Genomic DNA, 144,179 nt, shown 5'->3' with positions numbered 1-144,179 from the left:
GTGTGTTGATGCATGATGATGGCGTGCAGACTCAAACAATTATCCGGTCGATTCTTAAGGCGACGACACCTCTTCTGAGTTCATTACGAAGTGGCGGCCAGGCCCCCAAACTCGGAACATTAGGTAGTCCTGATATTAACTAGAAGTCGTCCATCTTCTTTGTACGGCATAATGTTTTAACGTGTACACAGGCACCGTATTCCGTTAAATTTAGTTCATTTCCCTGTTTCCAGCTGGTCAGTGTGACTCCTCCCTTTGACGCTGGACGGATTAACCGAAATTGCGGGACATCCGCAAATATTTTATAAGTGTCAGTTTAATAGGTGTTAATATACGAGTACTTCCAAAGACGCAATTCACTACCAGAGACTTATTATCCTCTTGGTGTCTACCACCTTTCCTCTTCCCTGTTGAAATAGCTTCCCCGTCAAATCCCGTGGAAAACTGTCTGGTCTCATGTATTCCTCCTATATTATCGATGGAGGTTGTTTCGTCTTGGTATAGGGTCATTCATCGTTTGATAGCGAATGGCGACCGTCTGTTTCTCATAGGCCATTTCCCGACTGATCAGTGTGAAGAATGGATTCGTCGACAGTTGGCTTTTCTTTCCCGAGAGCCTGAACTCACTTTCTCGGATGAATTTCTTGTTCTGGGTCACTCCGTTGCTGAGTGAGGAATCGATCCCTATCCCCGTGTCTTCCACTAGTATCTGGAGACCTCACACTGAAAGTGGCCGCGGTTCACACATTATCGAGTGCTTTTTGCAAATGTGCTATCTCTTGTATTAAATTGAGATGGTATTGGTTAAATTCCCTTATGGTCTTCGATTCCTCCCTGTTTCTGGTGCCCAGTCACGTGAAGCCTTTTTTCTTCACTTTTCTTCGTTATACACATAACAAAATAAAAAATAAAAGAAATATCTGCATAAAATGAAAAAAAGATAATGGGTTGTGAATTAGTTTCCTGGTTATTCACAATCTTTATGATAAGGAAAAAAAGGTCTCGCTTCTGGGATAGGAAGGAGCGACGGTCCCAGATCGAGTCGCCCGTCGGTTTAACTACGAGCTTCGGTGTGTTCGCTAGCCTGGATGTGATTTTTAGGCGGTATCCCACATCGTACTAGTTGATTGCCGAGCTGATACCCAAGTTCCGCCTCAGTTATAAGATACGCAAATATTTCGAATACTTTTGCTCACTTTCACAAGAATAACACTACATGCAGACAGTTATGGTAGACATATTCAATCCCAGATGTAAACCGGGTGGCGACACGAAGGGCATCCGGACATCCCTTGAAATTAACGATGCCCTCATGATGCTGCTGTTTTTCACGCATCTCCTTCTTTAAGGCGCTCTATCTCCACAGCTATGATCGTTAGGCGGTTTTTACTCCCACTGCGGTTGTTGCTTGACAGTAAGGGGTCAATGTACCAAGTTTGGTTGAAATCGGTCTTGTGGTTTAGGAAGAGATGTGAAACACACACATATACATACAAACATACGTACATCCATTTTTGTAATTCGCATGGATTTGTTGATGCAGTAGCTAAAGGTTGGTGATTGTAAATGTCAGCGTGCAGGTAGTATCTCCGTTAAGAAACATGCCAATCCTGCACAAGAAAAAGTAGTAGAAGAACGATGTGAATAGATATCTGAGAAGATCGTATCACAACAGATGGGGATTCTATATGATCAGTATCCGATACAAATTAAACTGACCAGCATATTAAAGGTTGCGTTGTCATGTCACAAATGTGTGCCGATTACTTTCACTAAGCAGCAATCAGTGCTGTTAAATCTTCACTAAACTAAAACTAAAGAGTAAATTATTCTTCATTATTTAAATTAACAAGCTGGATATTTACTTGAAATAAATTATTATATCTATCACGAATGCCAGAAAGTATTACAAAATAACAGCAAATAATTTAAAAGTCCAGAGCTGCACCTATTTACATACTAACAACAGTTGAAGTTCAGACGAGCGCCGAGATTCAAAGAAAAAGAGACTGCAAATATTCACTGATTCCCAAGCAGGCGTACAAAGAATAAACCAACGCTCCGACAGATTGTGCTAACACCCACACTCGCTGCGAAATGTTAAAGCATAAACTCACACTAAAAGTCAGTCCTGTGCCTTCTAGATGTGTGCTACGTCCCGTGTCTCCACACGGGATGTTAGTGTTAAATAATGCCTCCGACTCAGTTTGATAAGCGTTACTTGCACCAGCACAGGCCTGGTCACTCCAAGCGTCTCCCACGAAATGACCCTCTGTACGTGGGTTCGTGCCGCGTACACTTTTACTGAGTCGTTGAACTCTAACTAATCCGACAATTTAAAAAAAATAGACCACCATTCGACTCAACAATATATAGACAGTATATTGAAAGAATCGCCTTTACTTGCTGAAGATTCTCCGTGATACGAGGGACGTTCAATAATTAATTCAACACTTTTTTTTCTGAAGGCAATTTGATTTTAATCATGCTTCCATTACACCATACCATTCCCCACTTGTTTAGCTCCAAAACGCTATTTTTCAAAATAATCTTCGTTCAATGCGACGGCCTTACGCCACATTGCTGGGAGAGCCTGTATTCCCGTATGGTACCTCACTACTGGTCGACGTCGGAGAAAAGTCTTGCTTCCTCAGTAGCTTTCCTGTCATCCACGTAGTGCTTCTTGCGGAATGCATCCTTCATTGGGGCAAACAGATGGTAGTCGGAAGGTGCGAGATCCGGGCTATAGGGTGGGTGATAAGAACGGTCAAAGATTTGTGAGCTCCTCTCGAAAGCACGGACTTCTGTAAGGCCTTGTGTTGTCGTGAAGAAGTTCGTTTGCATTTTTTGTGACGCCGAACACTCTGAAGTCGTTTCTTCAGTTTCCTAAGAGTAGCACAATACCCTTCAGAGTTGATCGTTGCACCATGAGGCGGGACATCAAACAGAATACCCACTTCAGAGTCCCAAAAGACCATTTCCCGGGATTTCCTTAAGTTAACTCGACAGTAGGAGTGTCTTAGGGGTAAAGAAGAAATGTATTAAAATTTCTAGTGGTAAAGAATAAATGCACTAAAATTTCGTTCAGATAGGGACATGTCTACACGCATCTCAGCGTTTCGAATATCAAATCCCCTGAAATGTGTGTGGTACCATGACAAAATTTTGTAGGTACATTTAGCACCTTATGTGCATACTGTTTGCGAAGTATGTTGTAAATAGTGATCGTAGCAAAGAAGTAATAAATTTAAACGTCATGAATGATGCGAGAGTTTTTCACGCATCTCAGTGTTTTATTACGTCATAACTCCTGATATATGTGTCATACAATGATATAATTTTGTACGTACATTCAGCAGCATATGTGGATACTGCCTGCAAAAGTATTGCTAATAGTATTAGTAGCAAAGAAGTAATAAATTTAAATGTCATGTATAATTCGGCATTTTTTACGCATTTCTCCTGAACTATGTGTAGTACAACAATATAATTTTGTAGGTGCGTTTAACGTCATATGTGGATACTGTCTGCAAAGTATGTTGCGAATGGAGAAAGTAGCACAGAAGTAATAAATTAAACGTCATGCTTTATGCGGCTGTTTTTCACGCATCTCCTTGTTTAAGGCGCTCTATCCCCACAGGTATGATCGGTAGCCGGTTTTTAGTGCCACTGCGATTGTGCTTGACAGTAAGGGATGTATGTACCAAAGTTTGGTTGTAATTGGTCTTGTGGTTTAGGAAGAGATGTGCAACACACACATATACATACACACATACGTACATCCATTTTTGTAATTCGTATATATTTGTTGATGCAGTAGCTAAAGGTTGGTGATTGTAAATGTCTGCGTGCAGGTAGTATCTTAGGAAAAGAAGAAAAAGTAGGTGACAAATGGAAGAAACTTTTATTCAATCTGTAGCCGCGGATACACGTTGGTACCTCGGGGATAGTAGCTCAAACCTAAGCTCTGACATGAGGAGAAACGCCAATTTGACACTCTTAGTGCCAACAGGTGTGTGTGAGAGAACTGAAAAAGACAGAAGAGGACGATTTTAGATCTACTGATTATTACTGATGAAGCTAACAGAGTTTGCAGTCTCCACATACCACATTCCAGTTTGTAATAACAAAGACACCCCTTACCCGCTACACTTGATGACAAATAGGTACGTTCCGACAGACAACGCGGGTGCAGGAGTATAGCGAATGGCGACGCTAGTACATGCAGTGTTTCTGCAAGTCAAGTGCAGAGGATGTCAGTTGCGGAATAGTGTTGAATGCTGCCTGTTGTTGGCTGTTACATATTCGAACCACCTATTTGATCTCTTTGAAGTTTTATGACACACATTCTATAGCTATCTCTAAGATAAGCCAGCATGTTTGATATAGATTCCAGTACGTTCCACGAACTGCATCGCAGGCCTTGGTGGTGGTATTTTCCACGTGCTTCGTGTTTGAAAGGGAAGTAAGTCATTTATTTTACGCCTCACTCTGGTAGCACTTCTCTCCAGCACAGGCAGATAGGAGGTCCCTTCCTTACATCTCGCTGTTGCAAACGTTCGTTGCACCACGACACAGACACATATTTGAATACAGCGAACAGACACGTCAGTGATCGGATCGACAGTTCATAATTTCGTCAGAAAAAAAGGTACCACGTGTTATGGCTCTTGCTTTCCGTTTTGTAAGTTTTGAATCTTGAGTTTCTTTTACATAATTCGCACCAATTTATTTGGTGTTTCCATTTCTGTGAGAGATCTATGCGGCATCTCGCATGCTCTCACTATTCGTCAAATTTATTTGCTACGGCAATACATTCTAACCACATGACTCATATTCTATAACCAATGTATAGTCTGGCAATTGCCAAGGACTGCAGAAAGAGAGCACACATGGCAATCACAAAATGGAAAGTTTATCATTTCATGGAAACCAATCAGGAGCGAAGGAGATTTGAACACGGAAAGCCCGCTTTACAATCCAACACCGTGATCACACAACCACGACGCCATTGTTCTTGCAGCGTCTCGATGTTGCACATCTTCAGATTGGACCATTCACTTTTCTTATTTTTCTACTTTTCCCTCAGTTCAGTACATCTTCTTCGCGTTTTAGTGCTTGTTCAGTGTGCAATTTTTGACGGATAATCCACTGGGCCACTTTACCACTTAACCTGTGGGGGATGCGATGGGGAGTTTCCCTTGTAAGTTGGCTGCTGCTGGTGAACAAATGACTGCTACATGTGCTAGCACTGACCCTCATTACCTTATTCATTTTACATACGAGCAGTATGGATATGAGATTGAGTGATTCCTATGCACATACTTAATTATTGCATTCATTGTGAATAGATGAATACAGACTGGGGGAAAACAGCCTCATTGTAGCGTCCATCGCTACAAACATGAAGCTAATGAAAACTAGTGCCATCCGTTGCTCTCACGAATCTGTTTCCTTACGTATTATGATGAGGTATGCTGACACTTAATTAACCGTTGTGTTTGATTATATGAAAGGGTTTTAGGTATATTTGCTCTTAGAGTTTTATTTAGAATGAGATAGCGTTAGTAATATTTTTATGGCCGTTATAATTTTCTGTATGTGTATCACCACAACAACAGGACTCACCCATCACCATTTCTGAGAGTTATTGATGCTTGAACACAAACAGAAGCATTTTTCGGTGTGCTGCTGTGTGCCACCAAGACTGTTGCCACTGATTTTGAGGACATACTAGGAAGGTAGACTGTGATAAGGTTTAAACACAGGGTGTTAGGACTGCTTGTCACACAACATTCCGTCAGCAAGGTTGCTTCAAACAAACGGCGAGAGATGTTGACCTAAAAGTTCAGTAAGGACACGGAACCTCATGAATATCCTTTTGGGTGGTAGTTCTTGACGAAAGGTCACAAGGATGTAAATGAACTTACCGAGACAATCTTAACACTAATACTCCTTGACAAATAATTATTTGGTAATGCAAATCGTTATGAGTTTGGTCTTTGTATTAATCGGGTAGGTACGCCAGTACTTTGAACCTGCTGTGAGGACAGGGAAATCAGTCACAAGCTTTACTCAAAACCTTCCTGAAATAATGTTGATTCTTCGTTTTACTACCACGCTGTCAGTCAGTGTCCGTTGAGTACATGGCACTCCAGGACGCCAGTATACAGGTTACGTCACCTAACATTACCGCTGGATATATTTCATAAACCACATCAAATACTGACAGACCGAACGCGAGGAGAGGGGCTAGTGTAATTGGTTAATACAAACCATAAAAAAATTGCACGGAAGTATGTTTTTTAACACAAACCTACGTTTTTTTAAATGGAACCCCATTAGTTTTGTTAGCACATCTGAACATATAAACAAATACGTAATCAGTGCCATTTGTTGCATTGTAAAATGTTAATTACATCCGGAGATATTGTAACCTAAAGTTGACGCTTGAGTACCACTCCTCCGCTGTTCGATCGTGTGTATCGGAGAGCACCGAATTACGTAGGGATCCAAAGGGAACGGTGATGGACCTTAGGTACAGAAGAGACTGGAACAGCACATTACGTCCACATGCTAACACATTTTTATTGGTCTTTTTCACTGACGCACATGTACATTACCACGAGGGGTGAGGTACACGTACACACGTGGTTTCCGTTTTCAATTACGGAGTGGAATAGAGTGTGTCCTGACACGTCAGGCCAATAGATGTTCAATGTGATGGCCATCATTTGCTGCACACAATTGCAATCTCTGGCGTAATGAATGTCGTACACGCCGCAGTACATCTGGTGTAATGTCGCCGCAGGCTGCCACAATACGTTGTTTCATATCCTCTGGGGTTGTAGGCACATCACGGTACACATTCTCCTTTAACGTACCCCACAGAAAGAAGTCCAGAGGTGTAAGATCAGGAGAGCGGGCTGGCCAATTTATGCGTCCTTCACGTCCTATAAAACGCCCGTCGAACATCCTGTCAAAGGTCAGCCTAGTGTTAATTGCGAAATGTGCAGGTGCACCATCATGCTGATACCACATACGTTGACGCGTTTCCAGTGGGACATTTTCGAGTAACGTTGGCAGATCATTCTGTAGAAACGCGATGTATGTTGCAGCTGTTTGGGCCCCTGCAATGAAGTGAGGACCAATGAGGTGGTCGCCAATGATTCCGCACCATACATTTACAGTCCACGGTCGCTGTCGCTCTACCTGTCTGAGCCAGCGAGAATTGTCCACGGACCAGTAATGCATGTTCCGTAGATTCACTGCGCCGTGGTTTGTGAAACCCGCTTCATCGGTAAACAGGTAGAACTGCAACGCATTCTCCGTTAATTCCCATTGACAGAATTGCACTCGATGATTAAAGTCATCACCATGTAATTGCTGATGTAGCGACACATGAAATGGGTGAAAGCGGTGACGATGAGTATGTGCATGACATATGTGCATGACACTACTTTGACTCAGTCCACCGGCTCTCGTAATGTCCCGTGTACTCATGTGTGGGTTCATGGCAACAGCAGCTAACACACCAACTGCACCCGCTTCCCCTGTGACGGGCCTGTTACGGACCCATTTGCGTGCTACGACCATACCTGTTGCATACAGTTGGCGGTAGATGTTTTGCAATGTGCGGCACGTTATATGCTCTCTGTCCGGGTACCGTTCTGCATACACCCTGCAGGCTTCAGCTGCATTTCGTCGACACTCGCCATAGATGAGTATCATCTCCGCATTTTCAGAGTTCGAATGCACCATGGTCACAGTTCCTACAACACTACACTATCACAGACGTCTGGTAACACGGTGTACTACAGTTGGTCTGCGTGCGGAGACGAATGCAGAATAATAGCAGCAAGCGCTACATGCGCACACTGCGACAGCTAGACCAAACCACAACAGTGCACTACAGCCACACTCGTAAACACGGTCGTCATAGTAAACATGTCCCTGCAGATGCTGCTCGCCGACCGTGGTCCGTGTTTGTTACATCACGTAACTGAACGTCGGAGGTTTCAAGCGTCACCTTTAGGTTACAATATCTCCGGATGTAATTAACATTTTACAATGCAACAAATGGCGCTGATTAAGTATTTGTTTATGTGTTCAGATGTGCTAACAAAACTAACGTGGTTCCATTTAAAAAAACTTAGGTTTGTGTTAAAAAACATACTTCCGAGCATTTTTGTATGGTTTGTATTAAACAATTACATTAGCCCCTCTCCTTACGTTCGGTCTGTGCAATCGGTTCGTCAGTATTTGATGTGGTTTACGAAATATATCCAGCGGTGACGTTAGGTGACTCACCCTGTATAATCAAACACCGTCTGAATCACCTCTTTTATTACCGAACAGGGGTTAAATCTGCGCTGCAGATCACCTTCAGGTCTAATGGGAACAGGAAAAAGTAGTATTAACAATAAAAATTACGAAAGGATGACATTACATACGTTACCCTTAGAGGCTGCACAGTTCCAACAGAATATTTGAGAACTCATATATACATGTCGCCGTAACGTGCAGTTTGTCACCTACCGTAAAATACAAAGGTTTTGGGTGGGGTAAGAAATTTTGACTAGTCACGTGACGTTTGCATATGCCATAGGCTAGTATAAAAAACAGCGTCAAAGAGATCCCTCCATCACAAAATAAACTGAAATAAATAATGAAATCAAGGACTAAAAGATGTGAGAAAGAAATACATTTCCGTATGTACGATGAATCGTACAAAAAATATGAAAACGTACACAAAAGAAACGATCTCACACTACATTATGTTTCACAGATTTTAGTACTCATTTGAATACGTTAAAAGACACTGCAAAATAAACAAACATATCTAATCAGCATAGTTTGCATCATCCATCCGTTAAAATACAACTTTAAGAATTTGCCTTCATTTTCATGAATAAAATTGCAAATATACTGAGGACCATACCGGTAAACTACATCTGCATCTATAATATTTTTGTCCATTTCACAATTAATTGCCTGGCAGATGGTTAATTGAACCAACTTCAAGCTACTTCTCTACCGTTCCACAAAAAACGAACACTTAAATGTTTCCGTGCAAGCTCTGATTTTCCTTGTTTTATTATGATGATCATTTTTCCCTCTGTAGGATGGCGCCAACAAAATATTTTCACCGTCTGAGAAGGAAGTTGGTGACTGAAATATCATTAGAAGATCATGCCGCAACGAAAGACGCCTTAGTTTTAATGATTTCCACCCCAATTCGTGAATCAAATGCTTATCACTCTTCCCGTATTTCGTTATAATACAAAACGAACTGCCCTTCTTTGAAATTTTTCGATGTCCTCCGTTAGTCATCTTTGAAGCTGATCCACAGTAATACTCCAGAAGAGGGCGGATAAGCGTAGTGTAATCACTTTCTATAGTAGATCTGTAGCATTTTCTGAGTGGTCTTCTAATATATCGCAGTCTTTGGTTTGCTTTCATCACAACAAAATTTAAGTGATCGTTACAATTTCTGGTTTCGCAATTGTAAACCATAAGTATTTAGTTGAATATACAGCCTTCATGTTTGTGTGAGTTGTGATTTGTGTGACGTAATCGACTTTAGCGGATTCCTTTTAGTGCCGATGTGGCTCACTTCGCGCCTTTCATTAGCCAGAGTCAGTTATAACTTTTAGCACCATACAGATATCCTGTCTAACTCAGTTTGCAATATTGGTTTTGCTCGTCGGATGGCTTTAAAAGACGGTAAATGACAGCCTCATCTGCAAACGATCTAAGTATGCTGCTCACATTATCTCCTAAATCATTTGTGCAGATCCGGAAATGCTGAGGACCTATAACACGTCCTTAGAGAATTCTAGATATTACTTCTGGTTTACTCGATGACTTTCCGTCAATTACTGCGAACTGTGACCTATCTGACAGGAAATCACGAATTCAGTCTCTAAAAATGGGTGAAGAGAGGGTACAGTTACAAAAGTAAGAAAAAATTTTTACTACGACAATAAATTATGTAGGCGTATGATGGTAGAAGTGTGAGAAATATAACACAGTGGCCGTTAGATTGTGCCACCTACCATAGCAGATTAAGTGACGATCAATACAGTGGTATGTTCAAGCATATCACGGCCTGCAGTCTACGGCGACTACCTTCCTCCTCTGCCAGAGAAATTGACAATCAAATTCAACGTGCCGAAAGAAATTTCAGACATTTAGCTGCAGTGGGGCGTTGAGCGAACTCATCGGCGACAGATGTGCAGACCGGGAATCGAACGCTGGTATCCCGCTTTACGTGAACAGCCATCATAAGCGCTTCGGCTATCCAAGCACGTAACCCGTCCGACCCAAATATCCATATGCCGGAAGGAAGCGATCCCGTCCATTACTGCCCTTGCTCGCAGTCTACTGTATTCCCAAAAGACGTGCAGACACCATTCATACATAAAGCAGATTCAGTTTTGTGGAACATGCGTACCTACTGGAGAACGTCGTCGTAAATATTAAAGTAAGCGTTATGGAAAATTCTTATCTTCGTTAATAGTTTTGTCGAGTTCTTTCTTTTGCCAGAATAAATTTGAAATTCCTCAAGCACGTCAAGGTACTTCCCTATGTTTGCTCTGTTTAAAATCTCCATGTTATTTTCAATACTACTCCTTTCCTGTTTGTACGTTGGTAAATGCGTACCTACAGCACTTTTACTTTGTGTAAGCGTACGGTAATTAAAGCGAGCTTTGAATGTTCAGCCTGTCTGTCAAATGTAGTTCTACTGACAACCACCACATTCTATCTCATAAACAATGGAGTGTAAAAATATTTATTGTTTCCTTGTGAAATATTACGAGGAATTCTATGTATTTGAAGGGGAGTCGGAACGCCCTATCCCGACAATGTTAAATTTAGTGATTTGACTTCCCTGTATTTGAGGAGCTACAGCAGCCATTGACATAAAACTTTTACAAAACATTAAACTGTATGTTCTGAGTCTATTGAACTACAATAACTGCATTTTTGCCACTGCTTCCGGAAATACAATTTTTTAACTATGCGGTTAAAATTTTGTGTACTTTTTTGTACGTTATCCTAAATAATTTTAATTATACATAACATTATGTTCTTCTTTTAATTCAGTAGATTCAGGATATTTATGTTATTACTCCCTGAAAATTTGAATACTCTACTCGAAGTGGTTTATGAGATTTAGGGAAAAATGCAACAGAAAATGTAAATTTTCAGGGATGGCTTCTAAGGTTTCAAAAGACTGTGCTTAATATTTTATTTTTAGTCACTCAGAAGCACCCTAAACTATACTGTATACCATCCTCTTGATCTTTTTCCAAGTTTTTTCTTCTTTCTGGACTTCTTAGTGGCCAACTGTGCTGCATACTCTGCTTTATCAATGCGAACCGTATCCATCCGTTCAAGTCCTCTGATGCAGTAATTCCCATATGCTGTAGCACTTCCATTGACCCCCCCCCCCAACCCCACTTTAGTGTCTTCTGTCTTCATTACAACGAAAAACATTTTTTCGTAAGCGAATCTATGTAAGATTATTGAACGGCTCATTGGGATTTTGAGTCCGACCATACAGACACTTCTACAGTGATTCAGGATGGAATGTTTATGGCTGTATGAACTGTTTGAGTGCTGGGCATTTCGATAATTGCACCATGAATCAGGTGCAGGAGGGTAATGGTGGTGTACTAGTTTTTCATCAGTTGACAGTGTTTGGAAGAAGGTACCCCTTCTGCCTGCTTCATTTTCAACACATATCAATCGTCAGTATTATTTCTAATGGCCATCCCATAATACTGCTGCAGTTCATCAACATTTTATCTGTCAGTCTGCCTGTTATGGTTTTACCATCAGAAAGTTTCTTGTCTCTCAAATTTTGGTTCAAATTCCTCAACGTGGTGCTCATCCTCTATCCTCTTCTGGACATGACCAACACATTCCAGTTTTGGGATAATCTCCTGACCATGAAACTGAGCGGCTATTACACTGTTATAAGCTATTGAGTCTCCATCACCTAAGAACTTAGTGTAACACACTCCCCTTTCGTTCACAGATCGACTTAAAATTTCAATAGCTGCAGAGGCCTCCATACTAACTGGTCCTTCATAATTTATGTCACAGTTATATCCTTCTTAATTCCCTGTTTTACACTTATAACAATGCTTGGTTAAAATCTGGAAGTCTATTACCTTTCCAGTATCCACTTTCGTTTTGAGGAAACTGTGTACCGGAACGTTTCATTTTAATCTTCGAAGCACTAATGGGTATTCTCTAGATAATGTCGAGTTTGCCTGTATTTCTTAGTCTGTAACTTCACACGCCACATGTTGAACACAATGTTTCCCTCTATTAGAAAATCTATGACCATGAAACCCACGTTTCTTAAAAACACTTTGTTTTGGCGTCATAATTTACTTTCTGAGAGATTTACCAATATATTCGTCACTTTTCCTAGGAAAAACGTTAGCTCTTCGACATACAACGCGTGTTTATACTATGAAACGATTCGGTACTGTTTCTGACAGTGCTTTTAATACAAACACGTAATTTAATCTTTATAACACAGTAATCCACAGCCTTCTATATAAAAAACTACCGATTTTATTACATCTTGAAGTAATACACGTAAAAATTTTAACATTTTCAACGTGTAGATTATATTTAAAAATGAAATAAAATACTTCCCATGTGAGTTTATAAGCATTTTATTCGGAAAATTGGAAATTTTATAATGAGATAAAAATCCGAAAATGTGAAAAAACGTTTCTGTTCAAACTCCCCTTAAGCTATAAAGGCAACTTCTGCATTAGATTTACGTAGGGACCTTACGATTTTATTCGACGTTGTGCCACGGTATGCCATGGTGACAAAACTACTCTTCTTCCTAAGTGTAGATTCGTGTTGTCCACGTATTAGTTTTTGTATATGTACATTGACATAGAACTGTCGTACATATTTGCATCTGCTGAAACATGTCCATCTCCTCAGCTACCTCGTCCTGTGCCAAAGGCAGTCGTATCTTTCTACATAACATTGATTGAAAATAGGCGTCCTAGTACCGCTTAGGATGGCATGATGTTGCATGGAAGTTGGATGTGAGTCTTCTGAAGATGCCGAATTTGTCCCTCCCATTAGCGTATGAAATGTTTAAGTCAAGATAACTGAGGATATCATTCCATTTTCCTAAGGGTGGTTTGATTATGGGGAAGAGACCAAACTGCGAGGTCATCGGTCTCATAGGATTCGGGACGGAAGTCAGCCGTGACCTTTCAGAGGAACCATCTCGGCATTTGCCTGAAGCGATTTAGGGAAATCATGGGAAACCTAAATCAGGATGGCCGATCGCGGGATTGAACCATAGTCATCCTGAATGCGAGTCCAGTGCACTAACTACTGCGAAACCTCGCTCGGTTTTTCCTAAAGTAAACTGTATTTTTGGATGCATGGTACACATTTCCTCAGCCACCAGCTTCATGTCTTCCGCATTCCCATAAAAGAAAATTATGGTGTCATCGACATAACTGTTATATACTGAAGATAGAAAGAAAGTTGTACACCTGCCTAATATCGTGTAGGGCCCCACGAGCACGCAGAAGTGCCACAAAACGACGTGGTGTGGACTCGACTAATGTCTGAAGTAGTGTTAGAGAAAAGTGACACCATGAATCCTGCAGGGCTGTCGTTAAATCCGTAAGAGTATGACGGCGTGGAGAAATCATCTGAACAACATGTTGCAAGGTACCCCAGATATGCTCAACAATGTTCATGTTTGGGTAAATGGTGGCAAGTGGAAGGGTTTAAGCTGAGAAGAGTGTCTTTGGAGCCACTCTGTAGCGATTCTGGAACTGTAGGGAGTCGCATTCTCCTGCTGGAATTTCCCTAGACCATCGGAATGCACAATGGACATGAATGGATGCAGGTGATGAGACAGGATGCTTACGTACGTGTCACCTGTCAGAGTCGTATCTAGATGTGTCAGGAGTGCCATATCACTCCAACTGAACGCGCCCCCACACCATTACAGAGTCTCCACCAGCTAGAACAGTCCCCTGCTGACATGCAGGGTCAATGGATTCATGACGTTGTCTCCATACCTGTACACGTCCATCCGCTCTATACAATTTGAAACGAGACTTACCCGAACAGGCAACATGCTGCCATTCATCAATAGTCCAGTGCCGGCGTTGACGGGCCCAGGCAAGGCGTAAAGCTTTATGTCCTGCAGTAATGAAGAGTACACGAGTCGGCCTTCGGCTCCGAAAGCCCATATCGATCATGCTTCGTTGAAAGGTTCGCACGCTGACACTTGTTGATGGCCCATGATTTAAATCTGCAGCAATTCACGGAAGGGTTGCACTTCTGTCACGTGTAACTATTATTTTCAGTCGTCGTTTGTCCCGATCTTGCAGTATCTTATTTCGGCTGCAGCGATATCGGAGATTTGATGTTTTACGGGGTTCCTGATATTCAAGGTGCACTCATAAAATGGCGGTACGGGAAAATTCCCACTTCATCGCTACATCGGAGTTGCTGTGTCTATCGCTCGTTCGCCGACTACGACATCACGTTCAAACACACAGACATTTTACTGATAACGATGTGCTGGTGAATGTGCCAACACCTTGTAGATAGAGGAGGCCGAAAATGCACGCCATCTAACGCAGACGGGCGTGAATTCTGGAACAGGATAAGTAGTGAATTCTAATAAGAAAAGTATGCAGCTCCTCTAATACTTAACTTTTATTTATCCTTGTTGTGAATATAGCATTCTTGATGAGACATTTCATACGATAACTATCAAACTATGTAAGGCTAATGGCGCCTTGCTAAGTCGTAGCCATTAACTTAGCTGAAGGCTATTCTGTCTCTCGGCAAATGAGAGCAAAGGCTTAGTCCGTATAGTTGCTAGCAACGTTGTCGTACAACTGGGCGAGTTCTCGTACGTCTCTCGAGACCTGCCGTGTGGTGGCGCTCGGTCTGCGATCACACAGTGGCGACACGCGGGTCCGACATGTACTAATGGACCGCGGCCGATTTAAGCTACCACCTAGCAAGTGTGGTGTCTGGCTGTGATACCACAGATAACCTGTCATTCTAGCAGCAGTAACAGATCTAAGAACTGTACCAGACACTTGTATTACAAACGCGTTGTCGAACGCAGTGCCGTATTGTGTCTGTTTACATGTCTCTGTATTTGAATACGCATGTCTATACCAGTTCCTTTGGCGCTTCAGTGTAGTAAGGAACTCGACTTTAAAGTATTGGTCCTTTGCGGAGAAACTTAAATTCCTAGTCGTTGAGGAAGATATCTACAATAGTGCCAGCCCGACTGCTAACCTTAGCCGGACCTGCTGGTATATCTTGTCATTAAACATGAAAACATTAACGGAGAGTGTCTACCCCAGAAACACAGCTAGTTGTGCAATTTCACCTAAATGGGCTTTTGTGTATTTCAAAAAGTTCTTTTCATTTATTATCAGAGTGGTTACTCCGTCGGTACATTAATATACACTATGTGACGAAAAGTATCCGGACACCTGACTGAGAATGACTTACAAGATCGTGACGCCCTCCATCGATAGTGCTGGAATTCAGTATGGTGCTCGCCCACCCCTAGCCTTGATGATAGCTGCCACTCTCGCAGGCATACGTTGAATCAGGTGCTGGTAGATTTCGTGGGGAATGGCAGCCCATTCTTCACGGAGTGCTACACTGAGGAGAGGTATCGATGTCGGTCGGTGAGGCCTGGCACGAAGTTGGGGTTCCAAAACATCCTCATGGTGTTATGTGCAGGCCAATCCATTACAGGGATACTACTGTCGTGTAACGACTCCGCCACAGGCTGGCATTACGAACAGGTGCTCGATCGTGTTGAAAGATGCAATCGCCATCCCCCTATTTCTCTTCAACAGTGTGAAGTAAGAAGGTGCTTAAAACATCAGTATAGGTCGATGCTGTGATAGGGCCACGCAGAAACAACGTGGGGTGCTAGCCCCTCCACGAAAAACTCGACCACACCATAACACCACCGCCTCCGAATGTTACTGTTGGCACTACACACGCTGGCAGATGACATTTACCGGGCATTCGACTTACCCACACCCTGCCATCGAATTGCCACATTGTGTACCGTGATTCTTCACTCCACACATTGATTTTCCACTCTTCAATCGTCCAATGATTGAGCTTCTTACACCAAGCGAGGCGTCGTTTGCCATTTACTGACAAGATGTGAGGCTTATGAGCAACTTCTGGACCATGAAATCCAAGTTTTCTCACCTCCCGCCTAACTGTCATAGTACTTGCAGTGGATCCTGATGCAGTTAGGAATTCCTGTGTGATGGTCTGGATAAATGGCTGCCTATTACACATTATGATCCTCTTCAACTGTCGGAGGTCTCCGTCAACAGACGATGTCGGCTTGTACGCTTTTGTGCTGTACGTGTACCTTCAGGTTTCCACTTCACTATTGCATAGGAAACAGTGGACCTAGGGATGTTTAGGAGTGTGGAAATCTCGCTAACAGACATATGACACAAGTGACACCCAATCACCTGACCACGTTCGGAGTCCATGAGTTCCGCGGAACGCCCCATTCTGCTCTCTCACTATGTCTAATGACTAATGAGGTCGCTGATATGGAGTACCGGGCAGTAGGTGGGGGAAAAATGAACCTAATTTGAAAAACGTATGTTTTGGGGGTGTCCGGATACTTTTGATCACATAGTGTACGGATTTTAACATCAGAAATAACTAGTATCGTTACATGGCGTACAGGATGATTGCCATTACTTGAGATGGTCCCCATGAGAAAAGAGTGATCGTATGTTCATTTTGTTTAAACTTTTGTAACGACGTACGGAAGAGAAATTACTAATAAACCACTGAATGAAACAACTGTGTTGTTAGTGTTGTGGTCTTCAGTCCAAGGAATGATTTGATGCAGCGCTCCATGCTACTCTATCCTCTGCAAGCCTTTTCATCTCCGAATAGCTACTGCAACCTACATCCTTCTGAATCTGCTTACTGTATTCATCTCTTGGTCTCCCTCTATATTTTATAGCCCCCCCCCCCCACCCACGCTTCCCTCCAGTACTAAGCTGATGATCCCTTGATGCCTGAGAGTGATTCCTACCAACCGTCCCTTCTTCTAATCAGGTTATATCACAAATTTCTCTTCTCCCCCATTCTATTCAGTAGCTGCTCATTAGTTACGTGATCTAGCCAACAAATCTTCTACATTCTCCTGTAGAACCACATTTCAAAATCTACTATCCTCACCTTGTCTTAACTGCTTATCATCCATGTTTCAGTTTCATACATGGCTACATTCTATGCACATACTTTTAGTAAGGACTTCCTGTCATTAAAATCTATACGCGATGTTAACAAACTTCTATTCTTCAGAAACGCGTTACATTCTATAGGCAGTCTACATTTTATATCCTCTCTACTTCGACCATTATAAGTAATTTTATGCCCAAATAGAAAAACTCATCTACTACTTAAAAAGTGTCTCATTTCCTAATCGCATTTCTTCAGGCCCACCTGAATTAATCCGACAACACGACATTATCCTAGTTTTGCTTTTGTGGATGTTCTTATGTCCTCCTTTCAAGACACTGTCCACTCTGTTCAATTGCTCTTGCAAGTCCTTTGCTGTCCTTGACAGAATTACAATGTAAACCTCAATTTCTTTATTTCTTCGACCTGGACTTTAATGGCTACGCCAAATTTTTCTATTCTTTCCTTTACTGCTTGCGGGATACAGAGATTGAGTAACATCAGAGACAGGCTACAACTCTGTCTCACTCTCTTCTCAACCACTGCTTCTTTTTTGCGCCCCTCGACTCTCATAACTACCATCTGGATTCTGTACAAATCGTAAATAGCTTTTCGCTCCGTGTATTCTACCGCTGTCACCTTTAGAATTTAAAATAGAGTATTCCAGTCAATGTCTGCAGCTCGTGGTCGTGCGGTAGCGTTCTAGCTTCCCGCGCCTGGGTTCCCGGGTTCGATTCCCGGCGTGGTCTGGGATTTTCTCTGCCTCGTGATGACTGGGTGTTGTGTGATGTCCTTAGGTTAGTTAGGTTTAAGTAGTTCTAAGTTCTAGGGGACTGATGACCATAGATGTTAAGTCCCATATGCTCAGAGCCATTTGAACCATTTTGAGCCATTCCAGTCAACAATGTCAAAAGTTTTCTCTAAGTCTACAAATGCTATAAACATAGGTTTCCCTTTCCCTAACCTAGCTTCTATCAGGAGTCATAGGGACAGTATTGCCTCTCGTGTTCCTACGTTTCTCCGTAATCCAAACTGATCTTCCCCGAGGTCGGCTACTACCTGATTTTCCGTTCTTCTCGAAAGAATTCGTGTTAGTATTTTGCAACCGTGACTCATTAATATGATGTTTAGGTAATTTTCACATCTGTCAGCACCTGCTTTCTTTGGAATTAGAATGATCATATTCTTCTTGAAGTCTGAGGGTATTTCTCCTGTCTCATAAGTCTTGCTCATCAGATGGAAGAGTTTTGTCATGGCTGGCGTTCCCAAGCTCTAACGGAACGTTATCTACTCCAGCGGCCTTTTTTCGGCTTAAGTGTTTCAGTGCTGTGTGAAATTCTCCACGCAGTATCATATCTTCCTTTTCATCTTCAGCTACGTCCTCTTCCATATCATAGTATTGCCCTCGAATACACCTCACTTGTATAGACCCTCTATATACTCCTTCCACCATTCTACTTTCCCTTCTTTGCTTAGGACTGGTTTTCCATATGAGCTCTTGATATTCATACAAGCGGTTCTCTTTTCCCCATAGGTCTCCTTAATTTTCCTGTAGGTAGCATATATCTTACCCGTAGTGATATATGCTTCTAGCTCCTTACATTTGTCCTCTACACATTCCTGCTTAGCCATTTTGCACTTCCTGTCGATCTCATTTTTTAGACATTTGTATTCCCTTCCGCCTGTTTTATTTACTGCATTTTCATATTTTCTCCTTTCATTGATTAAATTCAATATCTCTTATGTTACCCATGACTTTCTTCTAGCACTCGACTTTTTACTTATTTGATCCTCTGCTGCCTTCAGTTTTAGATCTCTCAAAGCTACCCATTCCTTTCCCTTTTTTTGAAACTCTCTACGGCTTATGGTTCTTTCAGTGTATCCAGGTCCCATCTTCTTAAATTCCTACCTTCTTTCAGTTTCTTCACCTCTAATCTGCCGTTCATAACCAATAAATTGTGGTCAGAGTCCACATCTGCCACTGAAAATATTTTACAATTAACAATCTGGTTCCTAAAACTCTGTCGTATCGTTATGTAATCAATCTGAAACCTTCCGGTGTCTTCAGCTCCCTTCCATGTATACAGCCATCTTTTATGGTTCTTGGATCAAGTGTTAGCTTTGATAAAATTATGTTCCGTGCAAAATTCTACGAAACGGCTTCCTCTTTCATTCCTTTCCACCAGCCCATATTCGTATACTAAATTTCCTTCTCTTCCTTTTCCTACTATCGAGTTGCAGTCGTTCATGAATATTAAATTTTCATATCCATTAACTATCTGAATAATTTCCTTTATCTCATCAGACATTTCCTCAATCTCCTTCTCATCTGCAGAGCTACTTGGAATATAAACTTGTACTACTGTGGTGTGTGGGACTTAATGACTATCTTGGTCACGCCGGCCGGAGTGGCCGTGCGGTTCTGGGCGCTACAGTCTGGAACCGAGCGGCCGCTACGGTCGCAGGTTCGAATCCTGCATAGGGCATGGATGTGTGTGATGTCCTTAGGTTAGTTAGGTTTAATTAGTTCTACGTTCTAGGCGACTGATGACCTCAGACGTTAAGTCGCATAGTGCTCAGAGCCATTTGAGCCATCTTGGTTACAATAATGCGTTCATATGCTGTTCATAGTAGCTTATGGGCGTTCCTTTATTAAATTCATTATTAAACCTACTCCTGCATTATCCCTATTTGATTTTGTATTTATAACCCTGTATTCACCTGACCAGAAATCCTGTTTCTGCTGCCACAGAACTTCACTAATTCACACCATATCTAACTTTAACCTAGCCATTCCCCTTTTTAAACTTTTTAATCTACCTGCCCGATTAAGAGATCTGACATTCCACGCTCCAATCCGTAGAATGCCAGTTTTCTTTCTCCTGATAACGATGTCCTCTTGAGTAGTCCCCACCCGGAGATCCGAATGGGGGACTATTTTACCTCCGGAATATTATACTCAAGAGGACGCCATCATCATTTAACCATACAGCAGAGCTGCATCTCGGGCAGAAATATGAATGTAGTCTCCCCGTGCTTTCAGTTATTCGCAGCAAGGACGTTTGGTTGGTGTTACAAGGCCAGATCAGTCAATCATCCAGACTGTTGCCCCTGAAATTATTGAAAAGGCTGCTGCCCCTCTTCAGGAATCATGTTTTCCTGGCCTCTCAATAAATACCCCTTTGTTGTGGTTGCTCCTATGGCACGGGTATCTGAATCTCTGAGGCACGCAAACCAGCTCTCCAACAGCAAGGTTCATGGCTCATGGGGACGGGAGGGTGGGGGGGGGGGGGAGGGGGATGACATGAGGGGTAACATGGTACGCAATTAACAACATGGTGGGTAACAGTTGTTAATTGCATACCATGTTTACGTTCCAGGATAAAAACGTTGCTCATTGTGCTCACCATCTGCTTCCTCGAGACCCATGAACCACGCTAGAGATTGCTCTATTGCTGCTCGAAATGGAATGTTCAGCTGTTGTGACTCAGCTGGTGCACTGCTCGAAGATCGCGAATGGTGTCCAGGATTCTCAGCAATGCCAACAATAACTTCTTCAACAATACGTGGCGGAATTGGCCGTCGGCCTCTCTCAACAGTACTTCACAAATCGACTGTTAATTGGAACTTTCGAAACACGTTTTCCAACCCTGCTGCGAAAGAAAGACCTCTCAGGCGGTGATTGGTTTAGTTTTATACTCGAGAAGAGCAGCAGCATTATTGCTGTTGTTTTGGCAAGACAGCTTTACTAGTAAAGCCCTGCTCACCTTCTCCAGACCCATCTTGACTATCTGCAACTGTTATAAACACTAGCACTTGTGTTGCAGACCTACGTCACCCTATCAGTAACGGCGCCAAACGGCAAGCCATGGCACTAACATTATTATCAACGCAAATCGTGTGGAGTACGGTCTCAACATCATTCCTGTAAAGTTGGTAGTCATTCGGTAAAGAGCTCTCCGTCTACACTGGCTCAAGTAGCGAACGTATAATTACAACCACCTTTTACGCAAAAGTCTTTAATGTGGTCGACATGATCGTGGGTGTTTTAATGTAAAATACTTCTGGGAAGCTATACATGGCTGTCAGTCTTTTGTTTAGCTGTTTATTGAAGAGACGAAGGTAGAAGTGAAGAAGTTGAAAAAGTTTAAATTTATAGTTATGAAAGTACACACGAAGATAAACTTTTATGACGTGTATTAAAGATGGGACGAATACTCTGATCCTCGTTATGTAACTTAATCTATGCTTGTAATTTCGGGACAGATGGATTCACAGCTACTAAATATTTCTTTTCTAGGCCTAAGAAGAGAAAAACAGAGTCGTTTATTTTCTTTCTTATTACAGTTTGTAGTTCTCCTCTCGTGTCATTAGCTACTTTCTTGACGCCGTTTACCGCAAAGAAGTTTTCAGTTCTTTTTCTGTATTGTCCCCGTGATGGACTAGGACAGCTGTATTATGTGATTACTCTTTTAAAACAATGTTTTTTTTATCTTTAGTATTTAAATTTCCAAAAATTGCTTTATTTCTTTGGTCTACATTTGTGTAAGCGTTTTCAGTTACTAGGAAGTTCTTAACTTTTATAGCAACAGAGACTTGTTTAAATCTGTTACCCTTAGCATTGTCACGTGCAACTTTTAACTCAGCGATTATTTCATTCATTTACTTACGTAGCTCACTCTCTTATTCAATAAAAACTACTTTTCCTTTGTAAATTAACAGAGGACAGGTTTGCTAGTCATTCATAAAAATCGTCTCCGTTTTTGGTAAAAGAACGTTTAAAGTGGCTAAAGAGAGAGGTAACACCAAGTTTTCTCAGTTTTTTCTTATGTCTCTATATAATGATAATCTGTTCTTTATGAATGTTCTACAAAATTCCCAACATTATTATATTGTAAGGGAGGTAACGTGTTGCTCTCACATCAATGGCATTGCGTAATTCCTTATTAAGCAAATATTTACATTTATGAGATTTCCTTATCTGTAATTTTGCTCACAATTGTTCACTTTTATGTTTAATGTCACATGCACTAATAGCCTATGATGTATTCACACATCACTTGACAGTACAGTATTTTTTATCACATCCACAAACTTTCTATGTAACGGTAGTTGACAAACTGCAGTTTGCGGCGTCAGATACGATACGTGCTCATAATGTCCTCTGACGGTAATGCTATTAATGTCACACTATTGTAAATTCTATTGTTGTAGCGGATTTGTCCTGTTTCAGCTAGACTTGAGGAGGGTTTGCATTGCAGATTGAAACCGATAGTCAGTGATTAAAAAAGTGTTCCACCGCGGTGCTTCTTTATTTTTTATAACAAAATAGAGACTGCTTCCTCCGACATGGCGTCAGTTATGTAGAACTTTTACGTTTACACATGACGTGAGTTCCCGTCGGATTTGTTGCACAGCTGCTTTCATTTTAAAAGTATTACTTAGAATACCAGATAATTCGCTGACGATGGTGTTATGTAGAGGAAGGTTTCCTTTCACTAAACTATCGTAAGCTGATACAGAAAGACGTAGACTAAATTTCAACTAGGAGTAATGATTCACAGCTCTCTTTTATTGAGCAGATATACAAAAGCCCGAAATGATGCAGTTACCATATTTCCAGTAAACATCCGGAAGATGTTATCCCGTTTGATTTATTTAGGACAGGGCTTAACAACTTGCCGGTTTTGAGCGCGAGTACTCGCGCCTGCTCAGGCACGTGCTCGCGAGCAGGTGCAAGGTCGCGGAGTAGGGAGGGAGGGGAATTACGCGCGCATGTTTGAATGTGATCTCGCGTTCTTAGCAGATTTAACTAGCCATCCGAATGCTTTGAACATTTTACTACAAGGTAAAGATCTGCTAATTACTCATTTCATAGATCGAATACGAGCTTTTAAAATGAAATTGACACTTTGGGTGAGTCAGCTGGAAACAGGAAACCTAGCTCGTTTTCCTAAATTATCATCCATGCAAGATGTTCACAAAGACTGTGAACGTTATTCACATAGTTTAGTTCATCAGCGCTTTCAAGATCTGACAGCACTAGACAGTGATTTTGATCTGTTCTCTCCATATTCAGCGAATATTTAAGAGATTCATCCTGAGCTGCAGCAAGAAATTATTGACCTGCAGTGTGACAGAGAATACAGAGACAAATTTCAGAACAAGAAAAACATTTTGGAATTCTACAGACACTTCCCTCACGATAGATTTCCTCGTTTGCGCAAACTGGCGGCTACAATAATATCAATGTTCGGTTCCACGTATGTTTGTGAACAACTGTTCTCTGCAATGAAATATAACAAGACGCGCCTGAGAAACGCATTGTCTGATCGAAATTTAAACTGCACGCTGCGCCTAAAATGCACAAGAACAATTACTCCGAACATAGACGCAATTGTAAAGGGCAAAAAGTACAAGATAACCGAGAATCCCACACTTCAGTGACACCTTTTATTGTGTAACAAACACAAATTAATGCGAATGTAGAGGCATACACTAAGCTAATAAAATTATGTGGCATGTGTACATTCTCCTTTATTTGTTTCATTTGTCGCAGTAATAATTCGTGAGTGATATCCCTGAATGTGGCCGCGGATTTACATTGACTGGCGGCAGCTTTTGTGTGCCCCACGTGACTTTCCCCACTTTCCGCTCTGGTCCGGTAGTGGGGGTAGCGTGCTCGCACTGCTCCGTGCTCGCGCCTTGCTGCTCACAGCTTGCTCCGCGAGCACGTATGTTGTGAAGTCCTGATTTAGTACAATAATGAGAAGCTGCTTAAAACAGGGCGAACACATAAAATCTGTAAAAAGGAAGGAGAATGAAAAATTTACTTTTTCTGCTAGGGTTCTTTGAAAATGTAACGTATTTGTACAGGAAATCACATGCAACACGTAAGCGTGACCAATTCCGGACTATTGTTCCAGCATTTGATGTCCTTATGCACTGCTTGACAAATGAAGTGGAGCACCCAGCAGACATTTCTGACGTCAAGCCAGCGACATACACGTACGCACTATCGATGCGTGTGTACCTAAATGAACAGAGTTGCAATTCTGTGGCAGTAGGAACGGCTATTAGAGTGTATTAATATCGTTCGTGTATAGATATTTTATCAGGGCTGGTAGGATATATGAGAAGCGTGATCTCTGTGAAGGACACTGAGATGCCGCTTACTCGTGTGAGACAGTGTTATCAGCAATTGTTATAGTTTGAAAGTGGCCTCACTGTGGGTTACCATTTGGCCGGCTGGTGGAATCATGCAGTGTCCAAATTCGTGGTGCACACGGATGTGACAGTATCTCGATGTTGGAGAGCATGGGAATTTACAGATAGGCGTAAGTTTACCTGTCATCAGCATATCGGTTGTCTACATCTGACCCCCACAGAGGATGGTCGCAGTATTGTGCACCAAACAAATCTTAGCCCCTTCACGTCTGTGTATACTGCCGTTAACACCACAGCACAAACTGCTGATTTTGGAGTGGCACCATGATTGGGACGCATAGGGTACTGATGAATAGCGTCGCATTGTTTTCAGCAATGGATCGCGATTCGGCTCTTCCCCGGACGACAATCTTCGGTGAATGTGGAATCAACTTAGAGGGAGGTCCCATTCTCCCAGTGCTTAGAAAAGTCACGGTAGTGGTGCTCCTGACGCATTGGTGTGGAGAGCCATCGCGTATGACTTCGCGTAATGGCTGGTAGTGACTGAGGGAACTTAAACACACAACGATACGTGATGGACATCATGTGTCCTTATGTATTACCTCTCATGCGACAGCTTGCTGTTTCCATTTTTCAACACGACAATGCTCGTCCACAGGAGGCAGGTGTCACTATGAACTGTTCTCGTGATACTGAGGCACTTCAGTGTTCAGCAAGATTCCCAGATCTCTAGGACATGTACTAGACCAGCTCGGACGGGAACTCCGTCGCAGTGCCAGTATCCAGTATATCAGGGGCAATTTACAAAAGTTGTGAGCCGCCTTGCCTCAGGAGAGGATACAACGCTTTTATGACACCCTTCCCAACAGAACCAGAGCATTGGAGTTTCACTCTCTCAAACAGACTCAAGTGGGCAGTTTTATAAGACAAACGACATTGTTCTAGCGAAAGTCAGTAGGATAAATTTAGGTAACAGGTATCCGAGAAAGACTATATTACAATTTTACTGCCACAATCATTTATCATTTAGAATATTGAAATGAATAAGTAAGAAGAGACTGTGACGTGTGCATATTTATATAGCCAGCAAGTTTTCCTTCGCCCCGTACGCTGTTGGAACGGGAGAGAAATACTGGTACGAGAGATACTCCATCACGCACTTTACAAAGGCTTGCAAAGTATACGTTTTTTCTGAGAAAAATTCCAGTGGACACAAATCATTCAACAGTTGGATGGAGGAGGAATTATCTCCACAATGTGTACCAGAAATCTATTCTGCATTCAGCTGTTTTCTCTTGGTCAAGTTTATTGACATGCTCGTAAGGTTAATAAAGTTACGTGCAATTCGCCGCACAGAAAACCATTGTAAATTACAAATAATTAACACACTTCAATGATTCGGCAGTATTTTCTAATGGAATATGTGCGTTGGGTCATTTAAGACAACCCTAATTTGTGTGCACGCTGACTAGAGCCCAAATCCCAGTCTCTTGAAGGTTGTTCACCACCTATTACTCAATCCGCTCACGCATTACATACTTTCCGAACGTGTAAACTTATTTCTTTCCAATGCGTCATCACCTACGGAGCTCTCATGCTATGCTGCTAGTAAGAATGGATTCTCTGTGAGAGTAAATGCAGAGCAGAAATCGATTTCAATCATTTCAGCAACACAGCGTGAATTTCTTAAATGTCGTTACAAGAATACTGTCCCTGACGATAGAATGTCACACAGTTAATTTTTAAAAAAAAGATCAGTGAAATTGTGACGGATTAGCTACGACAAAATCGGAGTTTACTAATAAGTGACAAAACAAAGTAAAATTTGATTCAGTACTAAGAGAAATAACCCCCGAATGAATATCGTGCCTATGTCACATTGCAGTCGAAATTTCGAAACTTCTTTTGCCCATAAAAGTAAAGCACGGAGGCGTGGTGATTGACTTGTTTTCGAGAGAGAAGTTTATAAAACTGCCTGATCTTTCTGATTTATGTTCTCAATTACGCTCTAAGTCACATAAAAACTACTCACCAAGAAGGAGTTATCCGAATGGGGTGGAAATCGGTAGATATGATGTACATGTATAGAGAACCAAATAATTACAATGTCAGAAAAATTGAATGATTTATTGAAGAGAAAAACGTTACAAATTGAGCAAGTCAGTAACGTGTTGGTCCACCTCTGTCCCTTACGCAAGCAGGTATTCGGCTTTGCACTGATTGAGAGAGTTGTTGCATGTCCACCTAAGGAATATCGTGGAAAATTCTGTCGACTTGGCGCGTTGGATCATCAAAATCCCGAGCTAGTTGGAGGGCCCTGCCCATTGTGCCCCAAACATTCTCAGTTGGAGAGCCTGCAACCTCCGTGGGAAAAGTATAGCCTGGAAATCACGAAGACAAGCAATAGAAACTCTTGCCTTGTACAGGTGGGCTTTACTTTGCTGAAATGTAAGCCCTCGTGCAGCATATCATCGACGTACCACTGTGCTGTAAGGATATCGCGGATGACAACCACTGGAGCCCTGCTATGAGGTGAAATGGCACGCCAGACCATCATTCCTGGGTGTTTGGCCGTGCGGCGGGTGACGGCCAGCTTGGTATCCAACCGCTGTCCGGGGCGTTTCCAAACGCGTCTTTGGCCTTGAACGTCATTGACTGGAGTAGAACTGTCTTCAGTGATGAGCCCACCTTAGAAGTAAGCCATGATCACCACCTATGACATGTCAGGAGATGCTCAGGACACTTTATCCCTCAGGAGGACATCCAAATATGAGCGTCTGGCGTCATTGGCCGGGAGGCCCCTCGCGGGGCAGGTCCGGCCGCCTTGGTGCAGGTCTCATTACATTCGACGCCACATAGGGCGACCTGCGCACCAGGTGGGGATGAAATGATGAAGAAAACACAACACCCAGTCCCTGAGCGGAGAAAATCTCTGACCCAGCCCGTAGGGCGGCAATCCGTCACGCTGACCACTCAGCTATCTTTTTTATTGTTTTTTGTGTTCTATATTGTTCGTTGAATTTGTTCGTGGCGGACGTCCGATGACACTAGTTCAGGTTGTTCGTTGATCCGTCCACTCAATTTTTTATTACAGAGGGTAGCTAAATCCTCTAACCGAACACGCTGAGCTACCGTGCCGGCATTATCGGGGCGGACAGGACATCCAACAAAATCTATCAATCAGTGCCAAGCCAGTTAACTGCTTGATAAGGGCCAGAGGTGGACCAACGCGTCATTGATTTGCTCAATTTGTGAAATTCTTTCTCTTGAATAAATCATCTAATTTTTCTGAAATTATAATTATTTATTTGTCTACAGGGTGTTACAAAATGGTACGGCGACACTTTCAGGAAACATTCCTCACACACAAAGAAAGAAAAGATGTTATGTGGACATGTGTCCGGAAACGCTTAATTTCCATGTTAGAGCTCATTTTAGTTTCATCAGTATGTTCTTCCACCTACGCTCAATGGAGCACGTTATCATGATTTCATACGGGATACTCTACCTGTGCTTCTAGGACATGTGCCTTTACAAGTACGACACAACATGTGGTTCATGCACGATGGAGCTGCTGCACATTTCAGTCGAAGTGTTCGTACACTTCTCAACAACAGATGACCGATGGATTGGTAGAGGTGTACCAATTCCATGCCCTCCACGCTCTCCTGACCTCAACCCTCTTGACCTTCATTTATGGGGGCATTTGAAAGCTCTTGTCTACGCAACCCCGGTACCAAATGTAGAGACTCTTCGCGCTCGTATTGTGGACGGCTGTGATACAATACGCTATTCTTCAGGGCTTCATCATCGCATCAGGGATTCCATGCGACGGAGGGTGGATGCATGTATCCTCGCTAACGGAGGACATTTTGAACATTTCCTGTAACAAAGTGTTTGAAGTCACGCTGGTACGTTCTGTTGCTGTGTGTTTCCATTCCATGATTAATGCGATTTGAAGAGAAGTAATAAAATGAGCTCTAACATGGAAAGTAAGCGTTTCCGGACACATGTCCACATAACATATTTTCTTTCTTTGTGTGTGAGGAATGTTTCCTGAAAGTTTGGCCGTATCTTTTTGTAACACCCTGTATACATGTAAATCACATCCAATGATTTCCGTCCCATTCGGATAATTCCTTCATGATGCGTAGGCTCTTTCTTCTGCTTTTTGTATTGTATTTCTGTAGATTTTTTCGGTGGATTAACCTTGAAGAGAGTCAAGGCTGATACTGAACACGTCCATCGGCGGTGGAGTGCGCACAGTTGTGAAACCTCCTGCCAGGTTACAACAGCGTACCAGACTAGTAATCACCCCAGTATCTTATCTTCTGCAGGCAGAGCTTTTATCGATGAACTATCAAAGTACGACGTAGAACCAGCCCGCAAAACATCATTTCCATCAATACCCATATCAGTCAAGTGTTGTTACACATGTTTTATTTACGGCAAGTTCCAGAGATCTTATCGAGGGCGTAATTTTCATAAAGTACTTGGTACACGAAACAAGTACCGAGACAATGTCAAGAACGTGGTATAAATTTAATGTAGCACGATCGCACAATCAAGACTACTCACTGCACTACAAACAGCCGATGCATGTCCGCCGATACTCTAACAGCTGTGCATGCAGAAATGAGTTCTTGTGAGTGCTTGCACTCTCTGCTGTGAGTTCACGCCAAGAGCCTACCGTCTGATGTTAAGGCCGAGCAGCTTGCTAACGTCGTACTGGTAATGTCTGTGGTTGAAATGCATACGCTAGCTTTAGCGACTCAGTAGATTCGTCCTCACTCTCAACTGCATGCAATGCTGCTCATAGTCTTCCATTCATTCCCCTAAGAGGCACATACGGACAGAACGGGAATATGTTTGGGACAGGAGTATGCCAATGAAAGGCATCTTGGCTCATTGAGAGGTGTATGCTACATTTACGAGATTCTCAACATCTGTGTTGCCTCCTAGTGCTACCAGTAGTGCCGATGTTAGCGAAAATCAGTGTGAAATGGTTAGTGGGGTTTCTCCACAGTTAAAACGTCCGGGTTGAGAGGCTGCAATCGGTATATAAGACAAACCCTGATATTTTGTCCCCAACTTAGGAAGACATCTCCCAAATTGAAATGGCCAGTGCAACAATGGCTCGAGATGCCCCCGGTTTTATAGAGCCGCATAGAGGGCACTGACATTCGTCACGTGATGTCGATTGTGTGAATGAAGTCCTGCTCGAGGTATCGTTCTCAATTGAAAGTAATAAAATGTCATTCTGTTAACGTAAATTCGACATCCATATAGACGCAAACTTAAATTTATAATCCATATTAACAAATTACTGTTTTTCACAAATTCGTTTCCTTCTATGGCCAGTGAGCATTTAATACCCTCTCTAGTTCAGCCATCATCGCTTACTCTGTTGCCCAAATCGCAGACCTCATCTAGTACCTTTACTATCACATTTCCTTAAGAAATTCTGTCGGTATCACCTGATTTAATTCGACTATATTCCATTATTCTTGTTTTATTTTTTTTTTATATTCACCTTTAAGCATCTTCTCAAATCCATTCCACTCAACTATTTCAAAATCCATTACGTCTCTGACTGCATTACAACCTCAGTGACAAACCTAATCCTTCTCTTTTAATTTATTCTCTTTAAACTTCTTTAAAAATATGTTCTTCCTTCACTACTTCCTCAATGTACAGATTGAATAATCTCGGCTTCAACCGTGTCTCATTGCCTTCTCAACTACTTCTTCGGTTTCGCGTTCTTAGATCTTCAATCATGACGTATTAAACGATGGTTCGGTGATATTCACATCCGTCAGAACTTGCCTTCTTTGAAATAGAAATTATTCATTCTTTTTCAAGACAGAGTATTCCATCTGTATAGGCCTCCGTACCGCAGCGGTAGCTCTACCCCTACCAAGTAAGGGGGCCCGGGTTCGATTCCCGGCAGGGGACTGGGTGTTGTGTGTCCATCATCATCATTGACACGCAAGTCGCTGAAGTGGCGTCAACCAAAAGACTTGCAATACGGCGGCCGAACACCGAAGGGGATATCCGGGCCAATAAATGCCATACGACCATTTCATTTCATTTTCATCTGTATAGGTCATATTATTATCCCATTGCAAATCAGTACTACAGCCACGGAACCTGCCCACAAGTTCTCCATAATATTACTGATAAATTACTAAATTTAGGTTTGACAAATCTTTTCTGAAAGTTCTTGTATGGACTGTAGCCTTGAACGGAAGTGAGACGTTTCTGGCAAGCAGTTCAGACAAGAAGATAGTAGAAGCTTTCGAAAGGTAGCGCTGCATAAGAATCCTGAAAATTAGATAGGTACATCGAATAACTAATGAGGAGGAACCGAATCGAACTGGAGATAAAATAAATTTGTGACACAACTGAACTAGGAGGTCGGTGGAAGGGACACGGCCTGAGGTATCAAGGAACTATGAATTTGAAGGAAGGAAGGAACGAATATTAGGGCTTAACGTCTCGTGGTCACCGAAGTCATTAGAGAACGGTTCAAAGATGGCAAAGGAAATTGGCCATGTCTTTTCAAATCATCCATCCCGGCATTTGTCACGAGCGTTTCAGGGAAAATTACTCAAAATCTAAAGTAGAACGTTGGGAAGCGGCTTTGAACTGTCGTCCTACCAAATGCGAGCCCGATGTGCCAGCCACTGCGCCTCCCCACTAGCTAATATCGTAAACTTGATAATGGAAGAAAGTGTAGTGGGTAAAAAATGTAGAGGGAGACCAAGGCTGAATAAAGTCATGAGTTTCAGATGGATGTAGTTTGTAATAGTTAAGCAGAGATTAAGAAGCTTACACAGGAAACATCAGCGTGGAGAGCTGCAACAAACCAATCTCTAGACTGAAGACCAGAACAACGTCGAGACCCGTGGCAAACGTAGAGAGGCACCACTGCTTGCAGCAATAACCTTCTGGTGACCAGCGATGTTTCAGTTGTGGAAACGAAGGCCCTTTATCATGGTTGTCTTAATAAGTGGGTGATCCCATGGTTGTCGGCTGGAGACTGCTGTTTTTGTGCGTCCATCCTTGTGGCTTGGGTTGCTTGTGGGAAGAGACATCGACTCGTCGGATCAGCGAAGGACGGAAAAGGAAGTCGGCCGTGTCCTTTCAGAGGAACCATCCCGGAATTTGCCTGGAGCGAATTAGGGAAATCACGGAAAACCTAAATCGGGATGACCGGACGCAGGATTGAACCGTCGTCCTCCCGAATGCGAGTCCAGTGTGCTAACCACTGCGCCACCTCGCTCGGTCATCCTTGTGGCTGGAAGTCTGGGGGACTACGGCCATTCACTATTGTAAGAAAACGAAACACTTATAGCCGTCCTTAAGATGTCACTTATTGTGCAGCTGCCAGCTACAGCGCTTCAGGCTTTAGTTGATGGTATAGGGGTTATCACGATCCATAAATACGATACATCAGTGGCCAACATAACCGGTTCATGCAGACTACCATTAACTTTGATGTCGTCTCTCCTACCATTAACTGCTGTGGTTGATGGAATGGTCTCTGCTCGTGTGGCTTTGAAGGAGACGGTGATATTGGCCTTCTTCGGCTGAGAATATGAAAATGCATCATTTATCGGATTCGACGCAGGTCACGGGCGTCACCGGCTGAGATCCCTTGGTACTTGCTACAGTTGAGCGAAGATGATATGATGTCGCTGCTAGCGAAGAATCTTATCACACACTTGTCTCATCTGTGCCGTGCTCAAAAACAGCTTTTGTAGGAGACCCTTGTTCTGCCTTAAGTAGGCAGGTTCAGTTCCATAGATAACTGTTGCAACTAACAGTGGAATTATCAGTTTGAATTAGAAATTTCATTAAAGTATTCGTACCAACAGTATCGTCACGCGCTACATCACTGAAAATTTGCCGCAAAGAATAATGAGTCACCTATGTCGATCGTTGTAACTTTTTATTTTGCAGACGTAAATGTAGGTCAAGTAAATGATTAATTTCTTTCCGCATAGTGTTGTCAGGTGGTTCCATAGCAAATTTAAGGTACCCATCTATCTCTTTTTGTGCAAACAGCCAATGGACCAGCGAACGAGCTTCATACCACGATCAAATAGCGAAGGGAAATATCTAACTGAAGAGAGTTGTGCCCACTGAAAAATACCAAACTGCAATACTAAATGAAATGTTGCGCTGTACCGAGTACTTCTGGTAAGGAACGAGGAAAGAAAAACAGGTCCAATTCGGCCCGCACTTGGCCCGCACTGCCGGACTGTGTGAGGTTTGGCACGCCATGACTAGCTCTGCCCTGCATTGTCCTCTCAGCCACACCACTAGAACAGAAACACAATAGGGTCATTTCGTATGGCAAACGGTATTGTGAGAATTGACATGATGTGGTATGTGGCCGATTCTAGACGCAACCAAGCGAGCGACGGTGTTAATTGTAAAGAACATTGGTAACACTGTAAACATAGCCTCTGATCACACAATGAAGGTTTAACTTTAGCTATTGGTGAATGTTTCGGGTCTTATGGTCGTGGTCCATGTAACTATTCCGTTCATGACGTTTTGTCCAGAGCTGCACTGGACATCATCAGAGGTGGTCCTGTTTCCTCTATACCTTGCCGACTGACAGGTACGACACTGGAGACGGACATAAATACTGTGGAAAACTTATTCTCTGTTGTGATGGAGTCCATCAAAATTGACAATTATTATCGTGTGTAATCTGCTTGCATATGTCAACAGTTCTCGCTCTCATTTTGCCATGTAACTGCAATTTATTAGTTTTATAATGGAAAAAAAAGCTCTTTCACACACGTATGTTGATCGAAATATTGTAGCACTTTTTCAGCGTGGAAACTATCTGAGGTGAACAACGTAGATTTCTTTGACAATTTTAACGTAAAGGGATTTGCCCTTAGGACGGGAATTACACTGCAGATCAACAACGGCACTTTCAACTGAAAGACAAACGTTCTCGAACGCAGATTGAAAACAGATGTAAAATTTTGTGTATACAGACTGAAGCTGACCGGGGTAGCCGCACGGTCTAGGGGGTCTTGCCACGGTCCGGGCGGCTGCACCCCGTTGGAGCTTCGAGTGCTCCCTCGGGAATGGGTGTGTGTGTTGTCCTTAGCGTAAGTTAGTTTAAATTAGGTTAAGTAGTGTGTTGGATTAGGGACCGATGACCTCAGCAGTTTGGTCCCTTAAGAATTCACACACATTTGAACAGACTGAAGCAGCGAGTGAAAATTTGTACCAAAGCCGCGAATCGTACCCAGGTCTCCTGCTTACTACGCAGGTGTGTTAGCCACTAAGCCACCTGGGCACAGCCGTCCGTGGTGGTCAAGCGGTTCTAGGCGCTTCAGTCCGGAACCGAGCGACTGCTGCGGTCGCAGGTTCGAATCCTGCCTCGGGCATGGATGTGTGTGATGTCCTTAGGTTAGTTCTAAGTTCTAGGGGAGTGATGACCTCTAATGTTAAATTCCATAGTGCTTAGAGCCATTTGAACCATCTGAACCACCTCGGCACAGTGGTTCACAAAACCGCACGGATTAGCCTGGTTCGCCTCCATTCTCGATCTAAATTCTCACTGCCACTCCAGTCTACTTTAAATTCCCCTTTTCACACGAACAGAATTAGAGAGGCCCTCCCTGTTCTGGAACAGCACTTCAGCTTCGAACATAAATGGGATATCCAGCCTCAAAGCCTAAAGCCGTACGTGTCAGGATATACTTTGCAGGGGTGTGAGGCGCTGTGCCAAGGTAGCTTAGTGGATAACAGAACTGCCCAGTAACCATGAGACCCTGGTTCAATTCCCAACTTCGGTACAGATTTTCACTCGCCGCTTCAGTCCATACATGTTAAATCATATCTATATGAGACCAGTAAAGTATCCAAAATTGCATAAATTCACTTTTATAAGTACCTGCAAGTGGATTCGATGCTGGATCTCATTTACGTTCGATACTTAGGTGCTATTCCAGAGCAAGGCAAGCCTCGGCAATTCTGTTCCCGTGTAAGGGAGAATTTGGATTGGGAAGGAAGATGTGCCACGGTAATCCGTGCGGTTTTGTCAGTCGCTGTGCAAAGGTAGTTAGCGGCTAACGCAGCTGCCTAATAAGCAGGAGGCGAATACTCGATTCCCGGCTTCGCTACAAATTTTCATTCGCTGCTTCAGTCTACCTACATAAAATCGCATCTGTATGAGACCAGTAAAGTCTCTGAAATTGCGTAATTTCAGACGTAAGTTTGACAGTGTCCACAAAACAATTAGAATGCTGTAATAGTTTCAAGGCCCTAATAAATTCTCCAAACGTCGCGATTTTTTCAAAGCTAGTGAGCTTACGGAACTGCAGTATCTTTGTCAGAATTTGTACCACCTACATTTTGATTTTCTTTATAAATGCATCACAGTCGGATCAAAAATAAGTAGTTTCAAACCTTGCAATGTCTCACCATGAGCAGCGTGCTGATAAGTTTGAGATGCGAGGCCTGCACTTCGTTCAAGATGTTCTAATATTCTTTTTTGCTCTCCTTTTTCTTTCATAAAATCAACCATAGCCACTTGAGGTAACTAATGTTCTTCACTGTAGTATAGAAAGTCTCCATTCTCTTCGTTCGAGCCGGTCGGAGTGGCCGTGCGGTTCTAGGCGCTGCAGTCTGGAGCCGAGCGACCGCTACGGTCGCAGGTTCGAATCCTGCCTCGGGCATGGATGTGTGTGATGTCCTTAGGTTAGTTAGGTTTAATTAGTTCTAAGTTCTAGGTGACTGAAGACCTCAGAAGTTAAGTCGCATAGTGCTCAGAGCCATTTGAACCATTTTCTTCGTTCGATTCCATCGAAAACTGTTGCAACTGACAGTGAGATAACACGTGCGACTTTACATCAACATCTACATCTACATGGATACTCTGCAAATCACATTTAAGTGTCTGGCGGAGCGTTCGTCGAACCACCTTCACAATTCTCTATTATTCCAATCTCGTATAGAGCGCGCGGAAAGAATGAACACTATATCTTTCTATACGAGCTCTGATTTCCCTTATTTTATCGTGGTGATCGTTCCGCCCTATGTAGGTCGGTGTCAACAAAATATTTTCGCATCCATAGGCGAAAGGGGGTGATTGGAATTTCGTGACAAGATTCCGTCGCAACGAAAAACGCCTTTCTTTTAATGATTTCCAGCACAAATCCTGTATCATTTCTGTAACACTCTCTCCCACATTTCACGATAGTACAAAACGTGCTGCCTTCCTTCGAACTTTTTCGATGTACTCCGTCAGTCCTATCTGGTAAGGATCCCACACCACGCAACAGTATTCTAAAAGAGTACGGACAAGCGTAGTGTAGGCAGTCTCCTTAGTAGGTCTGTTACATTTTCTAAGTGTCCTGCCAATAAAACGCAGCCTTTGGTTAGCCTTCCCCACAATATTTTCTGTGTGTTCTTTCCAATTTAAGTTGTTCGTAATTGTAATACCTAGGTATTTAGTTGAATTTACGGCTTTTAGATTAGACTGATTTTTCATGTAACCGAAGTTTAACGAGTTCCTTTTAGTATTCATGTGGATGACCTCACACTTTTCGTTATTTAGGGTCAACTGCCACTTTTCGCACCACTCAGATATTTTTTCTAAATCGTTTTGCAGTTTGTATTGTTCTTCTGATGACTTTATTAGTCGATAAACGACACCGCCAGCTGCAAACAACGGAAGACGGCTGCTCAGATTGTCTCCCAAATGGTTGGTACAGATAAGGAACAGCAAAGGGCCCATAACACTACATTGGGAACGCCTGAAATCACTTCTGTTTTACTCGATGACTTTCCGTCAATTACTACGAACTGTGACCTCTCTGACAGGAAATCGGAGATCCAATCACATAACTGAGACGATATTCCGTGAGCACGCAATTTCACTACGAGCCGCTGTTGTGGTACAGTGTCAAAAGCCTTACGGAAATCCAGGAATATGGAATCGATCTGAAATCCCTTGTCAATAGCACTCAGAACTTCATGTTAATAAAGAGCTACTTGTGTTCCACAGGAATGATGTTTTCTAAACCCATATTGACTGTGTGTCAATAGACCGTTTTCTTCGAGGCAATTCATAATGTTCGAACACAGTATATATTCTAAAATCCTGCTGCATATCGACGTTAACGATACGGGCCTGTAATTTAGTGGATTACTCCTACTACCTTTCTTGAATATTGGTGTGACCTGTGCAACTTTCCAGTCTTTCGGTACGGATCTTTCGCCGAGCGAACGGTTGTATATGATTGTTAAGTATGGAACTAATGCATCAGCATACTCCGAAAGGAACCTAATTGGTATACAGTGTGGACATGAAGACTTGCTTTTATTAAGTGATTTGGGTTGCTTCACTACTCCGAGGATATTTACTTCTACGTTCCTCATGTTGGCAGCTGTTCTCGATTCGAATTCTGGAATATTTACTTCGTCTTCTTTCGTGAAGGCATTTCGGAAGGCTGTGTTTAGTAAATCTGCTTTGGCAGCACTGTCTTCGATAGTATCTCCATTGTTATCGCGCAGAGAAGGCACTGGTTGTTTCTTGCCGCTAACATACTTCACATAAGACCAGAATTTGTTTGGATTTTCTGCCAGGTTTCGAGACAAAGTTTCATTGTGGAAACTGTTATAGGCCTCTCGCATTGAACTCCACGCTAAGTTTCGAGCTTCTGTAAAGGATCGCCAATATTGGGGATTTGGCGTCATTTTAAATTTGGCATGTTTGTTTCATTGTTTCTGCAATAGTTTTCTACCCCGTTTTGTGTACCAAGGAGGATCAGCTCCATCGTTCGTTAGTTTATTTGGTATCAATCTCTCAATTGCTTCCGATACTATTTCCTTGAATTTAAGCCATATCTGGTCTACACTTATATTATTAATTTGGATGAGTGGAGATTGTCTCTCATGAAGGTGTCAAGTGAATTTTTATCTGATTTTTTGAATGGGTATATTTTTCGCTTACTTTTCGAGGATTTGGGGATTACAATATTCAATCTCGCTACAACAACCCTGTGTTCACTGATCCCTATATCGGTTTTCATGCTCGTTATTAACTCAGGATTGCGAAGAGGTGAAGTGTGTTTTCACAACCGTTTACTATTCGCGTGTGCTCATGAACTAACTGCTCGAAATAAGTTTCAGAGAATGCCTTTGGCGCAATCTCGGATGATATTTTATGCTTACCTCCGGAATTCAACATGTATTTTCGCCAACATATCGAGAGTAAATTAAAGTCACCACCAACTATTATTGTGTGAGTCGGGTACGTGTTTGAAATCTAACTATCGTTTTCTTTGAACCTTTCAGCAACTGTATCATCTGAACTGGGAGGTCGGTAAAAGGAGCCAATTATTATTTTATTCCGGTTGCCAACAATGACCTCTGCCCATACTACCTCACAGGAAGTATCTACTTCAATTTCGCGCCAAGTTAAACTACTTCTGACAGCAACAAACACGTCACCGCCAACCGTGTTTAGCCTATCTTTTCGGAACACCGTTAGGTTCTTCGCAAAAATTTCGGCTGATCTTATATCCGGCTTTAGCCAGCTTTCAGTGCCTATAACGATTTGAGCATCAGTGCTTTCTATTAGCGCTTGGAGCTCTGGCACTTTCCCAACACAGCTACGACAGTTTACAACTGTTATACCAATGGCTCCTGTATCTATGTTCTTCCTGTGTTCAGCCTGCACCCTTTGTGACTGAGCCCATCTTGTGTTTCCCCGAAACCCTCTAACCCAAAAAACCGCCCAGTCCACGCCACACAGCCCCTGCTACCCGTGTAGCCGCCCCATTCATATATAGGTTTTCAGTGCCGGAACTATATGTTTCCAACCAGATATCGTTACGAGGTATTACTGATGCCTGTAATTCGTCCGCAAATATGTAACCTCCTGTAACTGTTAAAGTAACTTCAGGGGTAGCTTAAGTCTGGGGTATGGTTTTAATGACTTTTAGATAGAAAGCACAAACAAGATATGGTTGGAGGTCGTATTGCTTTACATGTTTGATACGTTTGTAACCAACGAACAGAATGTAGTAGTTAAATTGAAGTGTAAATGTTCTTCCGCTAATTGACTTTTTCAGGCTTATTTTAATAAGAGAGCTGAAGAGAAATATGAAAATCTACAGTAAAACAGATTAAAGCACAGCTGATTAATTTTTAAAACATCTTTTCTGTACAGACTGCGTAAGTCAAACAGACTAGCGGACCGCCATATAAAAACGCGAAAAGTTGCGGTAAATATTGTGTGTCGAAGTAGGGAATACGATGGCTAAGTCTATACAATGGAATTCGAGTTTAAACTTCGTAAGAAATTTTCGTGTACGTTAAAGCTTGAAACAGCTTGCTCGCAACCGTTTGTATATGCGGGAGAATCTCAGGAACGTGATCCACTTTTAACTAATAGATACACTGATTCACAAGGAATGCTTTTGTATATAATTCATAAACATTTCGCACATATTGTCTAAATCATGAGGTTAGTTTGTGAAAAATATATCACTGTCACCTAGCAAACAGCCGCCATAACTGGAGAACACTCCAAGTGGGAACCTATTTGCATCTTTGATGATGGTCTAGCGATGGAACCTGTGGCTGGAAACGAAAGCTTGTGGGATCGAATCCTCCTAGATCCCTTTATTAAATCTGTCTTTTAACCTAGTATTCATCTGTCAATGCTATGGAGATACGCATTTCGAAATATGACTGCCAGTTTCTGCTTCCTTCAGATTAGCAATCGCAATTCGCGCTCTTAATTCACTGCAAAAATGGTTCAAATGGCTCTGAGCACTATGGGACTTAACATCTGAGGTCATCAGTTCCCTAGAACTTAGAAGTACTTGAACCTAACTAACCTAAGGACATCACACACATCCATGCAGGATTCGAACCTGCGACCGTAGCAGTCGTGCGGTTCCGGACTGAACCGCCCAGAACCGCTCGGCCACCGCGGCCGGCAATTCACGGCAAATTCCACGAACAACAGGAATTGAGTTACTCAATTTTGAAGTATCATAACAAAAATGAACAATAACTAAAGGATAACCACGTCATTTTCAGGAAGTGATGTGCAAACTGAAATAACGAAATGTGTTTAACCAATAGTTTACCTAGGACAATGTCATAACGAAAAACATCTGAATCCAAAATCTGTAGGTAAACCATTTCTCTAAAATCTACTTCAGCAAATGATGCTACCTTTGATTCGTTTACATAATGAAAGTTTTTTCAGCAGTGAAGCAAATGGCTCAACTTTGAACCAGCTCTCTGCTTTACTTCAGTCAGACCTAGATGCGGGCAGAATTCTTTGCGCGGCAGGGCGAATATGTTTGTCACAAAGAGTCTGTGACAAGGAACTGCGGCCATGAGTCTAAACAATGAATTAGTGATTACGAAGGTTTATAGTAGGAGTGCCATCAAGGCTCATCTAAAACTTTCATTTGTGGCCTTCGGACATTGTCCACTCGGCCAGCCTCCGATATATTATAACTTACAAATTCAAATGAGTACCCACTCTTTATCTCTCTCTCTCTCTCTCTCTCGCAAACACACACACACACACACACACACACACACACACACACACACACACACGCAAACACACGATTTGCATAGATTATTTACATTTGTTCTAAACATATTAATTAAATCATTGTGGGACCCCATCATTGCCATAAGAGATCATCCCACAGACCAACTACGTATGGAACACATTATATTCATGCCGTCTAAGAAGTGCCTTGCTTACAGAATTTGCTATATGAAACTGATGATATTGAGTTACCTAACAATGTCCCCAGAATATTATGCGTAGCTCTACACAGTGGCCCGTGAACAAATTTACTACTATGCCAGACAAGTCCAACAGAGAAAGATAGAAGTGGCAGAAATGAGAATGTTAAGGTGGATGAGTGGGTAACACGAAAGGATAGACCAAGGAATGAGTACATTAGGGGAAAAGTGAAATTGGGGCCCATAGGGAACAAGGTCCAAGAAAGTAGTCTAAAATAGTATGGACATGTGCAGAGAAGAGGAGAGTACTACGCGGGGAGAAGAGTTGAAGACCTAGGAATCGAAGGATCAAGGAGAAGAGGGAGACCGAAACTGAGATGGAAAGCCAAGGTAGGAGGGGACCTACGGGAGAAAGGAAGGCTCAGAGAAGAAGCACTGGATAGGCATTTGTGGAAGAGAAAGATCCAGCAAAACAACGCCGACCGCACATAACGTGGGAAAAGGCTGAAATGATGAGGATGATCAAAATATACAAGGTATTAGAGATAAAGTTAGTGAACTGCTTATAGATGTTGACTCTGAAATTATTGGTATATCTGAACACTTCTTAAATAAGGAGATAATTCAGAGGCTTCCTTTACCAGGATACAGGTTGGCTGGCAGCTTTTCTAGGAGCTCTTTGCGGTGTGGGGGAGTAGCCATGTATGTGAAAAACGGTATCCCATTTGAGTCAATTGATGTTTCAAAGTACTGCACTGAAAAGGTGTTTGAATGTTGTGCAGGTGTGGTTAAATTTAGTGGAGCTAAACTTCTTACTGTTGTTATTTATAGATCCCCAGACTCCGATTTCACAACATTTTTGCTAAAGCTAGAGGAGGTACTTTGTTCACTTTATAGGAAATACAAAAAGTTAGATATATGTGGTGACTTCAATATTAATTGTATAAGTGATTGTGCAAGGAAAAGGATGCTGGTAGACCTCCTTAATTCATATAATCTTATGCAAACTGTATTCTTTCCAACGAGAGTGCAAGGGAACAGTAGAACAACCATAGACAATATTTTTGTTCATTCGTCATTATTAGAAGGGCATTCTGTTAGCAAAAAGGTGAATGGCCTTTCAGATCATGATGCACAAATTTTAAGTCTAAAAGATTTTTGTGCTGCAACACATGTTAAATATAGTTACCAATTTTTTAGGAAAGCTGATCCAGTTGCTGTACAGACTTTTGTAAACCTTATCAAGGAACAAGAGTGGCAAGATGTTTATAGTGCTGATACAGTAGACGATAAATATAATGCTTTCCTCAAGACTTTTCTCGTGCTCTTTGAAAGTTGCTTTCCGTTAGAACGTTCAAAACAGGGTACTAGCACAAACAGGCAGCCTGGGTGGCTGACTAAAGGGATAAGAATATCTTGTAGAACAAAGTGGCAATTATGTCAAAACGTTAGAAACAATCACAATCTAAATGCAGCAGCCCATTACAAACAGTATTGTAAGGTGCTTAAAAAAGTTATTAGGAAGGCAAAAAGTATGTGGTATGCAGATAGAATAGCTAAGTCTCAGGATAAAATTAAAACCATATGGTCAGTCGTAAAGAAAGTGGCTGGTCTGCAGAGACAGGTCGAGAATATAGAATCAGTGCGTAGTGGGGATGTCCGTGTTACTGATAAGTCGCATATATGTACAGTACTTAATAATCACTTTCTGAATATAGCAGGTGAACTAAATAGAAACCTAGTCCCAACAGGGAATCATACAGCGCTCTTAGAAAAAAGTGTTCCGAGACTGTTACCTGAAATGCTCCTCCATGATACTGACAAGAGGGAGATTGAGTTAATAATTAAATCACTAAAGACCAAGAACTCTCATGGATATGACGGGGTATCTAGCAGAATACTGAAGTATTGTTCCACGTATGTTAGCTCAGTACTTAGCCATATCTGTAACTTTTCCTTTAGGAGTGGTCGGTTTCCTGACCGATTAAAGTACTCGGTAGTGAAGCCACTTTATAAAAAGGGAGACAGGGATAATGTTGACAATTATAGACCTATTTCTATGCCATCGGTGTTTGCTAAAGTTATCGAGAGGGTTGTATATACAAGGTTACTGCAGCATTTAAATTCACATAATTTGCTGTCAAATGTACAGTTTGGTTTTAGAAATGGCTTAACAACTGAAAATGCTATAGTCTCTTTTCTCTGTGAGGTTTTGGACGGATTAAATAAAAGGTTGCGAACGTTAGGTGTTTTCTTTGATTTGACGAAGGCTTTTGACTGTGTTGGCCACAAAATATTACTGTAGAAGTTGGAACATTATGGAGTAAGGGGAGTAGCTTACAATTGGTTCGCCTCCTACTTTAAGAACAGAAAGCAGAAGGTAATCCTCCGCAATATTGAGAGTGGTAATGATGTTCAGTCCCAATGGGGCACTGTTAAATTGGGCATTCCCCAAGGGTCGGTGCTGGGGCCACTGCTGTTTCTTATTTATATAAATGATATGCTTTCTAGTATTACAGATGATTCAAAAATATTTCTGTTTGCTGATGACACCACCTTGGTAGTGAAGGATCTTGTGTGTAATATTGAAACATTATCAAATAATGTAGTTCATGATATAAGTTCGTGGCTTGTGGAAAGTAATTTGATGCTAAATCACAGTAAGACTCAGTTTTTACAGTTTCTAACTCACAATTCAACAAGAACTGACATTTTAATCAGACAGAATGGGCGTGTTATAAGCGAGACGGAACAGTTCAAGTTCCTAGGCGTACGGATAGATAGTAAGCTGTTGTGGAAAGCCCATGTTCAGGATCTTGTTCAGAAACTAAATGCCGCTTTATTTACCATTAGAACAGTATCTGAAATAAGTGACATTTCAACACGAAAAGTAGTATACTTCGCATATTTTCATACGCTTATGTCATATGGTATTATTTTTTGGGGTAATTCTTCTGATTCAAAAACGGTATTTTTGGCTCAAAAACGGGCTGTTCGAGCTATGTATGGTGTAAGTTCGAAAACCTCTTGTCGACCCCTATTCAATAGTCTGGGAATTTTGACATTGCCCTCACAGTATGTATTTTCTTTAATGTCGTTTGTTGTTAGCAATATTAGCTTATTCCGAAGAGTTAGCAGCTTTCACTCAGTTAATACTAGGCAGAAATCAAATCTGCATGTGGAATGCACTTCCTTGACTCTTGTGCAGAAAGGAGTGCAGTAGTCTGCTGCATCCATTTTCAATAAGCTACCACAAGAACTCAAAAATCTTAGCAGTAGCCCAAACATTTTTAAGTCTAAACTGAAGAGTTTCCTCATGGCTCACTCGTTCTATTCTGTCGAGGAGCTCCTGGAAGAGCTAAAAAATTAAGCAAATTCCAGTGTTACATTGTTGATTTTCTTTATTTAAACTAACGACTTGTCGCCTGAATATGTTTCTTATATTTCATTTCATCTGTTTCTACAATCGTGTTATAATTTCATGTATTGACTCGTTCCATGACCATGGAGACTTCTCCTAAATGTGGTCCCACGGAACAATAAATAAATAAATAAAAAATAAATGATGATGCCAGACAAGTCGTCCTGCCGAAGACACTTACTTAGTACTACCTGCGCGAAAGTGGATTGCCAGTACGAAGATAACACAACTGCTCTCAAGACGAAAGCTATGATTACGAAACTGTTTTTCTTTTAAAAAAATGATAAAAACTGTAAGGTGTAAAGTAATAAAAAAATAAAATGAAACAGCGTAAAAATACCCTTGGAAAAAATACCCATTGAGTTCAGAATTTTTATGAAATATTTTGTTACTCACGCCTGTTTGAAGCGAGTTTCAAATTATTTCAACGGTCACGCAAATATTTGTGTTAGGAAAACCTATTCTGGTGCATATATTTGTTATTGTCGCCAGTTATGTGGAAAGTAGACTATACAGCTACGCGAACATGCACATGAATTTGTGTATTTGTCAAAATTATTATTTCAGGACAGGAAACCTAGATGTTTTAGCCTTGTGAAGTATTTTCGAACTTATCGACGATTTAGTGTGTGTAACCGCAGTAAGAAAATGATTTAGCTTACGAAGAGAACATGGAAAGTGCCATAATCTCATTTCCCAGAAACAATACACCTTCGAAGAAGGGGCATTGTTTCTGGGAAATGGGATTATGGCAATCCACCTCGGTTTCGCACAGGTAGTACTAAGTAAGTGTCTTCGGCTGGACGACCTGTCTGGCATCATCATTATCATCATCCTCATCATTTCAGCCTTTTCCCACGTTATGTGCGGTCGGCGTTGTTTTGCTGGATCTTTCTCTTCCAAAAATGCTTATCCGTAGATATTCCACCGTTTCAGAGATAACGACGGTCAAAATTTTGAGGTATTGGTGCAGCTGAAGCGGTGCCGCTGTGGCTACTTGAAAATTCTGTGCTCCGTGTTCGAAACTCGATTATTATTTTTATTATTTTTTTCATTTATCTAAACATGTCCGTAGATGATTACTGCACGACTTTCTCCAATGTTTACGGAAATAACGTTGTCCTTATTCGACTACTAATTTTATGTCTTCTGAATTATTTTCTTTTTAAATCAATAAATGATTGTGTTCGGTGTAGTTTCTGCAGTGTATCTGGTTGATTCCTAATCAACTGCAAGCGCCTGTTTTTGGAAAAGTGATCCGTTATGTGTGGTTTGTCGTGAAATTCTAGTCCACGAGTGAAATCTTCAGCAATGTTAACGACGTCTCTTTCCCGACTGAGAGTCATGCAAAGAAGCCAAACTTGCCTTCAGGTGATGCTCGATGCCTCTCGTTATCGGAATGTCTATGTTTTGAATGTTTCTACAATCAGTGTCACGGAATGGTACGCTTCAGATCTTCCTGAAGGCGAAAACATCAGAATGAAACATAAGAATGAACATAAGAAGTGATATATGAATGAAATATGAGAATATGAGAATTTAAAAAAAAGATTTTAGCCCCTGAAGATGCATACATGCGTATTACACCCTGGCAAGAACAGTGACATAACTAAAAATTTCAATACTTGAGAAAACTCGAGTGAGGGAATTAGTTCTATAAAACTTCTAATGAAACAGTATATAATTCCTTTGAATTACAGGTGTGTAATGTTGGCAGTACATTCCATTTTGTGTGCACGTTTGTGCATTTCACACGTTTCTTTTTTCTCATTGACATAAAGTTTTCTTGTCAGAGAGCTTATATTAAATATTATATGTATGACACTGTGAAACCCATTTGTAATCTTACAATTAATATAACGCCGTTGTGTCCCATAACTTGATAAGAAACATTTGTTTAGTAATCTTCTATGGACATGGGTTGATTATTGAAAAAAATAATCGAGGTTCGAACACTGGGCGCAAAAGTGAGAGACCACGACGGTAGCCATTGTGCTAAAATTTCGGCAGAGATTTCCAGAATGAGATTTTCACTCTGCAGCGGAGTGTGCGCTGATATGAAACTTCCTGGCAGATTAAAACTATGTGCCGGACCGAGACTCGAATTCGGTCCGGCACACAGTTTTAATCTGCCAGGAAGTTTCATATCAGCGCACACTCCGAAGCAGAGTGAAAATCTCATTCTGGAAACATCCCTCAGGCTGTGGCTAAGCCATGTCTCCGCTATATCCCTTCTTTCAGGAGTGCTAGTTCTGCAAGGTTCGCAGGAGAGTTCTGTAAAGTTTTGAAGGTAGGAGACGAGGTACTGGCAGAAGTAAAGCTGTGAGGACGGGGCGTGAGTCGTGCTTGGGTAGCTGAGTTGGTAGAGCACTTGCCCGCGAAAGACAATAGGTCCCGAGTTCGAGTCTCGGTCAGGCACACACTTTTAATCTGCCAGGAAGTTTCGGCAGAGATTGTCACTCGCTCAAAGACGTCTCAATTACATCGAAAATTTTGATCGTTGTTTTCTCAGAAATGGTAGAGGATCTCTAAGTAAGTCGAGACACGTGTTCACTTATTTTCACCTCTCTTCTACTGATCGAAATTTCTGGGAAATCAGATTATGGCATTTTCTGTTTCTTCTCTAGGTCTGTAGTGTAACTCAAGGTCACCACGAATTCCCCGCTGTATTTCTGTATCAATTTGTGAAAATTTTTGTGACGTATACCAGAGTCAGTAATTACTTAATTTCTATAACTATGTATATGACAGGTTGTAACCGTACATCGTGACTTAATTTCTATAACTATGTCTATGACAGGCTGTACCCGTATGTCTTTTTATACTGAGTTGCTTTATTTCACTTAGACATTAAATCAAAACATGTTTCCATTAATCTGTGCTAGAAAACACCATTAAAATCTGGAAAAAAACATTTCTAATGTAGATGTTAATTTTACGTTTACTTAAGATATTACATCATTGAGAAATGTGTGTGGATGTGTTTCGCGAGAAAATAAACCACACACACACACCACATAAACATAAACTACAACGAGAGAAGACTTACGGCAGTGTTTCTGCTACTGAACTTCATCTTTATTTCTTCTCTATCTAGCCGCGCAGTCTATGGGCCTTGCTACGGTTCGCGTCGGGCATGGGTGTGTGTGTTGTCCTTAGCGAAAGTTAGTTTATGTTAGATTAAGTATTGTATAAGCTTAGGGACTGATGACCTCAGCAGTTTGATCCCATAAGACCTTACCACGAACTTCCAATTTTTTCCTTTTTGTTCTCTTCCTCCTCGCTACTCATCTTTCCATCAATATGCAGAAGATATAGTAAATGTACATAACAAATAAATTAGTAAGAAGAAAAGAAGTAACACTTTACAAAATACTTTCTAACATTTCATCGCATTGATAATGTACTTCTGTACATCTAGGAGCACTGAATCTCAGAAACACTCCCAGGAAACATGGGCTGCACTGCAGCATGTCTAAAATTTACTCCAAAGCCATACAGAGATGGTGTTCTTAAGCCATTTCATCAGGCGTTCAGCGATGCCTATCCTCGATCTTACAGAGCAGTGGAAATGTAGAAAACGTATCAGCGAGCATCACTTTCGTAGCGCCCGCATTTAACAGTTGTCAGGCTTAACACATCCAATTAATTTCCTGCGGCGATGATCAAGATGTGTACGCTGATGGTATCTACTTACATGCCCCTCCCCTTTGCAGCCCAGTCGCTACACGCAAGAACACTCTCGACGTTGCTGCTGCGGCTCCGAGATTTTTCCCCTCCGCAGCAGCAAGGGGAAGGAAGAACTGACTCCACTCTTTAGCGAGAGGCATCCCGTCTCTGATGCTAGCCGATAGCAGAGGCAGGTCTGACAGCCTAGTAACGAGACAACTTGGCGTCTCGAGATGCGTAATCATTTAACGGTTGCTGTTTTTGCACCGGTCCATTAATAGCAGATGCGTATTTCGTTTTTTCTCCAGTTGCCATGCTGCCGAAGAACTGTATGACATTAAAACACGGAAACCTTCTCATTCTAACAAGCATGAATAAATAGGCGGCTAAATTTTCTGTGATTAACGAGGTGAATGAATTTCAATATCATGCAATAAAAATTCGCACAGAAAAGACGAAGAGCACAACAGACGCATTTTACTGAAGGAAACTCTGGCCGCAGAATTTGGAAATTTCTAAAAATCTCTTTATAGATTTCTATATTACTTCCACTTATCTTTGCAAACCTTGTATGCAGCTCCTTTGTGGAAATAGTAATGTCTCTCTACAGAGGTAGCATTATTCAGAATACAAATAATTATTTCGGCTAATGTATAAAAAGTGTCAGCCACTATTGCGGTAACGAAACCAACCTTTACCTAGGTTTCAGCCCAAATAATTGAGCCTTCTTCAAAAGATATTCCTGAATATATAATTTGTCTAAGAGGGCATGGTCTAGAAATAAAACTAGACAATGCCCTCTTAGACAAATTATAGATTCAGGTATATCTTCTGAAGAAGGCTCAATTTTTTGGGCTGAAACCTAGGTAAAGGTTGGTTTCACTACCGCAATCGAGGCTGATAGTTTTTTTATATATTAGATTACCACGATTGCTGATTGTGCTGCAATGTTGAAAGTACAAAAATTATTTCGGCCTTTGTGTTGTGCTCCCTCATCCGCTACCATGGAAAGATAATGGAGCTTCGTTCTTCGACACTGACAGCCGATGAATGTGATCAATACAACCAGGACGTAGGGCAGAAAATGTAGAATTAGATGTGTTGGAAGATAAATTCTTATTTTATTTTAACTTTGTGCCTATATGCCCATCCTGTCGCCGCAGATGCAATTGACGTACTAGTGGATCTACACCTCTGCACCTTGCTCCTAGCCGCCATTCCCCTATGCTTGTTTCACATTCAAGAAGAGGCATGCGTGTAGGTAAAACCCTCGAAATATGCGCATACGAGATTCAGTTCAAACATAAATAGATCCAGGCTCTTTTTTTATAGCTATCAAGATGTCTCTTTGCTATTAGTTGGTACATTTTGAGACATAAACGAAATCGGAGAACGAAACGCAAATACCGATATAATTAATGTCTATTGCATAATGAGTGTGTGAGTGCTTGATGGTAGAGAGAGAGATGGCAAGGATTTTTCTGATGACTGTTGGACTCACGATCTTTAAGTAGTACATCATCATGTTGGATCAGTTATAGCGAACGAAAATATAAAATAGTGAGACACTCTTCCAATGGCGGCAACGTTAGCTGTCACACTTAGAACTCTTGCTACCGGGGATAATTATTCCAATTTTTAAGTTGCAGTTCAAAGTATTTGCGGCATCGAAATTCAACAGCATCCCAGAAGAAGGGATAAGCAGTCGTATAAAATGTTCTAAATGAATTACCCGAAAATTATCTTGAGTAGTTAGGCAGAAACTGACTCGTGAAGGGAGCATTAGATCTGCAGACGCGAACTTTTCTACTCAATTAGTGTAAAACAGGGAATTAGCGATCATAAGACCGTTACAGCATTATTAAAGACTGCTGTAAAAAGGAATACAAAGAAAGCTAGGAGGTTATTTTGACTTAGCAAAAGCAACACATAGATTCTAACTGTAATACTTGTCCTACCGTGTTAAACCTTTAAAGTAAGATTATGAATTTTACGTGTTCCAGTATGACAGCATTATAAATTTGTAAATTCGATCAATAATTATATGAAATACTGAAGAACATACGCCCCTGGAAGGCGTTCCATAGGAAACCTGCAACTAGGATTGCGTACCATGAACCTTGAAAAGAGTTAGCAGTTTAGCAGTATAAAAAGTGCCCAATAAATGAGGACCTAGATGGTTCTTGTCTACCCGTTCATTGTGTATTTGCTGAGAAAAGCTTCGTATAGAACTTCCGGTGAATTTTTAGTGTTTTTTTAAAGGGCATCATATTCTCCGTTGAATGTAGAGATTGTTTCACAACTGCAGTTTCGGCCTTTTGGCTAACTTCAAGTGGTACTGCAAAAAAACTTGCTTTCAGCATACGTCGGACTTTAAAATATTCCGACACATGCACATGTCATTGTCGAAAATAAGCCATTTCACAAGCTGGGGCATTGATTTATAGCTATTTACGTGAATGATGTTAACGTTGTGAAAAGGCTTATTTTTGACGATGACATGTATACACGTTCGGACGATTTTAAAGTATGATATGCGATGAAGTAAAATATTTTGCAGTACCACTTGAAAATGTCCCAAAGGCCGAAATTGTAATTATGATTAAATAATTTCTACAATCAACGGGGAATGTGACATCTTTCAAATTGTTCTATATAAATGTGAATCAATTTTTACTGTGCTGCATTCTCTGCTGCTGAAACTGATAGAAAATACGTCACAATCTTCCCGTGGCAGGTGTAATCTCTAATATAGTAACACGGGAGCAGCGCAAATGAGTGGGCTCCAGAATAACAAGGGGAAGACTCTGGAATTGGGAGATAATGGCTTGAATTCTGTAGAGGCGAGAGCGGCGTATGTTGTCTTCGTTTTAGGAGCATAGAAAAACGAATGTATATAAAATCTTTGTTTCACAGTTGTACAGAGAAACGGAAACAATGTCAGTGGTACAATAATAACGGGAACTGAAGAGTTATATCATTTCGTCAAGACTCAGAATGGAAATAATCTGATTGTGGTGGCGTTTGTTAACAACACAGATTCGAATAAATATAAGTGATGTTATCTCTCAAGTATTCTCGGCTTGAATGAACATCAGAAAGCACACCAGTGGAAATATAAGTTAATTACTAGCAGCAGAAGTTAGAGGAATCTTCCATTAACAGTCGGCACAACCTAAGATTTGGTCACAAACCGGGTAAATCACTATAGCAACAAATTAATAGAATCGTCCCCTAACAGTTGGTAAAAATATAAGCTTTTGTTGCAAAACGCAGCAAATCACGTCAGCGAAATCCGAATTCAGGGCGCTCGCCCAGAAGAATTAATTTTTCGCCTGCGGCGCCTTCTGGACAGTACCAGCCGTTCCGTCTTCCTAACGAGAAGTTACTGCGGTCGTGACTGAAGGCTGGCGGGATTACAGCGCAGTATTTCAACCCGTGCTGCGAGACAAATGTCGCTGCTCCTGATCACTGCCTCTACAACATAATCAGAAAACGGCGAGCAAAAATATTTCGTGCTCATACTCATTTAAACAAGCATATTTCTTTTTAGAAAACTACGCAAGAAATTAGTGATGTTAAAGTTGTCGTCCTCCGGACACAAATGTGACCTGGAAGAATGCACTAATGACAGTTTTCAATTACTTCTGATAGAAAACGATTCGCTTTGTGCATGAAATCAGTGATATTAAAGTCGTCGTTCCAGTGACACAAATGTGACCTGGATGAACACACTGCTAAAAGTTTTCAACTACTGCTGACACTACGAGTGTGATATTTCCAGAAAATTCCTTTAATAATGGATGATATTGAAGATTACCTCAAAATTTAAGAAATGAAACAAATGGAAACACACTAGCGATTAGTAATTAATTAACTGAAAACAGATATTATGGTCAAATAACTGGAGAAATATTCAGAAAAATTTCAGATGTACAATTTAATGAATTTTGAAATGAATCTCAGGACGATTGCTTAGGTAATTAAAACAGTTACTTGTGTATTTCATAGATCATGTCTCCGGTAAACATTATGAAGTGGAATGTATTAACTGAAATGTACGGCAACTTTTATTTAAAACCGAGAACATACACCGACGGAAAACAAATCGCAACACCAAGATGGAGGTGTGCGAAGAAAACGAAATTTGATAGGCGGTTTTCTACATCTGAAAGATGACGTCAATGAGAATTTCGCGCCATTCGTATAAATATTGGCGGGAAATTTCAAAATTAAAGATGGCGGATAATGGGAAATTTAGAACTTGGTGGTAGCTTTTACAAACTACTCACTGAAATAAAATGTCTGTCACACAGCTTGCGGTGCCAGCACTGAAGGGATAGGCGTGCCTTGTTCGTCAGACACGGCGCCACATCTCGCGTCGGCCATTGTGGGGGTGGGCTTGCTTCCGCCTTTCCCTGCTGCTCCCTCTGGACTCCGCCATCTTCAAGTTAACACACTGTAGATATGTTACAATATCATTATCAGTTTGCATTTTATTAATTAGTTTTAAAAAATTAATAGTTGCACAAGATCAAATTTTAAAACGTAATTAATTTTGAATCACACAAATTTAAACTACCGCTCGAAAAGCGAATTAGTGACGCTTGACAACTAATGGTTAAATATATCCCAAAAATTTATAAAAAAGCTTCTTAATCAAATGCTATTACAATTAAGATGTCCCATACATAATTATTATCACATGCTTCTGGAATTCTAAAAGCTTACAGGTGTAATATACCAGCCGGTTTTATTTTATCATATAGAAGGCAAACAGGCACCGCAGACCACAACAAGCAACCAGAAACAAATTCTGAAACTACTGGCATTTCCACATCACTAAGAGACCGTCAATGCAGGAACGCTGTTACGCAGAAAGAAACAGTAGGGGTAAAATTCACTTACGGTGTCAGAAACTTTTACATGACGTGCAGTTGTTAGTAACATGGGAAATGAAGACAGCCAAGCATGATTCGTATGTTGAGAGCCAGTAAGAATGCTGTGCCGTATGAATCATAATCACAGTAGTGCTTGTCGGAAAAACTTTACTGTTTTCCTACGAATAAGTAATAATTTTCGAAATGTGGTTATGCAACAACCTAATAGCACAGCCAAAACTACTGAGATTCGTTCACGAAGTTAAACAAATGAACAAGCACAATGTCACTGGCTATCTCCCTCTGACTCACGATTGGCCACCTTCATTTCCGATGATGAATCACGCTGTTACCAATACTTACACTTCACGTCAAAACCACGGACACCGCTCTTTCACCACAAAAGGTTTACAGTTACCAAATAGACGCTGATGATGTTTTCGACAGTGTCTTGATGTTGTAACATTGTCTGCAATCCACATCAAATAACCTCCGTCAGCAACACACTAGCGGGTGTTGAACCATCCTAATGAGCAGCCTTCTGACCTGTGCGATGTATCTGTGGCTGCTGGTGTATTTGAAGCCACAGCCGCTAGTACAGTACTGCAACCTACAAGTGCCGCTGCTGCTTTGACTGTGCGCGGACAGCGTTGCTATAGATCACTTCCCACAGCTGTCGCAAGAACTGTCGCACACCAGCCAGAGACCGACACGCCACACACGGCCGCGCCGGTTCACAGATCTTATTAACTGCCCAAAGATATTACGTCAGTCACGACAATAATTGAAACGTCGCCAAGCAATTTGAAATGAGTATAGTCATTGACTAGCAACGACGCGCAGCTTGTCTTTGCTGCCACCACGTAGCTACAGCGCTGTCATCGTTATACTGGGGAGTGTAAAGGTGCACCGTCCACCATCACTTCTGTCTGCTTGGAAGCGTCACAAAGGAAGGACCCCTGTTTCATCGGTTTTGTAACTGGTGAGTAAACTTTTTCGTCGTAAACTTTTTTTTATTTTCGTGAACATGTAGATCGAATTGGGGCAGTAATGATCGCGGTTCTCGAAAGAATGAAGCCAAATGATAAATGGGATTGTGTGACATGTATTTTATTTTTAGTATTCGACTGGGGCTCGTTGTCATCGTTAGATATGGCGACAGTTGGCATAGCTAAGACAACACGCCCCCACACTCATGGCAACTAACTACTTCACTACTGTCCATTAAAACATATACATTGTAAAAAATACGTATAAGTGTGAACACAACAAGGGTTTCGTGCAAACATGGTGACCGATACCAACACTGGCAAAATACACCTCTACTCATTCGTGAGAAAAAGCGTCTCAATAGCACAGACACCAAGTCGGATATTTCTCCTATGAATCAGTAACCAATCACAGTTTTAGAATTTTTTTCTGTCCTTTTGATTACATGGACTAAGAAGCGTAACGCTTTTACACCACCAAGGAACAGTAGAGTTTAATATGTCACATGAATTTCAACTTCTTATGTCAACTCATTCCTGATAAAAAGGAATCTTAACAGATGGATCATCAGATAGTCAAATAAATTATGAAAAAAATCGATTGATATGATTATAAAGTAACCATTTTCTGATTTTTCTTAAGCTGAGCTGTGGAACGTTATTTCCTGCCAAACTTTATGATTCCAGGTCAACGGGAAGTACCCCACAGCTATGATGCATGAGTTTCCGTGTATCAAATTATAGGACATAAGTGACCATATGTTTTGATTGCATTGACTTAGAAACTTCAGTTTCTTATATCGCCAAAGAACCGAAGTCTCTAATATGTGAAATAAATTTCAACTTGATACGTGTATCCGTTTTTAAGAAAATGGGAGTTAAGTCGGACACACAGACAGATAGACACACAGATGGATACTAAAGTGATCCTATAAGGGTTCCATTTTTACCGACTGACATGCGGAATTCTAAAAGCGATTAAATACACAGCGCCTCAGAAGAAATTAACCCCTTCTCCAAACCCAAACCATGACAGCTGTCCAGCGGTGACCAAAAAAACAAAAGAAAAAGAGTAACTGCTATTCGTAAAAACAGTCCCATCAAAGATAGAATTTCGGTTGAAAGGGCTCATAAGAAACAAGCAATGTAGAGGCCAAAAAGGCGACGTGGCAAAGGATGACTAGTCGAAGAAGAAAAAACTTCCCAGGAAACGTCAGTCTGAATTTTCTCCTACGTATTCTGAGGACGTCTTCCAGGTGTTAGCTATGCTGAAAGTGACGACAGCTCGGCCTTCTCTAACGGTAGTTCAGAGGCTAAAGAACCTGTCGATTGCGCACAGCTTTCACCTTCTCCTCCTGCAAGACGATTGTGAGGGTTCTTACCCATCTGTTCCGAAAAAGATGCCAACAGGTCACATCGAACAAGATCAACAACGAATCGCCCTTAATCTCAAGGGCCTCCTGATTACCCTGAATACCACGTAAATGACTTTCTTCTGGTGAAGTAATATGCTCGCCACTACCCTTCACGTGTCCATAATAGTCAAAAAGTGGGAAAACTGGAGATGGCCAGACGAGGACAGTTCAGTTTCATACGGACAAAGTAAATTTTTTTCAGTTTCATACTAACAAAGTAAAATTTTACGGAAAATGAACCCATCTGTTCAAATAAATTTTCATGAGTGATTTATATGTTGAAATAATTTTATTTGAATCAGCAAAATTTATTTTCCTTGATGGATTCGTGGTCTTTTCATACATTTAAGTTCATACTATTGTTTACATATCCTAGAAGCATTTATTTTTGTTCAAGTACTATTTCTTGATGAAGATTTTATTTTTAAAGAATTTATTCATTGAAACGAAAGTAACCCCAAGTTTTGATAAAAGAAAACGTTTCTTCTCGAAAATTGCTTTGTTATGTCTAAGTGCATGCATTCAGGTCAAGTTATGCCAACGAACGGCTCACCTGGGATTAGTTGGATGGTTGCAACCTTTTAGGAAAAGTGTTTTGTGGATTGAACTAGTATTTCATTGGTAGGTGCTACTTGATTTTGTACTCAAAAACTTTAGTTGTTTCTCACATCCGTTAGAGTCCCTCCAAGTACTGTACAGAAAGTACTGCAAGGCCCATGCCAACGAACCCCAGTCTTCCCCATCATATACAGGTTTTTGAGCCAATGGTAGCCCATGATCAGACGTAGATACCACAGGCCCATGTGCAATTAGACTCTAGTGTCATGGTGCTGCAGAAAGTAATAGAAATTTAGGCGTAAGTTCACGAAATTTCTACGGAACGACATACCTTTGGATACATACATTGTACTGTATTTTGTCATTCCATGAAAAATTCGTTTCGATAATGTGCGTTTTAGACAGCTTAACTTAAAACACACGTACACACACACACACACACACACACACACACACACACACACACACACACACACACGCACGCACGCACACGCACACACACACACAGAGAGAGAGAGAGAGAGAGAGAGAAAGTTAGTTTAGGTGCATTTACATTTATTGTAAACTGACACGGAAAGCAAATACAAAGAGTATGATGGAGCTACAATATTACACATCTCCACATTGCGATCTTTGACATGAGCTGCGTGACATTACGACTAAATTATTCACGTCTTTAGATAACGGCAAAACTGAACATTACATGCTGCAGGTCTGTCCATACTTTGGCAATACACGGTATGTTTATAAATTAGTTATATGAAAGTAACCTTTTGTTGTGCAAATGGTAAATAACTTCCAAAAATGTCTGATACAGCCCTGAATGCAGTATATCTTCAAGTTTTATTTACAAACATTCAATGTTCTAACTTTTCTAACACGACAAATGTACTAACTGTAATCAATTTCTGACGAATCCTATGAAGCAAGCCTTGACATCACGTGGCAACAAAACCAGTTTTGGTGAAACGATTGTACCATTTAATAATAGTTTGTCTTTGAGGTGTTGCCTCGAGATATTTGGTCCGGAATTGTTTGTGAACTGTAGTTGCGGATTTGGCGTCATGAGACCGTAAACAACACCGCGCACGCTCTGCACTGTTATTCGGCTCCACAATGACTCTTGCAACAACTCATTCGTGCATGGCACCTAGCGGGAAAGTTGTGAACTAAGAGTGTTAGGCGGAAATAAAACTTGAAGATATACTGCATTCAGTACTGTGTCAGATATGTCTGTAAGTTATTTAATCTTCTCACAGTTAAAGGTTACTCTTGTGTAACTAACTTATAAACGATTTGGCATAGCAAGCGCTGAAGTACGCGTATCGGCAAGTGACGAGGAGAGCTTGAGTTGTAGTGTCATGTAGTTATGGAAACATCAAAACACGACCATCCACAATATTATTCAGCTACATCATCACATCGATCCATCTAACTGTGCTAATTCCATACAACCGAATGGTACAAACACACCACTTCACTTCCATGACTTTACGTGAGTGGCAGAGGGTCGCATGGGCACATGGTACCACTTCCATAACATCTATGGCGCTCTAAAGTAGCCCACATTACCTTTTAAAGGAGTGACTAATATTTTGACCAGTGAGCAATTGTTAGATGCAAATTGCAGGAGTAGTTCACTTTACTTGCACTCTTGCTATAGATATCCAGTAGGCACTCTGCTCTGGAAGCGTTTAATGGAGAGAGAGACTGTTTCTGTTATGGACTTGCGACTCTTGAAGACCAACTCGCTGTCTGATCCCTGGAAATAGCCAGTACCGCCAACATGTACTAAAACACATGAGCAGAGACATTTGTGTTTGTTATTAATCGTGCGGCAATGGTATTCATAATTTATTTTGCATTCTTATGTAGGTAAAAAATGAAAACAACAAGAAAAGGTAGGGTATGGAGGCAGTTGAAACAGTTCACTCAGGAGGATGAAGAAGCTATGATCAGCAGCAGAGTTAGTGCAGCATACTAGTTCAGTCAACGTTTGTTGTAACTTTTCTAATTTTAATATTAAGAGGTAAGACCATCTATGCTGCTTGTTATTTAACGTGTGTATCATAGAATGTTTTTGCTCCAGAAATAATTTCATACACAGAATTTGGCGCATATCTCTTGTAATGTATTTAGTCAACCAGTGTCCGCTGCGGTAAGGCGGCATACAATGGCTAGACGCGTTACACAATCTCACAGGATGATACGTTTACTATTATTATCTTTATGCGGCTGCAAATGTAGTAACAGATGTAGAAAGACAAACAGAGAAAGGCAATATCCTGCAATTTTGACGTCTACGCCCCACAAAGAGATGTTGATAATTAAAGAAGAGAAATGGAAACGGAAAATCAAAGAAAATGTGAAGCAAGCAAAATGAAGTAAGCGGCTCCCGCCAAGATAAAGCGTAGAAATTAGCGTTGAGAACTTGAATTTTGGTCATCTGAATCTGAATCGGAAGTTGCCTGGACTAACTTCGGTGACGACGATAAAATAAATGATAACAGTCCTGATTCAAAAGAAGAAGTTTTGCATATGGCGAATTCCAAAAACAAAACGAAAATCGTTGAAAGTTTTGCTGATACAAACGCTCATCGCACTGGAGCCATTCAGAGTTCAGTAGGTGGGCCAGTTCCGATTACTGTTTACGTGATATACAGTATGTTATATGCTTGCGCTAACCTTGAGTTTCTCTGGATTGGTTGATCTTTTTCATCACTGGATTCGACGTTTTATTTCTATAATTTATTATGATCTATTCTAATTTTAGATTTAATCTGATATGAATAATTTTGGACGGTAGAATATACTAAAGTTTGCAAAAGAAACTACACGAAGCAGGGAGTTAAACATCTCACACAACCTTAAAAATAGGACAGATACTGCGCCACATAAAAATTAGTCATCCAAAAATCACATTATTTTGGCATTGCTTTACGGACATTTATATGAGAGCTTAGCAGCAAATTTCATGATTTTTAAGAGTGGAATCTTATGATGTATAACAAAATTCCCAAAAGTGCGTCAATTTCCCCCATCCTCCCATCAATAAGTCTGCCAGGCTTGAAGTGCACCTCTCAAAGCTCGTGGGAATTAGCAATAGCAAAACAGCCAATAAATTTCCTAGGAATACGTCTAATTTACAAAAGCGTTGGTTAATTTAAAATGCAAGTTTTCATGGCGCACTTTCAAATGATGAATATAGCTCAAAATAGAACATCTTAGTTAATTCCCTATCTCCGTCAAAGTATATTACGGTATCGCTCAGTGGGCATAAATATAGAGTGCGTGTATCCTTCGCCTTTACGACAGGTATACAGTATCTCCACTGTGGATATTTTCTGTGGTGTCACCGCCAGACACCACACTTGCTAGGTGGTAGACTTTAAATCGGCCGCGGTCCATTAGTATACGTCGGACCCGCGTGTCGCCACTGTCAGTGATCGCAGACCGAGCGCCGCCACACGGCAGGTCTAGAGAGACTTACTAGCACTCGCCCCAGTTGTACAGCCGACGTTCATAGCAGTGGTTCACTGACAAATTACGCTCTCATTTGCCCAGACGATAGTTAGCATAGCCTTCAGCTACGTCATTTGCTACGACCTAGCAAGGCGCCGTGTTCAATTGATATTTATTATTGTGAAGCATGTATCATCAAGAGCGATGTTCTACAATTATGGATTAAAGTTAAGTATTACATCATCTACGTACTTTATTTGCAATTCTCAAGACATTGTCCTGTTCCAGGCCTCACGCCAGTGTGCGTGTAATTAAACGCGTGCATTTCGGCCTCCTCTAGCAACACTGTGTTGGCACTTCTGCCAACACTTCATTTTCAACTAGGTATCTATATGTCTATGGAGGTATGGCGGCCAATTTTTCCTCTAGAGCCGAAATAAGGACAGTGAGTCTTGCCTGAAGTCAACGTTCTAACTCAAACTCAAAGGCGTTCCACTTGGTTCAAGTCAGGGCTCTGGGCAGGCCAGTCCTCTTCAAGTATTTTAATGTCCACAAACCATTGCCTCACAGATGCTGTTTTGTGACAGGTGCTTTATCATGCTGATACAAACAACCATCGTCTCCAAACTTTAGCTCTGCTGTACGCAGTACGCAGATATTGTAATACATGTTCATATCTTCCTGCATTTAGCATTTTCATAAGTGCAGTAAGGGGACCACATTCTAACCACAAAAAACACCCATGGTGCGGCGAGGCCGACTGTTACGAGAGTCTGAAAACTATTTTTGTGGTCAGCCGGAAGCTATGGAGAACATACTGACCATAGTTTCCAGTCTGAAACTCCTCATTCCTGTTTTGTTCAATAAAAGAAATGTTTCTACTCTCTGTTTACTCAGCGGGATCAGTAACTATATTTATAAATAAAAGTTTTGAGTTCTAACTGGTTCAATTATATCTAAGAAAATTTCACATGCACAACATAGTAATATTCCTGATAGTAAACATGATAATCATGTCTTTATCATAAACAGCACTATGAGTAGATCAGAGGCGACCTGTATCGTAAGTTTGCATTAAATGGTCTTTCGCCCTAACTTTTGATAATGAAGGTTATTTGCTCGCCACAATAGTGGAAAATAATGTCACCACTTGCCATGCGGTTTTGTTAACATTACGGGCGAGACACAGACAGTTACTTCCTCGAAATCTAAGCGATCCAGGACGGTGTACAGTCCTCGCGAGTTCACTTCCAATATGTACCTAAAACATGCGTTTAGTTGCAACCTGGCTGTGACGTCACCCAAGCAGCGCGTAAGCCGGCCTTTGATGCGGACCATGTGGTAACTGGGTGCGAAGTGAAGTCGTTACTACCCCTCAGGCCGTATTTATACACTACTGGCCATTAAAATTGCTACACCAAGAAGAAATGCAGATGATAAACGGGCATTCATCGGACAAATATATTATACTAGAACTGACATGTGATTACATTTTCACGCAATTTGGGTGCATAGATCCTGAGAAATCAGCACCCACAACAATCACCACTGGCCGTAATAACGGCCTTGATACGCCTGGGCATTGAGTCAAACAGAGTTTGGATGGCGTGTACAGGTACAACTGCCCATGCAGCTTCAACACGATACCACAGTTCATCGAGAGTAGTGACTGGCGTATTGTGACGAGCCAGTTGCTCGGCCACCATTGACCAGACGTTTTCAATTGGTGAGAGATCTGGAGAATGTGCTGGCCAGGGCAGCAGTCGAGCATTCTCTGTATCCAGAAAGGCCCGTACAGGACCTGCAACATGCGGTCGTGCATTATCCTCCTGAAATGTAGGGTTTCGCAGGGATCGAATGAAGGGTAGAGCCACGGGTCGTAACACATCTGAAATGTAGCGTCCACTGTTCAAAGTGCCATCAATGCGAACAAGAGGTTATAAAATAAATAAAAATAAAATTTTGGAATAAAATATTAATGATTAATTATTCTGTATGTATGATGATTGGTTGTAATTGGTATTTGCTTATCTGGAACGTGGACGTTTAATTATTCGGTATCAGACGCTTGACAATGGCTATTTGGAAAAGGCAATGTAACTCATAGTTGACCGTGAAAGCAAACTGAAATAATCGGACTTCGTAATTAAATCGTTTCCAAAGACTGCTGCGGTAGGTACGGACTCATGATCTAATCTCAATATTACAATGATTTGCCAGCCATGCCAATACGTCGTACAGAGGTGATTGTCTACTAAACATAAAAAAGTTACACAGTTAGTTAAATCAGATATATTCAATGAAATAGCCTACAGTTCATAATCCTACTTACTTTTATAAATATAAATTCATTACAGAATCGAGTGCCTAGTGTGGTTGCAACTCGCAGTATTCTTCTATAACATGAAAATATGGCGGTGTACCAGACAATAAAATAAAATACGTGCTTCTCGCACCACTTCTACCTGAGCTCTCTCTCTTCTCTTAATACAGACATAAGAGTAACGTAATTATTCTTTTGTCTTTAGCAGCGACACAGCGCTGCAGTTGTGTGCCATAGGCTTTATTTATTAGTCACTGATTATTTATTTAATTAATATTTCGCGTTTCCGCGGAAACTCACGCTCGGCATGCAAATGTGCCTTTATATTGCCCCCTGAATTGCGAGGCGAAAGGACACACCTGCAGGCGAGCAATTCACCTAAAGGCACAAGAAAATCTAAGTTATCTACAACTATTCACATGACTTACATTACACACATTATACACATTATATACAAAATTTGAATGACGCGGGTGCGCCGTAAAAGTTCTTATGTTGGCAGATAGAGTGCGCGCATGCGCAGAAGCGTCTGTGTGACTCCGGCAGTGCCGTTATATCATACAGTTAGATCATGCGGCACAGTAATGCAGTTCATATTGTTCGTGTGCGCGCGTATCTTAGTCGTTGCACGAAGAAAATATTCAACCAAGATTACATATGAAGACTACATTCTATAACAGGTAACTTAGTTTTAAATTTACAATATTTGTTATATCACAATACAACTCAGATTGTTGAATGTTCTTAGTTATATAGTATTGTTTTGAAATACTTCAAAGAAAAATGTCCGTATGTTTCAGGTGCGTCGACCTATTCACATCGTGTCGTTATTACAGTTCATATTCATCTGCTGCACAATAATTTTTTCACAGGTTAGTATCATCGTTGTATAACAACGTGATTAAAACATAAGCGTGTCCATTTCCATTTCCGTTATAGTCGTTGTGATGCTGTTCGTTGTGACAAAAAAACATTGTTTATTACAGATCTGACGTGACCCGTTAGTAATTGGTCCACGTGCAGTTCGTTTTTTACATTCCGTGGAAGCTTGGTTGCAGAACCTCGGACGGTACATAGCTGGCGTGGATCCTTGGACAGTCCAGGTAAGAGTGTCCGTCACATTTCGAGAACATTTCATTCCCTGAAGTTCCAACCAAAATTCTTCCACCCGTCGTGTTGTTTTCTGGACAGGCACTTTGTGTCCGTTTAATCCAGTTAACATCTTGAAGTTAGGTACTGTAGTATTGTCACTAGACGATGCACGAATTATGAACTTCACATTTTCAGTTTTTTGCTGAATATAGCTCACCTAAATGTTCGTAGTTATTAATCAAAGAAATGGTTCATCGCGTTTACATAGGTACGATGCATAATGAATGTCATTAACAGTTTCTTTCACGTAGGTTTCTGCGTAGTTGCAGAGTTAGTAATGTTCATTAATGTCCGTGAACAATGGTTCACTATGCAATGTCCTTTTGGCACTCGTTTTGTTCAAATTTCTTTTACATAGTAACAGTTACATTATACATCATTGAAAGAGAAGCAAAAAAAAAAAAATATAAGTAATCATACATACACACGTCACGTATTTTCTTAGCATAAACATAATACAGTTGCACATAAACATGTTTACATCATTATTACATAGCTATGGGTTATTACATTGTGTCACATTTGATTACATGAATTGCAGATAATTACGTCCTCTTTAAGGGTTTTGCTGGGATTTTATCGATGTTTATTTTGTGATGTCATCTGAAATTAAGATAGGTTAGACACAACATTCATTACATCAGTAGGCAAGACCAGGCATTTTCACTACTCAATAAATATTCAAAATAGTAAGAGAGAAAATGTTTGATTCCTCGCGTTTTGTGCGTGTGTGTATAGTGTCTGTGTGGCCTTGACTACCGATAGATGCTTTTCGTGTTGAGAGATGTGCGTCTAATCTATTTCTCAAAGTAAAAGTTCGCTTCACAGATGACGTCTGTCGGTTCGTCAGGTGTCACACCAAGTCAGTGATACCTACAGTCACAAATGTTCCGTGAAAAAATTAATATATCATTCACTGCTACGTAAACATAAATTTTATTTTAATATTCCGTCTTCCAGGTGGTGGCGCGCGCTGAAAGAAGAGTTCTTCTGCCTTCAACTGCGTCACTGGAACCGCTGAAATGAAAATTTCTATACTACTTACTATCTGTGTTGTAGCAACAGAGTTTTTTGGAGTTGCTTAGCAATGTTTTCATGGATGTGACTTTGACATTATTCCGCATGAAATGCTGTAAGATCTCGGTGTGCGTATAGCCCAATAATTTTGTTAGTTCTACGATGTTGTAACAAATACGCACCAGGATGCGGTATGTTAACAATTATATAAGGTCCTTCATATAGCAGACGCCACTTAGCGTTGCGTCGTTTGAGTGCTACAGATTTATGATGAGTACGAAGTAGTACAAGCATTCCTACCTCGAATTTTTGTTTTCTTTTTATTATGTTTCCGTGATGTTTGTTTCGTATCTGTGCGTGATGTGTCAGCGTAGTCAAAACTTCTTTTATTTTCTGTTCAGGTGTGATTTCCTTGTCTGACAACTTAGGTAATGGTTCTATCCACTGATCGTTCTGTTTGTAATTGAACATGATCTCGTTAGGTGTGTAATTTGTATCGTAAATATTTAAGTTATTGTGTATGTCTTCGAAAAGACTTAGGTAGGACACCCAATTAGTATGTTTTGATGAAATATAGGTCCTCATGAATCGGTTTAATTCTCGGAAAAGTCTCTCAGTCGCGTTACATTGTGGACTAAACTTTGAAATTGATATACTTTTAATGTTATTGTCCTTCAAGAAATTTCTCCATTTGTACCCAGAGTAGTATGCTGCATTATCTGACAGAATTGCTTTAGGTTTTCCCACGTGCGTCAGGTAATCACTTGAGAATCTTCGTATTATAGCACTTGCAGTGGCGGATTTTAAAGCATAAAGTTTTACATGTTTAGAAAATATATCGTAAAAAGCCAAGATATATTTGACGCCTCCAGAGCTTGCTAGATGCGGTCCACTGATGTCAGTACACAGAATTTCCAGGGGTTTACTGGGTAAAATAGAATGTAAGTCTGTCTTTGTGGATAAATTCTGAGGTTTTGATTTTTGACATATGACACATGTTTTCAGTTCCCTGTAAATTTTCCTTCTCATATTGCTAAAATAACAGTATGTCGTGAGCTTTGCTAAACACTTCTTCGTCCCATAATGACCCCAAACTAAGTGTGTGTGCCAAATTAGATTACGTTCAGACTCTTTGGGAATGCATACACACCAGTTAGTAGCATTTGAATGTCGGCGATAAAATAACACATCATTGTGTAACTTGTAATACTTAGTCAAAGGATGATTGTGTTTTTCTACCAGTAATGTTATTATCTTACACCAGTGAGGATCAGATTTTTGTAATTTAGCCATGTTTCTACACATATCAATATAATATTGGTGATACTGCTTGTCTTGCATTAAGAGAATCCTGTAGTCATTTATATTTTCTAAGTCACTGTTGGTTTCATTCATACCTTGTGGAAGTCTAGACAAAGCGTCGCAAGTCATACAAAAATCTAAATTGAAATCTGGATGGCTCAATAAGTTTGCATTCACTAAAGCATGTTTAATTGTATTAAAGTCATTCTGGCACTGTTCCGACCAGATCCAAACTTGATTCTTTCTGAGTAGATTTAGCAGATGTTTACTGTTCAAAAGTGGTTGTGGCAAAAAACGTCTGAAAAATGAACATAGCCCAAGGAATGATTTTAACTGCTTTTTAGTTCGAGGACTAGGAAAGTTTCTGATAGCATCTAATTTACTGGGATCAGGACGTATGCCCTGTGAATTAATGATATGTCCTAAATATTTTATCTTACTGCAACCAAACTTTGATTTTCTAAGATTGGCTGTGACTCCAGCTTGTGCAAATTTTTCTAAAATTCTTTGAAGTGTGTCAAGGTGTTCATTCCAAGACTGTGTAGCTATCAGTATATCATCAACATAGTGTGTGACTGTCTCAACTAAATCATCGCCAAGCACGGTATCCAGGGCTGTAATGAATACCCCAGAACTGACATTCAGTCCGAAAGGTAGAACACAAAACTGATAGGTTCGCCCCCCGAACATAAATGCAGTATATTTCCGAGAATCAGGAGTGATACTCACCTGCCAAAATGAATTAGCGAGATCTATTGTGGAAAAATACTTTGCATCTAGAAATTTCTGTAATTGCTCTTCTAAATTTTCGGGTTTTCTGTGAACTGGTAAAATTATTTCATTAATTGCTCGTGCGTCTAACACTAACCTGATGCTTCCATTTGATTTTTTTGACAACAAGTAGAGGACTACAGTAAGGTGAGGTGGATGGTTCAATGACCTTCCAGTCTAACATTTGTTTTAATTCTTGCCACACAGCAGGTCGTTGAGATAACGGTACGTTATATGTCTTGTGGTAGAAGATCTTGTGAGGCTTAACTTCAATCTTGTACGCATACGTGTTGATAACACCTATTCGCTTGGCAAAAACTTGTAGATATTTGGATAACACTTCCTGTAGTTTTATACGTTCATGTGCACTGAGAGCTGTAGCTTCATTTATCTTATGATCAAGCAATGTTTTCAAGTCCATTAGCTCTGTGTCAAATGAGTGTGTGTGCGTTTTTGTCAAGTACTAACTGAACCTTGTACCCTGTACAGTGTTTGTCATGCTTTAGAGTTCTCCTGTCCAAATCAATAATAATTACACTGCCTCTATCATTTAAAATACATTTACCTTTGGAGAAGTCTATAATGCAGTCCTTCTCGCTCATAATATCTATTCCTAATATGCAATTTGTCACAAGGTTTTGTACAACCAGGAATGGCCATTGTACGGTTCCATTACCTATTTTAATGTTTACAAAAACTTGCTTCGTAACCCTACATGACTTATTACCTAGTGCAGTAGTTATTTTACAGTTTTGGGCAGGAAACTCAGGCACAGGTTCCAATTCACACATCTTTTTATAGAAATTAAAAGACAAAACGCTCACAGCTGCACCTGTATCTAAAATAATAGTAGTTGGAATCCCACCTACTACACCAGTGGTAGATGCTAAAACAATTTCATTTGTGTTTGAACGACATTGTGTACTGTCTTGTAAAAGTTCATCTGATATATTGTTATTGTGGTTGTATCTTATAAATAAAACAGGTAATTTTTGTTTAGAATTATTCGGCATATCATTATTCTGATGTTCAACTGTGGTGTCAAATAACTGATTAACATTGAAGTCGCCCCCCAAGAATTCCTCAGCCACGACCTGGGGCATAGAAGTGACTGTTTCTAGTTTGTTGGATTAGCATTTGTACTAGGTACTGACACAGATTGAGGTTGTGTGTCAGGTGTCATTTCTATTATATTCACATTCGGATATTGCCTATTGTGATCTCCAAACTTTTGCGGTTGTTGTTGCTGTTGCGCATTATAACTTACCTGTCGGTCATAAGGTATGCTCCAATTTTGTCCTGGTGGCTGCTGTGGTAAAGCAGTGTTTGAATGAAAGTACTGATCGTTACGAGTCCAGCCTTGACGCTGTCTTGGCTCGTAGTTATTATTATTATTTCTGTTTCTGTTTGTGTTTTTGTTGTTGCCTATGTATCCGTTGTTACCGTTGTAGTTATTACCGCGGTGCCTTTTGTATGGATTGCCGCATGAAGTGTTATTACTGTTGTAACTATTGTTTGTATTGGAATACGCGTGTTGATTTTGATTTCCGTATTGAGACGGCATGTGAGTTTTCTGTTTTTGTTGTACCGCGTATCCAACTGTGGGCGCGCCAGAATTGAGTTGGCAAGCCTGCATGTTTTGCATTCCACTAGTGTAAACATTGTGGCTGCTGTTTTGCCGCGCGAAGCGCTGATCTTCAAGTAACATGTCAACCGAATCTAAAGCTGTTAAAAAATAATCTGAATCGTCATCCGGGATATGTAGGAGTTTTTCTTTAATGTTGAAAGGCAATTTGGCCTTCAACGCACGGAGTATATCGCGTGTTGCGACTGGTTCGTCTAAAAAGTGTCCCATGTTCAAGTATTTTTCAAAATATCTGCGTAAGTTGCCATTTTTACTGTTAAAAGTTTCAGGTTCTAGAATTTGTCTTCTGAGTCGCTCCTGGACGGATTGCGACCAGAATTTGTTCAGAAAAGCACGCTCAAACTCACTGTACGTGGTACATACGTCAGGTTGACTGTATGCCCAGACAGCTGCATCGCCTTGGATGTAACCGACAATATATGAAATCTTTTTCCGGTCACTCCAAGTGCGTGGAAATGCGTTACTAAAAGATTTAAGAAAAATCACCGGATGAATGGTTCGTTTTTCTGGGATAAAAATCTGAAATTGCCTGTGTTTCATTAAGCTTTCTTCTTCCTTTGCATTGTGATATGGATTTGTTCCACTGTAATTACTGCAATGTTCAGCTGGCGAGTAATTACGATAATGTTGCTGTGGTTTACCATGATAATAGCTTGTATTTGTGTTTGTACATCGTGGTATGTGTTGTAGTCGTGGTGTGTTTTGTTCTTGTGTGTTTGTCGTGTGCGGTATGTGTGTGTCATACTCGAATGTATATTGGTTCCTGAACTGTACATTTTGACTGATATTTTCGTTACATTCAGACTGTGGTCGATCGGTGAATTGTGTCATTGGTCCAGTGACGGATTGTACTGCGTCACTGATCAGCTGTTTGTTATTAGTAATGTATTGCGCTACGGAGTCGTGCACAATTGTTGGTAAATTTTCACGTAGGCATCTATCAAAATGTTTGTCTTTGTTCACTACCCAATCATGAAATTCTTTATTAATGTTTTGAAAATGAGCTGTAGCATCAGATTGTAAGATGTCAGTCAGGTGTTGTTCAACATTGTCAAATTTATTCTATACGTCAGTAATTCGTTTTTCAAGGTTGTCGTGTACTGAAGGATATGTTTGAATTTGTTCAGTAAGAACTTCACACGTGACATTAAGATTTTTTACTTTTGTCTGTAAAAGTGCTACGTCAGTTGTAGTCTTTTCTTGTGTCGTATTAAGCTGGGAAAATTTAGTACTGAGTTCAGTCATCTGTTTGGTCAGTGTGGCGTCTATAAGTTCCACACGTTTACATAAAGTGTCATTACTCGTCTTGAGTGCTATGAGGTCAGATTTAATTTCGTCATTTTGTGTCTGTAAGATTGCCATGTTTTCGGCGTTCTGTTTCATTATCATTTGTAACATGTCGGCAATGTTTACCGTTTGCAACGTCTGTGCCCCCGCCGCGTCATTAGACGTGACGTCATGCATTAACATGGGCTCTGACTGAGACTTTGAAATTTTTGTGGTGGACGGCCTATTGTCAAATTTCCGTCAACACTTGCATCAATGTTTGATAAATCGTCACTACCGGTTGCTGTCGTAAAGTCATTTTCTAACATTTGTCTCTCGTCCGAGTCGGATTGTGTCTGAATAGTACGTCTTTGCTGTTCCATTTTTGCGTATTGATTTCTAGTCATTACCATGCCACACGTGATTTATGTTTCAAGAAAATATTTGACACTGATTTTAAAATGAAATGCAGTTGAGCATGAATCGCTCGTAGCAACAATGGCTGTCCCGTTAATTTAAAAATATAAACTGAATTTGAGATTATTGGTAATGGCTGCTGGCCATGTTACATCATATCGTACAGAAGTCGGCCATATTGTACACTCGTGTATTGGTATTGTTGGATACGTTATTGTTTAGGAAAAAGTGCTAAGAATGAAATTTGTTACTGAAAACTGTTATGCGCGAAAGAAACACTACAGAATTTACTGAAAAGCTAATACACTGAATTATACGTCTGGTCAAGCCTGCTAATGCAAAGATGCTGCGTCTTACCTTATTTTGCTGGAAGCTTCATTGCGTCTTCCGGCAAAACTTTAGAATTGGAAAATATCTTCAGATTTTCATTATCTCTCATACATTCACGTCCAGGTCCAGAAAGTTGATTTTTGACATGAAACAAAAAGAACAATGTAACAAATGACAAAATAACGAGCCCTGTCACGGTCGCCAATATAAAATAAATAAAAATAAAATTTTGGAATAAAATATTAATGATTAATTATTCTGTATGTATGATGATTGGTTGTAATTGGTATTTGCTTATCTGGAACGTGGAAGTTTAATTATTCGGTATCAGACGCTTGACAATGGCTATTTGGAAAAGGCAATGTAACTCGTAGTTGACCGTGAAAGAAAACTGAAATAATCGGACTTCGTAATTAAATCGTTTCCAAAGACTGCTGCGGTAGGTACGGACTCATGATCTAATCTCAATATTACAATGATTTGCCAGCCATGCCAATACGTCGTACAGAGGTGATTGTCTACTAAACATAAAAAAGTTACACAGTTAGTTAAATCAGATATATTCAATGAAATAGCCTACAGTTCATAATCCTACTTACTTTTATAAATATAAATTCATTACAGAATCGAGTGCCTAGTGTGGTTGCAACTCGCAGTATTCTTCTATAACATGAAAATATGGCGGTGTGCCAGACAATAAAATAAAATACGTGCTTCTCGCACCACTTCTACCTGAGCTCTCTCTCTTCTCTTAATACAGACATAAGAGTAACGTAATTATTCTTTTGTCTTTATCAGCGACACAGCGCTGCAGTTGTGTGCCATAGGCTTTATTTATTAGTCACTGATTATTTATTTAATTAATATTTCGCGTTTCCGCGGAAACTCACGCTCGGCATGCAAATGTGCCTTTATAAGGTGACCGAGACGTGTAACCAATGGCACCCCATACCATCACGCCAGGTAATATGCCAGTATGGCGAAGACGAATACACGCTTCCAATGAGTGTTCATCGCGATGTCGCCAAACACGGATGCGACCATCATGATGCTGTAAACAGAACCTGGATTCATCCGAAAAAATGACGTTTTGCTATCGTGCACCCAGGTCCGTCGTTGGGTACACCATCACATGCGCCCCTGTCTGTTATGCAGCGTCAAGGGTAACCGCAGTCATGGTCTCCGAGCTGATAGTCCATGCTGCTGCAAACGTCGTCGAACTGTTCGTGCAGATGGTTGTTGTCTTGCAAACGTCCCCATCTGTTGATTCAGGAATCGAGACGTGGCTGCACGATCCCTTACAGTCATGCGGATAAGATGCCTGTCATCTCGACTGCTAGTGATACAAGGCCGTTGGGACCCAACACGGCGTTCCGTATTACCCTCCTGAACCCACCGATTCCATATTCTGCTAACAGTCATTGGATCTCGACCAACACGAGCAGCAATGTCGCCATGCGATAAACCGCAATCGCGATTGGATACAATCCGACCTTTATGAAAGTCGGAAACGTGATGGTACGCATTTCTCCTCCTTACACGAGGCATCACAACAACGTTTCACCAGGCAACGCCGGTCAACTGCTGTTTGTGTATGAGAAATCGGTTGGAAACTTTCCTCATGTCAGCACGTTGTTGCGAATGCTCTGAAAAACTAATCATTTGCATATCAAAGCATCTTCTTCCTGTCTGTTAAATTTCGCGTCTGTAGCACGTCATCTTCGTGGTGTAGCAATTTTAATGGCCAGTAGTGTATATGGGAGCAGCGGACGGCCGAGAGGAACACCTGCCGTCATCCGCTCTATCCCCAAGTAGCAGCATCTAAATGGCCGCTTTCTCGGGAACATATCATTTTATAACGCTGTTATATATCAATTTAGAATCTTCGTAATTTTTGTATGAGTAGAGTTAAGTCGGCTTTAATCATAGAAAAAGTTTTAGCTCGCCTATAACTAATCTTTACCATGTAGAATTTTTAGAACGGAACTGACAGTAGAACATGACCTCTGCACTACATGTTTCTGAGGCGTTGAATTGATTGGTATTTGCATCAAAGTCTTGAAACTTGTTATAGCTCTATTATTTAATTGTTTCATCAGATTCTGTAATCAATACTTTTGATCGTTAATATAAACGATACGTAATTATTATAAATAAGGACTTTTTCGTACAAATTACTCGAAAACTATTACAGGTAGGTCAATGGGGGTCACAGAGTGAAGGTTTTTATACCAATTTTCATGTTTATAAGTCTAATATTTAACGCCTTCAATTTTTAATAAAAACGCCGATTATTAACAAAATATTGTTCCCATCAAGTTGAAACTTGTAACAGTTAGGAGCTACTCGATCATTGTACCTCACTCCTTGTAACTGCCTACGCACAGTAATTGTGCACTGGACTGCTGGTAGTACTTTGCAACCGACGAGTGATTCCTTCTGCTGATTTCCTGAATTTTTTTTACAACCACCCTCCCCAATGCTCAGCGGTCCATTCCCGCAGTAAATGTGGTCTGTCTGGTCTTGGCTTAACTGTGATTTTTCCTTTTGAGTTTCCTTTTGAGTTTCCCTTGCAGAATCATGTCACCGATAATCGGTTTCGTCAGCTTGAGAAGGACTGAAATGTCCCCGATGGGTTTTTCATCCGGATGACATAGAATGATTAGCCCACGCTCGAAATCACAATGCTCTCTGCTCTCCCGGCTGGCTCATTGCTCTTATACTGTTTCTCTACCGACAACAGATACTCCCTGTCTCCATTTAAACTGGCGAATCGAACTCTTGTGACATCTAGTGGTCAAGCCCTCATTACATAGGGGTGTCCGGATACTAAACCGAATGGATTCTAGATATTGACAGTTTCTTAAAAACGCTACCATAATGAAGCGCTAACTCGTGTCTGTAAATATGACACACCTTCATCAAAACAGCATTTGAATGAAAATAGATAATTACAAACAGCTGTCGGAAGCAGTCACTAGAGCCTTACTACTCTACTAACACAGAGTAGTTATGCTGACTACCACAGCAGAACTGTTCAAAATAATTTCATAAAGTATTCACAACGACTCACTGTGGTGAAGAGAGTAATGAAGACTGACTTTGACCCTCGAAACTCTACACCGTCCCGAACCTTATCGACGAAAGATTCCAATAGGATGTTGGAAGGATGATTTATAAGTGCGTACTTTGATACAGAGTGTGATCGATTGAACTGCCGACTTACTATCAGGTGACATACACAGACAAGCATACAGACTATAATTTAAAATATAGAAGTAGAAACTAAAACAGCCAAGATCACTGATTATAATTTTGTTTTTGATGACCGGTTTCGGCACACTTAACATGCCACCACTACATCGTATGCAAATACACTTCAATACATCTCCACCATACCTAAAATATATAATGTCAAATCGTAATACGTCATTCCAGGTATATCAATAATAAAACAAGATTTACATAAAATATCACTCATACTGCAGCGACTGCACAAGCTCATATTCACACAACACATGAAAGGAGATCTGGGATGCCGTGTTACTACTTGAAACCAGATACTTTTTTTTTTACTTCTATATTTCACCTTATTCTAGATACGTGAATAACGCCAAGCTCATATAGACCCATAATTGGTGATATCAATTACCATGTTTCACTTTACAGTGACACAAAGATCAAAATTAGTAGTTGTGTTAGTCTAGTGAAATAAAAAAAAAAAAAAAGAAATTGAAATAGCTATAATACAGTTACGCTTCTTGGACTACAGTGTATACCTCCGGGAAGGTTTACCAAGTTTCATGTAAATTTTACAGGTTCGTAATTCTCCATATTTGATTAATGTTTTGATTACCACATTATTTGCATAACCGTACAGGCACTGTAAGCTGGCTAACGCCGGATATAAGTGCTCCTGAGATTTTTGTGAAGGACTTAACGATGTTCAAAAATGATAGGATACATTTGACGGTTGCGATGCCGGTTGTTGCTATTAGACGTAGTTTATCCTGAAATGAAATTGAAGTAGAGGGGTTCTGTGAGTTAGTATGGGTTGAGGTCATTCTTCACTCCCGGAATAAAATAATAACTGGATCTTTTTGTCGAACTCCCAACTCAGATGATACAATTGCTGAAAGGTTCAAAGAAAACTTGAGTCTAATTTCAAAAAGATACGTGACTCATACAAATACAGGGTGATTCAAAAAGAATACCACAACTTTAAAAATGTGTATTTAATGAAAGAAACATAATATAACCTTCTGTTATACATCATTACAAAGAGTATTTAAAAAGGTTTTTTTTCACTCAAAAACAAGTTCTGAGATGTTCAATATGGCCCCCTCCAGACACACGAGCAATATCAACCCGATACTCCAACTCGTTCCACACTCTCTGTAGCATATCAGGCGTAACAGTTTGGATAGCTGCTGTTATCAGACATTGTGACGGTTGACTTTCCCGTGAGTGTGGAAAGTTGCTTCATCACTAAACACAATCTTTGAAACGAAAGATTCATCTGTTTCCATTTGAGCAAGGATAAAATCACAGAAATCGATTCTTTTAATCTTATCAGCTGCAGACAGTGCTTGAACCAATTTCAGACGATAAGGTTTCATAACTAACCTTTTTCGTAGGACTCTCCATACAGTTGATCGTGGAATTTGCAGCTCTCCGCTAGCTCTGCGATTCGATTTTCCTGGGCTGTGAACAAATGCTTGCTTGCTGGATGCGTGCTACATTTTCATCACTCGTTCTCGGCCATCCAGAACTTTTCCCTTTGCACAAACACCCATTCGCTGTAAACTGTTTATACCAATGTTTAATACACCACCTATCAGGAGGTTTAACACCATACTTCGTTCGAAATGCACGCTGAACAACTGTCGTCGATTCACTTCTGCCGTACTCAATAACACAAAAAGCTTTCTGTTGAGCGGTCGCCATCTTAGCATCAACTGACGCTGACGCCTAGTCAACAGCGCCTCAAGCGAACAAATGTACAACTAAATGAAACTTTATAGCTCCCTTAAATCGCCGACAGATAGTGCTTAGCTCTGCCTTTTGTCGTTGCAGAGTTTTAAATTCCTAAAGTTGTGGTATTCTTTTTGAATCACCCTGTATATTAGGTTGTGGATGCAATTTCCTTCGATATGGTGGTGAAAATACATGTTTAAATCCAGAGGTACGCATAAAACATCATTTTAAATTGTGCTGAACGCAGTCTCTGAAAATTATTTCGAGCAGTTAGTTCATGAGCGCACTCGAGTAGTAAACGGTTGTGAAAGCACACTTGACCTCTTAGCAACGACTAATGTCGAGCTAATAACGACAATCAAAAAGGATACAGGGATTAGTGAACACAGGGTTGTCGTAGCGAGAATGAATACTGTAACTCCCATATCCCCCAGATATAAACGAAAAATATACCTATTCCGAAAGCAGATAACAATTCACTTGATGCCTTCCTGAGAGATAATCTCCACTCCTTCCAAATTAACAACGTACCGGTAACTGTAGACCAGATGTGGTCTGAATTCAGATAAATAGTATAGACAGTAATTGAAAGATATATACCGAAAAAATTAACAAACGACGGAGATGATACCCCTCGGTAAACAAGAAATAATGAAGAAAGGAAGCCAAATTCAAACGAACGCAACATCCCCAAAGTGGCGATTTTTTACAGAAGCTTGAAATTTACCGCGGACATCAATGAGAGATGCTTATAATAGTTTCCACAACGAAATTTTGTCTCGAAACCTGGCAGAAGTTCCAAAGAAATTCTGGTGTATCAAAGTCTGCTAGCTGGTAGAAAGTCCAAAGAAATTCTGGCCGATTAAAGTGTGGTAGCATCTTCTCTGCGCAATAGCATTGGAAATCCTATGTATGACGGTGCTACTAATGCAGGGTTACTAAACATAGCCTTCCGCCGCGCGGGATTAGCGGAGCGGGCTAAGGTGCTGCAGTCATGGACTGTACGGTTGGTCCCGGCGGAGGTTCGAGTCCTCCCTCGGGCATGGGTGTGTGTGTTTGTCCTTAGGATAATTTAGGTTAAGTAGTGTGTAATCTTAGGGACTGATGACCTTAGCAGTTAAATCCCATAAGATTTCACACATTTTTGAACATAGCCTCCCGAAATTCCTTCACCAAAGAAGACGAATAAATATTATAGAAGTCGTGTCAAGACCTGCTTCCAACATCAGTAGCTTGGACGTAGAAAACGTCGTAATAGTGAAGCAACATCAATCACTTAATAAAAGCATGTCTGCCCGTCCAGACCGTACACCAATTAGGTTCCTTTCAGAGTATGCTAATGCAATTACCGCGTACTAAACAATAACATACAACCGCTCTCTCGGCGAAAGATACGTACACAATGACTGGAAAATTGCGCAGGTCACACCAATATTCAAGAAGACAATAGGAGTAATCCACCTAATTACAGGTCCATATCATTAACGTCGATATACAGCAGGATTTTGGAAGATATATTGTGTTCGAACATTATGAATTACTTCGATGTGAACGATCTTGTCACAGACAGCTGTCACTTATTTAGAAAAAATCGTTACTGTGAAACACTACTAGCTCTTTACTAAAATGGCTCTGAGCACTATGGGACTCAACTGCTGAGGTCATTAGTCCCCTAGAACTTAGAACTAGTTAAACCTAACTAACCTAAGGACATCACAAACATCCATGCCCGAGGCAGGATTCGAACCTGCGACCGTAGCGGTCTTGCGGTTCCAGACTGCAGCGCCTTTAACCGCACGGCCACTTCGTCCGGCTAGCTCTTTACTCACTCGAAGTGCTGCGTGCTATTGACAAAGGATTTGAAATTGATTCTGTATTTCTAGATCTTCGAGAGACTTTTGACACTGTACTCCACAAGCGGCTTGCAGTGAAATTGCGTACTTACGGAATATCGTCTCAGTTGTGCGACTAGATTCGTGATTTCCTATCAGTGAGGTCACAGTTCGTAGTAACTGACGACGAGTCGTCGAGTAAAACAGAAGTGGTTTCTGGCATTACCCAAGATAGTGTTATACGCCATCTGCTGTTCCCTTATCTATACAAACCATTTAGGAGACAATCTGAGCGGTCGTCTTAGGTCGATTGTAGAAGATGCTGTCGTTTATCGTACAGTAAAGTCATCAGAAGATCAAAACACATTTCAAAACGATTTAGAAAAGATATCTGTATGGTGCGAAAATTGGCAACTAATCCTAAATATTGAAAAGTGTGTGGTCATCCACATGAGTGCTAAAAGGAATCCGTTAAACTTTGGTTACACGATAAATCAATCGAATCTAAAGGCCATAAATTCACGTAAATAGCTAGGAATTACAGTTACGAACAACTAAAATTGGAAGTAACTCATAGAAAATGTTGTGGGGAAAGCGAACCAAAGATACAACCGATCTACTAAAGAGACAGCCTACGCCACGCTTGCCGGTCGTCTTTTGGAGCACTGTAGCGCAGTGTGGGTTCCTTACCAGATAGGACTAACGGAGTACATCGAGGAAGTCAAAAGAGAGCAGCACGTTTTGTATTACAAAGAAATAGGGGAGTGACTGTCGTGGACATGGTGCAGGATTTGTGGTGGACATCTTTACAAAAATGGTGTTTTTCATTGAGGTGGAATCTTATCTCGGAATTTCAGTCATCAGCTTTTCCTCCGAATGGAAAACATTTTGTTGACGCCGAACTACATACAGAGAAACGATCATCATTGTAAAATAAGGGAAATGAGAGCTCGCATGGAAAGCTATACGTGTTCGTTTCTTGCGCACGCAGTTCGAGAATGGTATAATAGATGATTATTGTGAAACTGGTTCGATGAGCACACTGCCAGGCACTTAAGTGTGATTTTCAGAGTATCCATGTAGATGTAGATGTGACCATTTGAATTAGGATGGTTTGGACAAACTACTGAATAATAATGCCTAATGTAATAGTGCCTAAACAACAATATTATTAATTTACGTAGTTGTGGTTCAGTTACTGCTAGTAGAATATAGAAAGGAAAAAAAATGTTGACTCAGGAGTAGAACTTTAGGAAATGGAGTTATTCCCCTTTGCTACGTTTCAGACCCAAAGATAATCTACTCTGCTGGACATTAATGGTGCACTGCAAAGACAGCAAATAACGAATTTTACTTATCGTGCGTATTACAGTATAGTAAGAAGATTACATGATTGGATTTGTGGGTAATCTTTATGTGAATTTAGCGCTCGCGGCTGCCACCCCTGCTGCATCAATAGTTTTAACCCCATCGGGCATAGGGTCGAAATTGAGCTTGGTTGACAGATACGGGTACGTCAATCCACGCTGATTCAGCTTGATGGGGAGTTCGTCAACTCTAGTGGATGACAACACATGCGTTGAATGTATGAGAGACATGGAGAATGTCCTGCATCGGACAATAATCAAACACTCGCTATATAGTGGTAGGTGAGGACGGCAGGTGTAACCTGCAGCTATGCCCTCTGTTGTTATAAAATACTGTCATGGAGGTCTCGGAGATAGCACTCAGTTGTCGGTTTAAACATATACCATTCCAAACCTTTACGAAACTTTTTCTTGCTGACAATCCTCACAAAATGATGAAAGGAAAAAAGCTTATTGCTTATTATAGTCGCTGCTCATGCATTAAAACTGTAACGTGAAGCATGCCGTTTTAAACAAATACTTCTTTACTGAAAAGTATTTTTGCGATACATTTTGCGGAAAGTATTCAGATATACCGATGAATGTACCATAAAAATTGTATGACTGTACTTCACAAAGTTCAAGAAAAATGACGTCAAATACTGAGATGCCTGAAAAACTGCCACATCATTCAGGATGCTTTAATTTATTACTTCAGAATTCTAGTGACCACAGTCCAAGTTACTAGATATGAAAATCACAGATAATCTTGCTGTGTACGCAATGGCACCACACACCATCATACCAAGTGCTTGGCTCGTAGGACGATGACGAAAGCTATCTCACAACGTTCGTTTAGAAAGGAAACTTCCTTAGTGATGATGTGCGTTGAAACGAAACTCGTCTGAAAAGACGAGATAATGCCACTGCTGTGTCCTGTGCTGTCGTTGGGCGCACCACACTCGGCGTGCCTATTTCTACTGCTGGGGCAAGTCAAGCCAAAACAATTGTCACTCCGCTGAGAGTCCGTGGTGCTTCACACTGTCTAGGAACGTTTTTAAGATCAGTTAGATAGTCTGAATATCATAATAATGTCTATAGAACCGAAGAGCATAGTAGATTAGTAGAAAGATGTGGTACATCCGTGGTACGGATTGGTATGCACGACTAGAATGTAATTAAGAGAATTTACACAAAAGAAATTCAGAGGCAGTCCATATGGTTATGCATGTATTGAGGATTACCGAAGCATCCACATGCCAAAGGAAAAATGTAGAACAATATAGCAACAACTGATCTAGGTGTGGGTATAGGTGTTGTTCGTTGATTGACTTGGGACTTTATTATTATCGTTATTCTTGATTACCAAAGTGTGTGAACTTGAGATAATGACAGCTTCGATACCTTTTATGTTTTTCTACTCACTACATCTTCATTAATTCTGTTTTTTCCTTTTCTTGTTTCTAATTTTACTTCTGAGCTGTTTTCTGTCCTCAGTCGCTTTTTCTGGAATCTTCAGTTGTTCTACGTCGTCTTGTGTTTCTTTCAGCTATTTAATTTTCTTGCCTTAATGATATTATAAATATAGTTTCTATTATACAGACATTATTTTTTGTTGCTGTAGTTAATAATATTTCTAATATTCTGTTGGATGCGATTTTTGCTGACACTTCCCGGCCACACTTGGCATCTCTCATAATCAGTTATGGCCCTGAGAGGCGTCAAGGTATAAGCACTCTGCAGCGTTCATATGCAATGTGTGTTGCCTTTAGTCTAGTCGTGCGAGACAAGGAGTAAGCTGGCCTTCTGAAATATCTGTCTTCTCTTAGAGACACTCATCCTTAAGGCGTTAATGTTGAAAATCACTCTGTCTGTTTATTGGGGTAGGAGGCAAGCAGGTGCAGGACATGTGATCAGTAGACCCTCTAGTTCGTTGAACCCTCGTCATCCCCATCGAATTCAATAAAACGTCGTCTAGCGTCGCCAGAGAATGAGATTTTCACTCTGCAGCGGAGTGTGCGCTGATATGAAACTTCCTGGCAGATTAAAACTGTGTGCGCCGACCGAGACTCGAACTCGGGACCTATTGCCTTTCGCGGGCAAGTGCTCTACCAACTGAGCTACCGAAGCACGACTCACGCCCGGCCCTCACAGCTTTACTTCTGCCGAGTTCGAGTCTCGGTCGGCGCACACAGTTTTAATCTGCCAGGAAGTTTCACGTCGCCAGAGAACATTGGCGAACATTTTGTCTGTTGTTCGCCATGACGTGGTCGACCATCTGTAGGAGACTGATCGAAACACTGATACACTCCGCAAGTCCACACACACACACACACACACACACACACACACACACATATATATATCCTCCTAAACCACTTCAGCCAAACTAGGTACACGTGCCAGTTACTACATGTACTCGTATATCATCATTGTGGTGGTAAAAACAACCTTCTTATCGAAGGGGTGAGGATTTAAAAGTAGTGTAGCCAAAAATAGTTCAAATGCCTCTAAGAACTATGGGATTTAACATCTGAGGTCATCAGTCCCCTAGCCTTAGAACTGCTGAAATCTAACTCACCTAAGTACATCACACACATCCATGCCCGAAGCAGGATTCGAGCCTGCGACCGTAGTAGCAGTGCGGTTCCGGACCGATGCGCCTAGAACCGCTAGGCCCCAGCGGCCGGCATAGTGTAGCCCACGGAGCGTGTATACCCGTACTTTATTCATCGAGTATATGAGAATGAGACCACTTAGTCACTTGGAACAAACATGTAACACGTACCATTCCAAACCTTTACGAAACTTTTTCTTGCTCACAATCCTCACAAAATGATTAAAGGAAAAAAAGCTTATTGCTTACTATATTTGCTGCTGATGCATTAAAACTGCAACATGAAGCATGCATTTTTAAACTAATACTTCTCTACTGCAAACTATTTTCTATTTTGGCGATACATTTTGCAGAAAGTATTCAGATATACCAATGAATGTACCATAAAAATTGTATGATTGTACTTCACAAAGTTCAAGAAAAATGACGTCAAATACTTAAATGCGTGAAAAATTGCCACATCATTCAGGATGTTTTAATTTATTACTTCTTTACTATTAACTCTGTTGTCAACACACCTCGCAGACAATACCACATATGCCGCTGAACGTACCTAGAAAAATAACTCATTCTACGACACATAGTTCAGGAGGTATGACGTGACAAACACTGAGATGCGTGGCAAACGGCTGCCTCATGCATGACGTTTTAATTTATTACGTCGTTACTCCTAATTCTATTTGCAACAAATTTTGCATACAGTATCCAAATATAGTACTGAATGTACCTGCAAAATTATACTATTGTACACCATATGGATCAGGAGATATAACATCATAAAAATTTAGCCCCGCAAAAATGAAATTGCAGCGTGGAATTAGCTAGAGATACAGGTACATGTGAAGAACGTTAAATATGTGTGAAATATGTGTGAAATGTGTGTACAAGGGAAACGCCATTGGTAAAAAGGTCACTCTAAACCTCTGGACTGATATCAGTCAAATTTCAAACACAAAAATTAGCAATCTGGAATGAAAAGCTCTGGGGGTAATAACAACGAACCTCCTATTGGGGTGAGCGCTATGAGGTGGAGAGAGAAGGGGAATGAGAAGATGGACAGACAGCGAGGGAAAAGGGAAGGACGGGACGGATACCTGATAGGAGGCTAAAAGAGGACAGGGAGGGCAAGGAGAAATTGGAGAAAGAGAGGGTGGAGTTAAAGATAGACAGTGAAAGGAATGTGGAGGACATGAACAAGTAGAGAGGGAGGAGGAGGTAGACAGAGAGAGGGGGGAGCAGCAGATGGAGAAAGGGGGACAAGAGGAGATGGACAGGGAGGGAGGGAAGTAGGAGATGGACAGAGGGGGGGGAAGAATGAGATACAGTAATAGAAGATTGTAATAAATACATACATAGGCAACACGGCGTGCTCAGTTTCGTTATGAATGTATATTACACTCCTTCAATTACTGATCACTGATAATATAAGAAAAAACACATTTTTAAATCCAGATAATATTATCAAAACCGGAAAATAATTGAAGTGATTATTATGAGGCACTGTTGTGTATTGTTTCACTGCGTTCCATCGAAACTGCTCCGACGTGGTAGACAATGCGTGTTCTGCGCCAGCAGGACTTGCCGACGGCCCGGCCACAGTTTAATTAAGGTCGCCCGCCTGATACGCACCGCTGCGGTGCGCGCCGCGTGGTATGCTAGCCCGCACACTCTGTGCGTGACCCGACAGCCATCTGGTAGCCCCGCTCTCTGAACTCACGCGCCCTTATAGGATCATCATTTGGTTCTCCTACCTTCTTTTCTCGCTTATTTATGAGAGCAAGTGTTGGAAAGCTACGTTAAAGAGTGCATTTGTTAAATAAACTGCCATATCGAAAGTATCCGAACACCCTATGTATACCGGAATTGACCACTAGATGTCACGAGAGATGGGACCGCCAATGTGAAACCAGGCTGGGAGCACTGTGTTGACAGCAGAGAAGCAGTAAAAGCAGAATGGGTCAGCCAAGAGAGCCCAGTGACTTCGAACGTGTACTCGTAATTGTGTATCACCTGACGGACAGATCTATCACGGACATTTCAACCGATCCAAAGCTCCTGAAGTCTATTGTTGGTGAGGTGATCCTGAAGAGGGTACACAAAACAAAAATCACAACTAAACCAACTTCATCTACTGACGGAGAGGGACCATCGAGCATTGTTGAGGGCAATTGTGAGAAACAGCATTAAATCACGGTAAAAACCACTCGTGTTTTCCGCACATCAGTAGCAGACAAATTACGTGAGAATCGTGAATTTCAAAAACGTCAGTGCTGGGAATGCTACATCAACATCGATTGCACCCGAACCATAATTCTATGCACCAGGAATTGCATGGCGACCACTCTGAACGTCGTGTACAGTTCTGCCACTGGGCACAAGAGAAATTACGGGACGATGACAGATTTTTGCACGCGTTCTATTTAGTGACGAAGTGTCATTCACCAACAGCGGTAACGTAAACCGGCATAACATGAACTAGTGGGCAACGGAAAATCCACGATGGCTGCGACAAGTGGAACAACAGCGACCTTGGTGGGTTAATGGATGGTGCGGCATTATGGGAGAAAGGATAATTGGCCCCCAATTTATCGATGGCAGTCTAAATGGTGCAATGTATGCTGATTTCCTACCTAATGTTCTACCGATGTTACTACAATATGTTTCACTGCATGACAGAATGGCTACGTACTTCCAACATAATGGATGTCCGACACATAGCTCGCGTGCGGCTGAAGCGGTATTGAATAGCTCGTAACAGGTGGATTGGTCGAAGAAGCATCATACTATGGCCCGCACGTTCACCGGATCTGACGTACCCGGGTTTCTTTCTGTGGGGAAAGTTGAAGGATATTTGCTATCGTGATCCGCCGACAACGCCTGACAACATGCGTCAGCGCATTGCCAATGCTTGTGCGAACATCACGGAAGGCGAACTACTCGCTGTTGGAAGGAATGTTGTTACACGCATTGCCAAATGCATTGAGGTTAACGGACATCATTTTTAGCATGTATTGCATTAATGTGGTATTTACAGGTAATAACGCTGTAACAGCATGCGTTCTCAGAAATGATACGTTCACAAAGGTACATGTATCACATTGGAACAACCGAAATAAAATGTTCACACGTACCTACGTTCTGTATTTTAATTTAAAAAACATACCTGTTACCATCTGTTCGTCTAAAATTGTGAGCCATATGTTTGTGACTATTACAGCGCCATCTGTCACAAAGCGAAAATGTGGTCCAACTATAACATTCATATTTCTTTACGTACTATACGAATATGTAGTAAAAAGGGGGGGGGGGGTTCCTATTTAAAAAAACGCAGTTGATATTCGTTTGACCTATGGCAGCACCATCTAGCGGGCCAACCATAGCTCCATCTGGTTTCCCCCTTCGAGCTAGACAAAATTCGTTCTTTGAATTTTTTCGTTTGACGTTTATTTCGTGAGGTATTTGGCCCGGTCGCGATCAACGGACCTATAAAATACTGTGTAATGGAAAATTACGTTAAAATGATACGTTCCACATCGTATTCATGACCTATGGAACAAGACTTAGTGTAATGTAATGTTAGTGTTTGTATCAGCAAGACAGGGCATCCTATCATAAATCCGCAGGTCAGCATCTGAGAAGAAATGCTGTGTTGATGGTAAAATTCCTCAAATGGCCTAGCCTGTCCAGGCATCCCACCTGAATCTAATTGAACACCTCTGGGATAGGCGGCCAGAGTGGCTGAGCGGTTCTAGGCGCTGCAGTCTATAACCGCGCGACCGCTACGGTCGCAGGTTCGAATTCTGCCTCTGGCATGGATGTGTGTGATGTCCTTAGGTTAGTTACGTTTAAGTAGTTCTAGGGAATGATGATCTCAGAAGTTAAGTCCGATAGTGCTCAGAGCCATTTGAAGCATTTGAACCTCTGGGATAAGCGAGAAAGCCGTCTTCGTTCCAGATCCTGCTGTCCAATATTACTATCTCCTGTGTTTTCGGTTCTTGATGGAGAATTGGCTGCCATTCCTCTGCAGACATTCAGAAATCATATTGCCAGAGTCCCCACCAGAGTCCAAGCCGTTAAAAAGGCAAATATGGACACAACCTATGTCAATGTCCTGATATTTTTGATCCGATAGAGTACACAAGCATAATTCCTATAAACTTCAAAAATATGAAAGTGTAGGGAAGACCCGGATAGTTTAACGATGTTAGTGGTTAACCAGTTTCAATAGGATCATTCTTGGGGAATATTTGTTCATCTTCCCTTGTATTAACAAAATGGCTTTTTTGTGTTGTTCCTAGAGGGGATGTAACTTTTTATTTTAACTTAGTCACAATTATTTTTCGAATCTTAAACCCCAATGCTCAAAGGTACTGTTTCAGCCCCCTTCCTCGTAACTACTACTTGTAGCAACTAGCTTACTCTGGATTAGTTTAGCACATTAGTATTCTGTTACTTTTTGTTGTGCTATCTGAGAGAAGGATTGCATATGAAGCAATGTTTTGTTGGCATACTTCAGTTTCATACCTGCAACCTATTTTACCCTTATTCCGTAATGACCACCATGAATAAGCTCTGGAATCTTCTTATGTGAGATCAATTGAATGTGAACATGTACCAGAAGTAATCAGGGTTGTTTCTCTTACTTCTTTGTATATAGTCTTGGAAACATCTGTTTGAATTTGCTTTCAAATGGGACTTGAGGGCTGACGCGGCCGAGGAAAACAGACATCCCACCTTCTTTCTAACTTTTGCGGTTGTTCAAGCAAGCCAACGCGCTATTTCGTGGAAGCTTTCCAGAGAACTCTGTTGAAAACTTTGTTCAGCAAATAGGCTTTCGTCCACAACAATTTGGAAAACGTTTGGCGGGACTATAGTGTTCTTGTGGTTCGTCCTCCACTTCCCCCTCCCCTACCCTAATCTGAAATAAATATGCTGGATAACTGTGGCTAACGAGTAAATCTAGAAGGATTTGAGAAGAAACTGTTCCTGTTGACGGCTTGGTGAGTGGATCGTTCTCTTCGAAGTGTGAGGAGTATAAGTTTTCATTGTTGTAGGGTTCCGTAAAATATTTCACTTTTAGTGTAGGCAATCGTCGTGTTTACTCAAATTAATAGCCAAGAGATTTAAGGTGTCTTTGATACGGTGTGAAGTGAATATTTACTGAAATTCGTTGCTCTGTTTTTGCAAACTGTGAGTACGATCTCTTCTTCCAATTGTCATCCTAATAATCAATCACTGCTTCCCTCACAGAATGGAACGAATACCTGGATAATACAATTCTTCGTATACTGAATTTTAGCATTTCTATTTTTGATGGATTGACTTTGAAGATAGCGTTCACCAATAATAGAACCATGCAATCGTATCCTACTAAATCTCATGATCAGAATGAATACTTACAAGCCAGAGGAGATGCTGATAGGCTGGGATTCTTCAAAAGTATCTGGCTTTAAGTCAGCATTGTGGACTCAGCTTATTGTTCCCTCTAAGATCCACCTGTAATTATATTACTCTCTGGTATGCAAATGTTGTGCAGCTCCAACCAGTAATTTTGGGTCATTCGAGTGTTGTATGTTGCGATATTCAGAGCTTATTGCGTTCCCAAGAGTATTCATATCCCATCCTCTTTCATCAAAGATCCCTCGCCGACATTAAATGTAAAGTATGCTTAGAGGAAATCCCATGCCCCCCCCCCCCCCTGCCTCTCAATAATTGTTTATTGGTACAGGATTTGTGAGTCGAGAGACATTATCTGTCTGGCTAAATATGTCTGTTCCGTGGACTATAATTCATTATTTCTTCCCCCCCCCCCCCTCCCATTTGCTTTCCACCATTTTTTTCTATATCCGTTTTGAAATTAGTGATTAAAAAAAATACGTGCTTGAGGAATGAGTGACAAATACTTAATAAGACGCATTCCTGGAATCGTCGTGCAGATATCTCAATATTAATTTCCGTAGAGACTCCACGTAACACTGCACACGGTGGCACTGGAATACATAAAAGCTTTGCCTGCTAGTACTAAGAAACATAATAGTTTGGGTTGGGTTGTTTTTGGGGGAGGAGACCAGACAGCGACGTCATCGGTCTCATCGGATTAGGGAAGGATGGGAAAGGAAGTCGGCCGTGCCCTTTCGAAGGAACCATCCCGGCATTTGCCTGGAGCGATTTAGAGAAATCACGGAAAACCTAAATCAGGATGGCCGGACGCGGGATTGAACAGTCGTCCTCCCGAATGCGTGTCCAGTGTGCTAGACACTGCGCCACCTCGCTCGTTCATATCTATTGAACCACGTTTCCAAAAGTTCAACGCGAATGGCAAAAAGTGTTATCCGAAGAGTAAGAACTCAAATATGAATGAGAATTATAAACAGAAGCAGGAGATACATTTCACTGCAAAAGTGTCATTTACGTCAATACTGAGACGAGATGACTTTGAGCACGGGACAAGATGACGATATTGATAACAAGTTGAATGCAAGTGATTTCTCCCTGATTAAGACAGCATGTTAATTAATTAAACACTGCTATGTAATTCTTACTGGATATTATTTAATGAAATTATTATTGTGCTGAAAATTAGTAAAATTCGGAATCAGTTCGTTCATTAACAAATTTTCCTGCTACAGAATTTTCAGAGTCCTCATCGCAGAATGTGAGACGTTTAATACGCTGTATCTAGTCTTCTAGTGTAGCGTCAACATAAATTCATTATACACAAGACACTGCATGTTTCTTCTTTGGAAGTTTCTACTGTCGTTTTATATGTTACTATCATCCAACATTGGCTTTTATAGATTATCTTAGTAAAGCATTTGCAATTTGCATACAGTGACTTTGTACCACTTTCACACATGATATTCTTTAGGCAATTACATAAAAACGAAAATATTGCGGAAGCGTTTTGGTTTCTTAATGGGAGAAGCATTTGTTGAAGGTCTTGGTTCTTAATATGGCTCTACCTGATGTTGACCAGTAGATTAATTTGGTGTTTCTAGGGTTTGGCATTTAGACGTTGCAGCCTGAGCAGAATTTTCATTTTGACCATGGCCCTTGACAGTCTGTGGGTTTCGTCTTAGCAGACCCATGTTCATTAAACACCAAGTATGATACGAGTCGATCTCACATTCGTGGAGTCCTTTAACTGCTTTACCGACTCTACCTGCTTTTGATTAACCAGAGCTCCGTAGACGACGCCTCGTCATCTTGCGCCGTTGGCTATATTAAAAGTATTTGAGTTTTGGAGTAGCATTAACAAGAGTAAGACATAAATAAGTAGCGACTGTGAAATCAATATGGTCTACTTTTTTCGTCTACAACGACGAATAACCGAACATTTAATTGCCAGTTATTTCACAAGAACACAAGTTGAATGCCTTGAGAGGTGTAGCACGTCAGGCAATGTGAAACACAGTTCTAACGCACACTGAAATGGCAGCAGCAGCTTCACTGAGCGTGTTTTAGTATGTCACCCTATGACTAAGCACTAGTAGTATCCGTTCAGTGATGCAACTTAGAAGTACGAACTTAAACTACCAAGGAGAGGTTCCCATCGGTGGTATCGACTCTTTGAAACCATCTATATGGATATAAAGGTTAAGGTCACAGGTGTCACACCCTGCAACCATTCAACATGGTGGCCCTTCGTTTGCGAGTAATTGACGCAAAAAGTTTCTAAATTTTGTGTGGCACTCAACAACATGAAAAAGGTAGCATCAAATAGACTGGTTACATGATGTAATTGATAGGACGGTAACTTGACATGCAGGAGGTTGGGGGTTCGAATCTCGTCCGTAGTTACGCACAAGTCGCGAACAGGATAGTGGCGTACACTTCACGGCCACCAGCTATCATGACTGTTGATGTAGCGGATGAGACAACTAATCATGCACAGGAAACTGTAATGTAAATTCAGAAACCAGTAGCAGAAATAGAAGACACCAACATGATCCTCAACATAGAGCACATACGTGGCTGCAAATCTTACAGGAATTGACACCAAAGCCAAAGAACATGCATTCGGTGAGGCAAAATGAAATTCGAAAGTTGAAAAGAAAAATGGTAAAACGGAGAAAAGTAACCGGAGCCACAGATTCAACTCAGCATTACCTCCGAAACTGATGTATCCCAGACGACGACGTTAAAATACTGCAAACAAACCGCGCAGGAAAAACCATAAACGGGCGGTCAAAAACCCTGTGGCCTCTGGACTTCAAGATAATACCCCCGAACAGCCTGTTGCAGAGTCATGTCAGATTAAAGAAGTCATCAATTAATGACATGATGTCTGAAAATAAGTCCATGACCATATTATGGCATTTTATTTTACAGGTCCGTCTTGATTACACAAAATTTTACAATTCTTCAGATCTGATACAAACAAAACAGTGTATAAACAACTAAGTTCAATATGCTGACGCCAAATCTGTAAAAGACCTGGTGCTACATAAAAATAAAATGTATTTACATTATTAACAGCCATGTATACCAGCCATACATACCATAAAATATTCTGATGTAAGTACAGACGTCAAATAACACACGGAGGTGCATAGCATGTGCTGGTGACGGTCAGGGTGCGTCCGGCATTTATAAAAATAACTGGGATTACCAGAGGGCACTATGGCTAGCGACATGGAAGTATGCAGTAGTGAAAATGTAACGGTTAAAACGCAGTATGCGTAGTCAGTAATTAAACTTACTGCACAAGGCAAAATGAACGTCTGACAATAAAACACGTACTGACATACAATACGTCGGATTGGATCGATACTTCAAATCCACATAAACAGTGCAAACAGTAACAATGTGAAGCTCCCAGCCTGTTAAAGCAAAACACGCAATTGTGTATAAGCCAGTATAAAACTTTAAGAATAAAATCACGCATGTGAAGCAATTTTAATTAATGACTAGGCAGACTGCATTTTAACCATTACATTAGCGATACTGGTTACTCATATACCTTAGCCATAGTGCCCTCTGCTGGTTTCTGTTATTTGCATAGATACCAGACGCATCCTGATCATCACCAGCACTTACTATGTACCTACATCTGTAATTTGACGTTGATACTTACATCGGAATATTATATGGTATGTATAGTTGGTATACATGGCTTTTAATCATGTAAATACTTTTTATTTTTTGTGTAGCACCAGGCCTTTTATAAATTTAGCTTCAGCATATTGAACATAGTTGGTTACACACTGTTTTTTTTTTGTTTTTTTTTTTCAGATCTGTAGATGGCGGTAACCAAAACCGGCAACAGCTAAGTGTAAGATTTTGTGTGATCAAGCCGGAACTGTAAAATTAAAGATGTCAGCCATAGAAAGAATCAAGATCTCCATCAGGTAAAAGGGAAAACAAAATATGAAGGCTGATACGCCAAGAAATTTGTACAAACATCTGATTTCGACATTATTCACTCATACAGTTCCAGTAATGAGGGAAATGTAAAACCAGGGTGAATTGGCAGACAATATAAATGAAGAGGTCTCCATAAAGACTAATAATAAATGGTCACAGTCATACTCTCTGGAACATTCTCAATCTTAACATAAATAAGATATCCCACGTTACTGAGGCCTTACTTAACAACTTCTTAAAGGAGATTAAATATTAAATGTCATATAGCTTTAGTAATAGAATTCGCTAGAAAAGTAGCTAATAAAATTGTTGACTTCACAGTAATTTATAACACCGACCCAGAGATTAGAACCGGCACCAGCATTATAATACATCGTGCCATTGAAATAAAGAATGTAGAATTTTTATCGAGTGGATGTGAAATCGCTGCTCTTATTCACTATTTAACTCTTGTGAATCTTTAAGCTCCATCTAGTTGTGAAAACAAAGCTAATAGAAAAACTTGTTATCGGTGGCGATTTTGACTTTGTAATTAATAATGATAATCAGAAATCTGCTGCACACAAGTGTAATGACCTTAAAGCACTTGCTGACAATTACCTTCCTGAAGACACGTGGCGAATTTTGAAACCCAACAAAACCAAGTACACTTATTTTTATACTAACAGACATAGCAGACTTCGGAGGATATACAAGTCATCTTCAATCCAAGCTCAAATAGTTGAAACTGAAACATAACTGATAGTACTCTTGGATTATTACAGCTACTTCTGTTACAATTAATTCCTAAAAACATAATTTCGTCATAAGAAAGGCATTTGGAAGCTTAACATTAGCCTTTTGGAGGATCACATGTTGACACAAGATTTACTGATCACATGGAAAGATGTACACATAAAGCGGCTCTACGGTAAAAGCTCTTTGGAATGTTGGCTCACGCAGCTATAAGCCTGCTATTCGAAATTTATTAATCAGCTGATAGCGCCAACAAAGCCCATTGGTTCCGATCAACCTTCCAACTCTACTGGAGTTTTCTGCAAGATCTCCTTGTTAATATAACAGTTCATCCGACCTACTACTAAGGTTGCGACAAATGAAGGAAATAATTCTGTGTGACCTCCGAAAGAAAACTGAAAGTACCTTTATAAGGAGTCAACCGGTAGGTGGCAACGCAGAAGAACCTTTTTCTATCCACCACTTAGACAGGGAACTGAAGAAATGCAGGAATTATTTTATAACACAATGGAAAAAATATATTGGCCAGAAAACTACCGTTGAGAATAACATAAAAACTGAAATCACCACCCACTTAACGAACCTATTCATAGAAAGCAACGTCAACCAATCCGCAATAAAGAGTGTTCTTCAGTAAATACCAAACATGGTTACGAAAAATGATCGGACTCATCTTAATGAGATCTTTACTTTAGACGAAACTGAGGAAGCAATAAAAACGATATCTAAAGGAAAATAGCCAGGACTGTATAAGGTTCCTGTTGAATTTATCTGAAACACTTAAATGTCTTAGGGGGAGCTATACTAGATATTGCTGGTGAGATCCGTAATGATGTCGACATACTGAAAGAATTTCTAAGAAGATACATCGCAATGATACCAAAGCTAAAGAATCATCATATTTACAGAATCTACGGCCGATCACATTACTCAACGTTGACTATAAATTAATCGCTCGGTGTTTTGCTAGGAGATTAAAGCAAGCATTGAAAAAAGTGATCAGTCCGTAAGAAATGTGTGCTGTTCCAGACAGGAGTATATATGACTGGCGTATAGAGACTGTATTTCGTACACCAAACCGATGTATCAGAGAAAACCGCGGTTTTATTAATAGACACACAACAGACAGTAAGGGGCGTGATTCACCTGATCAATAGAACTGACATATGCAGAATACAGGTTTATAACGCCATGATACCCAACTGGACACCGTTTCCCAAAGCAAAGCGACACGCAATAACGTGGATCATGACACACACAATTCATATAATTTCTAGAGTGAACGGATAACTTAGAGTGTCAGTCATACTTATTGGATAATTATGTCATCCTAAATACAGCCTTTTCTCAAGAATACAGTACGTAGAACTTATGATAGTTTTTGACATGAAATTCCACAAAAAAAGAACAGTAGTGAAATCTAAGAAATAATATCAAAGGACAATTTCTTGCAGATTTCCCTAAAAAGACTGAAATGTGAAATTGTTGTAATGTATATAACTGTTATTCAAATAAGTTTGTTGCCTATCTTTGTATGAAGCTATTAAATACTAAATAATATCTTAGAATAATAATATCTTAGACTCCCCTCCCATGAACCATGGACCTTGCCGTTGGTGGGGCAAGGGGGGGGGGGAGACTTGCGTGCCTCAGCGATACGAATAGCCGTACCGTAGGAGCAACCACAACGGATGGGTATCTGTTGAGAGGCCAGACAAACGTATGGTTCCTGAAGAGGGGCAGTAGCCTTTTCAGTAGTTGCAGGGACACCAGTCTGGATGATTGATCTGGCATTGTAACATTAACCAAAACGGCGTCCTCTTGGGTAAAATATTCCGGAGGTAGAATAGTCCCCCTTTCGGATCTCTGGGCGGGGACGACTCAGGAGGACGTCGTTATCTGGAGAAAGAAAACTGGCATTCTACGGATCGGAACGCGGAATCTGAGATACTTTAATCGGGCAGGTAGGTTAGAAAATTTAAAAAGCTAAACGGATAGGTTAAAGTTAGATACAGTGGGAATTAGTGAAGTTCGGTGGCAGGAGGAACAAGACTTCTGGTCAGGTGAATACAGGGCTATAAATACAAAATTAAATAGGGGTAATGCAGGAGTAGGTTTAATAATGAAAAGAAATTAGGAGTGCTGGTAAGCTACAACAAGCAGCATAGTGAACGCATAATTATAGCCAAGATAGACAAGAAACCCACGTCTACCACAGTAGTACAAGTTTACATGCCGACGAGCTCCGCAGATGATAAAGAGATTGAAGAAATCTATTATGCGATAAAATAAATTATTCAGATAGTCAAGGGAGAGAAAATTTAATAGTCATGGGTGACTGGAATAATATAGTAGAAAAAAGAAGACAAGGAAATGTTGTGGGTGAATATGGAATGAGGGTAAGCAATGAAAGAGGAAGCCGCCTGGTAGAATTTTAAACGGTGCATAACTTAATCATAGCTAACACTTGGTTTAAGAACCATGACTTAAGGTTGTATACATGGAAGAGCCCCAGAAACACTGGAAGGTTTTAGATAGACTATATAATGGTTAGACAGAGATTTAGGAAACAGGTTTTAAATTGTAGGCCATATCCAGGGGCAGATGTGGCTTCTGGCGACAATTTATTGGTTGTGAACTGTAGAATAAAGCTTAAGAAACTGCAAAAAGGTGTCATTTTAAAGAGAAGGGACGTGGACAAACTGAAAGAACCAGAGGTTGTAGAGAGTTTCAGAGAGGGAACGACTGACAAGAGCACTGGAAAGAAATACAGTAGAAGAAGCATGGGTAGCTTTGAGAGATGAGATAGTGAAGGCAGCAAAGGATCAAGTGGAGAAAAAGGCAAGGGCCAGTTGAAATCCTTGGGTAACAGATATTGAATTTAACTGATGAAAGGAGAAAATATAAAAATGCAGCAAACGAAGCAGGCAAAAAGGAATACAATGTCTAAAAAATGAAATCGACAGGAAATTCAAATTAAGCAGGGATGGCTAGAGAACTAATGTAAGGATGTAGAGGCATATATCACTAGGGGTAATATAGATACAGCATACAGGAAAGGTAAAGAGACCTTTGGAGAAAAGAGAACCACATATATGACTATCAAGAGGTCACGTGCAAAACAGTTTCTAAGCAAAGAAGGGAAAGCAGAAACATGGAAGGAGTATATAGAGGGTGTCTACATGGGCGATGTACTTAGGGGTAATATTATGGAAATGGAAGAGGACGTAGATGAAGATAAAAAGAGAGATATGATATTGCGTGAAGAGTTTGACAGAACACTGAAAGACCTGAGTCGAAACAAGGCGCCAGGAGTAGACAACATTCCCTTAGAACTACTGATAGCTTTGGGAGGGCCAACAATGACAAAACTCTACCATCAGGTAGACAAGATGAATGAGACAGTCGAAATACCCTCTGATGTCAAGAAGAATATAATAATTCCAATACCAAAGAAAGTAGGTGCTGACAGGTGTGAAAACTACCGAACTATCTGTTTAATAAGTCACAGCTGCAAAATACTGACAATAATTCTGTACAGACGAATGGAAAAACTGATAGAAGCTGACCTCGGTGAAGATCAGTTGCATTCCGTCGAAATGTTGGATTACGCAAGGCAATACTGACCCTACGACTTATCTTATAAGACAGATTAAGGAAAGGCAAACCTAATTTTCTAGAATTTGTAGACTCAGAGAAAGCTTTTGATAATGTTGACTGGAATAATCTCTTTGAAATTCTGAATGTGACAGGGGTCAAACACAGGGGGCGAAAGGCTATGTACAATTTGTACAGAAACCAGATGATAGTTGTAATAGTCATGGTGCATGAAAGGGAAGAAGTGGTAGGGAAGGGAGTGAGACAGGGTTGTACCCTATGCTCGATGTTGTTCAATCTATATATTGAGCAAGAAGTGAAGGAAACAAAAGAAAAATTCGCAGTAGGAATTAAAATCCGTTGAGAAGAATAAAAACTTCGAGGTTTGCCGATGACATTGTAATTCTGTCACAGACAGCAAAGAATCTGGGAGAGCAGTTGAACGGAATGGACAGTGTCTTGAAAGGAGGATATAAGATGGACATCAACAAAAACAAAACGAGGATAATGGAATCTAGTCTCATTAAATCAAGTAATGCTGATGGAATTAGATTAGGAAATGAGACACTTAAAGTAGTGAAGGTGTTTTGCTCTATGGGGAGCAAAATAACTGTTGATGGTCGAAGCAGAGAGGATATAAAATGTAGACTGGCAATGGCAAGGAAAGCGTTTCTTAAGAATAGAAATTTGTTAACATCGAGTATAGATTTAAGTGTCAGGAAGTCGTTTCTGAAAGTATTTGTATGGAGTGTAGCCATGTATGGAAGTGAAACATGGACGATAAATAGTGTAGACAAGAAGAGAATAGAAGCTTTTGAAATGTGGTGCTACAGAAGAATGGTGAAGATTAGGTGGGTAGATCACGTAACTAATGAGGAGGTACTGAATAGAATTGAGAAGAAGAGGAATTTTTGGCACAAATTGAGTAGAAGAAGGGATCAGTTGGTAGGACACGTTCTGAGGCATCAAGGAATCCCTAATTTAGTATTGGAGGGAAGCGTTGAGGGTAAAAACCGTAGAGGGAAAACACGTGATGAATACACTAAGCAGATTCAGAAGGATGTACGTTGCAGTAGGTATCCATGCGCTGGATATGGTAGCACGGAGAACTGCTTCAAACCAGTCTCTGGACTGAAGACCATAACACCAAAAAACATCATCTCAGAAAAGTGCAGTAATTGTTTTTCTTTTAAATCCTTAGCAAAATGACTTTGATCATCAATTTATTCATTTAATTTTTTAAATGTAATTTTTTGTTTCCACTCCTTTGTTACATCGTATTCATTATAATACCAACTTCTTCATTTGCTGTCATTTTTCTTGCCATTTTTCTTTTTCCACTTGAAATCTTTGATAATGTGTTTTTTTATTAATTTCATATATTAATTTCGATTTTCTTTCTTTTGTTTTATTACCCTGTTTTTTCGCCCACATTATTGCGTTGATTATATTTGTTTCTCATTGTATTTGTATTTCGTTATAGTTAAAAAACATTCCTTCATTTTAATCTTCATTTGTTTCATTTTGTCCATAGTACAATATGTTGTTTAAAATGTTAGTATGTTTGCATGACGATTAACATGAAAAAAATTACATATCTGGTAGCGAAAAATATGTTTTCCACACCACTCCACAGACAATACAAATAGATTATTTGTGCTTTTGATTTTTAGCTGGCAAATCAGATGTTTCAAATAATTGAATATTATGATAGATAAATATGATTAAATTGATGTTCACAAAAATTTCTATCGGAAAAAGAATGATATAAAAATAATGAAACAAAAGAAAGACGTTCATACAGTGATTAAAATAATATGACAAAGAAATAGGAATAAAAATTTACATTTGATCCAATTAACAGAATAAAAATAACGATCAAAGTCATTTCAATAAAAATTTAAAAATATGAAATTTTTTTGTACCTAACGAAATTCGAAACCGCAACCTCTTGCTTATCCTATCAATTCTACCATGCAAATAGAGTATGTAATTCGACTTTTTTAACGCAAAATTACGGAAATTTTTTCGTCAGTTACTGGCGAACGAGGGTCCACTAGGGTAAATGGCGGCAAGGTGTCAGAACTGTCGTCTCCTTGTAAGCGATTAGTTAACATAACCCTCTCGTCAAATAGGCACCTGTCGCCCCTACGGGATTTTAAATTACTGATATAAGAGTTGGTGCATTTCGGATTTTATGTGAACTACGGTTTTCGTTTTTGCAATACGGTCAGTTGATGATAGACTTTATAAAAACAGGTAAAATTAATTGAAATTGTAGGAAATAATCTGTAAGTAAGTAAGGTTGTTGAAGAGACAGTTGTTTTGAAAGGACTTGGAAGAGTCTGAGAAAAACACCGAACCAATAATCCGGATAGGGCTTGGACAACTGCGTGTGATTCAGTATTGGGGGCGGTGGTTTACGCCTCGCCAATCCAATCAGGTCATTCTTAAATTCCTAAGGTGGACACCATCAGTGGATGATGTGTATTTTCAGTTACTATACACATCTGTAATCTACACGAGCGAAATGTGTTAATACATTTGTTGATTCTGCACAGAATGTGCAGAAAAAAGTCTGCCCACTATCTTCACCAAAGTAAATTTCAAGCGATTCTTTTATATTGTTTATCTGGGTATATTATGCTAGCCAAACCTCAACTTTCGTGAGACTTAACCATCTTGTAAATACGATGGTGATCTGGTATCTAATGTGGAGAGCAGATTACGCAAAAGGTTTATTTACAGAAACATTGAAGTGTGACATGAAATCAGTAGATAGTCCCGTATGTTTGAGACCTGCGAAGTAAATTATTATGAGTGACTAGGTCAGCTTACTTTCCTTTTCAGTTTTACCGTTCTAGATGTATAGAACTGATTGATATGATCGTCTTCTGGAGTCTTCCTAGGTATTTCTAGAAACTGCACAACAAAATCTCCGTAGGGGGTTGAAACGTATAGATTTTTGTTCTTTTATTTTTTAAGCTGATAGGTGAAGCGACATGACCTATTCATCCAGAAGATTTTACTTTCATCACGTCTACAAGAGTTTTCGCGCTAATATTATAAATCTTGTTTCGGTTCCTCCTGTGACTAAATTCTGCTTTAGGACCACTAGATCAATGAGCAATGAATTACTGTGCAGCAGTTACCTTCACATGTCAGAAATTTAAATAGTCCACGGCGAACAGGATGTCCTGTAAAAAGAAATTTCTTTGTGGCACTAATGCGGAATGCAAAGTGATGTAAGGGACGGTGGAAAACATAAATCTCGTTAAGTGGGTGGGAATTTAAACACCGTCCTTTAAGGACATATACACAGTCCCGTGATTATGGTGCCACTTGACTCAGCAACATAAAAACTTTGGTTTACATGTAGAATCAACAGAAGAGTTTAAATTCTGTAACAGAAAGGTTAATACAGAGTGTGTCAATATCTTTGCAATAGATCGTTCTGAAAAGGTAACAATTGTAACTGATAATAGGAAACCTCTTATTCTGCAGATTATTGCCGTCAGAGAACGATTAACACCATAACATACCATACCGCTCAGATTATGTGTAAGCCTGAAGCACAACGCCAGGATTATACTTTTTATCAACGAATAAATCGATGCTTTTCGTGTGTGTAATTTCTGTCTCGTAAAACAGAACTAGAAGAATTAGATAGCATTGAAGCTAACTCTCAGAGAGAACTGTAATTTTATTTCGACTAGAGTACCACTTGACAAGAGATATTGCTATGCGAAACTTGCTGTGACAAATGGAAGAATCAGCAGTGGTTCATTAGCATTTTTTATTCTGAATAAAACAAATAGGAAAACTAGGTGGAAGAACGTGAAGCAGCCGACGTTTACAAGGTTCTGATCAGCTATTTTTCACCGTGTGTTGCTGTCACAGATATTTTTAACTCGTGTGTTTAGTACGTTTTGTCATACTCGCATTTTCGTGCGGGTATTTTTATTCGCTTATCTCAGAAATACAGTAAAGGAATGCAGTAAACTTTTTATCTTCTTTGCTTCAGCTGATGTTGTTTGGAATAATTTTCATTTGCGCTTACTTTTAAAAATAAAATATTAATTGTGCAACATCATTTTATGTCAATAATATGTGACAACAGTATGACTATCAGCTCATTTATTCACAGTTAACGTTTCCACATTAGCCGGTGCTGTCAACAAGACGGCACTGGAGAGAAACTCAAAAACCAAAAATGGAGGATGGCGCGGGATTAAAAAAAAAAAAAAAGAATGCGGTTGGCGGGAACGTCAAAAATTAAAACTGGAGATGGCAGTAAATTTTAACAAACACAATATGGCGCTAGCGGGAAATATGTTGCTACAGCCAATCACAGTGCAAGATGGTGCTGGCGGGAAAATATTTAAGCGAATCACCATGTAGTGTATCTTTTTGCCGAAGGGTGTCACTTTCGGATGGTTCCAATTACACTATAGTAATTTCCCACAGCATTAGTTATCAGAAACAAGTTCATAAGCGTACACACACACACATACACACACACACACACACACACACACACACACACACTTCAACTGAATTAGTGCCGTGTTCAAAACTTTAGAAGTTTCCAAAGTCTCAAACATTTTACTTGCAACATGTTCAGAAGAATTTATACAAGAAATTAAGGAAAAAATGTAACTTGGAATATTTTTGACAATGCTCAAAAGTATACAAATAGTCAGAACTCCTTTCTTGTGCACCATGTATAAAAACTTACATAAAGGGAGTAACCTGTAATCTTTCTCTCTTTGCTCTGACGTATCACAGTGGTCTGAAAGTTTTCCATAACTTTTACAAATTTTGTCCTAAAATTAAAAAAAAAACAACGTAAAGCAGCATTTGTGTACGCACAAAAGCTTAATTTCTGCACCACAGATGATTTATGGCGAAACGGAGCCTCAAATTAATTAGTTTGCACATATAACGTGTTCTACGACGTACGTCAAGTGTCAGAAGGCGGGCAGCAGACATCGGCAAGACTCAACTTCGCTGACTCTTTTGCTTGTTGCGGCAAGTCTATTGTTGCTGACTTCGAATGCATTTTACTCTCGGCTTGTCATAATTTGAAATACATGCCATAATGCAAGACACACATGAGGCCATCTAACTTACAGCCTAAAATGTACTTCTCAACAAAATCAACAAAGTAAACAATGCTATTCGTATTCCTAAATCCTCTAGCGGTTCTGGCGCTGCAGTCCGGAACCGCGGGACTGCTACGGTCGCAGGTTCGAATCCTGCCTCGGGCATGGGTGTGTGTGCTGTCCTTAGGTTAGTTAGGTTTAAGTAGTTCTAAGTTCTAGGGGACTTATGACCTAAGATGTTGAGTCCCATAGTGCTCAGAGCCATTTGAACCATTTGAGCCATTCCTAAATCCGTCAAAACTCCTCACTAAAACCTATATCTAAATCAACTAAACATTATATTGACTCCGTGCTTTCAGATCACTACGTTTGTCATCTTTTGATGTTACACAGTGGGAACTACCATCGCTGAACACAATGCGACGTCATTCATCATTCGTGGTCTCGGCACCAGTCCAAAGCAGCCGTTTATGTTGTTGTGCTAATGGCAACCTAAGCGTGGGACGTTAATTCTCCAGTCCGACTGTTGCTGCTCTCCGATAAATGGTGCGGGCTGACACAGAATGTATCGTAGAGCCAATTACGTGTTCTCGGATGGCAGGCGCTGGTGTGAGAGAGTGTCGATGTGCTTGGCGCACAGTACGGTGTTTCTCCTTCGTGATGGTAAGATTTGGTCGACCGGATTCTTGACGACTAGTATGCTTCTCATCATGTTCCCCTGCAATCCAACACTGGGCTACCGTCACTACCGAATGGCTCATAAATCTGGATATTGCACGACTCGACCAGCCAACCGAAAGGAGACCCACAGTGAGAGCCCTTACAATCTCCTCAGATGCTAATAAGGCTGTCTCACATGACTACACGGCATCTCAGTGTTCTTCACAGTGATCATCCAACATCTAACGCTGTTCAAAAGCCTTATACAGCCGACCAGGCGTGGTAACAACGCTGAATACGACCAGCACCACTGCACTCCCGTAGCCGCTCTACCAGTTGCAAAATACTGTGACTCTGATGATTTAGATACCCTTCGATGTTGTGTACGCGTGCGAACCGACACTAACATTAGACCATCTCGTCTGTGTGCTTCTGTTTTTCTGTCAGGCAATGAAAAAATTCCAAAAACCTTATTAGAGGCAGGGAACACAACCCACCAAAAAGAGACAAGTTGCAAAGGATGTTCACAAATATAAAACATAAAAGATATAAAAAGAATTTTACTTCCTCACGTCAAATTATTGTGAAACTAATTGCGTCGTGTTCCTAGATTCAACTACGGAAATTGTCCGAAATAAGCTTTAACACAGGGTGATTCAGCTGTTCCTGCCCATGTCGTTTATGCAACCCGCAGTGTTATATCTGGCCTTCATAAGCTACACGTGATATTGTCATATTCTCTCGCTCGCTACACAAATAAATAACAGGAACTTTCTGTAGGAAATTGGATGTAGTTAAATCTTGTACTGGGTTACGTTTTCGTAGGAGACCACAGTTTTCGAATTATTCAAAAAAACTTACAAAAGTGACCTTCCAGCGTACCTCCACCCCCATACACATCACTGACCAGTCAGGATTTGTAGTATGTTGTTCGGCACTCCCTCCTACCACTGTACAAAAATTTACGACTACAAAAACTATTCCCTACATTCGACCTCTTTGGCCTCTATTGATTGGGCTATTACACCATCAACGTAACCGGATTTTTAGTTAATATTATTAACTTAAATTTATGCGTGAGGTTAATGACAGAAAAAGCGACTTTTGTAAATTTTACGCTCAAACTATTTACGTTGACAATTCTATCCAATGTAGTTGCTGTTTTACGCTGTTAAAATTCGCAAAATTGTTAGGCGTAATTTACACATACGTAAGTTAAACAATTTGTAAGTGCTCAGCTAAGCCTCTAACCTAATGAAGCCAGCCAATAAAGACGTAAAGAGGCGGAAAGTAATTTGTGCAGCCGCAATTTTTGTACAGTACCGGTGGAAACTGAGTGTGGGAGTGGGGATGCGTTTGATGGTCACTTTATGTTTTTCTTGAGTAATTCGAAAACTACGGCCTCTAGAGAAAACATATCCAAGTACAAAATGTACTACATTAATTTCCTACAGAAATGTACCTTCATTTCTTCTGCAGGACTAACAACTTGCGCTCAGTGAGTGACAGAATATGAAAATCTCGCGTGTGGTTTTTAACGGCCAGATATTACATTGTGAATAGCATAAAACGACATAGGTAGGGCAGCTAGGTCAATCTGTGTAGTGTTACGTTAGGCTCTAAGTCACGTCCCAGCTACTACAATCTGCGGGGAATGCACAAATTTTCGAATTACGTTTTGTTGATGTTCACGTAAGTGATTCGTGGATATTATAATCTGTTTGTTTTTGTTAAATATGAGACGTTCGAGCTCGTTTTACGGGGAATTTAACGGAGTAAACAAATAAATTTCTGCTACGGAACGGATAGCCTTGCCATGCAGAGCAACTTTGCTGGATTTCCATGGCTGTTTACTTACGAGAAACTCGTAAAATCAGAGGCGTTTCTCTGGTAATCTGGGCTATAGTCCATGGCCGCACGTTACGACCCCCTTCCTCGTCGTCTGGCTCACCATTACCTCGTCTCTGCTATCGCAGGGAGTGAGCGCACCATTCCTCTCTCTCGTCTCTCGTTTCTCGTCTCTCTTTCTCTCTCACTCCCCCTCTCTCTCTCTTCTCACTCACACTCACACACACACACACACACACACACACACGCACACACACACACGCACACACGCTCGCTCGAGAGCGCATGAAAGAGAGAGAGAGAGAGAGAGAGAGAGAGAGAGAGGTAGACTGTAGTTTAATTGTAGAACCATTTCTCGAGCGTCCCAGTTTTGTTGTTGCGTAACGACCATCACTATCTTGTTGTTGCTGTTGTTTTTCTTGTCGTCATTCTAACCCGATCTTAACCTATTTGCCACGGACTATCGTGCGTGCCAGTGCCGGGAAACTACTTTGTCTCGAACCGTTAAGGGGCAGAACTGTAGCGATGGCTATTCATGAAGTTACAATTTACGTGACTTGTCTAAGTCTTAGCAATTGGCTGAAACTTGGCTGGCTTGCCGTTTGTTTTAATTATCGAACTTACTAAGTTTCTGAAATCAAAGAGTCTCGCGACGACTTGTATGAAACACTCTCAATTTATCTGCCGCATAAAATATGTGCTGTCGGGCAATGAACGCCACTTTGTTCTCTTTTTTTAGGGTTCCGTCCTCAACCTGTAAAAACGGAGCCGGCCCCTGTGACCGAGCGGTTCTAGACGCTTCAGTCCGGAACAGCGCTGCTGCTACGGTCGCAGGTTCGAATCCTGCCTCGGGCATAGATGTGTGTGATGTCCTTAGGTTAGTTAGGTTTAAGTAGTTCTACGTCTAGGGGACTGATGACCTCAGATGTTACGTCCCATTGTGCTTAGAGCCGTTTGAACCATTATTTTTGTAGAAACGGAACCGTCATTCGATCACTTTATCGTACGTCTGTCTATCTGGTCTGTCTGTCTGACCGTTTAAGACCTATTTTCTCAGGAACGGGTTGACGTATCAAGTTAACATATCTCTCAAGCCAATACGGCCATTTATGTCATATCTCTGGATACTTACAAACTCACTTAAGAAATTTGGCAAGAAGCAAGATTCCACAGTGCAACAAAAGGAAGAAGTCTGGAAAGTGTAAATTTGTAATCATATCACCAAAAACATGTGTCTTTTGTAATTTCTTATCCGAAACCAAAATAAAAATTAAAACATTCTCGAAAACCTGAGAATTTTCTTGACTGATATCATGCCAGTACGCATGTCGATAACAGCCAAAAATCGTCGAGATTTTAGGTTCCCGGGATGCATGAACTGTATACGTAGCCTACTTGATTTTGTTTGTACGGAACAGTCAGAGCGCGTGACCGTCTCGCACCAGGCCTTGTTTACCTCATTTCATCCTGATGTTAATCTAGTTGCCAGAAAACTAGTTTATCTCGAAACGTTAAGGAGCACAACTCTAGCGATAGCTATTCATTAATGTACGATTTTCGTGTCTTGCTTCAAACCCGGCAATCGGCTGAAACATTGCTCGGTTAGAGTTTCTTTCAATTATCGAACACCTTCATTTTTTTGTGTTCAAAGGGTCTCGCAGCAACATTGTTGTATGAAACATTCTCAGCTTACCTGCTGCGTCTAATCTGGGTAAAATCTCCAGTTTTCGACAAAATGCTTCACCATCTTCGTCTACAAAAAAAGACTGACGTGATTGGTTTTGTTGTGATGGCTTGTGATTGGTCGGCGTACGTCATCATACGTCAAACTGTCAGAAATTGTGTCCATGTCGGCAATGGCACTTCCAGCGCTCTCGTCAGAACGTACACAAAAAATGGTTCAAATGGCTCTGAGCACTATGGGACTCAACTGCTGAGGTCATTAGTCCCCTAGAACTTAGAACTAGTTAAACCTAACTAACCTAGGGACATCACACATATCCATGCCCGAGGCAGGATTCGAACCTGCGACCGTAGCGGTCTCGCGGCTCCAGACTGCAGCGCCAGAACCGCGCGGCCACTTCGGCCGGCAGAACGTACACAATTCGGCACATCTTTTACTGTCTTTTCAGCGTCGAAAGCTAGTTTCCATGAACCGATAAGGTACAGTCATATCCGTGGTTCAAATTCTACTTGCAGATTCTAATTTCTACTGCTTCTTTAGACAAAGTAACCCCGTCTAGAGAACCATGGGACAGTGTTTGTGTGATTTCTGAAGTTTTCAATGTGCAGATGTGGTTCTATACAGCAGTCGCTATCACTGCTGATGAACATACACTATCTGATCAAAAGAAACCAGACATCTGGCTGGAAATGACTTACACGTTCGGGTGCTTTCCATCTGTAGTGCTGGAATACAATACGGTGTAGGCCCACCCTTATCCTTGATGACGGCTTCCTTTCTCGCAGGCATACGTTAAAAGAGTTGCTAGAAGGTCTCTTGGGGAATTGCAGCACATTCTTCACGGATTGCTGCACTGAGGAGAGATATCGATATCGGTCGCTGAGGCCTGGCACGAAGTCAGCGTTCCAATACATCCCAAAGGTGTTCTATAGGATTCTGGTCAGGACTCTGTGAAGGCCAGTCCATTACAGGGATGTTATTGTCGTGTAACCACTCCGCCATTGGCCATGAATTGTGAACAGGTGGCCGGCCAATGGCGGCCGAGAGGCTTAGGCGCTTCAGTCTGGAACCGCGCGACCGCTACAGTCGCAGGCTCGAATCCTGCCTCGGGCATGGATGTGTGTGATGTCCTTAGGTTGGTTAGGTTTAAGTAGTTCTATGTTCTAGGGGACTGATGACCTGAGATGTTAGGTCTCATAGTGCTCAGAGCCATTTGAACCATTTATGAACAGGTGCTCGTTCGTGTTGAAAGATGCAATTGCCTCTTCAACAGTGGGAAGCAAGTAGGTGCTTAAAACATCAATTTAGGCCTGTGCTGTGATAGGGCCACGTAAAACAACAAGGGGTGCAAGTCCGCTCCATGAAAAACACGACTACACCATAACACCATCACCTCTGAATTTTACTGTTGGCATTACAAAGGCTGGCAGATGACGTTCACCGGGCATTGTTTACGCTTATTACACCAAGCGAGGCCTCGTTTGGCATTTACCAGCGTGAATTGTGCCTTAGGAGCACCCGCTTTACCATGAAATCCAAGTTTTCTCAACCCCCCTAACTGTCATATTACTTACAGTGGATCCTGATGCAGTTTGGAATTCCTGTGTGATGGTCTGGATAGATGTCTGCCTACTACATATTACGGCTCTCTTCAAGTGTCGGCGGTCTCTGTCAGTCAACAGGCGAGGTGGCCTGTGGCCCGTACCCTTTTATGCTGTACGTGTCCCTTCACGTTTCCACTTCACTATCTCATCGGAAAAAGTGGACCTAGGGCAGCTTAGGTGTGTAGTAGTCTCGCGTAAAAACGTATGACACAAGTGACGCCCAATCACTTGTCCACGTTCGAAGTCCGTGAGTTCCACGGAGCGCCCCGTTCTACTCTCTTACTATGTTTAATGACTACTGAGGTCGCTGATATGTAGTTCCTGGCAGTAGGTGTCAGCAAGATGCACCTAATATGAAAACCGTATGGTTGATCACATAGTGTAGACACATTTTCTGTGAGCATGACGCAGTGATGACTTGCATCGATCAGTTACAAGCCATTTAAGGTCTTTAAATTCTCCCCTAAACAGAATCCGCAATTGTCAATAGTATATGACGAACCATGGTGGATTTTGCCGAAAGCTTCCTCTGTCTTTCCGTTGAACTGTTTTCTTTACGCATTTTCACTTCGCCTCGGAGCTGCGTTACAGTAATACGCACTTCGCCTTCCAGTCAACGAAGGCGAATTACGCTAATAAATCTGTGTAGTCGCTAATTTTTGTAAAGAGGTAGGTGGAACTGTCATAAACAACATACTTAAAAATCCCCACCCTGAGAAGTGTGACCATCAGGGTGGAGTGGGAAGAGGGGGAGGGGCGGCTTCAAAGATTAATTTTCTTATATTTTTCTTGAATAACTCGACAACAGCGTTTTCCGGTGAAACTGTTCCCCAGTACAAAATCACACTCCATTAAATTTCTTACAGAAAAGTCCTATTCATTTGTTTCTAGTACTCATAACTACAAATCGAGGATTATTATAAATTGAACTTTAATGGTATAAAATTAATGTATATTGTCAAATGAAGCAGGTTCATAAACGTTTTACATATTAAGTGTAAGTTCACCGGACAAAAAATTAGTCATCCCTAGAGAAATTATTACAAACAACATTTAATAGCGTCTAATACCACCCCAGGACTTGATAACCGCCTGAACTCTGCTGGGAATTGAGTCCAAAGGCTGTGCATGTACTTCGCATCCGGGTTAATCTACCTGCTGAGGATTTAATCGCCCATTCCACCAAATTCCAGGGATTCCAGTTCGGCTTTTTACTCTCTGTTCTAACATGTACCACAGATTTTCTGTGGTTTTAAGTCGGGTGACTTTTGCAGAACAATCGAGACGTAATACGGTGGAGAAGTATTACGAAAACCACTCACTTATTATTTCAGCCCGATGACCTTTTCTGTTTACGTCTTTATGTGCTCCTGTGAGTAATGACCGACTCCAAGTGTTCATTGCAAGATTTTCCTGCTGCAGTGTTCTCAAGATAATGTGTGCTGCTCGCAGCAATTCCTGTTGGATATGGAAGCGATTTTGATTCGCAAGCTGTAAAACGCGTCTTCGGTCACACTGTCAGGATCTTCTCCCGACCGCAATTCTGACGTCGTGTTTCGTGGCCAGATGTGCTACATCATTGCTTCTAGACACGTGAAACAGCAACAAACCGAACAACTTCACACACCCTACGGCCATGGGTACGTTCAAACAGGACTGGCCCTCTTGGCCGCTCCGTCACGTCTGTAAATTTACCGATGTTTACCTAGAGTGTTTCCCTGAAACATAAATATCTCACTGATCGCTAACGCCTTATGCTCACTCAGGGGCAGTGCGAGCTCGGTTTAGCACGTGACTCGACCGAGCGCCATCTGTAAAGGCTTAACGATTCACCTGAGCATTCGCACTGGTGTTTTTCGTCCGGTGGGTTTATGTACCACATATAAGTGCAGTAGACCCATATTAATTGTCTTTGAAGTGTAACAGGGTGGATGAAGAGGGCAGAGGATAGACACGTGACTGAAGGAAAGTCACCGGACTATGGTCATACACTTCCCTACTTCGTAGGCACTTGCTGCTGTGTATCGTTGACAGCATATTGTGCAGCTGTGTAATTTTGATGTAGTCACTTGGCGGTGGATTACTGAATGAGCAGGACGTTACTGCATTTCTCTAACCATTAACTGTGTTACTGGTAGCTTGAACAAATCTCTTCCATTCAGGAATTTCTGGCTGAATGAGCTGCAGTGAGTGTAGCGTCTTCCTACACACCCGCAGTATATCTTCCAAGATGGGTGTGAATGTGTCTGATGGAGTGAGACTACTCGTGTTGAGACCTGAGACGAGTGACCTGATGTAGTAAGGATTTGAAATACAATGATCAGCCACAACATTATGACTACCGGCCTACTATCGCTAGAAACCCGTCGAGGCGATAGCAGCGTCACCTGACGAGGAATTACTTCTGGTCAGACACAATCACGGTGTATGTCGTATCAGCGTGTGTAGAACGAGAAAGACGCGCCATCTATCTGAGTTTGAACGAGCGCAGATTGTGATGGCCCAGTAACTAGGCACGAGCATTTTGGAAACTGAACGACTTGTCGGATGTTCAAGGAGAACAGTAGTGAGTGTCTTCAACACGTAGCGAAACCGCGTCCAGAAGTCGTGGGTTTGGGTGGCCACCTTTCATTACAGATCTCGGAAAAAATTGGAATTTGTTTTAAGGACTATGGGACCAAACTGCATAGGCCATCGGTCCCTAGGCTTACGCATTATTTAATCTAACTTAACTAGCTTATCCTAAGGTCAACACACACACCCATGCCCGAGGGAGGACTTGAACCTCCGACGGAGGGAGCTGCGCGAACCGTGACAAGACGGCTCAGACCGACGGATCTCAGACGTCGTAGGCTGGGCAGACTGATAAAACAGGACAGGCGGTGAACTGTAGCGGAACTGACATCAGACATTAATACTTGGCAGAGTACAACTGTGACAGAAGACACAGTGGACCGAACAATCCTAACGATGGACCTCTGCAGCGGATGTCCCCCGTGTGTGCCAATGTTAACACCACGACATCGGCAACTAGGACTATGACTATCGGCACTGGGCGTCAGCGCAGGTGCAGAGCGTTGCATGGTGTGATGAATTCCCATACCTTCTTCATAATGCTGATGCGGAAGCGCAAATCCGTTGTCTTCTGTACAACAGCTTCTTACATCTGTACTGCGGGACGGTGACGAGCTGTCGGCGGCTCGATTATGCTCTGAGGAACGTTTACGTGGGCATCCAGGCGTCCAATGGAGCTCAAGCGACGCACCATGACAGACGAGGAGTATTGTACACTGGTTTCAGACCACGTGGACTCCTTTATAACCGTCATGTTTCCTAACGGCAGTGGCGTCTTTCTACAAGATAACGCCCCATGTCCCAAGGCCAGGAGTGTAATGGAGTGGTTAGAGGAACGTAGTGGCGAGTTCCAATTGATGCACTGGCGCCACAACTCAGCAAATTTGAACCTCATTGAACACATCTGGGACGTGACTCAACATGGTGTCAGAGCTCATCGCCCCCTCTCTGGAATTAAACTGAAATAGGTGACTAGTGTGTGCAAGTGTGGTACCAACTCCCTCCAGCGACCTACCAAATCCTCATTGCTTCCATGCCAAAATTGGACATACCGGCTATTAGGCGAAGGTTCGCAGGAGAGCTTCTGTAAAGTTTGGAAGGTAGGAGACGAGGCACTGGCAGAAGTAAAGCTGTGATGGCGGGGCGTGAGTCGTGCTTGAGTAGCTCAGTTGATAGAGCACTTGCCCGCCAAAGGCAAAGGTTCCGAGTTCGAGTCTCGGTCCGGCACACAGTTTTAATCTGCCAGGAAGTTTCACATCAGCGCACACTCAGCTGCAGAGTGAAAATCTCATTCGAGCAGGAGGATCAGTTTGCCGAACTTTCCTGGCCACCAAACGTCCAGGAATAAACCTAGTCCAGACTCTGTGAGACCAGCTCTATCGGGCTGTTCGAGCCATTAATACTCACCGACAAACCGAGCGCAGATGGCCACGGTGCTGGAGTCGCTATGGCTCCACATCCCTGTCGGTACCTTCCAAAACTTCATTGATTCCCTACCTGCACGTTTAGCAGGGGTCCGCACGTGGTTATACAGGCATCCGACAGGTGATAACATTAACGTGTTGAATAATGTTATTGGTTGAGGTAGGATCCTGAATCTGACGCTGCCGGCCCAGTCTGATTGTCAGGGATCAACTTAAGCCGTCCCAATTGTAGTATTTGAACGACGTACAGAGCATGCAGTATGCTCTTTCGTACCCTACAACAATGTGACTTGTCGGAAAGAAATGTAACTAGTGTTGGAAATAATCCTCTAAATGAAGAGTAATAACTATAGTAAAAGAACGTAATTAATTTTGAGCCCCGCAAATACTGAAAAAAATAGTAAATTAAATTGTCAGTCACAATAACCGGGAAAGAGCTATAGTTTAATGCTCTGGCCTAAGTGTATTGTTGCACGACAGGGGTGATGAATGGGTTATAGCGTACTGTGAATGACTTATTGGTAGGTGATTCAAATGCTGGTGTTACAGCTAATTGTAATCATGCGCCTATATTATCGGAGTGTAATATCGTGGTCTTCCTAACAAATGTTTTGTGCACCACCGTGCATTGTTGTGCTGTAATACTGTGCCTGCTGCTTGACTGAGAGATCGTAAGACACCCCACCCCTAATAAGGTCCAATGAGGGACTTGAGAACTGAAATTAGAGGATACGTACTGTTTAGTACCTTCCATCGCATGGTCATTCAAGCAACGTAGACGCAATGTTACATTATTCAGTTGTATTAATTTATAGCTGTTGTTGGTCTTTACTTCATATGTACATGTGTTAGCATTTCGATATCTTACTGCATAGCGTAGAAGGGTTTCATTCACAGCCTGAAGACAAACTGAGAATGTAATACTGTTTTTCTAGATTTGAATTGAGAGACATATAGATTTTACAAAAACAGGTTTTATTAGTGGAGGTGCGTGATTCTACACAGATTTTTCAAGTAATGCATTTGTGCATTGAAGACATATGAAACGAACCTAGAGCGATTTGGTTATGGGAAAGCTTTTCGTGTTTCAATATTTAATTAAGATAATCTTATTACTCTACACTTATTTACTATGTGAGTAGGGACTTCTGAATGGAATTATACATTCGTTGAAACACCACCGTCCTCTAGTATAAGAAAATCGGCAGTCGTACAAAAATAAATATCTTAGTGTTACGTATCGACGTTCACGTGGATGTAGCACAGCTCACAGCTGAAATTATTGCCTTCCAGTTAGTCATCTACAATTAATAAGCGTATACCAGTGTTTTGTTACGTAATTTGCCAAATTTTAGGCCTAATATTTTTCTAACATTCGTGTTTTGTTTTCTATTTATGTTTTACATTACTTCTACCATAGAATTATGTTGCGTTGTAAGGAAAGATTATGTATTTTACTCTTTAACTAGCGCCTTAAGGTTACAGTACCAGTTTTCAACAAATGTGTTGGAGTACACGCTGATTTTGATTATGATTTGTTGTGAAATGGTGAATGGAAGAGGAGTGGGTGGGGGTAAGGACTATGTAAATACGTGTCGCGTTTTCATGCTTCTACAGGGTGGTTGAGTGGAGATTTTAGCACACACTGTTTAACTGTTTGTGTGATCATCACTTGTTAAGCATCCTTGTTTTTGGTGTTGGTGGTGGGAGTTTTGAATTTTGCAGAAACATTGGGCTTCTGGGGTGTTTTTCTTCGCTTGTTTCTCTCTCTCTCTCTCTCTCTCTCTCTCTCTCTCTCTCTTTCTCCCTCTCTCTCTCTCTCTCTCTCTCTCTCTCTCTCTCTCTCTGTGTGTGTGTGTGTGTGTGTGTGTGTGTGTTTGTTGATCTTCGGAAAGTCATTTTACAGCTGAGAACAGGGTCCTATTGTGTAGTGCTGTGTATTCATTTGTTATTCTTTTCTTCCACTATGGCGTTTTGTACATAGAAATTTTCTTACAGCTGAGAACAGGGTCCTATTGTGTAGTGCTGTGTATTCATTTGTTATTCTTTTCTTCCACTATGGCGTTTTGTACATAGAAATTTTCTTCTATAACAAGTTTTTGTGCAGAGCTATTGCAACATTTAAGAATTTTTAAGTCTTTGTTCTCGTCTATCCGTCTGTGTTTCTTTCCCATAAGATGATCAACAAATGTGGAATGACTGTTGTTACTCTTTAGTGCCCTTCCGTGTTCACTGTGCCCAATACTGAAATTTCTAATTCTTTGTCCGATATAAACGAAGTTGCGATCTTGAGAAATGAACTGGTAGATTCCTGACATGTTATATCTCTCTGTGTAATGATAGTTCATCTCAGTTTCTTTCGTATAGAGTTGTCTGTTTTGTAGGCAATTTCATTCCTTGTTTTTTTTAAATATATTACTTATTTTCTGAGCTGCTTCGTTGTTGCAGGTTAGCGTGTGCCATTTGTTTGTTATTGTGGATGGTTCTTTTTCAAATGTGTTGTGAGTGTTTGTGTTTTGTGTGTTTACATTGTGTCTATTTTTTACCTACCTGAGGCTGAGTGATGGTGTTAATCTGTTTGCTGCTGGGTGTTGGGTGAATTTTTAATTTTTGTTTTAAGTATTGTGCACAAGACAGTAAAGAATATTTGACATTTTATGACTAGAATGACGAATGCAAAGACAAGAAACAAGCATTGTGGTCCAGCCAGGAGACTGTTTACAGTTATTACTAATGACTGTGGTACATGAATTTCAGTAATAGAGTTCTCTTTACTAAGTGTTTCTTTGCATAACGCACGAAATACTGAATTCGACGGACTATAGAAGAAAGTATAAAAATGTAGAAAAGCAGCAAGCACATGGAACACAGAAGTCTAAAAAATGAGACTGACAGCAAATTGGAAAGAGAACTGTAATATCTACATGAGAACTCCAAAGCTATAGACACATATATGACAGTGGGATATGTGGATGGTGTTTATAGAAACATTAAAGAAGAGGTCGGAGAAAATAATATCAAGAACTCACATGGCAAGCCATTGCTAAGTTTATAGAAGGACTGTATAATGGAAAAGGAAGAAGAAGTTAAAGGAGATGAGATGGGTATACGGCAATGCGAGAAGAACACCTCACTACGTGTCCTGGAAGAAAAATTGCTAAAGCCAAACCTACTTTCGTAGAACTTGTACATTTGCAATAAGGTTTTGACAGTTTTGTCTTCGCAATTCTGAAGGTAGCATAAAATGAAGGGAGCAAAACGTTATCTACAACTTGAGATGACAGAATGCTGCAGTTCCTTTTAATGAAGTGCTTGAGCAACAGCCTATATAAAAAGCGCATACTGATACTGCAGGCCGGCCGGAGTGGCCAAGCGGTTCTAGGCGCTTCGGTCTGGAACCGCTCGACCGCTATGGTCGCAGGTTCGAATCCTGCCTCGGGTATGGATGTGTGCGATGGCCTTAGGTTAGTTAGGTTTAAGTAGTTCTAAGTTCTAGGGGACTGATGACTTCAGATGTTGAGTCCCATAGTGCTCAGAGCCATTTGAATTATTTTGATACTGCAGATCGATCTGGCTGCTATATTCAATGCTACTAATCAGCTTCCTGAATGCACGTACATAGCACGAAGTTGAATATGCACCTATTATGAAAAACGTATGTTGTTGGGGATGTCCGGGCACTTTTGATCAGCCGCGCGGGATTAGCCGAGCGGTCTAAGGCGCTGCAGTCATGGACTGTGCGGCTGAGCCCGGTGGAGGTTCGAGTCCTCCCTCGGGCATGGGTGTGTGTGTTTGTCCTTAGGATAATTTAGGTTAAGTAGTGTGTAAGCTTAGGGACTGATGACCTTAGCAGTTAAGTCCCATAAGATTTCACACACATTTTTGAACTTTTGATCACATAGTGTAGTTTATGTAGATGAAGTACACTGAGGTGATAAAAGTCATCAGATACTTCCTAATAACGTGTTGGACCTACTTTTGCCCGTCGTACTGCAGCAGCTCACGTGGTACGGACTCAACAAGTCACGGAAAGGACGCAACAAAAATACTGAGTCAAGCTAGCTCTATAGCCATCCATTGCTGCAAAAATGTTGTCTGTGCAAGTTTTTGTGCAAAAATTCACCCCTAGGTTGTGTCTCATAAACGTTGGATGGGATGCACGTGGCCGATCTGGCTGACAAAATCATTCACTCGAATTGTCCAGAATGTTCTTCAAACCAGTTGCGACAAACTCTGACCCGGTGACATGGCCCATTATCATCCGAGAACACAAACTCCTGAATGGCTTCATTCATTTGGAATCAATCAGTTAAGTTGGGCCACAGGACCCACTCCATTCATGTAAACACAACCAACACTATTATGGAGCTAGCACCAGCTTGCATAGTGCCTTGTTGACAACTTGGTTCCACGGCATCGTGGGGCCCACTTGAACCCTACCATCAGCTCTTACCAAATGGAATCGGGACTCACCTGACCAGGCTACGGTTTCTCATTCGTGTGGGAGTCCAACCTATACGGTCACTACTCCAGAGAACCGCTGGAGGCGATGCTGCGCTGTTAAAAAAATCCACTCACGTCGGTCGTCTTCTTCCATAACCCATTAACACCACATTTCCCGGCACTGTCCTAAGGGATAAATTTTTCGTACGTCCCACATTGATTTCTGCGGTTACTTCATGCAGTGCTGTTTGTCTGTTAGCACTCACGACTCCACACATACGCCGCTGCCCTCTATCGTAAAGTGAAGGCCGTCAGCCCCTGCGTTGTTCGTGGAGAGAGATGATACCTGAAATTTGGTATTCTCGACACACTCTTGACACTGTGGATCTCGGAATATTGAATTCCCTAACGATATTCGAAATGGAATGTCCCATGCGTCTGCCTCCAACTAACATTCCTGATTCAAAGTATGTAAATTCCCGTCGTGCGTCCATAGTCACTTCAGAAACCTTTCACATGACTCACCTAAAGGCAAAAGACAGCTCCGTCATTGGACTGCCCTTTTGCACCTTGAGTGTGCAATATTGTCGCCATCTGTATATGTGCATATTGATATCCAATAACTTTTGTCCCCTCAGTGCAAGATGAATGCTCAGATTGTGTCCTAAATCGTTTCTATAAAATTAAGAATAACTGATAACCTAAAAGGGATCTCCAGATACCACTTCGATTTCAGTGGATGACTTTCGGTTAGTTTCTACAAACTGTGACGTTTCTGACAGGAAATGACTAACCCAGTTGCACAACTGAGACAATACTCCACAGGCACATCATCCCACTTGCTAGTTGATTGACCCACTATGTCCTCCCTGCCAAGTGTCGATAATAACGAACGATTTAATAACCGGTGAGTGACGGCACCTGAAAGACTCACGTGCACCACTTGTGTTTTGCAGCGAGGGCAGTGAGTGTCGCTTGGTTTGCGCGATGGGGGCCATGGAGGAGGAGCCACCCCCGGCGGCGGTCACCAGCCCCGAGTCGGAGGCGGCACTGACTTCGCCCGCGCCCTCATCCGCTGTCGTCGTTACGACCACAGCTGTACCTGACTGGTCCACCACAGACTTCAGCGGGCTCCTCTACACTGCAGCCACCGCCGGCGAAGACATCAATTCCTTCTACTTCTATCAGGTACGAAGGCTCTCCATGTTGCCTAAACAAAGACACGAAGCAGTAGAGTTATTTCAGTTTTTTAATGGAATTCCATGAAGTAGTGAACCGTGGTTCACGTGATAACGTGTAAATGTTTTTCAGTTGTCTCGTCGCCAAAATTATGATTTGGCCCGTCGAGACAGTGCACGGATTTCTGGAGCAAAATTCAGAAGTATGAGAGAACACAATCATCGCGAGCAATATTGGAATACACTCAACTTAATACAAAGAATCCTTGTCGTAATCCTGTTCCAGGTACTTCGGCTTTGCTGGGATAGGTTAAACACCTTAACAGTTCACAACGTATGTCCGGCATGCAGTACACAGAATTAAAAATAGGTCAAGTCTTGAGGTCCGTTCTGTTGGTCTACACTCGTAGGGGAAGCGGCGGCTGCTGCTACGATGGTACTCGACTGCTGCTAAATTGGAGCTACTGAACCGGGAAGAGCTGCGGTCGGGCTACGATTTAAGTTTCAACGGACCGGGCCTAAAATGTAAACACGATCATTCGACCTTCGAGCCATTCCACTGTTCGACAAATCGGTCATACGCTCTACCAGTTGCACACGACTGTATTACATGTTTAATATCCGGCTGGTTTAATTTTGTGAAATATCTGATAAGTAATCACAAACTCATATTGTGTTAGAAATACCACAAAATGTATATTATCTGTCAATACAATATGATAGGAATCAATACTGTTTACCGCCAGTTTCTGAGAACACAATTCACACAGTAAGCACCCTTACAAAACGCGACAACACAAATCAATATTTTCAAGGGTTTAATACCTTTCGAAACAAAATAAAAAAAATGAAATGAGCGTGTGGCGTTTTTGTCCGGGAATCACTATCCGGGAAAGTTCGGCCGCCGAGTGCAAGTCTTATTTCAGTCGACGCCACATATTGATACATATAATGGAACTTTGCATCTATTGCATTCTCTCGTTGTTTCACTATTTTTTTATCTTACTTGCAATTATTTCCCGGCCGATATTCCACGGGTCAGGATCGTGCAGTTTACATTTCGTCCGAATGGTGTACCGCTATTCAGGCCTGTAACTTTATATTTCGCACCACCGACGTACCGCGTGCCAGGTGTTGTGTAAGCTACTGTGCGAGTCAGCACACACACAAACAAGGAAGGAGAGAAGTTGCAATGGCCGGGGGCAGGAATCCATAAATGATCTGTACATAGCACTTGCAGATTAATAGAATGTTTGATTTCTAAAAAGGGAAGAATCATAATTGAACTTCTCGTTATGGGGTGGCTCGATGTGCTTCCTGTGCCTCCTTCATGCAATTACTTTTACACTTTATTACTACTACTTTCACAACGCAAACTAAGTATCGTCTTCGTATTACTACTGATGCTCTCGAAGTCTGAGACCGAACTGGGCCGACAAGCGATGGGCGGCTGGTTAAGTCAGCGTTGAAAGGGGGCGCTGAACTTTGTTTTCCTGGATGTGTGGTGCTGCCCGCTCTTTCCACTGATTCACGGGTGAGCGCCTTCTTGACGCCGTTTCGCGGCGCGGCGCGGCGCTGGTGGGTCTGCAGGCGATGCTTTAGGACAGCACGTCGGGCTCGTGATAGTCGCATTTGGCCCTAATACCGGACCACGAGTCTCACACATGGTTGTAGGTTAAGGGGTTAAACATATGATCTGTGGGGCTGGCTGAACCTTAGCTCAGGGGGCGTGGCACTCTGGCGGCCGGCGGCTGGACGGCGCCAGTCGCTGTCCCTGCTACTGTCGGAAAGCAGAGGAACGCCTTGTGCCAGCTTCTGTACCCGGAACGATTGCCCCCTGTGTGGAATTGATTGGCTATAACACCACATGTTGCTCCGCCCACAGCCTCGGACATTGTCGGATGGGTGTTAGGAAGTTGGATGTCTACTAGACGAGCTACTCGAGACTAGAGAGTCAAAGACGCTTTATACGATGATAATAATTCCTATATTTACGAGCGCCCATCATGAAAGTAATTTTAAGACCGATCAGAAATCTCCATGCAGTAATAATGTAACTCCTTCTCACTCTCAGGGACATGTACACAGCTGGCCATTAAAATTAAAACACCCTGAAGGTGGCATACGTAAAACGTCAAATTGCTTCATTCGTACTACATGCTTGCATATGGAGACTGTTAGAATTTCACCGCAACCATAGAAAGTAGCTATGAGGAGGAAAGTGAGTACGAGGTAGCTTTATAAGAAAAACAATCTATTGTGAGTTAGAAAATGTTAATTTCCACAACATATTGTCTCTTGAAGTCAACAGATTTATGTCATCTTGGTTCCAACTTCTTCACACATCTAAAGAAAGATTTAAATTGTGCTGCAAATCACGATTCTGGCTCCATCAGTGTTCAGAAATCGTCCTCCCTTGAGATGTTTGTTGGGGTTTTGGAACAGATAACAGTGCTAGTCGGTCAAATCAGATGAACATGGTGGATATTTGAGGATCTCATAGTCAGGATGTGCCAACTTATGCTGCATAATGTGTGGAGGAGAATAGTCTCGCAGAAACAAGATTCTTTTTTTCAGCTTTGACACTTGGAGACCAATTGTTGCTTGCGTTTGTCGTGCAGTTTAGCATAGTATTTTGTCGTAATAGCTGTACCATGGTCTGTGTAGTCAATAAGTGGAAACTACCTTTATCTCATAAGACGGAAGTGAACAACTTGTTTGCTGATATTTGTGCTGAACTTCTATGAACATGGAGAACTACCGTGTCTCCATTCTGTGGACTGTTATTTGAGTCTGGATCATATTCATGTATCCATGTTTCATCCATGGTGTCAAGATGATCCAAAATTCCCACAGGATCCCGTTGCTACTAAACAGAAATTGACTCTGAAGGAATCACTCGTTCACGCTTTTGGGCTTCATTGAGATATTTGGTAACCCATTTGGTTGAGAGCTTCCTCATGTCCAAATTCTCTAGGGTGATATAGCCCACACGTTCTAAGGACTCGCCCAGTGTCTCTGCTGTGTTTCTTAGCTGTACTTCCGACAATCCAGGTTTATGGAGCTCTGACTTGAGTTGACCTTGCAGGACGGCCGTGTTTCAAATGCAGCAACCCAATTCTCGATAGTGTAGAAGGAAGGGAAGTTACCACCAAATGTACCAGACACATTCTAATAAATTTATTTGTCCGTGTTCCCTTTTAAAAAAGATACTTAATCACAGCACGACCCTCTGTCACTTTGAATTCTCTGTTTCTTTTGCGGCATGTTCACTTCAAACTTGTACAGAAAACTGAAAACCAAAGTTCCTGCAGCGAATATATTATCACATATAATATAAAGGACTAGGTTTAGTGCCAAAATATCAGAAATAATCTACATGAGTTTATCTAGGAAGAGCTAACGACTTACCGGCACTGCTTCGCAGTAGTAACGTTATATGCATTGCTTGTAAAAGGAAAGCTTGCACCACATATTTATCTTTCCGAATTCTCATTTGTATCTTGTTTGTTTGGAAGAATATTGTGTTATGCTCTGTGTAAGAACGAGGTATGTCCAGCATCACGTGTCGCATTTCGACAGCGCCATTATCGTGGCATTTCGACACAGCAGTCAGTGTTCTGCAGTGTTGTTTCTTGAATAGGTCAGTCACCCACAAAAGTTCTTGCGAATGTGGAATTGATGGACGCAGGAAGACCATGCTCAGTGCCACGCAGGATCTCAAGGGCCCCAGGCAACTAGCGCTTGAGAGGTTACACGTATAGTTTCCTCAACAATGCAGATTTGTACATCTACGTCACGTACTGCAAGTAAAGAAGTGAACTTGTTGGCAGCAACGTTTGGTGCTATGACATCTACAGCACCATGAGCTGTCAGCACGGCCACCATAGTCACAGCTTAGATTAATGTGGTTACTGGGAAAGGCACGAAGCCAGAGATGTGCCCAGCGATAACATTGGACACTATGTCATCCTTTTGGGCTTTCCAGGCTCTGCGTACAGCATCACGAACGACGAAACGTGAAATGATCGTATGGAATTTCTGGCAGGGAGATACCCTTTAGCGGTCATTCGGCCACCTAGTGCAAGTAGTTTTATTTGACGCCATTTCGGAGGCTTGTGCGTCGATGATAAAGAGAACAACACAACACTCAGCCTCCGAGAGGATAAGATCTCCGATTCGACAGTGAAAAGGACTACCTCCTCCCCATCCCTCTACCCAGTATGGCAGTCAGACGAGCTGATCGATCACCTACCGAACTCTGCGCAAAATTATGAGCATTTAGGTCTATGTGAACTTTTATTTAATTTTGTTTTCGAGTACATTTGTATGTAAAATTTATGTTTTCAATAGACTAATACATATTTAGTGAATTGTTGAATTTCATATTCGTTTCACTCTCCTCTGCCTGTGCTTGCTCAGAAATTCTGTCCCTCAAATAACTAATGATTGATTCCACACTTGACAAAGAGGAACAGTGAGTGAGAAAAAATGAACAGTCTCCACAAAGGAACGGTCACCAGTGATCCAGTCCCCACAGCAGAACCAGTTTCCCCACCCCTAGACTGGTCACATGAGGCACTCGTGAATAATTCTTGTCCACATGTTGACGCTGAACCAGTGCTGATGGTTGGCTGCTACCACGTCACCGGAATTGTCAGCAGCCCACAGGTGGACGTTCAGAAGGTTGACGATAGCGCTCCTCGTAAAGCTGAATCTCTTCTGCGGACAGACAGCAGACTTTCCAGCATTGTGAAGGCCTGTACGGCGAACCAACGACGAGACCACCACGGCGGAAGCAAGTCTTCAGGTTAGTAAGGCTGGTAGGCGCTGTAAGTTATACAGGTAGTGGCAGCTGTGGACAATGTTCCGCACTGTCATCTGCTGGTGTTGATATCGGGTCATATTCTACATGGCTCAGCAGCTCTTCCTCCAACAGGACTGTTGCTAGGTTTTTTGCAGCTCTAGGTGAGAACTGAATAATGAACTCCTCTCTTTTACTACCATCGTTCTCCCCAAAATCCACGTCGATCACCACCAACTTCCAACGGCACAACAACGCAAAACTTCTACTACACTTTTAATGATTAAACTAAGGTGATCAGACGTACTCATTTTCTGAAGACCGTCCTCAGTGTTTACTCTTTGTCCTCTACTCCTTTGAAACTGGTTGAGGATAACAATGTATTCATCTTATTCTATGTTCTCGATTCTTGTCCCCAGCTTTTAGAATGCCTCAAAGTATTTTAATCAAGAATAGGAAGAATGTGCCAGACAGAGTTGAAGCAAGGTCTCGTACTCAGTAGTTTTGACGTAGGTGTCGTCAAAGTCAGTAAAGTCTTATTAGGTAACTGTTCCGTATGCTTTTGGAAACAATTCGATGATTTTATTTTTCCTCTTTTTCACATTTTTGCCTTATTTGCTCAGTTTTTTTCGCTATCTGACTTGAAATTAATTTTTTACGCCTAGTCTTGCCTAACGGTAGAAACGGCTCTGTCCTCCAAGCCTCATGTACGGACAGGAAGTACCCTCCTTTCACTGCTACCCATTCGCATAAACGAACCTGTCTCACTCAAACGACGGAACACTGTTCCAAACAGTTTATGACGTGTTTGCTGTCAGCGGAGATACTTTTCCGGGCACAGTCGCACAGCCCCCACCCATTGCCATTTTCCTGTCCGTATGTGAAGATCATGTCGACCTGTTCCCGGCTGGTATACCGGGCCATCGTCTCTCAGCGCCCCGTCACACGACAAACGTTCACGCCAGACTGGGTCAGCAAGTGCTGAGATGCAGATACCCCATACTACCGATGTGTGAGCAGGCGGCCGTCATGGAAAGCATTACTGCCGCCTTGAAGGTGGAGCTGTAACACTGTTGCAGACAGAACATTCGCATTTAACTGGTATTTTGTCATGCGTGCTTTCCATTATTGAAACTTGTGGTGTAAAAGACGAGAGGGGCGTTTAATAAGTAATGCAACATTTTATCCTCGGCTATTTTCGGTTGAAAAAAATGCGTTATTTGTTGTGCGACATCCTTGCACTTCAGCCACTATAGTTTCGTGAGTTTCCGATTAGTGGCGGCGCTATACGCAGATTTCGAAATGTCGTCTATGAGGGAGATGCGCTCTAATCAGAGCTGTCACTGAGTTTCTTTTGGGTGGAAAACCAAAGGTATTCATAGGCGCTTGCAGAATGTCTAGGAAACTGGGAAGTGACCATAAGCACGATGAGTCGTTGGGCGAGGTGTCTGTCATCACGGCAACAAGTTCGCGCAAACAGGTCCCGCGTGCAGGCCGGCTGCACACAGAAAAGTGAAGAAACAACTTCAGCGCGTTCGTCGCCACAAAAATGCAAACGAACTTCTCTTTCTCCATGCCAACGCAAGGTCCACACATGTCTGCGCACAAAGGAGAGCTCACAAAACTTCATTGGATGGTTCTTCCTCACCCATCCTTCATTCCGGATCTCGCAACTTTCGACTGCCATCTACATCTACATGGTTACTCTGCAATTCACACTTAAGTGCCTGGCAGAGGGTTCGTCGAACCATTTTCATACTATTTCTCTACAATTCCACTCTCGAATGGGGCATGGGAAAAAGGAACAGCTAAATCTTTCCGTTCGAGCTCTGATTTCTCTTATTTTATTATGATGATCATTTCTCCCTACGTAGGTGGGTGTCAAAAAAATATTTACGCATTCGGAAGAGATAGTTGGTGGTTGAAGGTTTGTAAATAAATCTCACCGCAAAGAAATCCGCCTTTTTTTCAGTGACTTCCACCCCAATTCGTGTATCATATCAGTGACACTCTCACCCCTACTACGCGATAACACGAAACGAGCTGCCCTTCTTTCCATATTTTCGATGTCCTCCGCCAATCCTACCTGGTGAGGATCCCATACCGCGCAGCAATATTCCAGCAGAGGACGGACAAGTGTAATGTAGGCTGTCTCTTTAGTGGGTTTGTCGCATCTTCTAAGTGTTCTGCCAACAACGCGCAGTCTTTGATTCGCCTTCCCCACAATATTATCTATGTGGTCTTTCCAGTTTAAGTTGCTCGTAATTGTAAGTCCTCGGTATTTAGTCCAATTGACAGCCCTTAGATTTGTGCAATTTATCTTATACCCAAAATTTATCGGATTTCTTTTAGTACCAATGTGGATGACCTCGCACTTTTCTTTGTTTAGTGCTAATTGCCACTTTTCGCGCCATACAGAAATCCTCTCTAGATCATTTTGTAATTGGAATTGATCGTCTGATAATTTTACTAGACGGTAAATTACAGCATAATCTGCAAACAATCTAAGGGGGCAGCTCAGATTATCACCTAGATCATTTATGTAAATCAGGAACAGCAGAGGGCCTATGACACTGCCTTACGGAACGCCAGATATCACTTCTGTTCTACTCGATGATTTACCGTCTATCACTACTAACTGTGAGCTCTCTGAGAGGAAATCACGAATCCAGTAACACAACTGAGACGATTCTCCATATGCACGCAATTTGATTAATAGTCGCTTGTGAGGAACAGTATCAGAAGCCTTCTGGAAATCTAGGAATATGGAATCGATCTGAGATCCCTTGTCGACAGCACTCACTACTTGTTGCACAAGTAAGATATTTTCTGAATCCATGTCGGTTATGTATCAATAAGTCATTTTCTTCAAGGTGATTCAAAATATTCTAGTACAGTATATGCTCCAGAATCCTACTCCAAATTGAGGTCAGTGATATGGGTATGTAATTCAATGGGTTACTCCTATTTCCTTTCTTGAATATTTGTGAGACCCGTGCTACTTTCCAGTCATTAGGAACAGACCTTTCGTCAAGTGAGCGGTTGTATATGCTTGCTAAGAAAGGCGCTATTGTGTCTGCATACTCTGAGAGGAACTGATTGGTATACCAACTGGACCGGAAGACTTGCCTTTCTTAAGTGATTTGAGATGTTTCGCAACACCTAAGATATCTACTTTTGTCACTCATGCTAAAAGCTGTTCTGGTTTCGAATTATGGAGTATTTACTTCGTCTTCTTTCGTGAAGGAATTACGGAAAACCGTATTTAGTGACTCCACTTAAGTGCCTCCATCATCGGTAACATTTCCATCACTATCGCGCATCTCTGTGGCGCAATGAAAGATGCACTACACAGGAAGGCATACTTGGTTGACGAGGAGATTATTGATGCAGCAAGAAGCTGGCTCCATCGTCGACCAGTAGAGTCGTACCATGCGACCATATAGGCCAATCCACTAAGGTGGCTTAACGCGGTCGCATTGAAGTGAAATTGCTCGTATGTTGAAAAATAGGGTTTTGTAGACAAAAGAATGGGGAATACTATGATTTATTGCAATCCTGAATAAAATCAACTTGCTTTCAGAGAAAAAGTGTAACATTACTTACTGAACGCCCTTTGTATTTTACGTCCGCCTTAAAGTGAGTGGTCCGCAGCTCGTGGTCGTGCGGTAGCGTTCTCGCTTCCCGCGCCCGGGTTCCCGGGTTCGATTCCCGGCGGGGTCAGGGATTTTCTCTGCCTCGTGATGACTGGGTGTTGTGTGCTGTCCTTAGGTTAGTTAGGTTTAAGTAGTTCTAAGTTCTAGGGGACTGATGACCATAGATGTTAAGTCCCATAGTGCTCAGAGCCATTTGAACCATTTCAAGTGAGCGTACCTTCCTTGGAACCCATTCCCGGTGGTATGTCCACGTGACCTTTTTTGCTACTTGTCTTCTCGCTGATCGTTACCTGCAATTTCTCCCCATTTTGAAGTATCATCCAGTGTAAATGATCTGATGAATAACGTCAGAAGCACTACGAAGCTGTTCACAGGTGACGCTTTTGTGTACAGGAAGGCTACAGAGCCGAAGACAGTAGCGAAATGTTGGTAGACCCGGAGAAGATCGTCGACAAGTGCAGGGACTGATCATGACCGTAAATAGATGTAACGCATTTCCATAGATCGGTCAACAGATCCATTCTGTCCGGTGATGCCGTTGACCAAAAATCACTGGAAACAGTAACAACCGTAAAATACCTGGCAGTAAACGCCCTAAAGTGGAATGACCACATCAAAAGTGATTTTAGAAAAATCAGATGGCACGCTGAGATTCAATTAAAACCACTCGCACGAACGTTTCTTGTGTATTTTTCATTATTCTAGGAACCTTACCAGGTTGTATTAATAGAACGGATACAGGAGATTCAACAAAGAGCGTCGCGTCTCGACACAGGATCGTTTACTAAGCGAGAGCTGTACGGAGACACTAAGTTGACGGCAGTGGCAGACTCTGTAAGCAAGGCGTTATGCGTCACGAAGCGGCTTACTCCGCAAATTACAAGAGCGTACGTTCGAAGAAGTGTCGGGTAACACATTACTACCTTGGACATATAAACTGCGAAATGGTCGCGACAAGAAGAAAAAAGAGAAATTAGAGCTCATACGGAGGTTAATCGACAGTCGGTGTTTCCACGCACCATTTCTGATTGGAACAAGGAAAGAGTGAGGGGAGAGTAAGGAAGACAGTTTTCCACTATACATCGTCATGGATTGTTCGGAGTTTAGATGTAGACGTGACAGGAAAAGTAGGGTGCTTCATACAGCACTGCGTTGCATATATTGGATAATGTTTTCTAAGAAATTAGCCAAATACTTGGCATTTCCCACATATGTATTTCTTCCAGTTCTGTCGATCCGTCTTCTCTTTCCCCGTCTTTTTCTCTACTTCTTCCGCCGTTCTCTTTGTCCATTTCTACTGTCCTTCCTCCTCTCTCTTTCTACTATTCCCTCTCTCTGTTCTTCTCTTCCTCCTCTCTGCCTCTCTCTCTTTGACCATCTCCTCTTCCCTTTCTGTGTTTATTTCCTAATTCCTGTCCCTCCTCGCTATCCAGCTCCTTCTCTTTTCATTCTTTGTCCGTTTACTCTTCTCCCTCTCTCTGTCCACCTCTTCCTCTTCCCTTTCTCTGTCCATTTCCTCCTCCTCCTCTCTGTGTCCATCTTCTCCTTCCCTCCCACTCCATCCTTCTCTCTCAAAGTTGTTGTCAACCCCATCCCAATAGGAGGTTGCTAATCTTTGCCCCACACTATTACTTTGCAGATAGTAAGTAATAATTGAACTAAGTTTGGTTGAAATCAATCCAGGGGCTTAGGAGGAGCTTCTTAGCCACTGCTTCGCCACAGTACGCACATGCAACGTACCTTTTACATTTGCTTATAAACTGTATCTGTAGCGAAATTCACTCTCCAGTCTCACTATCACGCAGCTCAGTCGCTAAGATTGCCTCCTGAACAATGAGTCGTGCAGCTACATTGATTACTATAGATGAATACTGTGACAAAATGTGTTGTGCTTAGAGTTAGCAGTAAAGAAGTAGTAAATTAAAATTTCATGCTTGACGCCTGAGTTTCTCGGGTATCTCGGTATTTATAACGTCATATCTCCTGAACTATACGTCGTACAATGATACAATTTTGTAGGTACGTTCAGCGGCCTATGTGGATACTGTCTGCAAAATGTGTTCTTATTGGAGTTAGTTGTAGACAAGTAATAAATTTAAACGTCATGCTTGATGCGGAAGTTCTTAACGCATTTCAGTGTTCATGACGTCATATCTACTGAACTATCTGTCGTACCATTTCATAATTTTGCAGGTACATTTAGTGATATTTGCGAATGCTGTCAGAAAATGTGTCGTGAATACAATTATTAGTAAGGATGTAATAAATTAAAACGGCATGCGAGATGCGGCATTTTTGCAGCATGTAAAGCGAGAATGTAATAAGCGATAAATTCCTTTCCTTTCCTCATTTTGTGGTGATTGTCATCGAGAAAGAGTTTCGTAAAAATTTCAGATTATATATAAAGTTACTAAGTTTTCTCATTCTCAAAAACTGGATGAATAAATTTTACAATTTTTACAAGCTGCGACATCGTCGCGAAAAAACAGTGACCCGTATATGTAATAAGTCTCCTTTAATTTAATTCTACAATTCTCACTTCGTGGGCTAGACTACTTTTTCACCTGTCTGCAAAGCTTGGCGGAAATCGGTCTAGTGGTTTAGCAGTAGGTGTTGAACATACATCCATAAATACTTAAATACAAATGAGTACGTAAATTCGTTTCTAAAGTATGTATGGATGGTGTAGAAAATCTACAATCTATATATCTGCATACAGGTTATGAGATTTCTTTAACATTTACGTAGCCCATCCTCTCAAAACTAATAATTTATGCGGCTTTAGTGTGACAGCGAACAGGTTTATTTATGAGTTAGTGGCTAAAGCAGAAACGGAATTACAGAGCAAACCGGTTATCATTCCACATTTTGTAGCCAGTCGTTCCGGCAAAACGTTCATTCTTTCTCTCCCAGATCGCCATAGGCTCGGTGTTATTTCTTACAATATATTATTTTTTCGAACCATGTACAGCAATGAGTGTCAATCTGCAGATAATCATCCCCCGATGAGTAAAATTTAATATTCTGAGTGTTAAAAAGCGAATGTTTAACTATGTTTCGGTCGGGAAAGTACACATATCAAAAAAAGTTTTGCATTACCTCGGTTCCGGGAGTTCCGGAACCTGTACAGAAAATTAGAATAAAGATCAACATATACGTCATTTCCGCCCTTTTTATTGCTCATGAAAATCACACATTGCATGTTGTACCACCATACAGCAAGACTTTCAGAGGTGATGGCCCAGATTGCTGTACACACCCGTACCTCTAATACCGAGCAGCATGTCGTCTTGCATTGATGCATGCCTGTATTCGTCGTGGCATACTATCCACAAATTCATCAAGATTGTCCCACTACTCCACGGCGATTCGTCGTAGATCCCTCAGAGTGGTTGGTGGGTCACGTCGTCCATGAACAGCCCTTTTCAGTCTATCCCAGGCATGTTCCATAGGGTTCATGTCTGGAGAACATACTGGCCAGTCTAGTCGAGCAATGTCGTTATCCTGAAGGAAATCATTTTCAGGATGTGCACGATGGGGGTGCGAATTTTCGTCCTTGAAGACGGATGTATCGCCAATATACTGCCGATATGGTTGCAGTATTGGTCGGAGGATGGCATTCACGTATCGTACAGCCGTTACGGCGCCTTCCATGACAACCAGCGGTGTACATCGGTCCCACATAATGCCACACCAAAACAGCAGGGAACCTCCACCTTCCTGCAGTCGCTGGATAGTGTGTCTAAGTCGATCAGCCTGACCGGGTTGCCTCGAAACACGTCTCCGACGAATGTCTGGTTGAAGGCATATGCGACACTCATCGGTGAAGAGGACGTGATACCAATCCTGAGCGGTCCATTCGGCTTGTTGTTGGGCCCATCTGTACCGCGCTGCGTGGTGTCGTGGTAGCGAAGATGGACCTCCCCATGGACGTCGGGAGTGAAGTTGCGCATCACTAAGCCTATTGCGCACGCTTAGAGTCGAAGCACGCCTTCCTATGTCTGCATGAAAAGCATTATTTGTTGTGGACTGGCAAGACAGCCAATCCACAGTGACGGGTAGCCGAAAGGCACGCGTTTAAGCTCACGCAGGATGGCGTGAGGCCTGGAACAGGTCAGGGATATGAGACTAGCAAAAATAGTACGTATCTGTTGGAATACTTAACTTTAATCCATAATTGGTGAACATCGGTCTGACGGTACATGCATCACAAGATAAATAGCAAATGATAATGGCGCCTTGCTGGGTCGTAGCAAATGACGTAGCTGAAGGCTATGCTAACTATCGTCTCGGCAAATGAGAGCGCAATTTGTCAGTGAACCATCGCTAGCAAAGTCGGCTGTACAACTGGGGCGAGCGCTAGGAAGTCTCTCTAGACCTGCCGTGTGGCGGCGCTCGGTCTGCAATCACTGACAGTGGCGACACGCGGGTCCGACGTATACTACCGGACCGCGGCCGATTTAAAGGCTACCACCTAGCAAGTGTGGTGTCTGGCGGTGACACCACATTCTTCAACATGGTGGGCTCACTGTCAGGGTTCCTCCTAGCCATAATCCGTAGGTAGCGACCTTCCACTGCAGTAGTAACCCTTTGGCGGCTTGAGCGAGGCATGTCACTGACAGTTCCTGTCTCTCTCTGTATCTCGACCATGCCCGAACATCATCACTTTGGTTCTCTCCGAGACCCGTGGACACTTCCCTTGTTGAGAGTCCTTCCTGGCACAAAGTAACAATGCGGACGCGATCGAACAGCTGTATTGACTATCTAGGCATGGTTGAAGTACAGACAACATGAGCTGTGTACCTCCTTCCTGGTGGAATGACTGGAACTGATCGGCTGTCGGACTCCCTCCGACTAATAGGCGTTGCTCATGCATAGTTGTTTAGATCTTTGGGTGACATCTCTGGACAGTCAAAGGGACTGTGTCTGTGTTACAATACCCACAGTCAACGACTATCTTCAGGAGTTTCTGGGAACTTTTTTTATCTTTGTATGTTACTTCGAAATATTGAGATACTGATTACATAAGTTACCAATAATTACACTTATTTTAAACACTAGCGTTAACACATGATACAATGTGATAGAGATTGCGTCTTGTGAAAGGAAAGTACAAAAATTTTCTTCCTCAAATACTCCAGCCACTACGCTTTGTAGTGTGCACAAATTGTGGTAAAATTGAGGTATAGACTTTACATACACTTAAATATTTCATGACAATGCTTTCTTGGAGTTGTAGGTGGTTCCCACAACTATTGACAGCACAATAAAAAAGGATTATACAATGGTTGTTGAACTGCTTTAGGACTTATAGTTGATTAGTTTTATTATTGTTATTATTATTATCACTTTTATAGTGACATTTGTGAGACACACAGCATTGAGAGCTTAAAATCTTCTAATTTCTTCCAACTCTCAGGTAAGGAAATTAGTAACCAAATATTTTACATACGGTAGATCTTAGTATTATGCACACATTTTAATATGGTTGATTTTAAATGTGTGGAGCGGGAGGTGCAGGGTGTGGGTGAAGCACATGTCGCTAAGGAGAGGAGCGGTCCAGAAAATTCATGTTTTGTAGCAAGTGTCTACCCTCAATGTGGATAGTTGGCTACATTTTCTGAGAAGTTACTAATGGCCGGCCGAAGTGGCCGTGCGGTTAAAGGCGCTGCAGTCTGGAACCGCAAGACCGCTACGGTCGCAGGTTCGAATCCTGCCTCGGGCATGGATGTTTGTGATGTCCTTAGATTAGTTAGGTTTAACTAGTTCTAAGTTCTAGGGGACTAATAACCTCAGCAGTTGAGTCCCATAGTGCTCAGAGCCATTTGAACCATTCGTTACTAATGTCAGTCACTATGACCTGAGAAATGCTTCATCATTCTATTAAACAAAGTTTTTTAGAAATAAGTTACAGTAATTGTCTCACTAAATGATTATTTTGAAGTTTAATAAAATTCCTAGGAAAACTAAATATAATTTATATTTTTTCTTTTTAAAAATGAAAGGGTTTTAAGGAAATTCTTTTTCGTTCTAAAACTGCTGTTTTTATACGATGATATTTGAGTCTCTTTTTTTTTAAATTATGGGCGCTAAACAACTAGGTCATTTGAATAATAAAGAAAGTGTTTGGAGATTAAATTAATCTCCCAATATTGTTATGTTGCTTGTCATCTTGAAGCACAGGTAAGGAACATTTAAATGACACCATAGTAAGTTCTGTAGCTTCCACAACTTTGAAATTGCAATCGAATTTATTTCTGAAACTGTTGGAAAAAAATCCGTCAATTTCCCCGTTTTTGTAAACCAAGACAAAAAGCCATTATATTTTGCAGTTATTGTTATCTGTGTTGATACTGTCAAATATAAAATATCCATGGCCACAGAGATCTAAAATTTAATGAAAATATGTTAGTCTGACATGGACTACCTAGATGTGGATGCAGTCATGGATTCGTTCCATAAGGCTCTTCATAAGAAACTTTGAACTTCAAAAGGATTGCATTTAGCTATACACCGTCCCGCACGTACTGTTCCATCAATGCACTCGTTGATGAATGTTAAGGGCAGTCTACAATCTTTTTCTACAAAGGGCCTCTATAGTCCCGAATCACAAAGATTTGGGGTGAGGTTTATCCTGTTTCATAACAATACCAACAGTAGTTCGTAATACTAAGGAACCAGAGCAATGGGCAAAGGGGTAGGGATGAGAGCAGACGATGACACAATCCATGAAGCAGTGCTACTTTATGAAGTATCAACGTTAACATCACTTGCTGACGTCATGTTTGATGGTCTGCCACAGGACGCACGACATCCTCTACTTCTCTTTACCCACTTCTTGCAAGCACTCGTAATTGTAGTAATGTTACATCACGTCCTGTCTGCTTCCTGCATATGGTGACATTGTCCGTAAGTTCAATTTTTTGCCCCTTCTCAGATTTTGGATTTGTGTAACTTGTACACAGAGGAATACTTCGAGATGACGACGGACATGGAACACGATTGCAAGTTTTATACTCATGAAGCAATTCTCGTAAGGTTCATTCCCCATTACTGAACTTTTGAATGTGCACATAACACACTGATTCAGAATCATTACCATGACACCAGATTCAATTATCATATTTTGTACCATTTAAATGATCATACTGCAGTGTGGCAGTTACTATAAACATCTAATTAAATAGACAGTTGTAACAATAGTGGGGAAATAAGCTTACAGAACAGGCCGTGCGCATGCGCTTTTGGTATCCATGAATCATGAAGAATTTGAGATTTTCGTTCTGTGTGTTTGGAGGAATATGTCGAAGGAATACAAAGACGCATTGTTACAGTTCTGTAACCTGACGGTTCACTTGAGAGAAAACGAATGTGAATAATTGCTGAGACGATTATAATATGGCGTAATATTGCCGGAGAACGAACATCTCAGATAGCCTGTTACTGAAGTACGCCCCCCCCCCCCCCCGGTCATCCCATCGCCCCTCCCCCCCCCCCCCCCCGTGCTATGGTATTCTACTTCATTTCCCGCAAAACACAAAGAAGAAGGGAAAGAAGGCATAGGATGCGTTTTGAGGCTCGTAGCCACCAGTGCCTCTTTAGTGGAGCCAGTATTGGCGCCAGTATCTGTTCTTCACTATCATCGTACCACGACTTGTGGAATACGAGAGTCGATATAAAAAATATCATTACATTCAGACGGAAATTAATCGCAACCCCAAAAATTAGCCGTGCGACATGAACGAAAGTTGGTACGCGTGTTTCTAAATCTGAAAGATGATGTCTGTTCAGATTTCACGCCAGTCGCTTAAGGGGCTCCGGAACGCCCTATACTTGCAATGTTAAAATAACGCTTATAAATTACATCTTTCCTCACAAAGTATTTGAGGTAGGAAGTTGAACTTTTTACAGATTATTTATTGGAATATGGGCTACAACTTAACACAGGGAAATTAAAAAAAATTTAGTTCAGTTATTAAAGATGATTTTTTTTTCAATTGTAATGAAAATTCACAACATTTTTTGCAATTTTTTATTTATATATTCAAAAATATACAGTTTTTTGGGAAAAGGCTGTGTTAAATTATGCAGAAGGTACTGTGTAACATATACTGAAAGTTTGAAATAAATATGTTTGGAAGATCCTTAGAAAACATGTAATTAGTATGAGAAAATAAAAGTTTTGGGAATCGAGCGACAAAGATTGGATTAACTTTTTAGTGCATTCCAGGTCCATAGGATGGATTATCTTCATCCTCTGCAAACTCCTCCTCCAGCTTCCTCTTGTTCCTCCTCCTGTTTACTCTTGCTTGTATTTCTAGACTCTTTACAGCCCTGTCTGCAGCCCGAAGGCGTTCCTTGTCTAAAGCAAGCATCGCTCGTACCATGTTAGAACCTATCTTCATTCCCATATTTCTAAATACCTTGCAATTTACAATGTTGCCATCATTGAAAGTCGCAACAGCATCATACACACCAAAATGAAGTGTTTCTATTCCAACAAATACAGTCTTGGGGATTCTCGACCATATAACACTATTTACACTTTCATTGGGGTTTTGAGTTTTTCCGTGAATACACTTTTTCAACAGTTCAGGTGCTGCTAAGTCTCTGAAAATAGGTTTTATCACCTCCATTATTGCATGAGGCAGACTATGCTTATGAGTGTACACTTCACCAGTTAACAATCCTTTGTTATATTTACACCAACTGTCTTCTTCTTTGGGACACAAGCTATGTTGTGGATTTTCATCGTCTTTATTGTTTACAGTAATAACACATACCTTTGGCTTTCCAACATTTCTCCTTTTCTTAAAAGCCTTCAGAGGATTTCTAATAACTTTACTTTTACTCATTATTATACTTCAACAAAACAGAGACTCAAGAAACAGAATTAATTACGAATATTTTCGAGATAACGACAGAGTAAATAAACATGAAACAATCGACAATCACACCAGCGATATATATTGAACCATCACAGGTTAGCCACAACACATACTTTATCTCACATCACTAAAATGTACCTGATGAACACGGACAGCAGTTTAACAGCGCCACAGTGGGTCACGCCCATGTAGAACACATTTCAAAAAAAATTTAAAAATAGTTGTAGTCTTCGGAATTGAATAAATTATATATTTATTAAAAGGTAATAGTCTGCAGATTCAGAAAACGCAAAAAAGTAAAAATTGAACTTTTCATGATTTTGAGCCTTTCCAGAGCCCCTTAAGAGTGGCGTGAGTAGCGCCACTATGAGGATGCATATCATGTTTGCTTTAAATACACGCTGTAACGGTCGTGAGCGTTGGCTTCCTTTGAGATTGGACGTGGTTTGTTTCTCTCGGTCCAGAATGCTTTTAAGGCTTCAAGGACGTCATTATTGACATCTCACTGAGTTTGCACGAGGTCGTGTAATAGGGCTACGAGAAGTTGGATGTTCTTTCTGCGATATTACAGAAAGACTTGGCAGGAATGTAGCCACTGCGCATGATTGCTTGGAGCGGTTGTCACGAGAATGTACGGTCGCAAGAAGACCGGGCTCCGGACCGCCAGCAGGCACCACCGAGAGGATGTTCGGCATATGGCTCTGGCGCATCGTACTGCATCTGCAGCAGTTAGTTATGCCTCGGTTAGAAGGAGGTCAGTTGAAGGCCTGTAACCAAACTGTCTGCGTCCCTGACTCACGGGACCTACAGCTGGAATTATGGTCTGCGGTGCGATTTCGTATGACAGTAGGATCACTCTAGTGGTTATCTCATAAAAATCTGTACGCCAATCTGGTGATTCGACCTGTTGGTCCTGCCATTCATAAACAGCGCTCCAACGGCTGTTTTAGAACAGGATAACGCCAACCCACGTACCAATGTTGTAGCCCAACGTGCTATACAAAGTGTCGACATGTAGACTCGGCCTGGTCGATGACCATATCCGTCTCCAATCGAGCACACATGAGACATCGTCGAACGACAACTCCGGCGTCATCCACAAACAGCATTAATCGTCACTGTATTGACCGATGAAATGCAACAGGCATGGAAGTCCATGCTACACACTGACATCCGGCGCCTGTACAGCACAACACATGCACGTTTGCATGCTCGTATTCAACATTCTGGTGGTTCCACCGGTTATCATTGCACCAGAATTTCAGATATGCAATGGCTTATCTCGCACTTACATTAACCTTTGGTATTGCAGTATACGTCCTTTAAACATGTTACCTAGTTAAACATACTGCTCAAATTTCATTGCTCTACATTAATTATTTTTGGTACGGCGACTTTTTTCCGTCAGTGTAGTTCACAACGCAATGAGATGGCTGCACGGATATTTACGTTATTCAGGCAAGAGGCTCAATTCTTATTCCTCGTGGTTCTCTGCCAAACTATATAGTAAATTAGGGAGGAACGTACTGCAATAAGATACGCATAACTGTCTATGTCCAAAATTTTTGTCTTCAAACAGGAATGAAAAGAAAAAAAAGGACTGTTGTTGTTATACATCAGGCAGATTGATTAGGGATTAAGCACAATATCAGATTCGATAAAGAGTGCTTGGAGGGTTGACGGCGAGGAGGAATCTATCAAAGGGACCATCACAAAACGTGCCAGCTAGGAGTAAACAAATCTGGATATCTGCATGGGTATTTGAAATCAGCTCCTCTGGTGCGGTAATATTTAATACGCCATCATGCCTCCTTTGGTGTGATGTTTCAATAACAACCAAACGCTTACCTCTATCCAGAATCTTGAGGTAAGAGCAGCGGATGTAGGGGAATGTTCGATACGAGTCGTCCGCTTTGACTAGTGACACAGGACACATGCGACGAACGCCGTAAACAAAATGACGACTATAAGGTTATGTTACTAGCGATTTTTTTCAAACGAGCCGAGCTACAGATAAGTCTGTCACCAAAACCAGGTTTATTTAGTTTCACATTCGTTATCTTCACCAACTCAGAACCAAACTGTTGCCTTCCAACTTAACCTATGCCTCGGGCTAAGTTACAGATGAGTTTTTCACCACAACTTTTTTTTTATTTTTATTTTTTTTAAGTATTCGTTGACTAAGGACACAGTTGTGACTATGGGCACGACAAGGTGACATGACAGCAGCCATTTGCGTTATGTCACTGGCCAAAGCCTACGACTCGTATCGAACGTTCCTCCTGACACAGAGTAGCTTTGCTAACACATGTATAGCGACGTTCAGTTGATAGATATTTGCTATAACGCCTTCCGTAAAAGTTAAAATTAGAATGTATTTTTAAGGAAATAAAACCGTTGTTTATTTCAGTAGTTGTCATATATTTTTTGAACAGTAATATTAATTTTGTAACAACAGAGAGAGAGAAAGAGAGAGAGAAAGAGAGAGGAATTCTGACTTTTTCTGGGGGAGCAACGGCGTTGTCGCGTGATATCGGCAGCATAACAGAAAATTGAGAACATCTAGATTGAATGAAACCTTTGGCAACAATTTATCATCTAGTTATACAGATTAATTTAATCTTGTGGCCTCTGTCTTGGTGAATTTGGAAGTGCCAGTTGACATATTGTCGACTTTAGAATAAATACAGCTTCACTTGATGACAGTAATCAAGCTCTCGATAAAAGCAATACGTTTTATAACTGAACAGCAGAAATAAGATTAACTCTTCAGTGTTGTGTAGCACTGGAAGCCTTCCTTACTGTTCGGCAGCAGCTGTTTGGAAACTTTTTGGATATTTGTTATAAGATGTTATGGGACCAAACTGCTGAGGTCATCGATCCCTAAGCTTACGCACTACTTAATCTAACTTAAACTAACTTACGCTAATGACAACACAAACACACGTGACCGAGGGAGGACTCGAGCCTCCGACGGGAGGAGCCGCGCGAACCGTGGCAGGGCGCCATAGAGCCCGCGCCTGCAACTGTTTCTTATGGATGCAACAGAAACGTAGTTCTTCACAGATCCGCAGGCAGAAACCCAGGTATGTTCCAAGAGATTGTAATAAACGTTTTGCGGCCTGGGATGTAATCACAGATTCACATCCTGTTATTCGAACCAATCTGATACAGCTTCGAAGCGAGGAGATCGGTGAATTCACTTGTCGATTGCACTGTGTTGCCGTGGAGTGATATTTGTTGCATAAGTTACTGTACACAACAACTTGTAAATCTCCGTCTCCTCACTAGCGAGTAACAAGGCCAGACGTTTTGGGAGAGACATATCATTGCAACTAAAAGTCCTGCACGTGAATATACCATAATCGAACTGAATTCTACTCTACGTGCACGGAAAATGCTGCACTGTTTCCATCAGTGTTGTTCCACTTCAGGCTTTGTTAAAAACAGTTCATCCTTTCGTGAAACAAAAACAACAAATACGCGGCTATTATAAATAGTCTATTAGTTTTCAAATCTCTAAATACTTCAAAGCATTATACATACAAATTTGACTCATGCATGAATAGAACTCACCGACTTTGCAGTTCGCACCCTATAAGTGTTTCCTGAATGCCCCTATGGACACACAACACACGTCCAAGTAGTAGTCAAGCTCGTTCCATATCTTCTGTAGCAACATCCTGTCAATGCTAGTCACACCAGCATTCGTGCGTCCTTTGATCCAGTATTCTCCTCAGTGGGACTACGTAAACACAGACCTTAATGTGCTCCAAAACGAAAAAGTTCAGATCAGGCGACCTTGGAGGCAGAGGTAACACATTCAAATCAGCTTCACCACTACGCCCAATCCAGAGATGCGGAAGTTCCTCGTTTGTGTAGCAACGAACATCGATACTTCAATGAGTGCTGGCTTCGTCTTGTTGAACACGATATTCTCGGAATCAGGAGGCAGTTGTGGGAACAACCTCAGCGGCAGAATATCAACGTAAGAGATGCCTGCCACAGTCTGCTCACAGAAGAGAAACGACCCATACGTCTTCGCCGGTGACGTTGAACAGGACACATAAACAATAACGAGTTTCGCTCATGCGCTACAATTTCATGAGATTTCCAGTGCCCCACGCTCTCACAGAGCGACAATTACTCTTTCCAGACAAATGGAAGCTTGGTTTTTCACTCAATATCGACTTGTAGGCGAGATGTTCATCCTCTAGTGCTTGCTGCATTGTTATGCTAGATTGAATTTGCCGACAATAATCTTCTGTTTTTAATTGTTGCACGGGCTTCAGACGGTACGATTTAAATGTAGCCGCCGTCGAAAAATCTTCCACAAAGTTTGTTACGGTATTCGAAGTTCGTGACTAGCGTGGACCGTTGATTTTCTTGGACTGCGTACGAAACTTTCCCTCGCCTTCTCCACGGTTGCCCCTGACACATTTGGTCGACCGGTACTTTTCTGTTTACAGAGAGAACCAGTGTCCTTAATTGTCGAGACCAACGCACGGGCTCTATTTACATCCCAGTTCTTATGCATAGCTCCAGATTGCACGCTGCACTGTTACAACAGGTATTCACCTCGCATTTTCCAACACAAAGAAATTCTTTCCTTGCTTTGTATCCATTTTGTCAGGGGGGTAATTCACTGCTAACGCCGCTACTGGACACAATGCAAACTCGGTCAAATTACGGCTCTATTCATGCATGAGTCACATTTATACCTGTAATATTTTGGAAAATTTAGAACTCTGAAAGTAAATGCATGTTTTATAGCTCCATGCACTTAACATTCTGTAAGAGTATGAAATAGCACTGTCAAAAAATATCAATCAAAGTAAGTTTCCCTGCACACATAGCTCAGGTGCATATCCAGCGATCACAGCAGTCCATTGATTTCACTGTAGTGAAACGAAAAGGGTGAAATATAGCGCTTCACGACTTCTTGGGGTGCATTTTTCCAACAAAAAGGATTGTTGTGTTTCCATTACAGATGTGGGTCCAGTACACTTATCATCTCGCACCATAATCTTTTCTTACAACGACAGTAAGAAGCATTTACAGTTCTTTTTATAACTTCCTCTGCTTCGAATACTACGTTAATGCATTACGGCAGTTGAATGGTGCTGCACTTCATCTTTTTGGGTCGACTCAGTTCTTTGATAATTATTTATTATAGTAGTTACGTAAATGTGTGAGATCGTAACACGCAAATTCCATTAGGCTATTAGCACTTCTTCCGTTTACTGGTGGTGGTACTCAGCGTCGCGCTGCTCCTGGTTCTCTACAGGTCGTTCGCGTAGAAGCACCTCCTCAGGACAATAACAATTTATTGTCCGCCTTTGCTTTATGCAAGAGGCTTAGGAAATTCTTAGCAAACAGAACGGTATGGAAGTTTTCAGACGTAGAACTAGTTTTGGGCTCACTTCGCATGAGTCTTGTAGAACCGTTACAGTTCATAATATCTCTAAATAATCGAAGATGAAAGCCCCATGAGGCCGATGGCGGGTTATTCTGTTGTATGTAGATAAATCATAACGAAATAAAGGTCGACCCACAGATACGTGGTGAAGCTAAGCCTGAACGTAAACAAATTTATCATATTACGCATAAATAGACGGAAATAACTGTTGGTTTCTGATTACACTATATCCAAAAAAACATTGAAAAATCAGTCACATAAATTACATATCTGGGAAAATGCGCACGGAGCGCTTTAAAGTGGAACGATCACATAAAACTAGTTGTCGGATAGGCAGATGCCAGAGAATAATTGGAAGAATCCTAAGGAAGTGTAGTTCACCCACGGACAACGTACCAGAAGTAGCCTTCGTTCTACCGACACTTGAGTAACTTCTCATTTTGGAGCTCTTATCAGGTTGTATAGACAGAGGAAACAGAGCAGATCTTAAGAAGAGCATCTCGTTTCGCCACTGGCTCCTTTAATGGGCCTGAAAGTATTGCGGGGATTTTCATGCAACTGCCGTGGGAGAAGCTTCAAGATATGTGTTGTGCATCAATGTATGGTGTACTGCTTGTTTGCGTTCCCAGAAATCTCAACCAATATGTCACATCCTCCCTCATACAGCTCGCGGAAAGAGCATGAAGGTATGATTCGAGGGTTGCGAGCTCCCAAGGAGGATTACCGACAGCCGTTAATCTAGCGTACGATTCGTAAGTGGAACAGGGAAGGGCTGATTGACGAGGTATACGAAGTACCCAACCCCACATACATACCAAAAGGGTCTTTTTTGGTCCACAGACGCAGATGTAAGAACTAAGGCGACAACAGTCTGTTGCATCTTTTTATTTTATTGCAACTAGCGAGAGACGAAACAGAAGACTACTCTCAATCAAATTGTTTGTTTTGGCTGCGAAGGTCGTTGCAACTAAAAATTGTAAGGAGTGACACATTAATGCGTCGTAAATTTCGTCTTAGCAGTTTCTCAGGCGTAATAGCTACGCATGGTCATTCCTTTCTTCCTTATACCGTACGGCTGTATGTGGTATCCCGGGTTAGATTCCCGGCGGGGTCAGGGATTTTCTCTGCCTCGTGATGACTGGGTGTTGTGTGATGTCCTTAGGTTAGTTAGGTTTAAGTAGTTCTAAGTTCTAGGGGACTGATGACCATAGATGTTAAGTCCCATAGTGCTCAGAGCCATTTGAACCATTTTGTATGTGGTAACATTAATTTTAACAAAGATTTTAGATGACGTTTTCCAGTGGACCCATTTCAGCTCTCCACACAGTTTTTCAGTGTGTCAGGATTAGGGTAATAACTCACTGGCCGAGTGGCGCGACGGTTGGCGGCAAAGCAGCTCCCAATTTCTGTATTGTGATATGAAAGACAGTGCATCAGTGGTTGCCGATTAACCGCGTGGGCGCACTTCCTACGCTGTCCCTCGCGGAAAACTCGACAACCGCGCGATCACGCGCAGGCTTGGTTGACGACTTCGGCAAATTTGCGCAGGAGACAACACACGATCCTCCGTTTCTGGCCTGACTTCTACCACGATATCGCTGTGATGGATTTCAAAACATAGAAACTCATTTTCGAAATGGGAAATCGTCCATCCACCTATAATATGAAGTTGAACAAATACAGTGACACAGTTTTAAAGTGTAAATTGTGGAAGGAGATTATATACATATCTGGAGAAAAAGACGTGTCACAAGATGAAAAGAAAAAGCTAAGTAAGTAGATCGGCCTCTATTTTTATAATATGATTACATTTTTCACATGTGTTTGAATCTGGTGTTTCAGGTGTTAAGCGAATCGATCTTGCCATTGTAGTGGATTGACATTTACAATGTAATCTGCTAGTACATCTCTGTTGTGAAAAAAATGGCTCTGAGCACTATGGGACTTAACATCTTAGGTCATCAGTCCCCTAGAACTTAGAACTACTTAAACCTAACTAACCTAAGGACATCACACACATCCATGCCCGAGGCAGGATTCGAACCTGCGACCGTAGCAGTCTCGCGGTTCCGGACTGCAGCGCCTAGAGCCGCACGGCCACCGCGGCCGGCTCTGTTGTGAATAACTGATCCGTTTCCTCACTGAGCTGTCCCTTTGTTAGTATCCTCCAAACCTTCTTTTGGCATGTACAAAGTCTGCTCAAAATTAACACCATGTGTTTCGCGAATAGGTTGTGAAGAATACAGCAAGCTTTAACAATGTGTCTCGCCAAGTTTATGTTACCATTTAGAAGCCGGTATAATATCCGCCATTTATTAGCCAAGATACCAAAAGTGCATTCAATGTATCCACGTGCTCTGCCGTGCCGATAAGTAAATATTGTTTCGGTTTTACTTACATTATTTCCTGCATAGGATCGTAAAACACCTTCTGATAGGCAGAATGCCTTGTCACCTACAATGAAATAAGGAACTTGGACTACAACACCTTCTATTTCCTTATCGTTAAGTATTCCTAAATTTGCACCCATCAGTTGTTTATAGAAGAACGAAAATTCGAAAACCGACGGTTTCATTGGAGTCTTCATCAGAATCTAGCAATGTCTGACGCATCCCGCGGTTAACATCAGAGTACTGAACTGCGTATGGAAGAGTTTCCATATTTCCCCGCTCTGAAGCGTCTGAAGAAGCAGATAAAAGAAAGGATTTATGAAGCTCGCCTATGACTACATCGCGACTGCAAGGGCCAAGAATATTTTCCGATATAGCTATTGTCTTAGTCCTTCCACGTGAAATTTTAGGCCGGCCGCTGTGGCCGAGCGGTTCTAGGCTCTTCAGCCCGGAACCGCGCTGCTGCTACGGTAGCAGGTTCGAATCGTGCCTCGGTCATGGATGTGTGTCATGTCCTTAGGTTAGTTAGGTTTACGTAGTTCTAAGTCTAGGGGACTGATGACCTCAAATGTTAAGTCTTATAGTCCTTAGAGCCATTTGAACCATTTTTTTAAAATTTTAGATGAAGTATTACTGCCCGTAAACAAGCAATGATGCAGATCCATTTCGCTCTAAAATGACTTGTAACTAATGCCATGTTTCACCCTGAGATAAACACATCCAACTTGAGCATGTATCACGGCATCTTCTTCAGACGTAAGTTTATTCTAAAAGAAAGTCGTATCTGTTTTATCTTTATGACACTTGTTGTACCGGAATGTATGTTTGTGACTTCTGATGATCCACTGCAGCATTTCTTCCGTCAAATTTTGTCGAAAATGTGGCGACACAAACCACACACTTTGCTGTAAAATCATTTTCTTTCATGAAACACATGAAAAAAATTTTTTTTTCCTAGTCAGTATTTGTTAAAAGCTGTATGTCTTTTAACTTTCTTTTTCGGAAACAGATGAATTTGACGAGCTGTCATCAATATCAGAGGAAGGGTGAAACATCTCCTCCGAACCCCAAAAAATGGTTCAAATGGCTCTGAGCACTATGGGACTTAACATCTGTGGTCATCAGTCCCCTAGAACTTAGAACTACCTAAACCTAACTAACCTAAGGACATCACACACATCCATGCCCGAGGCAGGATTCGAACCTGCGACCGTAGCAATCGCGCGGTTCCGGACTGCGCGCCTAGCTCCGAACCCCGATCCTTTCCTTAACTTCCCAACAACCCCTAATTTAAAACGCAAATGTGTAATTCGAATTGTATATAGTGATTGGGGGAGCAAAATCACACGTCGTTCTTTCTATTCGTTCGCATGATTCGCAAACTAGGCGAAAGACATGATAAAAGTGTGTCCCGATTACCGTTTGCCCGGGATCCTGCACAGTACTTCAAATTCCGAGGCAGTCCCGCCGAAAACAGGATGTGTGGCAACGTTTGTCAAGATGCTTTTGGAAATTGACTCCAATAGTTGTCCGGTGTTTGAATGTAGCACCAGGCATTCAAATACAGCGTGAACGAGAACTGCACCGACACATTTTCAGATGTAGTAGTACTGACCAAATCAAGAAAATATGGTCTCTAACACACGAATCTTAAGGGCTATGATCACTTGTTCATATTCGATACCATAAATCACTTAACTTCTACTGCAAGCTTTCTGCATTCCATATTTTGAGAGGTGACAGATTGGATCAAACCAAGAAAAAAGTGGCCGATAAACATGTGCTCTAAAATGCGTGTCTTAAAAAGGCATGCCTTAATAGCTGTGAGGACTCGTTCTTCTTCACGACTGTGAAACAAATCTCTTCTACAGAACAAGTGCTCATAGCACTTCAGATAAGTATTTTAGAGCTCGTGTATACTAGACATGTTTTTCTTGTTTTGCATCATACTTCCAACCTGAGAGTTTGCTGATTGGGTTCTGTTTCACGCTTTGATTGCAGAAGGTCCCTGTCTTAACATTTTATTTGGGAAACCCAAAATACTCTAAACGAAAAATTATTTAATTATTTATTGTTTTGCATACAGCCGTATTAACAAAGTTACATGATTTTTCTAATTTTTACTTTTATTTTTCGCAAATGTAGGACCTTGTGTCTACGAAAAATGCCAGTGTCAGGCACGTGTTATACATGCACAGCTACAATTACAAAATGTATATTTCAGTCTTCAGTCCGTCCGTGATACACAAACATCTCTGCCTCCTTTCATTTCTTTTCGTATTAGAAGACAATGTTGTCTGCTGAATTACGTTGAGATTTTTCTCTCTGAGCACCGTGTCCATTACTGCAGATTTGAAGAGCTAGTTGAAGTACAGTAATGACAAGTCGCAAACACGGTATAACGTAACAGGGAAATCTTGAGCTGAGTTTGAAGAAATGTCTTGTCTTACCCTGTTGTAGAAGTCGAATTTCTCTTACCCTGGCTTCTAGTTTTGTCATTATTTGACGTTTTAGGCAAAACATACAACACTGTGCGATTAGTTTCTTCAAATTAAGCACTGTCACTTTTTGATTCTGTATCTGATTCTCCTATTTGCGTACCAGAGTTCCCAGAAGGAATAACACACCGGCAGTAAGGACAATATCGGCTGACATCTGATAAGATTTAAGGTTCTCCTTGTGGGTCACCATCAAACAGATATACTCAAAAAACCTTACAGCATACCACCATTCGTTGTGTATTAGAAATACTGTACTATTATTTCCTCCCATAGAAACTGTTCATAGATTTGTAATGTTGCCTACAAGTAATATTCTTTTAATTGCTTCCTTAAAATATTCCAGACTGTCCAGTCATAAGATACATCAGGTGGCAATTCACCTTTACAACGTCTCCTAGTAAATAAATCGAAGGATTGCTGTGGATCAGAAGATACACAGAGAAAAAAGAAAATACGTTTACTAACACGTTGTACCCCTTACACAAACGGACATGCAAATATTCTAACTCGGAAACTTGTTGCTGACATTGCTTGCGACTATAAGTACTGAATACATTTGGATCAAAGACAGTAAATATTCGTAGGATGCAGCAATACCATTGGAAGAGCCAGAGGTGTATTCATTTCTCTAAACTGCTATAGATTCTTTTGTTGCTTCAGAGCAACATCGCCAAATACAGGGTTGAAAATGAGGCTTCATTTCATTTGAAAGTACTTAAGAAACCCCTCATCCATAGCACTACTTTTCATATAAACCGGCTTGGGTGAAACACCGCAGTAATGAGCGTTAATAAAATTAATCCACCAGTATAAAAGCCAATCTGGAGCCATAGATTTCGCATCTGACTGCTTTCAAATATGCTCCACCGTTACAAATGCTGCAGCCAAAAGCAAAGAATATCAAATGACCAACTAAAAATGCCCCTTACATGGCACGAAACGGTCATTATGCTTCTCCTCGAAAGACTTCACACAAAAGTGGACTAGCCAGCTGCCAGAATACTCAATCCGCCTTCCTCACCAAAAATTGTGGCATGCGAGCATATTCTCGCTCTTTTAATGCACAACATTCCAAATCCTTTTACCCAGACTATTTGTTGTGAAGCCCTCATACTCAACATCTTCCATCATCAAACGGTGCTTTCACAAGCCGCCGAAGATCAACCCCAGACCTCATCTAATATAAAAGAGCCAACTGATCTGCTCAATTTGCCAGGGTTGGAGGAAGTGTTTAAAGTTTAAATTTTGACTCTGTACTGCAGGAGAGATTGACTTCCGATTGGTACACAAATGGTCACTAGGCCAATCGCTATTCACTGTACTTAACAGCAACAGAACCCGAAACATCATTCCCCGAAAAATCACATTTTCGCTCGGTTTTTGGAACGTATTGGTATCGTGCACTGTCGTGTCCGAATCGATAATCAAAGAGCAAAAGTTTATCTCAGCTTCATATAGCGATATAAAAAACAGCACAGTGCTGGAAGTTACTGATAACAAGATAAAAATACTTTCATATCACTTCGATATGTCGAATAAGCCGCATGATTTAATCAGTCTTCCCGCGCTCCATAGGTGAATGGAACGATAACATCCCTAGTATGCGGTACAATGGGACGTAAGCCGTGCCATGCGCTTCGCAATGGTTTGCAGAATATCGATGTAGGAGTAGATGTAGATCACTGAAATAAAATAGGAACGTACTATTTAAAAATAGGCAATGCGTCTCATAGAGGTAGCTTCCTCACAGTCTTTGAAAAAATATGAATGTTAACTTCAATAGCTCTGGCCTAATTTTAATTTTGTCAGTCGAGAACGAATACAGTACAAAGACAGACTATTCCAATCTCATAAATCTATTGCGATACAGAGGCGGGTGTGAGTTCCGTGCTTCTTAGACGATGTTTTTTTTTCCTTTTGTGTGGGACCAGGTGGTGAATTCAGGTCACAGCTATGTGCTGAATTTCCAAATAAGCCTTACAGTTTATTAATGTTTGTCCATTGTGAACAATGTCAGCCATACTAAGAGCCTTCCTGTAATAAGACCACTGGTTTATAAAGCCAGGTATACGTTATTTCGACGATGACTTCTCGTTCAGGCTGCTGGGACATTTGTAACATTTAGCTTTGCCTCGATAATGGCTATAAAGCCGAAATCATGATTGTGCGAAATATATGAACAGTACTTCAAAGTCAAATGGCGGAAATATCCTTCTGAAAGTCTCAGACCATAGTCCCGTGCCTCCACCGCGATGTTCACCTGTCTCCCGGTTACTGCATTGCCGGGAACTCTCAGCTGGGTGGCGGCTAGGATGCTGAACTTGGAACGACTGTTTTTTCCAAAAACATTAATAAGAGGAATTTTTCCCTGTTGTCACCCTTCTCCCATCGCTCAGCAACAGTTTGATATTAATCTTCCTAGCTTGAAATTTGAAATTTATATTTTGGCAGGGAATAAAAAAACTGTATGTAACTGGACCGTTACAACATTTAAGTGATATTTAGCAGTCTCCCCAGCGTTCTGTACGTCGTTTAATGAACTGGGAAGCAAAGGGTATTCTACGTCTTTTCTTCACTGTTATATGAAGGCTTTTGTTATGGGATCAAAAATGAATCGTTGTACAATCATTTGCCTTCGTGTTTTAGGTACTACACCACATTGACTAGTCATCGTTTTCCCCTCTTTTATGACAGGAAGACCTAAAACT

The sequence above is a fragment of the Schistocerca nitens genome, chromosome 8 (genome assembly GCF_023898315.1).
Source record: "Schistocerca nitens isolate TAMUIC-IGC-003100 chromosome 8, iqSchNite1.1, whole genome shotgun sequence".
NCBI lineage: Eukaryota > Metazoa > Arthropoda > Insecta > Orthoptera > Acrididae > Schistocerca > Schistocerca nitens.
This window is presented reverse-complemented; position numbering follows the sequence as displayed.